Genomic DNA, 144,179 nt, shown 5'->3' on the forward strand with positions numbered 1-144,179 from the left:
GCTAGTTTTGATAGATGTGGGGATTGAGTTCCCCCTCGCTTGCTGATGTAAAACATAGCTATAGTGTTGTCCGTTTGGATTAACACTGATTGCCCTGATAGATGCTTCTGAATTGCTTTTAAGGCTAGGAACACCACTCTCAATTCTAGTACGTTAATGTGTTGCACTGCTTCCTTCTCCTTCCAAATTCCTCTGAATTTGAGTGAATTCATGTGAGCTCCTCAGCCCATATGTGAGGCATCTGTTTTTTTTTTTTTAAGGAGTTGGTTGATTACATTTTATTCCTTCTGTTATATTTGCGGTTTCTATTCTGCGTGATAACCACTAGATCTTCCCGACTCCCTGTTGCTGAGACCAGTGTGCTTGCAGCCATTCATGTAGCGGTGTCATGTGTAGTCTTGCATATGGTATTATTGGGATGAATGCCATCTTTCCCAGAAGTTTCCCCACTGTCTTCATTGTCAGAGATTGCCCCTGCAGATCTTGTTGAGTCTCCACTATCAATGATAGTGTTCTCTTCTCATTGGGAAACACTCTTCCCTGTACGGAGTTTATTCTTACTCCAAGAACAACTTTTCTTGTTCTTTATGTGGGGTTGATTTTCCTATGTTTATTGTGATTCCCAAGATAAATAGTCTCTATTTCCTGTCGAATGTGGTCTTTGCCTATTTCGTCAGAGTCTGCTCTCACTAATCATTCGTCCAAGTATGAGTACACATGTATATCCTTTTTTCTTAGGTGGGCTGCTGCCAGACACTTTCCGAAGACTCTTGGTGCAGATTTCATTCCGAATGCCAGTACTGAAAACTGGTAGTGAGTTGTTTACCACAAAGCATAGAAATCTTTTTGTGGCAAACATTCATGAGAATGTGGAAGCAAGTGTCTTTTAAGTCTATAGCTGCCATGAAATCTCCATCCTGGTGTGGAATGACCGCCTGTAGAGTTGTCTTATTGAATTTCTGCATCTTTACGAACCTGTTTAAAAATCTCAAGTCTAATATTGGACAAAGTGATCCGTACACTTTATGGGGATAAGGAAATATGTTGAGTAGTTTCCCTTGTTGAGCTCCCAATCCTGGGACTTTCTCTATTGTATTCTTTTCCAATAATTCTTCTACTTCTTTGAGGAGTCAATGTTATCTTTCAGGTGTGCAGCTTTCTCCTTGGAACTCCCCTTCCCCCACCCACCTTGGTGGTGTTTTTATTACCTCTATGCAATATCCAAATTTGATTAAGTTTAGGATCCATTTGTCTGACGTTACATCCATCCAATCCTTAAGAAAATGTTTTAATCTGCCTTCTTCTGGTGTTGTTAGTAGGTAAAAAGGCTGCTACTTGCCTCTGTTTGGTGTTATATGTTCAAGGCTTTACGGATGTGGCTAGTCACTTGTGGGAGAGGTTTGTTCCTCACCGGTGGGGCCGACCCCTTCCTCTGCCTCTTCCTCGAAAGGTTATCTGCCCTGTTGCTGGGACTGCTACCCTTGTTGGGAACTCAGAATCTGAGTGTTTCCCTGGAAACCTAAGTGTGCGCTGCCTGTCTGATAACTCCCTCTTCCAACAGGTCTGCTTAGAGGTGCTGATCCCCTGCGTATACTCACCTCTGTATTTCAAGACACCTATTGATTTGCCAGTCTTGTTGTTTAATTGGTTCAGCTTGTCGGCTACAGAGCTGACAAAAAGTTGTTCCCCGTTCAAAGGACAATTGAGGACGCTGCCCTGGACATATGGCTTGAAGCCTGAAATTTGTAGCCACGAGTGTCTTCTGAGGGTTATCCCCATCATTAGCTGGCGACTGGCTGTGTCAGCTGCACCCAAAGCTGATTTCTGGCATGCATTTGCAATGTTCTTACAACATTCCAAAAAGTGTGTTGCTTTTTTTCTTAAATTGTTTTGCGAGGTGTTTTTATAAGCTCTCTAATTTCATCCCAATGTTGATGTGCATGACGGTTAAATAGTGTATTTGAGTTGACAATCCGCCACTGGCTGGCAAAACTACGTTCCATATTTCTCTCCACTAGTTCCAACTTTTTGCTTTCCTTCTCTGGTGGTGGGACCACTGTTGTAGGTACGTTAGCTAGCTTCCTCGTCGTCGAGACAATGATTGAGTCTGCTGGTACTGAGCCCTTAATGTAAGGTGAATCTTTTGTGAACTTTTTTAACTTCTTCTCAGCCCTAGGGCTTACTACCCTGCAAGAGGATGGCTTCTGGAAGGCTTCCCTTTCTGGATCCAAAACACCAGGCAGCATTGGTAAGAATTGGTTTCTTGCTTGTGTTGGGATTAGTGCTATCGCTGATGGAACAAGAATGTGGGCTTTCTTCCTCACGTTGTACCCTGAACCTAGCCGCAGCCTGTTTGATGACGGTGAAGGCCTCAAGGGAATATGCATCTACCCCTTCTTCTGGGGAGTCGGCTTCTAGCTCCTGCCACTGATATTCCACTTTCGAGCCGTGAAAGCTTTCCATGATCTAATCCCTTTCGTCGTCGTAGAAGTGTTCTTCCACCTCAGCTTGGCGGTCTGGAGTTAGGAGAGGGTCAAAATCCTCAACCTCTCGTCGCTCAAAGTCCTCATGCTTTGGGGTCTTCGATGGAATTCTGTAGCCCCTGAGGCTGTCGTCTAACTCCTCTTTTTTCTGTAAGAGTGCGGACATTTGGACTTCCAACATTTTCCGCTTCTTCTCTATTTCGACAACCCGTTCATCAGGGTCGAGAGGGAGTATTCCTTTTTATCTGAGGGAGCTTCTTTCGATGATGTAGCGGATGTAAAGTTTAGTTAATCCAGTCTCTAACCACTTCTTTTCAACGCCACTGTGTCTTTATCCTGTCTGTCCTTCCACGATCTAGCGTTTTCTGGAGTCTTCTCTCCACTTGATGTCCCCTTGTGGGATTTGTGCGACTCATCTCGGGGACGCTTGCCGGCGGCGCGTTTCGATGCAACTGCTCCCTTTGATGTTTGAGGGTCAGTTTTTCAACTCCTCTGATTTTTAAGGTTCGAGGTTCCTCTTTCTTTTGTGGCTGTGTCCCCTCCATGAATTTCACCTCCGCGTCCGACGTCTCTCCCCCAGCTCCTCGGCGACAATATTCTTCTTCTTGCTTGAGGCACCTAGATCTTTCAAAGATGGCGTCGTTCTGCAAATTATAGTGATCTTTCCTGTGTCTCTCCCTTGCACAATGTCTTAGGTGCGAAAGCCGAGCAACTATTGCAGTCTTCGCTTCAATGGTTCAATGGAAGGCAGAGGGTACAGACTGGGCGAGTATCCTTCTGCGCAAACCTTTGATGGCAGTTCTTAAAGATCTCAAATGGTGTCTTCTCCATCTAGCCCCTTCAGGGAGCCCTCATACTGGGTATTCGCTAACGTTTCCCTGTTATTCTTTGAAAAACTTTCTTCCTGTGGTTGTGTGAGTGGTGTAGATGAATACGGAGTCTTACTCAGATGTTTTCTGAACTTCTTTGGTTGTTTTATTAACTTGTTTGACGCAAACGTCTTCCCTTAGTTGGAGTTCCTTCAGCAGGCATCCATAATCAACGGTGTGAAAAAATAATCTTAAGATGGTGAACAAAGGTGGGAGCTTCCCAAGGAAGCACAACAATGTCACAGGGGACACCAAATGGTTGAGGTGGCGTCGACGCCCACCAACAAAAAACAAGAAAGAAGAAGGACTTTGTAAACAAAACAAAAAACAAGGAACGGACTAGAAAATACTGGAGAATTCCAGCCCCAACCACTAGATAGAGGAATAATGCAGAGTATGTGAATCCAGAAAAGATTCACACTGCAAAACAGTTTTTTCTCGGGAGACACTAATAGATGTTCTATTAATAAATATGTGTTAAGTGTGAAAGAGTGGATGTGGGGCTTTCAATTTTAAATGAGTATATATATATATATATATATATATATATATATATATATATATATATATAATGTCACTTACCCAGTGTACATCTGTTCGTGGCATGAGACGCTGCAGATTCACATGCTGTGCATTATCCTGCCATCTAGTGTTGGGCTCAGAGTGTTACAAGTTGTTTTTCTTCGAAGAAGTCTTTTCGAGTCAAGAGACCGAAGGACTCTTCCCTTTCGGCTACATTGCGACTCCATCTTAGATTGTTCTCCCCGCAGAGGGTGAGGTAGGAGTTGTGAGTATACTAGATGTGCCCATGCAATGGAGTAGGTATGTATGTACATAGTGTGTATCAAAAGAATATTTATTTACAAATGTACAATTTTCATTTAACTAATAACGGCTACAGGCTCCCGTGGAGGTGGGAGGGCGCATGTGAATCTGCAGCGTCTCAGGCCACGAACAGATGTACACTGGGTAAGTGACATTTTCCGTTCGATGGCATGTGTAGCTGCAGATACACATGCTGTGCATAGACTTATAAGCAGTAATCTCCCCCCAAAAAGCGGTGGTTTAGCCTGTAGGAGTTGAAGTTGTTTGAAATAATGTTCTTAACACAGCCTGTCCTACTGTGGTTTGTTGTATTGCCAACACATCTACACAGTAATGCTTAGTGAATGTATGAGGCGTAGATCAGGTGGCAGCCTTACAAATTTCTTTCATAGGTATATTCCCAAGAAAAGCCATTGTGGTGCCTTTCTTCCTAGTGGAGTGTGCTCTTGGTGCAATAGGTAAATCTCTTTTTGCTTTAATATAGCAAGTTTGAATACATTTAACTATCCATCTGGCAATGCCTTGTTTGGATATAGGATTACCTGCATGAGGTTTTTGAAAGGCTACAAAAAATTGTTTTGTTTTACGAAAATGTTTTGTTCTGTCAATGTAATACAGTAGTGCTCTTTTTATGTCTAATGTAAGCAAGGCTCTTTCGGCTACTGAGTCTGGTTGTGGAAAGAAGACTGGGAGTTCCACCGTTTGGTTTAGGTGGAATGGTGATATGACTTTTGGTAAGAAATTGGGATTTGTACGGAGAACCACTTTAGGTTTATGTATTTGTATAAAGGGTTCTTGAATAGTAAATGCTTGTATCTCACTTACTATTCTAAGTGATGTGATAGCTAGTAGAAAGGCTTCTTTCCAAGATAAGTATTGTATTTCACAAGAGTGCATGGGTTTGAATGGTGGTCCCATGAATTGTGTTAATACAATGTTAAGGTTCCACGAAGGTACTGGTGGTGTCCTTGGGGGTAGGATTCTTTTTAGTCCCTCCATAAAAGCTTTAATGACTGGGATTTTAAAAAGCGATGTTGTATGTGTAATCTGCAGATAGGCAGATATTGCAGTGAGATGTATTTTAATGGAAGAGAATGCTAGATTAGACTTTTGTAAGTGTAATAAGTAGCTTACAAGGAATGGTTTCTTACCTGTAACTCCAGTTCTCTCGTAGGGGTATTTCCATGATAGTCATAAGCACTGAATAGTTCCGCGCGCCTGCGGGGTCCCCGGAGCACTGATGTGAAGAATATTCTTAACTGCAAATAGCAGCCCTTTGAAAAAAGGTCTGTCAAAAAACACTTAAGAATAACACTGTGCAGCCTATGCGAACAGCTACACAGGCCAAATTGTTGAAAAGAAAAGAGTTGTAGTGTAAATTCACGTTCAAACACCTATTTATTCTAGAAATGTAATAACAAATACATTCTCATACTTTATTTACACCTCTCATGAGAATAAACAATGCAGGGCAGTGTAGCCCATAGGCTGCCATTATACAGAATGTAAATATAGAGCTGTACCTTTAAGAAAGTAAAGTCTTCCTGTATCCCATCATGCACAGCAAAAGGCAGTTGCCTCAGTTCTTTTTGAAGGCTTGTAACCTGACATGAAGGAACAAAACCAATCGTTGGAGTACCAACATCGATAATATTTTATGGCAACCTTTTCTATGTCAACTCCACCGGGGAGGAGGGAGGGTTGCTTATGACTATCATGGAAATACCCCTATGAGAGAACTGGAGTTACAGGTAAGAAACCATTCCTTCTCTCGTAGGGGATTTCCATGTATAGTCATAAGCACTGAATAGACTAGCAAGCCCATCCCCATAACCGTGGTGGAGTAGACAGAAGAATACTGACAAAAAACATGAGTCATGCAAATAAATTCTTAAGCAAGGCCTGTCCAACCTGCGCATCTGCCCTAGCGTCTGTATCAAGGCAGTAATGCTGAGTAAAGGTATGGACCGACTTCCAAGTGGCAGCCTTGCATATTTCTGCCAAAGGGATATTTCTCATCAAGGCTGCAGTAGCTGCCTTCCCTCTAGTAGAGTGGGCTTTTGGCCTACCACCAAGGGATTTGTTCGCTAACTGATAACATAACATTATACATGAAACAATCCACCTGGATAAGGATTGCTTAGACGTGCCCAACCCTGTTCTAACTGGGCCATAGTTAACAAAGAGCTGTTGTGATTTACGTAAGCATTTTGTCCTGTCCAAGTAAAATTTCAAAACCCTCTTTACATCCAGAGAGTGCAGAGTTCTCTCAGCAGGAGTAGTTGGATTTTGAAAGAAAGTTGGCAATGAAATGGTTTGGTTCACATGAAAGTCCGAGACAACTTTTGGTAAAAATTTTGGATGAGTCCTCATTACCACTTTCGCAGAATGAAAAACCGTGAAGGGCTCTTGAGCGCAAAGGGCCTGGATTTCGCTGACCCTACGCGCTGAAGTGGTTGCCACCAGAAAAGCAGTTTTCCATGTGAGATGTTGAAGTGATGCCTTATGTATTGGCTTGAATGGAGGTAGCATCAGACGCGATAGGACAACATTCAGTTCCCATGGAGGAGATGGCCTCCTAATGGGAGGAAAGACCTTTTTTTTAACCTTCCAGGAAGTCCTTAATAATTGGAATCCGAAAAAAGGAAGTTTGTGAGGGGCTCTTTCTGTATGCCGTTATAGCCGCCAAGTGTACCTTTATTGATGACAATTGTAAGCCCGATTTTGCCAAACTTAGCAAGTATGGCAGGATAGATTCCTCTCCACAGGATACCGGGTCAATGTTGTTGCCCAAACACCACACACAGAATCTTTTCCACTTGCTTGCATAAGCCGATCGTGTGGAAGGACGCTTTGCTTCTTTCAGGATTTCCATACAGTCCTGAGGTAGGTTCAAGTGTCCATATTGCACTAACTCAGGAGCCATGCTGCCAAACTCAACGATGAGAGGTTGGGATGAGATATCTGCCCTCTGAACTTCGTGAGCAGGTCCGGACGATGAGGCAGCCTGATGTGTGGTTTGAGTGACCGGTGAAGAAGGTCTGGAAACCACCATTGGCGTGGCCATTCCGGAGCAATTAGGATCATTTTGGACTGAGCATTGGATAACTTCTGGAGGACCGCCGGAATCAGGGGAAGTGGTGGAAAGGCGTAAAGAAATGCTCCTGACCAGCTTATCCACAGGGCATTCCCCAGTGTCCCTGGATGGTAATATCTGGAGGCGAAGTTTTGGCATTTTTTGTTTTCTGGGGTTGCGAATAGGTCTATAGAGGGGGTACCCCATAGTGCGAAAATGGAACGAACGACGTCGTCGTGTAACACCCATTCGTGGTTCTCGTCCATTACGCGGCTGAGAGCATCCGCTTGAACATTCTGGTTGCCAGGCAGGTGAGTTGCCACTAGCGACCGGTTCCTGGCTAGAAGCCAATGCCAGATTGTCTGAGCCTCTCTGGATAAAATCCTGGACCTGGTGCCTCCTTGTTTGTTTACGTAATACATAGTGGCCACGTTGTCCGTCTGGAGAAGGAGAGTTTCCGCTTTCAGAGAGGGAAGGAAGGCTTTGAGCGCAAGGTGGACTGCGCGAAGCTCCAGCAGGTTGATATGATAGAGACTCTCTCTCTGTGACCACTTGCCCTGGACTCGAAGATGATCCCTGTGAGCTCCCCATCCGAGCAGTGACGCGTCTGTTACAATGGTCTGAGCTGGAGGCTGTTGTTGGAAAGGAATCCCCACCAAGAGATTGTTGGGTGAACACCACCACTTGAGGGACTGTAGGGTGTGGGGAGAAAGGAGGACTTTGCTCTCCCAATCGTCCATCAGTTGACACCATTGATCCTCCAGGTCTTCTTGTAAGGGTCTCATATGGAGGCGAGCATTGGGAACGAGATGGATACAAGACGCCATCGAGCCCAGTAGAGAGGCTATTACTCTTGCAGTGGTCTGTGGAGTTCTCTGTAGTTGTTTGCACTTTTGGAGAATCGATAATCGTCGTTCCTCCGAAGGAAACACCTTTCCTAGATTGGTATCTATAATAGCCCCTAAGTAATGCAACCTCTGAACAGGTGTTGCTGTGGACTTCAGGAGATTGACTTGAAGACCGAGATTCTGTAACAGCTGTAGAGCCCATTTGAAATGTTGTTGCGCCTCTATATAACTGGAGGCCTTTATGAGCCAATCGTCTAGATAGGGGTAGACAAATATTCGATGTTTCCTCAAGTGGGCGGCTACCACCGCCATGCATTTGGAAAAAGTTCTCGGCGCTGATTTGAGGCCGAAGGGTAGAACCGCAAATTGGTAATGACGTTTTCCGACGGTGAACCTTAGGAATTTTCGATGTTTCTTGGTCACCGGAATATGAAAGTAAGCGTTGCAAAGGTCTATCGAACAGAGCCAGTCGCCCTGACGAAGATGTGGGTAAACTTGGTGCAAAGATAGCATCCTGAATTTCTCTTTGCGAATCCACTTGTTTGCTGTCCTAAGATCTAGAATGGGACGAAACTCTTGCTTGTCCTTTTTTGGCACAAGAAAATACCTCAAATAAATCCCTTTCCCTTGCTGGCTGATCGGGACGGGTTCTATAGCTCTTTTTTGTAATAGAATAGTGACTTCTAACTGAAGAGCTTCGAGGTGGTGGCTGGCTGGTTTGGGTGGAACAGATGGTGGAGGACTGGTGAATCTGAGAGCGTAACCATGTCGCACAATATTCAATACCCAGGCGTCTGATGTGATGTGTAGCCACTCGTCCAGATGATTTGAGATACTTCCCCCTACCGGAGTGGATAACGGAGGAGGGGGAAGCGAAGATTCAGGGCTTAGACGCGGGAGCCTGTTGAGTTGCCTGAGTTTGTGGTGTTGAACGACCCCTTGTCGACCTTCGTTGTGTGGAGAAGGCCCTTTGATGCTGCTGGGGGCGTGAAGACATCCAGTGTGGTATCTGATACCTGTGGGTGAAAAGTCTTCGCTGATATGGACGGAATACTTTTCGTTGTTCTTTCGGGTGTTCCATGCCTACCGCTTTTAGAGTGTCTAGCTCAGACTTCATCCTGGCCATCTCGTCATCGGCATGAGAGCCGAACAAAGTGGAGCCTGAGAAAGGTAAATTCTGTATTCCCTGCTGTGCTTCTGGTTTGAGAGATGTTAATCGCAACCATGCATGTCTTCTTAGCGCTATTCCGTGAGCGTAGTTATGTGCAGACAGCACCGAAGAATCAGCAGCAGCGCTTATTACCTGGTTAGAAACCATGGCTCCCTCACCCACGACCTCCAGGAAATCTTCCCTTTTGTCCTTAGAAAGATGCTCCGCAAACTGCAGTATAGAGTCCCAGAGGGCCCGATCGTATCTCCCTAATAAAGCAGTGGCGCTGGCTGCTTTCATTGTGATGGCTGCAGTGGAGCATACTTTTCGGCCTGCAGCATCGATCTTTCTGCTCTCTTTATCCGGAGGTGAGGAGGAAGACTGTGATGTAGAGTGCAACTTCTTTGCCGCTACTATAACCACTGAGTCCGGTACTGGGTCCGACCTCAAGAATAGAGGATCTTGTTCTGGTGGACGATACTGCTTAATAAGTCTGGAAGGAGCAGATTTCGTTGTGGCCGGTGTAAGAAAAATATCCATTGCCGGTTCAATAAGACCCGGAACCAGTGGAAGCAAAGGTCTTGAAGATGTCCTCTGGTACAAGGTCTCGAAGATTACTGATGTCGATGGGACAGGTACCGCCAGCGGGATATTCAGTTTGGTCGCCCCTCGCACTAAGACCTCCTGGAATGTATTCACTTCATCTATGGGGGACACTCTCGGGGACGGTGAGTCCGATAGGGTTGGAGAGTAGTCCCGTGTAGACGAAGAAGAATGTCTATGATGTGAATGCGGAGATCTCTGCCGTGACTCATGGCGATGGTGCCGAGAGGAAGACGAACGTCTAGAGGAATGTATAGAATGCCTTATGGATCGCGTTGGAGTCCTCAGAACAGACTCTGAAAGAGGAGCCGGAAGAGGAGCCGTAGGTGTTACTGGTGTCTGCGGCAACGGCGACTGTTGAGGAGAGAGCTGTGGAGACGCTGGAAGCAGGATGAGTGAGGCCGAGGATTCTGAAGTGGTATAAACCCTTCTAGGTCTCTTTGATTGTCGCCTCGATGTCGACACACTCCTCGACGTCGAAGTGCGGTGACGGCGAGTGCCTCTTGACGTCGATTCCTCTCGCCGTTGATGTGGTGACGGCGAACGTCTCCGACGGCGAGCACTCTCCCTCGACGCCGATCGCCCTGTCGACGGCGAACCGGACTCAGATCTCCTCGACGTGGAACGTCCTCGCCGTGTTGACAGCGACCCAGATCCTCTCGACGGCGAACAATGCTTCTTCCTCACCAGTGAACCAGTCCTCGACGGCGAGCATGTTGGCGCCGTTCACGGTCTCGACGTCGACGCCCTCGACGTCGTCGGAGACCTGTGCCGTTTTTGAGCAGGTCTGGTAGGAGTTGCAGAGGAAACAGGGTGAGCCCTGGTAGAAGACTGACCTTCTCCTCGCTCTGTGGTAGAATGACCACTTTTCCTCCTGTCCTCTCTTGCCTGAAGTCGGATTTTCTCCCTATCACGAAGAGTTCTTCTGGAGAAAGTTTTACAGATGTCACACGATTCAGGTTTGTGGCTGGATGGAAGGCAAATTATACAGACTCGATGTGGATCTGTTTTAGCCTTTTTTCTGCCACAAGAACGGCATTTATCAAAAAGTGAAGGCATTTCTAAACTAGAAAAACCTCAAATTTCTGTCAGAATTTAACAGAAAAGAGTAGGAAATGATCACTCAATATTAAAAACGTCGAGTGAAATTGAAATTCAAAAGATTTTGAATGAATTTCTGTCAAAAAAAGGCTTTGTGAGGTAGAGCTCAATGCTTCAGGGTCCTGTCAGGAAGGAGCCGGAAAAAAGAACTGAGGCAACTGCCTTTTGCTGTGCATGATGGGATACAGGAAGACTTTACTTTCTTAAAGGCACAGCTCTATATTTACATTCTGTATAATGGCAGCCTATGGGATACACTGCCCTGCATTGTTTATTCTCATGAGAGGTGTAAATAAAGTAGGAGAATGTATTTGTTATTACATTTCTAGAATAAATAGGTGTTTGAACGTGAATTTACACTACAACTGTTTTCTTTTCAACAATTTGGCCTGTGTAGCTGTTCGCATAGGCTGCACAGTGTTATTCTTAAGTGTTTTTTGACAGACCTTTTTTCAAAGGGCTAGTATTTGCACTTAAGAATATTCTTCACATCAGTGCTCCGGGGTCCCCGCAGGCGCGCGGAACTATTCAGTGCTTATGACTATACATGGAAATCCCCTACGAGAGAATGTCCTTTGTGGAGGCATGTAGTGGTTGAATGTGATTAGTGTGGCAGTAGCAAACAAATCTTTTCCATTTGTTTGCGTAACAATGTCTTGTTGTAGGTTTTCTAGCTTGTTTAATGACCTCCATACATTCCTGTGTAAGGTTTAAATGTCCGAATTCTAAGACTTCAGGAGCCAGATTGCTAGATTGAGCGATGCTGGATTGGGGTGTCTGATCTGTTGTTTGTGTTGTGTTAACAGATCTGGTATGTTTCGTAATTTGATGTGAGGTACTACTGATAAGTCCAACAGTATTGTGTACCACGGTTGGCGAGCCCAGGTTGGTGCTATGAGTATTAGTTTGAGTTTGTTTTGACTTAGTTTGTTGTCCAGATAAGGAATGAGTGGGAGAGGGGGAAAAAGCGTAAGCAAATATCCCTGACCAACTGATCCATAGTGCATTGCCCTTGGATTGAGGGTGTGGGTACCTGGACGCGAAGTTTTGGCATTTTGCGTTTTTTGTTGTGAATAGGTCTATGTTTGGTGTTCCCCAGCGGAGGAAGTGAGCCTGTAGGATCTGGGGATGAATTTCCCATTCGTGAGTTTGCTGGTGACCTCGACTGAGATTGTCGGCTAACTGGTTCTGAATGCCTGGTATGTATTGTGCTATCAGGCGAATGTGATTGTGAATTGCCCAATGCCAAATCTTTTGTGCTAAGAGACACAGTTGTGACGAGTGTCCCCCCCCCCCCTTGTTTGTTGAGATAATACATTGTTGTCATGTTGTCTGTTTTGACAAGAATGTGTTTGCGGGGTATCAGTGGTTGAAATGCCTTTAGTGCTAGAAACACTGCTAGCAGTTCCAAATGATTTATGTGAAGTTGTTGATTGTCCCATTGACCCTGTATGCTGTGCTTGTTGAGGTGCGCTCCCCACCCTATCATGGAAGCATCTGTTGTGATAGCTTGAGGCACTGGGTCTTGGAATGGCCGCCCTTTGTTTAACTTTTTAGGGTTCCACCATTGAAGCGAGAAGTGTGTTTGGCGGTCTATCAACACTAGATCTGGAAGTTGACCCTGTGCTTGTGTCCATTGTTTTGCTAGGCACTGTTGTAAGGGCCGCATGTGTAATCTTGCATTTGGGACAATGGCTATGAATGAAGACATCCTGCCTAGAAGTTTCATTACAAACCTTACTGGGTAGTGTTGGTTTGACTGTATGCTTGATGTTAGATTTTGGAACGCTTGGACCCTTTGGGGGCTTGGAGTGGCAATTGCCCTTTGTGTGTTGAGTGTTGCTCCCAAGTATTGTTGTATTTGGGATGGTTGCAGATGTGATTTCTGGTAATTTATAGAGAACCCTAGTTTGTGTAGAGTTTCTATGACATATTGCGTGTGAAGAAGACACTGTTGTTGAGTGTTGGTTTTTATTAGCCAGTCGTCTAAATATGGGAATATGTGCTTGTGCTGTCTCCTTATGTGAGCAGCTACTACTGCTAGGCATTTTGTGAATACCCTTGGGGCTGTTGTTATCCCGAACGGTAACACTTTGAATTGATAGTGTACGCCGTGTATTAGAAACCTTAAGTATTTTCTGTGAGAAGGATGGATGGGTATGTGAAAGTACGCATCCTTGAGATCCAATGTTGACATGTACTCTCCTTTTTTAGTAAGGGAACCACGTCTTGAAGTGTTACCATGTGGAAGTGGTCTGATTTGATGAAGAGATTCAGTGTTCTGAGATCTAAGATAGGTCTTAACGTTTTGTCCTTTTTTGGAATTAGGAAATATAAAGAGTAGACGCCTGTTCCTTTCTGATGGTTGGGTACTAGCTCTATTGCTTGTTTTTGTAATAGTGCTTGTACTTCTATTTGTAATAGGTCTAAGTGTTGTTTGGACAGATTGTGTGCTCTTGGTGGCACATCTGGCGGGAAATTTGTGAATTCTATGCAATAACCATGTTGGATAATGGCTAGGACCCATGCGTCTGTGGTAATGTGTGTCCAGTTTTGATAGTATGCGGTCAGTCTCCCCCCCACTGGTGATGAGTGCTGGGGTTTTGTGACATTGAAGTCACTGTTTGGTTTGGCTTGGCTTGTTTTGGGTGTCTGGAACTTTCCCCTTCCTCCTGGGAATTGTCCTCCTCTATAGGAGCCACAAAACCCTCCCCTTTGGTATTGTGCCTGATAGGTGGGTCTGGTTTGAGAGGTAGAAGGCTCTGGTGTTTGCATTCGAAAACCTCCTCTGAATTGTGGCTTCCTAAATGCGCCTCTGACTTGTGGGGAGTAGAGCGCGCCCATGGCTTTGGCCGTGTCCTTATCTTTTTTCAACTTTTCGATTGCTGTGTCCACTTCCGGCCCAAACAATTGTTCTTGGTTAAATGGCATGTTCAACACCGCTTGTTGGATTTCTGGCTTGAATCCAGAGTTTCTTAACCATGCATGCCTGCGAATGGTTACTGCAGTGTTGACCGTTCGTGCTGCCGTGTCTGCCGAGTCTAGTGCGGACCTTATTTGGTTGTTGGATATTGCCTGTCCTTCTTCCACAACCTGCTGGGCGAATTTTTGGTGTTCTTTGGGCAAGTGTTGTATAATGTGTTGCATCTCGTCCCAGTGTGCCCTGTCGTAGCGAGCAAGTAGGGCTTGCGAATTAGCGATCCGCCATTGATTGGCTGCCTGTGCTGCCACTCGTTTACCCGCTGCGTCAAACTTTCTACTCTCTTTGTCAGGCGGTGGTGCGTCTCCTGACGACTGAGAGTTTGCTCTCTTTCTTGGTGCTCCTACAACCACCGAGTCTGGTGTAAGTTTTTGTGTTATGAACACAGGATCCGTTGGGGGAGGCTTGTACTTCTTCTCCACCCTAGGCGTGATAGCCCTTCCTTTAACTGGCTCCTGGAATACTTGTTTTGCGTGTTTGAGCATACCCGGGAGCATTGGCAGACTCTGGTAGGAAGCGTGGGTGGATGCCAAGGTGTTGAACAGGAAATCATCCTCTATTGGCTCAGAATGCATTGCTACGTTGTGGGACGTAGCTGCCCTGGATAGTACCTGTGTAGATGCAGTACTATCCTCTGGAGGTGACGGTTTTGTTGGGTAACAATCCGGACTGTTATCTGATACTGGTGTGTCATATAAGTCCCATGCATCAGCATCATCTTGAGTCATCCCTGTATGTGTGGGTGACTGCATTGGAGGTGTTCCCACTGGAGACAGTTGTGGTGAGTGTGGTGGTGAAGGATGTGGTGAAAACCTTGGTGGTGGGGATTTTTCCCTAGCCACCTTCGTCTTCGGCTGCATTTCTGTCTCCTGAAATGCCAGTTTTCTTTTGGTCTTAATTGGAGGGAGAGTTAGTATTTTTCCTGTCTCTTTCTGGATATGCAACCTCCTCTGTGTATGGTCCGGTTCGTCCATACTTATGTCCTGCTCAAACCTATGTTTTTCTTTCATTTGGCTGGAAAGTCCTTGCTCTTCTGTGTAAGAGCTTCTTTTCGGCTCCGAAGCCGCTTTTTTCAGTACCGATGTTTCCGAAAATGTATTTTTCGGTTCTGATGCTGCTTTTCTCACTTTGGGTGAGTCGAACTCTGTGTCGAGATCGTTCGGTGCCGGAATCTCGACCGGAGTCGGAAGTCTTCGGCAAATTGGCCTTTTTCGGTGCTGATGTTTGGTCACCTTCTTTTCGATGGGTTAAGCCATGGCCTTCTGGCGGTGGCGTCCCCTTGGCCTTGAAAACCTTTGTGTGAGTTTTGGACGGGGCAGGTTTACTCACTGTTCGCTGCACCGTCGAGGTTCGGCCACTTTCGGATTCGTCCGAGTCCGATCCCTGGTTGGAAATTCTTTCCTCCTCTCCGATGTCGAGTTGCTCTCTCGGTGTCGACGCCATTTGTAGTCTTCTCGCTCGATCACGTAGGGTCTTTTTAGATTGAAACGCTCGACAAGCCTCGCAAGTATCCTCTCTGTGTCCTGGTGATAAACACAGATTACAGACCAGGTGCTGGTCTGTATAGGGATACTTGGAATGGCACTTCGGACAGAAGCAGAAGGGGGTCCGGTCCATTAGTCTTTGACGATGGATGTGGTCGGGCCGACCAGGCCCCGCTGAAGAACGGAGGCCCCGAAGGGCCGCCGGAGCGATCCTGCTGTCAGTGCCGATAGAATAACACTAACCTGGTACCGAACGAGAACAATACCGTCGAATTTTCGATATTTAGCTAACTTTCCCGATTTGAAATACGGAGCGAAGAAGAACACGTCTGAACTCGATGGCGGAAAGAAAACAATCTAAGATGGAGTCGACACCCATGCGCAATGGAGCCGAAAGGGAGGAGTCCCTCGGTCTCGTGACTCGAAAAGACTTCTTCGAAGAAATACAACTTTTAACACTCCGAGCCCAACACTATATGGCAGGATAATGCACAGCATGTGTATCTGCAGCTACACATGCCATCGAACATATAGATATATATATATATATCTCAACACACACACACACACACACACACACACTCACTGATGTTTAATGATGCATTGGAGAGAATGATGGGTTTGTGATGTAATTTGGAAATTATTGTTGCATTATGATAAAATAAAGTACGAGAAATGAAAAAAATAAACCAATTAATGGGGTCAGTTTGAAATTTGTGATTGTATTTAAGGAATACAAGTGGACAGGAATACCTTTATTTTAGTCAGTTTACTTCGCCCCATATGAAGCTTTCGGAGGTGCCCTTCTGTTTCTGTCTGAAATTGTGTGTGCTTGGACGGATGACAATCATTCCAAGTCTGTTGCCCACCTCCTGCTGAAACCTATTGAGGATAGGTATTCCTCGATGTTGAGTGCAGCAGGCTTCGGCACAGAAGATTGCTTTGGTGGCTTGGTCTACTTAAAATAGAAGCCAGTTGAGGATCCTGGGCTTTGGCTGAGTCTCGCCTTGGGTCTGAGGCCTTGGCTCTGTGTCGATGAGTACTTGAAAGGAAGTGGCACACCTGAAGGTGGCAGCATTTTAGGCACCAGACTCAATTCCCCTCCACGATGGGAGGTGCATGTCTATGACGTGCAGCAGCTTATGAGAGATGGCAGGGGCATCAACAGTACTCATGCTTGGCATGGTCTTCAAGCATTGACCAGAGCCAAAGTGGGTCCATCAGAGGCAATGTATTAGGGACCGCACTGGTATGCCAAAAGCTCTGGCAGGTAGCCCAATGCTGCCTCTACTTCTTTGGCACCCAATGGATCAGCCTGACTTAAAATGTCAGGTATCTCTGAAGACGACTGGGCTATCCTGCTGTGTGCTTTTTGTTGGGCTCGGCATAAGGTCATTATGCTGTGAAAAGCAGAGCAATTGTTGCAGCAGCATTTGGCATGCTCCTGCGAGAGATACAAGTTACAGACAAGGTGGAAGTCGGCCCAGGGATATTTAGGGTGGCACTTATGGCATCTCTTACAGGGTGTTCGTTCCATTACCTCGCAGCGTCGCAATTCTCTGAAGAGTGTCCAGAGCAGGTTGTAGCCTGGTCGCTCGTCGCAGATGGGATCAAAGAATGGAACAGGTGCAACAGCTAAGAGTCTTCTTGCTATAGGATGGAAGAGAGTGGACTCAAGGCCGCAGTGGGACCAGACAGACAAACTCGTTGAGACCAGGAGCACACTGGATCACGTTCAAACACAATGGCAGAGAGAAGGATTTTAACAATAGAGTCTATGACCATGTGCATCTTTAACATCTCATGGCTCAAAAGAGTTCTTTGAAGAAAAAATAACCTGCAACATCTGAGCCCAACACTAGATGGCAGAAGTATGCAGAGCTGCACATGCTACGAAATGTATTACCAGACTTTCTCCATCAAAAAGTCAGCAATGACATGAGAGTTCAGTTGTTTAACACAAACACAAATTCAGCCTTGAGCTAAACGGGTTTCTTTATTAAAACCTTAGGTTATCTGTAAAATAAAAAAAAGTTGTACAACAACACAATGTCAATTTGTTAGTAAAAAAAAAAAGCCACTGGCTTTGAAGTGCACAAGCTATTTTCCAGTGGCTTCACTTGAAAAAGGAATGTCCCAATGTGGAGGGAAGTACAGTGTTCATAAAGACGGGCACAGTACAGAGATGAAACAGGCCATCCAATCTTAACAGAAGTTCTGCCATTTCCTACCAGAGAAAAAAATTAAGTTACTATTGGGAGAGCTCAATTTATGTTTGCCTTTAAGCAAACATGGCTGTGCTGCTGAGGATTTCACTGTAAAGAATTAAGTTAACTCTAAGAGTAATGACTTAAACGCAGCAATATCAAATGAGAACAAGATTGCATAATTAGAACCAAATAGGTTCTGACAACGCATTCAAAGCGGAAAATCACAGTATTAAATACAGAGACTAACACGTATCCATCACCGTCCTCTGGAGAGGGGAAGGAAGCACCGTCAGTCAGGACAAAATGTAACTTTTGGAAATTTTAGAAACCAGAATGTGCCGAACACAAAAGACAATAAAATACAGCTTGAACGAAATACAGTTAAGATTCTTTTACTTCTCTTTCTATTCCGAGTTAATAAACCAAACCAAAGACAATATTTAGATTGGTGAGGTATATATTAACATTATCTGTACTAAGATGGCAAAACCTCAACACTTATCTGGTCACAGTCTGCGGATTTCAGTACAGCTACCAAGTTAATGCAAACTGTCACTATACAGACAGGAAATGCAACAACTATTGCTGTACACAAAACAAAGCTACATCCAGGTTTTATTCCTTTTTCTCCTCATCCTCCAGAGCAGGCTCGGTTGGTGTTTCTTCCACTGTCACACTAGTACTCTCTGACCCAGTGTTGCTGTCACTGGTCCCTTCGTCCAAGGTGCTGTCCACTGCTTCCTGCCCACTCTCTTTGTCCTCTGGAATAGAGGCTTCCTCTTCACCATTCTGGTGGCTTTCAACAGATTCTTCTGGGAGGGGAGGAGGTGGTGGAGGGGGAGGTGGTGCTGTTACAGGTGCTTGGTCTAGAAAAAGCAAACATTAAATGTAAGACTGGATAAGTAGGTCACTGCTCCCCCAGAGTTTGGTACACACCCACCTAGTAATGGCGAGGACGTGGTCAGTCCCAACCTTAACCACTTCCTGTGGTCATAATGCACTACTGTAATGAGCGCTGCTCAACCACTGGGAATCAAAAGAGTAGCTCCACCAGCTGCCAATTTTGGAGGTATCTGAAGAGGTAGCAGCACCAGAATGAATGCCTTTTCTACATGATACCAGTTATGGAGTCTATGATGGCTTGCTTCTGTAAAAGTCTATCTCGCATTACACATTTAGAAATTGCTTGATACATATTGCATGCACTTCTCCGTTGTATTTTATTAAGTCCTATAAATGAATCCTCTCCTGAAAGGGTTTTAAGATATTTGAATTAACCGTACTATCATAATGGGATTTTATGCTACAAACCAGTGCATCTGTACTAGTGAGATAAAGGGAGAAATATAAATGTTCAGAGTTATGCAAATCTGAAGTTAGTGGTAATTAACCAGCAAAATTGTATTCAGTTTAATAGATCTTGAAAGGATGACAGGCTGAGTCACTTTACATGGGTTTGACACCTGCAGCAAGTCCCAACCCTATTACAGATCAGATGTTTAATCCATTCTTTGCAAAGGTCTGTGTGTTTACTTTTTTATATAAGGTTATCATTATTATGTGGACCTAACCCCAGGCAAGTAAGGAGAGCAGTAGTAGGGCACATGACAAAGAAGTGAGGGATTACGTTTCGCAGTTGTTTACAACCTCACTATTATGGGGAGTGACGTAATTTTGTCATTTATCGATTTTGCAAAAAGGATGCTGCACATATACAAATGTTACACAAATTGCACCAATATACAAAGCTTTATATAAGGAGCGAGTTGGCAGGGCACGCTTCTGAGTGAGAGCTAGAGGTTTTTTCCCCCCCAATAGAAGAGGGAATGTTCAGACATAAAGCAATGTCAACAAAGTGCAGTATGATACAAGCTAATGTAGTGAAGTGGCATTAACTATTGAATACAGCAAGTAATAGACAATAGTTGTACTGACTTGCAGTTTCTTTTTAAGTGCTTCTGAAGCATTTGAGCTGGATAAAGACCACACCAAAGGATATATCCAGCAGTCAAATGAAAATTACTCTTGAGGAGCAAGAAGGTAAACCAAGCTTGTCAACAGATATAAATTAGTGGATATGAGTGTTAGAAAGCACAGTCAAAATGATGAACCAAACATTGTTCTCTTTCTCTCTTAGTATTGTTTACTACTTGGAAAAACACCACATCTAATCGTTGTCTTTGAAGGGATGATAAATTAGATGATTCTTCTTAGAAGACACGGATGGTTCCTTATCTACAGAATAACATACCAATCATTAAATTGGTGAAGATGGGAGCTGGTTAAAATGAGGCACAGTGCTGCAGCGCATGCACCAACTTTTACAAACCCCTAGTGTGTTAAGATTATTATTTTTTTAAAGGAAAAAAAACTAATAAAAACTAAAATTGACACTACACAGACTTTAGTGTCCCCTACGATCAAGTTAGTCACCATCAAACAACCATTTAATCATATGAAACATGTTAAGAACTTTGTTGGAATCTTGTCCAGTTAAAAAAAAAAAAAAAAAATTCACAAAAGCCTTTTGTTGCTTCAGACAAAGAGTTTCCCCATTTCATACTGGAAGTGATAAACGATTAGCTGAACCTTTTTAAACAAGTACCTTATACAGATGTACCTTACATTTGAATGCCACACTGGAAGTTAAAAGCAGAACACATTCATGAATTACCTAATGGCAGAAAGGCTCACTGGGACTAGCTAGCTATGGAGTGCAAATTAAAACATGGTTGGTTCATTCAGTCATACAGCAGAGTCAATCACATTGCTGGATTATGTGATTTAAATTAATTGTAAAAACAACAAGGTGATGGACAATGCCTGAAATAATCTCAGCCGCTGGCAATCGCACGGACAGCATCCCAATCCATTGTGTTTTTTGCCCACCACGCCACCTCAGATTGGATCCAGCTATATGCAAATCAGCCTTGACCCTACTCCTCATGGGAACAAGCCAGGCCAGGTCCTTTCTGAACTGGAACACAAGCAACTTAGGCCTGGTTTTCCCCCTAGTTCAGGCTCTTCAACCAGGTATAGCTCGGTTCCATTCCAGAGACTTATTTGGCATATATGAATTCTAGTTTATGGTTGCTTACCAGTCTCCATGGGCAAGTTCTCCTCAGCCTCCTCTGTCTTTTCCTCGGCTTTGGCAGCTGAGGCAGCTGCTGCTGCTGCTGCTGCTGCCGCCTCTTCTTCAGCAGCAGTAGCTGCTGCTGCTGCTGCTGCTGCAGCAGCAGCAGCCGCTGCAGCAGCAATCTTGTTACGCTCTGCTTGCTCTGCTGCTTCCTTCTCTTTTTCTTCCTGACGTTTTCGGGCCTGCTCTTCAGCTTGAGCAATCTCTGCTGCAATTTTCTCCATGTCCACTTCAACCTTCAAAGCACACAACTAGAAATAAAGATAGGCTGGTCAGGATTAAATCAAATGGTAACATGTTAACAGCTGGCTGAAAGCACCAACATTATGCAAAATGGACTGTATCACTATAGTATGTAAAATACGGACATAATGGTTGAGGCCGATTTCACTAGATGGCAATGCTCCAGTCGACAATCTGTATTCTTCAGACACTCTATACATTAGGCTAGTCGTATTTTTTCAATTTTGTGATCCTATACAGTTAGGTAAACCCAACGTGTAAGGAAATGCCTCCTTGGCATGGTTACCCCCTGACATTTTGCCTTTGCTGATGCTATGTTTTGAATTGAAAGTGTGCTGAGGCCTGCTAACCAGGCCCCAGCACCAGTGTTCTTTCCCTAACCTGTACTTTTGATTCCACAATTGGCACACCCTGGCATCCAGATAAGTCCCTTGTAAGTGGTACCCCTGGTACCAAGGGCCCTGATGCCAAGGAAGGTCTCTAAGGGCTGCAGCATGTCTTATGCCACCCTGGAGACCCCTCCCTCAGCACAGACACACTGCTTGCCAGCTTGTGTGTGCTGGTGAGAACAAAACGAGTAAGTCGACATGGCACTCCCCTCAGGGTGCCATGCCAGCCTCTCACTGCCTATGCAGGTATAGATAAGTCACCCCTCTAGTAGGCCTTACAGCCCTAAGGCAGGGTGCACTATACCATAGGTGAGGGCACCAGTGCATGAGCACTGTGCCCCTACAGTGTCTAAGCAATACCTTAGACATTGTAAGTGCAGGGTAGCCATAAGAGTATATGGTCTGGGAGTCTGTTTTACACGAACTCCACAACACCATAATGGCTACACTGAAAACTGGGAAGTTTGGTATCAAACTTCTCAGCACAATAAATGCACACTGATGCCAGTGTACATTTTATTGTAAACTACACCCCAGAGGGCACCTTAGAGGTGCCCCCTGAAACCTTAACCGACTATCTGTGTAGGCTGACTGGTTCCAGCAGCCTGCCACACTAGAGACATGTTGCTGGCCCCATGGGGAGAGTGCCTTTGTCACTCTGAGGCCAGTAACAAAGCCTGCACTGGGTGGAGATGCTAACACCTCCCCCAGGCAGGAGCTGTAACACCTGGCGGTGAGCCTCAAAGGCTCACCCCTTTGTCACAGCACCGCAGGACACTCCAGCTTAGTGGAGTTGCCCGCCCCCTCCGGCCACGGCCCCCACTTTTGGCGGCAAGGCTGGAGGAAACAAAGAAAACAACAAGGAGGAGTCACTGGCCAGTCAGGACAGCCCCTAAGGTGTCCTGAGCTGAGGTAACTCTAACTTTTAGAAATCCTCCATCTTGCAGATGGAGGATTCCCCCAATAGGATTAGGGATGTGACCCCCTCCCCTTGGGAGGAGGCACAAAGAGGGTGTACCCACCCTCGGGGCTAGTAGCCATTGGCTACTAACCCCCCAGACCTAAACACGCCCTTAAATTTAGTATTTAAGGGCTCCCCTGAACCTAAAACTTTAGATTCCTGAAACTACAAGAAGAAGAGGACTGCTGAGCTGAAAAACCCCTGCAGAGGAAGAACAGAAGACACCAACTGCTTTGGCTCCAGACTTACCGGCCTGTCTCCTGCCTTCCAAAGAAACCTGCTGCAGCGACGCTTTCCAAGGGACCAGCGACCTCTGAATCCTCTGAGGACTGCCCTGCTTCGAGAAAGACAAGAAACTCCCGAGGACAGCGGCCCTGCTCCAAAAGAACTGCAACTTTGTTTCAAGTAGCAGATTTAAAGACCCCTGCAACTCCCCGCAAGAAGCGGGAGACTTGCAACACTGCACCCGGCGACCCCGACTCGACTGGTGGAGAAACAACGCTTCAGGGAGGACCCTCCGGCGACTCTACGACTGTGAGTAACCAAAGTTGTCCCCCCTGAGCCCCCACAGCGACGCCTGCAGAGGGAATCCCGAGGCTCCCCCTGACCGCGACTGCCTGAACTCCATTTCCCGACGGCTGGAAAGGACTCTGCACCCGCAGCCCCCAGCCCCTAAAGAAACGGAACTCCTGTGCAGGAGTGACCCCCAGGAGGCCCTCTCCCTTGCCCAGGTGGTGGCTACCCCGAGGAGCCCCCCCCCCCTTGCCTGCCTGCAACGCTGAAGAGATCCCTTGATCTCTCATAGGAAACCATTGAAAACCCGACGCGTGTTTGCACACTGCACCCGGCCGCCCCCGCGCTGCTGAGGGTGTACCTTTTGTGCTGACTTGTGTCCCCCCCGGTGCCCTACAAAACCTCCCTGGTCTGCCCTCCGAAGACGCGGATACTTACCTGCTGGCAGACTGGAACCGGGGCACCCCCTTCTCTCCATTGAAGCCTATGTGTTTTGGGCACCTCTTTGACCTTTGCACCTGACCGGCCCTGAGCTGCTGGTGTGATAACTTTGGGGTTGCTCTGAACCCCCAACGGTGGGCTACCTTGGACCAAAAACAAACCTGTAAGTGACTTACTTACCTGTTAAAACTAACATTACTTTACCTCCCCCAGGAACTGTGAAAATTGCACTAAGTGTCCACTTTTAAAACAGCTTATTGTGTTTTATGTAAAAAGTATACATGCTAATGAAATGATTCAAAGTTCCTAAAGTACTTACCTGCAATACCTTTCAAATGAGATATTACATGTAAAATTTGAACCTGTGGTTCTTAAAATAAACTAGGAAAAGATATTTTTCTATAACAAAACCTATTGGCTGGATTTGTCTCTGAGTGTGTGTTCCTCATTTATTGCCTGTGTGTATGTACAACAAATGCTTAACACTACTCCTTTGATAAGCCTACTGCTCGACCACACTACCACAAAATAGAGCATTAGTATTCTCTCTTTTTGCCACTATCTTACCTCTAAGGGGAACCCTTGGACTCTGTGCATACTATTCCTTACTTTGAAATAGTGCATACAGAGCCAACTTCCTACACAAGGTACTAGTTTTCTAAATGAGTAGTTGGTAGACTAGTTTTCAAAAACTCAACTTTGCTAGAAGTTTAAGAATACTTTTAGTGAAAACCGTAAGAAACACAACATACCCGAAACTTGAGTTCTGGTTTTAAACCCAAAATTTCTACAAAGGTCTGAAAGCAATCCTTTACTCCTTTTTGACCCGTAAAAAGGGCATAAGGATTGCTTGCTGTTTCCATGGCAGCGTGGACAGTGATTTTTTTTTTATTTTTTTAAACAAACTATCTTCCTGGAAAGTGCGAAAATCATTTAAGATAATTTTATAACAGGCTAAAGATCTTTAACATAGGCTTAGTCAAGACAAATAAGTGTAGGCACCCCCCCCCCCCCCCCACCAAGAAGTTTGCATTTCCAAAAATAAAAACGGCTGTGATGTTCATGTTCCCACATTTCAGGGTCATGCATTTACTGGATATTCAAGCTCTGGAGACTTCGTGACGAGGGCTACTGGAATTATGCAATTCTCCGGTCGCACTTTCAATATAATTGTGGATTTAAGGCTTTTGCCACATAATCCATCATCTGCTGCAGAATTTGCTGATTTTACTCAAAGAAAAAAATGGTTTGTACTCAAATGGATAAAAACTTACTACAAATCCTGCAATACGAGCTGCTGTGCAGTGAAAGCCCCTTCGCAAATGTTGAATGGTCACCTTTTAATTGCTTAGAGCTGTATTTGAGTGTTTAACTATATGGTCCTCCACTGCCGCATTATTTCAGCGGTTCTGTTCATAACTACCAAGTCATGCATAGTTACTTAACTGACTAATAAAAAAACTGAAGAACTGCAGTTTCAAACAAAAGAACAATGATCTAAATGTATCGGTAAGTAGTTTCTCACGGGTAACAGCCATACATTTTACAATTGTGGACTGTACAAAATGTAAAGATTTAAACAAAACAAGGCAGATTTTGTAATGCCACAAATGCAGTATTTCAGAAATAATGATCACAACTGCTATTACCACTTGTAAACACTTGTATGTGATTCTAATGGAAAACTGATTTAAGGAAACCTATACTGGGGAACCTTTCTCCATAAATCTGTTTCCGGAAATATTTTTCCCCAATGAATAGCATTTCCATGATGTTTTATTCAACCACAAACTCCATTCAAGTTTTATTCCCATGATAAACTGGAGCAAACTCCCCTACCCCATCCCCTTCACTCTTCATCCCTTATCTTCCTCATTTATGTATTATTCTTCATCTTAGTTCCTGATCCATGTATTTCCCCAGCTCGATTCCTGCCCATGTCCACCTGTATGTCTTTCAATAACCTAGGCCCTCTACCTACCTCTAACCCTGGAACTACTCTAGTACCCACTGCCTATACCCAATACTCACATCTATACACTGAAATGTCCATCTCTGCTTAAAGTTAGGCCCTAAACCATAGTTCTACAACTCCTATCTGAGCACACTCTAGTCACTCGATTCTGCCATATAACTTTGTATAGTATCCCTACCTAAACCCAATCTTTGATCCTACACCTACCTATCCTGTACTACATCTACCACAACCTATTTCATGCTGTACTTATTTTAATACCCCATTACCTCTGCTCTCCATCTGTACTCCTACTTAATTGTAATTGTAATCGTATTTATATAGCGCTTACTACCCCTGACGAGGCGTCAAAGCGCTTTTCGATGAGTAGCACGCTACTCCGGTACCCAACAAGAATTAGTGATGGATTAGTATAATTTAATAAGGAGTACAGTTTTAGTATTATTATGAGTTAATTTGAGTTGCAGATATGAGAGTTTGTTAGTTAGATTGACTGGAGTAATGGAGGGGTGGAGGAGGCAAGAAATCCAGAAGTGTTAATTGGGAGTTTATCCTTCATTTACTCAATCCAAAGGCTTGAGATGAATAATAGGGGAGCGGAGGGGAAAGAGGATGTGGATGGGTTAGGGAGAGCATAGAAGTAGGGTGAGACGAATGCAGGAGAATTTAGTAGGGTTGTGTGGGAGGTCAGAGGTAGAGTGAGGTTTGGTGAGTTAGATGTGGAGGTGGAGGGGAAGAGCTTAGGCAGAGATATTTAGGAGATGAAAGTGGTCGAAGGGATTTGGGATGAGTCCGAGTGAGAATGGAGGATAGTTTGATAGAGACATGACATAAGAGTGATGGGTAGATAAGTGTGATAAAAAGAGAGCAGAAATTCATAGATATCAGGAGCCATGCAATGATCCACAAACATGCCAGGCACAGAAACAACATATACACATGCATACACATATATATATATATTTATACACACACACACATGAATAAAACACACATATGCACATACAATACATAAATAGAATCATGGGTAAAAAATACTTAGTCAGACAGGTTTAAAAGAGTGTGTGTGTGTGTATTTTATTGTTATTGGTTTAGTTTCTGTAAAATGAGCATCGTGGCCTACCCAACCGGAGTATTTTCTACGAGTATGTCAGTAAGCGTTACCTAGCATGTTTTATACGCCCCGTTTATATTGTACAGTAAGAGTACGTGATGGGCCACGGGGTAAAAAACGTCTCCAGCAAACCTTGTGTGCCATTGGCAATGTGATTGTTACTAGTGCGTCTTTGTGGATATGTCCTCGTGCTTCTGAGCATCAACAACGCACCACCGGAATCAGCGGTAAACGCAGTGGGGTCGTTTGAAAAGCTGTCCATCATCGTGGTAAAAGGCGGGGAATTCCTTTACCTACTTCGAGGGTGGGCGGGGCGTGGCTCAGCGGGCGGAGCTTACAGGTGCTTTATAAAGGGAGAAACCTTCTACTCTGTGTCTCCAGCAGAGGAAGATAGAACCTGCGCGTCACAGTCAGATACAGATTACGCTCTAGTACATCATCAGTTCACCTCCAGGATGGATTCTAGATCTTTTCCTGCTATGGGATCTCTGAGCGCACAGCCTTGCTTTATCTTTGCCAAGCCCAAGAGTTAGGGTGGCTTGTCCTTTCCAGAAGCTGAGCTTCAACTGCGGCACCTGCTACGATTATATTTGTAAGTGCTTCTTTTGAGGTTTAGTTTCTGTAAAATTGAGCATCGTGGCCTACCCAACCGGAGTATTTTCTACGAGTATGTCAGTAAGCGTAACCTAGCATGTTTTATGCGCCCCGTTTATATTGTACACTAAGGGTACGTGATGGGCCACGGGGTAAAACGTCTCCAGCAACCTTGTGTTCCTTTGGCAATATGATTGTTACTAGTGCGTCTTTGTGGAGATGTCCTCGTGCTTCTGAGCATCAACAATGCACCACCGGAATCGGCGGTAAACGCATTGGGGTCATTTTGGAAAGCTGTCCATCATCCTGGTAAAAAGGCGGGAGTTCCTTTACCTACTTCGAGGGTGGACGGGGCGTGGCTCAGCGGGCGGAGCTTACAGGTGCTTTATAAAGGGAGAACCTACTACAAAAACGATTTTGTGTTTATATTGTACACTAGGGGTACATGATGGCCCACGGGGTAAACGTCTCCAGCAACCTTGTGTGCCTTTGGGAATGTTATTGTTACTAGTGCGTCTTTGTGGAGATGTCCTCGTGCTTCTGCGCATCAACAACGCACCACTTGAATTGGCGGTAAAACGCAGTGGGGTCATTTTGGAAAGCTGTCCATCATCCTGGTAAAAAGGTAAAAGGCGGGAATTCCTTTACCTACTTCAAGGGTGGACGGGGCGTGGCTCAGCGGGCGGAGCTTACAGGTGCTTTATAAAGGGAGAACCTTCAACTCTGTTTCTCCAGGAGAGGAAGATAGAAACCGCGCGTCACAGTCAGATACAGATTACGCTCCAGTACATCATCAGTTCACCTCCAGGAAGGATTCTAGATTGTTTTCTGCTTTGGAATCTCTGAGCGCACAGCCTTGCTTTATCTTTGCCAAGCCCAGGAGTTAGGGTGGCTTGTCCTTTCCAGAAGCTGAGCTTCAACTGGGGCACCTGCTACGTTTATATTTGTAAGTGCTTCCTGTTGAGGTTTAGTGTCTGTAAAATGAGCATCGTGGCCTACCCAACAGGATTATTTTCTACGAGTAATTCAGTAAGCGTTACCTAGCATGTTTTATATGCCCCGTTTATGTTGTACACGGAGGCTACGTGATGGACCAAGGGAGAAAGTCTCTAGCAACCTTGTGTGCCTTTGGCAATGTGATTGTTACTAGTGCGTCTTTGTGGAGATGTCCTCGTGCTTCTGAGCATCAACAACACACCACCGGAATCGGCGGTAAACGCACTGGGGTCGTTTTGGAAAGCTGTCCATCATCCTGGTACTTACATATTGGAAATTCTACACAACTATATCCTATCGCCTCATCCTATAATCACTTGTACCCCTACTCAGAACATAGTACACCTTTGGCCTTAATAATACCATATTAGCATTATCCTAGTGCCTCTACCCCAGTATACAAACTAGATCTTCTACTACTATGCATACCCAAAAACCTATAGATTGGCCTATACCACTGCACCTCTACTCCCATCCATACTGAGTCTACATCCCTAACTATATCCAGGTACCACTGCATCTTCATTTTCCACCTACTCACTTCCCTTTTTCTTATTTCCCCTTTTCTCCTTACCAGTTATCTTGTCTCATTTGTTTGTGTTAAGATTTGTGGAGTACACTTACATTTTCAAGAAATTGATTTTCTTAGTTATTTGTTTTCCGTTCCATTTTTCAAAGTTACACTACAGATCAATGATCATTTCTCCTATCTAACCAGGTTGCATGGAGGTACGAAAAAGTAAAACATTTTCCAAGTAACCCATACTCTTAAGTGCCCAATGCACCCATGAGTTTACTAACCACAGCTCTCTCCCAAATAATCCTTACCACTAATAACAGTGCTCGAAAAATCTACTCGATCACTTGCATTGGTGAGTTTTATTTTATGAGGTCGAGCTATTTTTAGATTCCACTCAACCCTTCTGGCGAGTGGACAAAGAACAGGTGTTCTGTTCAGTCAAAAACTGAATTAGCAAATAAGATGCCTTTAAATCTTATTTTTGTCACATTTGCTCTGTGTTCAGAGACAGAGGCCAAAAGTCACTTTGTCTTCTTGTAATGCAAGTACTTCTCCTTGTGACTGTAGAATTCCAGGATTTTGTAAGATGAACAATCAGACCTATGTGAAATGAAAGGCTTTTGGTATCAGGTTTTTCCTAACACACAACATTTATATAACTAACTCAACTTTACAAACATTTCAAAATATATTTCAGTAACTGTGAAAGGCCATTTCTGTGTGATGAAAAAAATATTTTAATGGAATGGAAAAAAAAGTCAGAACACTTTACTTGGGGATGTGCAAGTGATAAACGTTTTCTGAAACCCAATTTTCACAGAGTATTGTTAATACACTATATAGTTTTATCAGTAAAGCTGCAAGTTAGTGGGACGTTTTTGGGACATTTCTTGGAAATTTACTGTTAGTAAATGACAGTGCGCTACCACATCATATGCTTCATAAATATATTTATTGAAAGTGAGTGTTTAAACAAACTGAGAAACACTCCTGCCCGGACGGTAAAGCTATTAGTAAAGGAAGAGGCAAAGTCATGCATGGATCATGTGCACCCTATATGTGGGCTAGATTTATTATACATGGAGCAAATGTTTGGTGTATTTAATCAAACAAAAGTTTTTTTTTTTTTTTTTTCATAGCAGAAATGATGAACTCACATATTTGAAGGTGCACTTATGAGAATGAAGAAAAAGGAGACTGTAAAATACAATATTAGCCTGGGATCATACAATTTAACATTTCAGTCCGGTCGAGTAGATTATTCAAGCTACTCTACCTGCAGGTCTAGTAATATATTTATGATTTTTCGAGGCCTGACTAAGATGAAACAAAAAATAGGATACGATATCTGACAAACACCTACCCGCTTCAGCTCATTGTTGAAGGAGTCTGTGCTTTCTAAGAACTTCCTTTTCTTCTCCTGGTGGCGTTCTTCTATCTGCAGCAACTCAGCTTCCAGCTTTCTCTTTTAACAGACATGGTAAAATTATTAGCAAGCTCTATGTACACCTAACAACTTTGGCCATTTAAGATCGCAGCTCATCAAGTACTACAAATAAAGCTATACTAAACAGAAATGATAACTCTTTTAGTTTGGGACATATCCTGCCAAACACATTTATGGATTACCATCTGGTTACTATTAAAGCAGCAATTTACCATTTATTCAGAGAAACATTGGACAATAATTACAATATTTGTCCACTCCACAATCACTGAGTTAAAAAACTAACACCAAACTTCACGTACAATTTGAAGGAAGATCCTTATTAATACTGCATGCTACAGCTCAACTATTGGTGCAGAATGTTTCCTGTGTATTTAGTGTACACAGTAGTGATTCTTAAGCTAGGTACGAGACCTGAAGCTGTGCAATTGCTACCTCATGTATAAGGTCCGGTTGGACACACAGTCTTGGCACATCGTTTGTTGAATAATTTGTGAGCAAAACCCAAAACTGGGTACTGCTTGTCCATGTGGGCAAAATTAGTAAACTTCTCTTAAACAATAATGTACATTTTAACTTCTACAACTGTATTCAAATTGGTTGGGTGTTCAAATGTTGCAGCAAACCGCTTCAGAAATTATACAGGTCATCTAAGTAAATGTGTGTTAATTAGAAGATAAACAGTAAGTTACGCAATAGGAAACTAGTTACTAACCTGTAACAATAGTTTTGCAGCTTAAGGCTCTTCTAGATTCATATGCTGTGTATTAAACCACCATCTAGTGGTTGGTTTCTGAATTGCAGGTAAGCTTTTAAAGTTTTCTTTTCGGTGTTGAAAGGAGGCAGTCATGACCAATCATTATGCAGTTGAGTGTAAACCCCAAAAACTCCCAATGTGGCCACCATTGTAGGTGTTTTGCACAGTTCCTTCTTTTATATAGCATTAATTCCCTGCCTTCAGCAGGGAGTCGTGGATCACATGATTCTAAAAAAACTTCAAGCTACAAAACTATTGTTCAAGGTAAGTCAATATTATTATTATTTCAGTGTCAATCTTTCCTAGATAAAGATGCAGTGTATACAATATGTGCCATTGTCGTACTACTGTAGATGAGGGATTGAGGAGTCACTAGTGCTGAACAAATAATTAATTTCACTTGATCAATTTGAGCCCACTGCTTTGTGAAGGTGTATTTTGAAGACTTCCAAGATGCTGTACAAATAGTGTTTTGGGGTTTAAAGTTAAATAGTCGTGTAGTTTGTTATTTAACAGTTTGCTGGCTAAAAAGTAGCACAACTGAATAGTCTGTTCAATCCAACGCAATATGGCACCCTTATGGTTACGGAGGAGCATGCAGCAAAAAGCAGCACTTTCACTCTTACAAGCAACTGCTCTTTATATATATAAAAGTTTGCAGAGTTGTTTTTGCAGACCTGGAAAGATTTTTGAAGAAGACTTTAAAGAAAGTTGATAAGTGGATTATATGACTAATGCGAGAAGATAAATCCATCTCTAAAAAGTGGATTGTTTTGTATTGCCACCCATCTTTTTATATAATCAAGTGCGAAAATAATTAGAGCTTGTAACCCGCAAGCTCTTCCGAATGATGACATTGCAAATTATGAAAGCATTTTTTAAAGTTAGTTTGATTTAGGAGAAAGGCTCCTTTCTGTGTGGCCAGCGATAACATTCACCCAAAAAATGTCTATGTGCTCTGATCCCTAATACGTGTAGAAACTGGTAAATCCCAGACAGGCTTATTTACCTTTCTGATACGGCCATAGTATACGGTGTAGCAAATACACCTATGCATAGAAATTTAAAGCGTCACCTGTAGACTACCACACTTATTGTGCCATCCACTAGTTAGGCAAGGAAAACATAGCTTCAAGCATACCCTGTGTAGCATGACAGCAGCAGCTTGAACCCTGCTGTCCTGAACTTTCAAAAATCACCCTTTTGACAAGCAGAAAAATAGGATTTTAAATACTAAATAGGTCAGCCCTAAGCACACCTTGCTGCCCACAAGGTAGAGTGCATAGTATTTAAGAGTGGGACATTTGTGACATTAAATAAAGAAACACAATCCCCTCCCCACCACAATGACTATGCCCAAAATGACACTGTCACTCATCAAGCTCTAGCTGACACACAGGTAAAGCCAAAGCGCTGACACACAGGTAAAGCCAAAGCACAAATGATACACTTTATTCTGTAACGCGACATTTCAAAGACTTATTTAAATATTTAATAAAAATCCCCTCTAATGGTGATGTCAGATTTTTATTAACATTTTGGGAAATGTAACTTTAAAAAAATTACCTTTATGTTGCCTGAAGCTACTGGAGGCTAATGTGCTGGCCCTGAAAGGTGCACAGAAAATTCTACCAAGGCAGGGATAATGGCCTGGATGTGGGAACGACAACAGGAAGACCAGATGAAGTGGCACCAGGAACCTACATTGATTTAAAGGATCATGTTCCATCACAATCAAATGTTAGGTCTCATCTGGAAAGGCCAGCACCAACCCCAGTGGGAGACATAACCCCAGAACCAGTTTTGAGTGACCACAGAGGATGGGACTGCTCATTACCCTAGCAACACCTGTGGGTGGACATGCGCAAGCAGAAAAGGGTTTCCCCATCTTGGATTTCGATAATGAGAGGGACTGTTTACAGTAGGGCAAACAGGAACTGCTTAAAAGGTGGGCAGAGTTGCCTCCAGAACCTTATCACAATGGCTATGGAGTACTCAGAAGTCACCCAAACCCACCATAAAATGTGGCACCCTAAGATACCACCTCAGAACTTTCCCTGGACATATAGAAGAAGGACTGCACCTGCTCCCCCTTGAACCCAGGGCAAAGAAGTGGACCCGAAGGGTTAGTTAACTGACTTCCTGTGTGGCTACAGGGACACAACAAGCTGCAAGAGAACTGTTCTCTCAGATGCCCAAATGACCAATATCACCCAGACCTGACTAGATTTTGCTAAGGGGCTATGCCTGACATTCTGCGAGTCTCCAAGGACCTTCCCGAAGGTCCAGGGGACCTTACAAGTGTACTCCTGTGGTTGTATGGGCACTAGAGAAAAGCTCTGAAAACACTGAAACAACTACAAGGTCCCATTCTGTGTTTGTAATTTTCCAGTGAGAATCTCCAAAACTTCAGAGGGACCAAACCGCTTCTGGAATCCTGCCTTCCGTTCCCAGCCACAATATCAGTGGCGGACCACCCATGTAGGATTGTTCTTCTCAAAAAGTGACAAATCCCCTTCTATATTGGGATTTCAACATTTTTTTCTAACTTTTTGACTACCAGACTTTCACAGGAGTAGGAAAGTCACTCTTTTTGGCATGGTTACCTCCACTTTTCTCCTCTTTGTCAGTGTGTTTAGACGGTTTTTACTGGGATCCTGCTAACTAGGTCCCCAGTGATTGTGCTCTCTCCTCCAAATCTGGTTGCTTTGGTACCCTTTACACCCCATAATTGGCATACTGGTGTACACCTGTAAATCCCTAGTATATGGTAGTTAGGTACCAAGGGTATTGGTGCACCAGTGGTCCCCATGGGCTGCGCTGTGTTGTGCCACCCATGGGATCCCATGCAAACTGTGTCTGCAGGCCTGTCATTCCAGCCTGGGTGAAAAGGTGCATGCACCCTTTCACTGCTGGTCACTTCACCAGGTCACTGTAAGTCCCTTATGTTAAGCCCTCCAAGCCCAGAGGGCAGGGTGCAGGTCCCTGTGTGTGAGGGCACCCCTGCATGAGCAGAGGTGTCCCTACAAAGTCCAGTTCACTGCAGTGGACTTTGTAAGTGTGGGGAAGCCATTTTACCCATGTACTGGCCACAGGTCACTTACCTGTGGTCTAGCTACATAATGGCAACTCCGAACCAAGGCATGTTTGGAATCAGAATCACACCCCAATACTAAAGTCAGTATTGGTGGCATGATTCCATGCACTGTGGAAGCGCCTTAGAGGACCCCTAGTATTGCCCCTACCAGTCTGCCACGGTTTGCGGGAAACCCTCGCTGCTGCAGCCACTCAGAAAGGTTTCTGCCTTCCTGCTGGTTGACTAGCTCAAGCAGGGGGAAGGCAGAACAAAGGAGTTCTTGTGGGAGAGGGGATGCAAGACCCTCTCCCTTGGAAATAGATATTACAAGGCTGGGGAGGGATAGCTTCCCCACGCCACCGGCTTGCTTTGAAGGGCACATTTAGTGCTCTTTTTGCATAATCTGGCTTGCATCAGTCCAGGGACCTCCAGTCCCTGCTCTGGTGCAAAACTACACAAAGGAAAGGGGAGTGACCACTCTCCTGTCCATCACCAACCCAGGGCTAGTGCCCAGAGCTCCTCTAGGTGTCCACTTGATTCTGCCATCTTGTGCACAGTCCCCTGGGAGCATGTAGTTGGTCAGGACAGGTGACTTGACATCAGTGACCCCCTCTGATAGGTGGCCACCCTGCAGAGTGACCAAGCCCCCTGATAGGGCTGTTTAAGGACTCCCTTGCAAATGGGTCCCTAGATTCGGCATGCAAGACTCCACTAGGACTCCTCTGCATCAACAGCTTCTGCTCCTGGCCACAAGAACCGCTGCTGGACTTCATAGAAACCAAACAAGCCTGCAACTCCAGAGACGACCTCGCTTTGTAACATTGTTTCTCCGGGTCCTTCCAGCAATTGCAACATTTTCATGGCTGTGCATCCTCTGGGGTCGGCAAGACTTCAACTGCACCAAAGAAGCAAGGAATTTCCCTTGGACTGAATGAGTCCGGCTCCATGAAGAATCTGCAGCACAGGTGGTGGTGTGGAGGACTCCTCTAGGTCCTACCTACTGTCCAACTTGAGAGACGGTGAGCCCTTGCCTCTTCCTCCGGGACAGTGCCCCTGTACACCATGACTCTTGCAGCAGCCAAGGCTTGTTGACCCCTGTTCCGAGGGATCTTCAGGCTCCAAGTAGCCCAGGCCTCCAGTACTTTATCCTGGTCTCTGCTCTGCTGCTCCAGGGACGTGGGACTCCCCTCTGGGTGTGCTGAATAAGGCCTCACTGCAATTTACTATGCCTACTGCTAGTGGGTGCCTGTGGGGGGCTGTAACTGCTTCTGCTGGCTCTCCCAACTATTGAGGGTCAGCTCGGACTCCCCTCCAAGGGTAGAGTCCCCTGGACCTTGCTGGTCCTCTTCTTTTGTGCAAATCCTCTTCTGGTGAGATTTGCGTTTGCCAAGGCTAGTTGGTGGGCCTTCTGACCGCTGACCATCTGCGACCCAGCGACCGGAGTGGGACATCTTCACAACTCCAAGGAGCTTCTGGGCTCCACAGCTGATCATCTTCCATCGTTGACTCTGCTCTTCATCCACAGAAGGGTGGGTAGTGGTACCTGCCTCACCGTGACACTCCTATGTGGACTAGACTTTGCCCCCTTCTTTTGCAGGTCCTCTGGGTTCAGTTGAGTTCCTGGACTGGTCTTGGTCTTGCAATCTTACTTTCCCAAGTCCCCTTGTTAGTCTTTGGGAAGACCGGGTAACTTACCTTTGCTCTCCTGGTCGCTGGGGGTCATCTAGGTACTCACCTCTTGCGGTCTAGAGTTCTACCAGCTCCTTTCTAACTATTCCACATCCTTGGGTGGGGGACCTAACTTCGCATTCCACTATTTTAGTATATGGTATGACCTCCTACAGGGCCCTAGTTATTTTCTGCTATTTCTTGCCAATGCTTGCTATTTTCCAATGATAATTCCTAATACATATTGCGTATATAGATTGTGTACTCACCTACAGTTGGGGGACTGCCCAGAAGTGCTCTAGTTTAGTGCTACTATTATAAAGTAAGTTTATTTTTCTAACACTGTGTGGTTCCTTACATGTGAGATAAGTTGCTGTGTGACTGCTGTGATACTGCAAGTACTTTACACTCCTACTAGATAAGTCTTGGCTGCTCACCACAGCTACCACTAGAGAGCCCTGGCTTCCTAAACACTATCTCACTAATAGGGGTTGCCTCGACCTGGTATAAGGTGCAAACACTATAGGTGTCCGCCACACACCAGGCCAGCTCCCTAAAATAGGGATCAATCCACTTGTTCTATCTGATGTGAGCTCAATCGCAGTTGGCTTCAAATCGTGCTTAGGTACTGGTGTCCGCTTCCATAGACTATCACTGACGCTTTATGTCACTATATGTTAAAAATTAATATCTCTGATTCCCATTTTTGGAGTTTTTAAGCTTTGTCATTTTGTTTTTCTGAATTTTTTCTCTCTTGTTATAAACTGAAGTGAGATATTTACTGTGTTGTATCTATAGCCAACTATTTTGGTACTTTTAAATGCTTTACACAATTAATGTAAGCCTGTCTGGTATATGCCTTAGCTACCATGGGTTAAGCTCACGTTTGAATTACTGGAATTGACAGGACTAAGGGCCAGATATATCAAAGGGTTTTACCCATTCTGTGTCAATGGGAAAATGCTTTGATACATATGTCCCTAAATAATTTCAAAGCGGAGTGGGTCCCAACTCAACCTAATTCATTAATATGCATATGGCAGGTCGTAAATTGCAACCCAACACAATTGGCTAGAGTCATAAGCATGGTGGCCTGCTGGGGTAAGCAGGTCACCCGGTCTATGATTTCTTTAAAATAAAGCTGTAGAAAAATGGGTTCTGCCCATTTAATTCGACTGGATTTTTCGCTTTTAGACCAACTGGTTTTGGACTTTTTACTGTGGGAGACCCTCACAACTGGTGCCCCACCCACGTTAATCACATAGTAGACAAACTGAACGTGTTTACCACCAGTGCCCACCTTTTAAGATAAGGCCACTGCGATGCAGCTAGGGTAAGGGAAACTTGGCTGGTTACACGTGAACGTGAACACGTGCACACTTGCAAGAGCTGCACGTGTAAGACTGTTGTTGTCTGAAGCCCGGTAAATGTGCACAGACAGCCTGGCGCAGAGGAGATTCTGCAGAGTTATTGACATGGGGTAGGCCTTGTAATAATAGTGGGCACACATAGGTAAAGTAAAAATGGTTTACTGTTTTGTCTGCTATGCCAATATTATACATATAGGGAGAAATCTGCCTTAGAGTGCAGTTTTGCTTATCTTTGGCCTACACAGTCCAGTAAGGTATCTAACTGGGGTGAAAAGTGTACGGCCAGTTCAAATATGCAAGTCTCAAGCAGGTAGATGTACACCTTTTGGGTCGAATTTTCATATTTGTCTAGCTCAGCTGAAGATCAGTCCCTAGGCCTTTTGTCACCCTGTTGGGCCATGTTAACTACCCTGCTCCCCAGCAGAACAAAGACCTCCCCACATGAAGGAAGCAACTGATAGTGCTTCACTCAGCTCCTGAGGAGGAAGGGGTGGGAGAAAATAACCTGCACCCATTAATTAGCTGTCACACTGTATCATGGTCGGGACAGCCCAGTTCCACTGAGCAAAGAAGGAAGCCCCGACCTCTGGAGTCAACACAGGAGGGTGTACCTCTTTTGAAGTTTTGGTAGGAAAGGCCCTGGCAGTGATGTCAGAGAGGGACAGACCGGAGGCTGCCAGAGACCAGTGACTTCTAAATGGCACCATCTTGAATTGTCCCAGCATTCTGTACAGGAGGGTTGAAACAGGGATGTAGGGGTGTTGTGGCACCCTAGAATTGGCCCAGGGAACCTGGCTTCTAGAACCTTCCACCCCCATTAAAAAAAAACTTGTGCACTAGGGAGAGAGAGCGTTTTTGTTGCCATTGGAAATGGATGGCAGCAGGACCAAGGACAGCCACCCCCTCCCCCACCCCCACCAATGCCCTCAGACTAAGGACCGTGCCTACGGTTGAACACAGGGCCACTGGGTCTCTCCAGGACCAGGGAAGTTGGTCCCCCTTAGACTCCCTAAAGACTAGTTGGTGGTAAGAAATGGACTGCGCCCAGACAGGGTGAAAGAAGCACCAGAGGAAAAGAAAAAAATAGAAAGGCTGGCGCAACAACCCCCTCCCCCACCCCTTTCTGCCTAATATTTAAGCACTCCTGAGAGTGAAACTTTTGTTTTGCAGACTGGGAGTGCAGCAACATCTATTGGTTAATTCTACGGTCATATGGTTGTGGCCTAAGTTGAATAAAGAAAATCACAGACATGTGTTATGGTTTTACAAGATTTGATTCAAAAGTGTTATTAATGCTGGCCGTAATGATTTTCCATGAAAGGCTGCAATGCTTTATTAATTATAATGAGTGAAAATGGTTGCAATGCTTTATTATATTGACTGCAGATGAAATATGGTTACTGAAGTCAGTGATGCAATCTAATATGATATTCTGGTTTTCATGTGTGGTAACAGTGATAAATCCAACAGGCCTAGTTGATTTAAAGTGGCACTCTTCTATATGGTTATGTGCTAAAGAAAAAACACAAAATGGACAATTCTTTATTGAGTGCTATTACTGTGTTTCAGTGAATGGTGATTACTAACCCAAACCACCTCCGACGCCTTGGACTGCTTTGCTTAGTTACCCTGAGAGAGTCTAGCACTATGATGGGGTATCTGTTTCCCTGTGAGCGGGTATTGGTGGACCTATAACGTGTGCAGGTCTGTACAACTAGCCCGTGTTGAATCCAAACTATTTTCTTATAAAAGTATTTTAGTGGCAGAAGCACAGTACAAAGCAACTGCAAACAGCAAGTCCACAGAATATTGTCTTTCCCGAGGATTCTAGAACATTACTCTAGCAACAGTAGAATCAATACAATATTGAAAGTAAGCACGTCAAAAAAACAATGCATAGCAACATATTTCCATCCTTAATAACATTACTAAGACTAAATGAACAACATCTTAATCATTATACTTTGCTGGCAGGCGTCTGATCCGGTCACTCTTCTTTACTCTTGACGCCGCGCATTCCAGTCCACGAGAACGATCCATTCCAGTGGAATCCGATGACAACTCACAATCTAACTCGTCCTGAACACTTCCAGACCTGCACTTGACGACCATCTTTCTCACATTCCACACCCTGCCATCCTGAGTGACCACACTATTGTTTTTCACTCTAACCACCTTGAAGGCATATCAAACTTTGAAGCATGGTTTGCAGAGCCTCACCAAATCACCTACCACAAAATCAAGTACTCTCATTTTGCACTTGCTGTCATAACTTGCTTTCATTTTCTCTTGCTTTGCCTTCACTCGGTCAGCCTCTTCATCGAGATGCATACTGTTTGCTCTGGTAAATTTCTTTTTAATCCACCATAGGAACAACTTAGAAACGTGATCACCAGTACCGTTTAGACAGAGAGCACTTGCACTTTAGCACTGCTCAGCACAGCGTCCTAAAGCCAGCAAAAACGAAATTCAGCACTGGACCAACCAAACAGGAGGTCAGAAGCCAAAAGACAGGGAAGCCATGCCAAGAGCTGACAGGTCTAACACTTTCCGTAGTGCTAGCTGTTTTGTTAATTTTTTTCATTCTCAAAGTTTCAAAGTCAGATCCAAATAAATGCTTGTCAGAGGCTTGTCAATTACAGGTTATTGTACTTTAAGTGCCAATATGCACACAGCAGTGTTTATGCAATACTGGAATCTGTTCGAATAAGTGATATATGGACATGAAAAGAAATAATGCATGTAAAGGCAGTCCAGGTAGGTAAAAGGTAGAGTGTGGTTTCTCGATCTTCAACTTCTGTAGATCTTGACAAATCGTGAAAGCAAACTCACTCAATATTTTAAAATGTAAGATGTTCCACATTACTGCACATTTGTATGAATCTGGTTATTGTAGTTGGCTAGCTTATAGTGTCCACAAATCATATTTGGTAAAATAGTAAACAAACAATACAGAAAAAAACAGGTTAACATTGTCTCTTTAGAAGTTGTAGGTGGATACTACTGAATCTTATGGGGCGTTTGTGCTCAATTCCCTGCAGAATAGATGGCTGACCACCAAACAGTGGTGCTACATTGGACCCAGTGACAAAGCAGTGTAAAGCAGCAAACCTCTAGATCTGTATTATACTACACTGTTTCTGTAATATACAAATAAGGAAAAGGTCTCTTCTTGATTAACTGGCATTTGACATTGGAAAAAAGAATGATCAAACATTCAAACTATGATATGCCATACAGTTTGAAGTCACCGTGGCCACTACAACACAAATATAGAACAAATTAACAGAACTATGTGCATACCTCAAACATACCTTACAAAGAACAAATAGTAGAATATCAATGAGCTCTCAAAAGCACTGAATTCTACACAAACCCATACACAGCACTAAAACACAAGGGCTATCAGAGGTAAGTCCTGGTGGACTTGATTTTGACAGATTTTTGAGATTCCAACTGTTATATGAGCTCCAATTAAAGCCACTGTATGAAACTTCATATGGTATGAATCCAACATTCCTGAAAATACGCTGGGTGTCCCTGCACCAAACCCTTATTTGCAACCACAAGAACATCATACTTTCAACTACTGCACGCATCTCCTATTAACAATGTAACAGGTAATGCACATAGATGAGAGACAGCCAAGTTGGTAAACATCTGTGGCCACATGCACATTGTAGAAAGTGGAAATTAACTACTGACACTACTGATGCACCAGGTTAAAACAGGCAGAAATCTGACTCATCTGTAAAGGATTCATTGAAACCTACAAAAACACAAGACCATATTCATGGCAGAATGTGGTATAAAAAAATAAAAAAATCCTTCTTACAATGCAACAACTAAGCAACCAACTGCCCCTAATTAGCCATTAGTGATTTTGTGATTAATCTATGGTGTTTTACAAGGAAAGGACTTGAGAATAACAGTGTAAGCATTCATGGATAAGTATGTCCGCGCTGGATAGACTTTTCACAAAAGTATAAAAGAACGTAATCAAAGACCATATGTTTCTAAAAAGGTTCATCGCCTTCTGCTGCTCTCAAGTGTGAGAGTGCTATTTTATGTTATGATAGCACAGTAAGCTCACATGTTTAGTCATGCCCAAGCACTACACCTCACAGCTACAAATCCAAAAATTCTATACCGAAAGGCAAACCATATTTACCTGGTGAACCATGAGGGACTGAACCTGGCGTTTGAGAACTTGCATTCTAGCAGTGGTGACGACAGAACGGACATCAGGCACAACACTTTCACTCAGGATCTCGCTGATAAGACGGTGATTCCGTTGAAAACGTGCAGTCGCAGCATGCTTCATAGAAAACCCATCATCAAAATCTGAAATAAGAATGAAAGGTATTAAAGGAGTTACTTTTTTAAATGGCCTTTGGAAAAACACTGAATGTATCCAACATCAGAATAAGACGCTCACAGATTTGGGATTTAACAGCCCCCCATTGCCCCCCCACACACAGACATCCTTTAAAAACACCACAATTAAAGAAGGTAACCATAGCGAATGGTTAGCCAAACACTTAATTCTGCAAAAACTGCATCATCTAATACATGCCTTCAATCTTGATACATACAAGTACTTCCAGAGACTCGACCCTTCCCTAAAAATATCACTGTGGAAAGTCTTCGTCAGTATTACTTACTCCCATCACATCTATCTAGAGCCCTTAGTGAAAGTTTTTTTTCCACTGAACATTTAAATGATAAAGGACCCTCATTCCCCTCCCCACTTTGCTCTTTCTTCGCTGCCACATTTTCTGCAGGGATTTAATTATGTTTATGTTTGGTTTTGCATAGCACAGACATGTTGTTACAGTGGTAAAGCATTTGATACAGTTTAAGAGAAAAAATGAAACAGTTACTGCAAACATGGGCCCAAAGTAACCATCCTCAAAGCACTGGAGGAACTAGATAAAGACTCCCACAGAGATACCAAGTTGTCTCACAGATTTAACAACGCATTATATTACCGCTTCCTGATGCACTGCATTTTTAACTGAGTTCGCAGGCAGATAGCCTTGCTGCTTTAAATAAGGGGTGCCAAAAGTATGTCCAGCATGGCCATCTCCTTACCAAATTTACGTAAAATACAAGGACTATGGAAGTTGGAACCATTTAGAAAGCTTATAGATAAACAAGACAGGTTACGTTATGTTATTTTAGGTCTATTAGTAAGGCACAACTTAACAACCGTGAGGGTATTCAGGCGCTGGAGCAGGAATGTAGGCTGGACGGAGCTAATAGCTAAACAGAAAGGTCTTCAGTTCCTTTCGGAAGTTAAGTAACGAACAAGCTGTCCTGATGTGTTGAGGAACTTTATTCCGGGTCCTGGCAGCAATGGAGGAGAACCCTCCTCACTAGCTTCTGCAGATGCAGGGGACCCATGACAGGGTGAGAGGTTGACCATAGGTGCCTGAATGGATGGTAGGTTTGAGGTCAGTCACTGAGGTATGGTGGTCTGGTATTTTGGAGGGCTTTGTAGGCGTGGACAAATAGTTTGAAATTACATTTCTAGAGGAGTAGCCACAGTAGCTCAGTGAGGTAGAAGAGATGTGAGCGTGCCTGGGGACGTCTAGCATGAGTCCGGCGGCTGTGTTTTGGATAGCCTGGTGTCTTTGTGTGAGCTGGCTGGAGACGACAAAGTAAAGCGCAATGCTGTAGTCAAGTCTTCTGGTTATGAAGGCCTGACTGACCGTGCGTCTCATGTGTGTGGGGAGCCATTTAAAGATCTTGAGAAGCATTCTTAGAATGAGGCAGCAGGATGCGGTCACAGCGTGAACTTGGTTATTCATCATGAGTTTGTTTCCTAGGATGATGCCAAGGTTTTTGGCGAGGTCGGTGAGTATGGGTGTGAGTCCTAGTTTGGATGGCCACCAGGAGGCGTCCCATGGTGAGCTCCTGTTTCACAAGAGCAGGTTCTCTGTTTTGCCTGTGTTGAGTTTTAGGCAGTTCGTCCTCGTCCAGTTGGTCATGAAGGAGGTGTAGACAGTCCTTGTGGTAGTGTTCCCGTTGGTGAGTGAAAGGATTAGCTGTGACTCATCAGCACAGGAGACAATGTTGATGCCGTTGGGTCTTATGATGTAGGCAAGGGGTGTCATGTAGACGTTGAAGAGGGTTAGGCTGAGGGAAGACAAGCTTCTTGGGTTCAGTGTATGGGAGGGGGGGACAGGGTGGGGGTGGTAGCCTGTCTCGCTGAGCTCTGTTGGAGAGGAAGGAGGAAATCTATTTTAGGTGGCCCTTCAATTCCCCAAGTCCCAGAGTCTAGCAATGCGCATGGCCATGGGATATAATATCGAAGAGGATGAGAGCGGTGGTTTCACCGCTGTCCATGATGGACCAGATGTCATCTGCTACTGCTAGCGGGAGGTTTCTGTGCTGTGGTTGCTGCGGAACCATGACTGGGTGAAGTCCAGGAGGTGATACTCTTATAAATGGGAGGAGAGTGGCCTCTTGATTTCTTTCTCCAAGACCTTGGACAAGAATGGAAGGAGTGAGATGGATCTGTAGTTGCCGAGTTCTTTCAGGTCTGTGAGGGTTTCTTCAGGAGAGCTGTAATTTCTGCATGTTTATAGCTTTCTGGGAAGGTTCTGCTAAGGATGCAGACGTTGATGGTGGAGACGATGGCGCTGATGTGGGTTCTTCCCAGGTTGTAAATAAATGTGGTGCAGGAAGGGGTCTGGGTGGACCATGAATCAATGGTCTTCATAATTCTGGTGCTGTCTTCAGAGGTGAGGTGGCTTCAATTTGTTAGGTGATGGGTGTTCTTGGAGATGGTGGGTGGTTGTGTGATGATATCTTCTGTGGTGAGTTTGGGTGCGAAGTTAGTGTAGATCTTGAGTATTTTGTTGTGGAAAAAGTTGGAGGGGTTCATCGCAGAGGTCTGGTAAGAGGGCAATAGTGTTGGAGGCTGTCACTGGATTGGTGAAATCTTGGACGATGTTAAAACAGCTTTTTGCCAGAGTTGAAGCAGGAATCTAGACTCCGTAAGAGAGCTGCTTTCCTGGCTTCTTTGATCTGTGCATGATTTCATCCGAGTGCAGATTTGTAGGCTTCATAGAGGTGTTATCTCCAGTGGTTGAGCATAGGCTATTTGCCTAATTTTCTTTAAGGGAGCCAGCCAATGTGGTGGCGGAGTCTGAGATCCAGTTGTTGAATGTGGTTAGGTCGTTCTGGATCTACATCCTCCTGTATCTACACTGAACACACTAGAATCGACAGGACTAGAAGTGCTTGGAAACGTCTTGTGTCCACTAAATATCAAGTCATTGAGTTCACATTTTATTCATGTATTCAATCTTACTCAGTGCTTCCAATATTTGGAATGTGTGTTAACTCAGGAGCAGAAGTAGTAATTTGTTTAGGATGACTTATAGTAGTGAAGTGCAGAAGCAGTCATTGGAACCAAAGGCTCCTAGATCCAAAGTTAGCAACCTGGCTTCTTTCTGGTCAGGAATAAAGTTAGAAACTAGGCTTTCACAATCTTTAATAAGAAGAGAAATTTAAGAACCTTAGTGTGAAAAAAAAAGTAGTTTCACCCCCATATACAGTGCATTTGCTGCGATATACATCAACTGATTCCTGCATACGTCTAGTGGACCAACATGTTATTCCTTTTGCAGGAGTGCCAATCAAGCATATGCAAGCTGCATATTTTCACCAGGGAGCATATTCAGTGTCCTTTAGTCCGCACATTAACTCCCTGAAGTCTACTCGCATACTGTCATGTTCATAACTAATAGGGTGTTATTATGTTAGGCAGAATGTACTGTTGCTTTTTAGCTAGGTGTAGGCTAAATAAGTCCAAATGTGCACATATATGCAGACAAAAAAAACTGGACATCTGCTTCTCTGAGAGGCAGGCTTGTATTGGCCTTGGCTTTTGGCTTACTTCACCCGCAAGTATCAACTCTGGAGCAAGCAACTGGGCTTTTTCTCAGTTGATGGTAGAACAAAATTCTCAGACTAGCACCAGGGGATGCTACGAGTAGCGGGAGAATACCAAAATTCACTCACAGCATGAGGCTAACAGATCTTCACAATACTTGTAGAGAAGTCCGTTTTTCAACCAAATAGGTTGCACCATATCAAGTTTTCTATCTAGTAAACGGGTTTAGCAGCTTTGGGTATTTTCTGCAATGTAAATCACACAAAGAGTTGCAGTAAGTCACGTGTAACTGAGAAAGGCGACTCCTCTCCTGGACGAATAGAGAGGACAGCGGACGCATACAGCCCTGTTCATGTTAATCAACATAGGCACAAGTTGAAACCTAGTACCTGACTAAAGGTTGATGGCAACAGTAAACCTATGAGCTTAATTTTTTTATATAACCTCATTATAGTGAGGTTGGGCAGAAACAGGTCGATGTGGATATTTAGTTGAAGGTTTCAATGCCATCTGAGTTTTAACATGCCTATTGGGGACATTCAATACAATTATTGGTCCACCATAAGGAAGTTTTATTTCACAAGCACTTTGCACTCTGCACATATACCCAAGCCACACCTAGCTCTCAAAGGAACAACACTTGAGCCATCAAAAGACTCGAAAGAGCCCCTTCCGTTGCTTTCACTTTTAAATCTAGGCAAGGAAGTTCTATCCTACATCACAGAATTTGATTTCATAGTTTAAGGAGGAGGCTGATGATTACGCATGCCACCTCAGCGTTGGTGAGGACTTTCATCCTAAAAAAGAAAAGTTTCCTAAGATACATGTTATAGATTTTTTTTTCTGAGTTACACATGACCTTCTGCATCTCTGCGGTTTATTCTGTTATGGGGAACTGAAGCTTGTTGAGGTCTATACTCTTCCGCAGACCCTCTTGTGGTTGTAGTTATTTTAAGTTCAGTGATGATCAGTGCAGATCTTGGCTTATCTAGACCATCCGTGCACTCTCTGAAACATAACATTTGCTGTTCATCAAAAGTTATGCCTGCACAAAAACGACGCATATCTCTCAGTTTTTCACCTGGTGCACTCCCTTGTATCTATCCCTCTGTTTGCTTTAAAATGGCAGACTTTTATAAAGTCATTTGCTGATTCTTCCTACTGATGACCTACCACCATCAACCTGGTCTTCAAGGTGGATATGGGATTTAGTGGCTAAGCTGCTATCACTTGAGTTTCCATTCCAGATGCACAAAAATGAAAATAGTGGGATTTCTGCCGAGTCACTTAATATCGCAGTCTAAAATGTAAATATGTGAATGGAATTGTAACTATGCAATTCAAAGAATGCCAATCCCAACCCTGATTACATACGACATCCAGTTCCTCCACAACAAGGTTTACACACACACACATATAAGGAAAATGTCACTTACCCAGTGTACATCTGTTCGTGGCATTAGTCGCTGCAGATTCACATGCTGTGCACATCCCGCCATCTGGTGTTGGGCTCGGGAGTGTTACAAGTTGTTTTTCTTCGAAGAAGTCTTTTCGAGTCACGAGCCTGAGGGACTTCTCCCATTTCGACTCCATTGCGCATGGGCGTCGACTCCATCTTAGATTGTTTTCCCCGCAGAGGGTGAGGTAGGAGTTGTGTATGCTAGTAATAGTGCCCATGCAATGGAGTGAATGCGTATGTACATAATAAAGTTTCAAGTAATCTATTTACAAATGTACAAATGTTTAAGATCTACTTCTAAACGGCTACAGGCTCCCGGGGAGGAGGGTGGGCGCATGTGAATCTGCAGCGACTAATGCCACGAACAGATGTACACTGGGTAAGTGACATTTTCCGTTCGATGGCATGTGTAGCTGCAGATACACATGCTGTGCATAGACTAGTAAGCAGTTATCTCCCCAAAAGCGGTGGTTCAGCCTGTAGGAGTTGAAGTAGTTTGGAATAATGTTCTTAGTACAGCTTGACCTACTGTTGCTTGTTGTGCAGTTAGCACATCTACACAGTAGTGCTTGGTAAATGTATGAGGCGTAGACCATGTCGCTGCCTTACATATTTCGTTCATTGGAATATTTCCTAGAAAGGCCATGGTAGCACCTTTCTTTCTGGTTGAGTGTGCCTTTGGTGTAATAGGCAGTTCTCTTTTAGCTTTAAGATAGCAGGTTTGAATGCACCTAACTATCCATCTAGCAATGCCTTGTTTTGAAATTGGATTTCCTGTATGAGGTTTTTGAAAGGCAATAAATAGTTGTTTTGTCTTTCGGATTAGTTTTGTTCTGTCAATGTAGTACATTAGTGCTCTCTTGATGTCTAATGTATGTAGTGCTCTTTCAGCTACAGAATCTGGCTGTGGGAAGAACACTGGTAATTCTACCGTTTGATTCAAGTGGAACGGTGAGATTACTTTTGGTAAAAATGTGGGATTTGTTCGTAGAACAACTTTATTTTTGTGTATTTGAATAAATGGTTCTTGAATGGTAAACGCTTGAATTTCACTCACTCTTCTTAGAGATGTGATGGCAATTAAAAATGCAACTTTCCACGTTAAGTATTGCATTTCACAAGAGTGCATGGGCTCAAAAGGTGGGCCCATGAGTCGTGTTAAGACAATGTTGAGGTTCCATGAAGGAACTGGTGGCCTTCTTGGTGGTATAATTCTCTTTAGGCCTTCCATAAACGCTTTTATGACTGGTATCCTAAATAATGAAGTTGAGTGCGTAATTTGCAGGTAAGCTGAAATTGCAGCAAGATGTATTTTTATGGAAGAGAAAGCTAGTTTTGCTTTTTGCAGATGTAGTAAGTATCCTACTATATCTTTTGTAGATGCGTGTAAGGGTTGAATTTGATTATTATGGCAGTAATAGACAAATCTTTTCCATTTATTTGCATAGCAGTGTCTAGTGGTAGGCTTTCTAGCCTGTTTTAGGACCTCCATACATTCTTGTGTGAGGTGTAAGTGTCCGAATTCTAGGATTTCAGGAGCCAAATTGCTAGATTCAGCGATGCTGGATTTGGATGCCTGATCTGTTGTTTGTGTTGTGTTAACAGATATGGACTGTTTGGTAGTTTGACATGAGGTACTACTGACAGATCTAGTAGTGTGGTGTACCAAGGTTGCCTTGCCCATGTTGGTGCTATTATTATGAGTTTGAGTTTGTTTTGACTCAACTTGTTTACTAGATATGGAAGGAGCGGGAGAGGGGGAAAAGCGTAAGCAAATATCCCTGACCAGTTCATCCATAGCGCATTGCCCTGAGACTGATGTTGTGGGTACCTGGATGCGAAGTTTTGGCATTTTGAGTTTTCCTTTGTTGCAAATAGATCTATTTGTGGTGTTCCCCAAATTTGGAAGTAAGTGTTCAGTATTTGGGGGTGAATCTCCCATTTGTGGATCTGTTGGTGATCCCGTGAGAGATTGTCTGCTAACTGATTCTGAATTCCTGGAATAAATTGTGCTATTAGGCGAATGTGGTTGTGAATCGCCCAATGCCATATTTTCTGTGTTAGGAGACACAACTGTGTTGAGTGTGTCCCTCCTTGTTTGTTTAGGTAGTACATTGTTGTCATGTTGTCTGTTTTGACAAGAATGTATTTGTGGGTTATCATGGGTTGAAATGCTTTCAGCGCTAGAAATACCGCTAACAGTTCTAGGTGATTTATGTGTAACTGTTTTTGCTGTATGTTCCATTGTCCTTGGATGCTGTGATGATTGAGGTGTGCTCCCCACCCTGTCATGGAAGCATCTGTTGTTATCACGTATTGTGGCACTGGGTCTTGGAAAGGCCGCCCTTGGTTTAAATTTATACTGTTCCACCATTGAAGCGAGATGTATGTTTGGCGGTCTATCAACACCAGATCTAAAAGCTGACCCTGTGCTTGTGACCATTGTGATGCTAGGCACTGTTGTAAGGGCCGCATGTGTAACCTTGCATTTGGGACAATGGCTATGCATGAGGACATCATGCCTAGTAGTTTCAGTATTATTTTGACTTGTACTTTTTGTTTTGGATACAAGGCTTGTATTACATTGTGAAATGTTTGTACTCTTTGTGGACTTGGAGTAGCAATCCCTTTTGCTGTGTTGATTGTTGCTCCCAAGTATTGCTGTGTTTGGCACGGCTGCAGGTGTGACTTTGCGTAGTTGATTGAGAAACCTAGTTTGTGTAGGGTTTCTATGACATATTTTGTGTGTTGTGAACACCGTTTTAGCGTATTGGTTTTGATTAACCAATCGTCTAGGTATGGGAACACATGTATTTGCTGCCTTCTGATATGTGCAGATACTACTGCCAGGCATTTTGTAAAAACCCTTGGCGCAGTTGTTATTCCGAATGGCAACACTTTGAATTGGTAATGTATCCCTTGGAATACAAACCTTAGGTACTTTCTGTGTGAAGGATGTATTGGTATATGGAAATATGCATCCTTTAGGTCTAGTGTTGTCATGTAGTCTTGTTGTTTGAGCAGTGGGATTACGTCTTGTAGAGTAACCATATGAAAATGGTCTGATTTGATGTAGGTATTTAATGTTCTGAGATCTAGTATCGGTCTCAGGCTCTTGTCCTTTTTGGGTATCAGGAAGTACAGTGAGTAAACTCCTGTGTTTAATTGATCTTTTGGTACTAATTCTATTGCTTCTTTCTGTAGCAATGCCTGAACTTCTAGTCCTAGAAAATCTACATGTTGTTTTGACATATTGTGTGTTTTCGGTGGGACGTTTGGAGGGAATTTGAGAAATTCTATGCAATAACCATGCTGGATAATTGCTAAGACCCAAGTGTCTGTTGTTATTTCCTCCCAATGTGTGTAAAACTTGTTTATTCTCCCCCCCACAGGTGTTATGTGTTGGGGATTTGTGACCTTGAAGTCACTGTTTGTTTTGAGGAGTTTTGGGACTTTGGAACTTTCCTCTGTTTCTTTGAAACTGTCCTCCTCTATATTGTCCCCGAAAACCTCCCCGCTGATACTGGCTTTGGTAAGTGGGCTTTGTTTGTGAGGTTGTGGATTCTGTGGTTTGCCCTCGAAACCCCCCTCGAAATTGTGTTTTCCGAAATGTGCCTCTGCTCTGCGGGGAGTAGAGGGCGCCCATGGCTTTGGCTGTGTCAGGGTCTTTAAGTTTTTCAATTGCAGTGTCCACTTCCGGCCCAAACAACTGCTGTCCGTTGAATGGCATATTCAGCACAGCTTGCTGTATCTCTGGTTTAAATCCTGATGTACGCAGCCATGCCTGCCTCCTTATCGTTACTGCTGTGTTGACAGTTCTAGCAGCTGTGTCTGCAGCATCCATTGCGGATCGAATTTGGTTATTGGAGATATTTTGTCCCTCTTCGACCACTTGCTGCGCTCTTTTTTGAAACTCCTTTGGCAAGTGTTCAATAAGGTGTTGCATCTCGTCCCAATGGGCCCTATCATATCTGGCTAGCAAAGCTTGCGAATTTGCAATACGCCACTGGTTTGCTGCCTGTGCCGCCACCCTTTTGCCTGCCGCGTCAAATTTTCTACTCTCTATCTGGAGGTGGCGCGTCTCCGGAGGTATGAGAGTTGGCTCTTTTGCGCGCTGCTCCAACTACAACAGAGTCTAGTGATAGCTGTTGTGTGATGTACACTGGGTCTGTTGGTGGCGGTTTATATTTTTTTATCTACTCTTGGAGTAATGGCTCTCCCTTTGACAGGCTCTTCAAACACCTGTTTGGAGTGTTTTAGCATTCCGGGGAACATTGGCAGACTTTGATATTGACTGTGCGTAGACGACAGTGTATTAAAAAGGAAGTCATCTTCAATGGGTTCTGAGTGAAGGCTGACATTGTGAAATGCTGCTGCCCTTGATACCACTTGAATGTAGCCTGTACTATCCTCAGGTGGCGAGGGTCTTGCTGGATAGCACTGAGGACTATTGTCTGACACTGGTGCGTCGTAAAGGTCCCATGCGTCAGGGTCATCTTGACTCATCCCCGTATGTGTTGGGGATTGCATCATTGGTGGAGTGGCTACCGGTGATAGTTGTGGAGAGTGATGTGGGGATGGTGGTGGTGTTATTTGTTTAGCCACTTTTGCTTGTGGCTGTTTGTCCTTGTCCTTGTTTTGGAAGGCAAGTTTTCGTTTCATTCTGATTGGGGGAAGAGTGCTGATCTTCCCTGTATCTTTTTGAATAAAGAGCCGCCTGTGCGTGTGATCTGGCTCTATTGTTTGCAATTCCTCTTCAAATCTGTGTGTCATTTGAGAGGACAGTCCTTGTTCCTCTGAATAGGAACTAATTTTCGGTTCGGATGCCGGATGTTTCGGCACCGAAACCTTTTCTGCTGCTTTCTTCGGCTCCGACAAAATCTTTTTTCTTTTCGGCGTCGTGCCCTCTCGGTGCCGAATCTTTTCGGAGCCACTCTCTCGGGCCCGAGATTGCTGCGTGCCTGTATCTCGACCGGAGTCGGATGACTTAGACACCAGCTCGCCCTTTTTCGGTGCCGATGGACGGTCCCCTACTTTTCGGGTTAAGCCATGGCCTGTTGGCGGTGGCGTCCCCTGGGCTTTGGCAGTCTTTTCGTGAGTTTTTTGTTTCGACGTCTTACTCACGGTTTTCGGCGTTTCTTCGGGATCGCCTCCTCCGAGTCAGATTCCTGGATGGAGAATGTTTCTTCCTCCACCCTTGTCCTGTCGGCGCTGACGCCATTGGCAGTCTTCTTGCTCTTCTGTCCCTGAGTGTCTTCCTCGACCGAAACGCTCGACAGGCCTCACAAGTATCCTCCCTGTGTTCCGGTGACAAACACAAGTTACAGACCAGGTGTTGATCTGTATATGGATACTTGCTATGGCATTTTGGACAGAAGCGGAATGGGGTCCGTTCCATCAGCCTTGTAGAGACACGTGGCCGGGCCGACCAGGCCCCGACGGGAATCGAAAAACCCCGAAGGGCCACCGGAGCACTTCTCAATTCGGTGTCGATCTGTTGTAACTAACCCGATACCGAACGCAAACAATACCGACGATTTTTCCGAGATTCTAACTAACTTTCCGACCCGAAACACAGAGCGAAAAGGAACACGTCCGAACCCGATGGCGGAAAAAAAACAATCTAAGATGGAGTCAACGCCTATGCGCAATGGAGTCGAAATGGGAGGAGTCTCTCGGTCTCGTGACTCGAAAAGACTTCTTCGAAGAAAAACAACTTGTAACACTCCGAGCCCAACACCAGATGGCGGGATGTGCACAGCATGTGTATCTGCAGCTACACATGCCATCGAACATACTATTACAATACAATATATATGTATTATTTTTTTTCACTTAAAAAAAGGCAAAGGTTACAGTACAAAACCAGAAATTCAAATGTTATAGTTTGAGTTACCGTAAGTAACTATGAATCATGCCTTAAGGTATAACTCGCACCCTAAAAATTTTACTGCAAATATTATATTGATAGTATCAATGATGATATCAAAGATGTCATGAGTGCCATAATTGGTGGGGTAATCAGCAGTGCATGGAAGGGGCGCGAGTTACAGTTACTTGAGAACTAACTATAACAGCTGAATCTCTATGGTTTTGTATGTTTAGCATATGAGCCTAACTGTAATGACCCGGTAACCTTTCTTTTTTTTAAGTGAATTTCTATGTTTTTAAAAATATTCTATTTCCTAACTATAACATCCCTGTAACCTTTGTTTTTTTTTGTGGTGAATTTCTAAGTTTTTTTTTTTTTTTTAACAAAGTAATTTTCATTAGTATATGTTAATCCAACCACCCTCGGGCCATGCCATCTGGATGACCCCCCCAGTTGGGTTGGGCTGTATGAAACTTTCTCTCTCCCCCCCACCAAAAAAGTGCGGGAGATCACAGTTTCTAAAAAATAATTTTTACCGCAATTTCCCCACGATGTTGCAAATTCGCAGTAAAAACATTTTTTTTTTTTTAAGTGCTTTTTTCCCCTGGTGCGGTCCCTCTGGGACCCCAAAACCAAAGCTAAGGGGTCAAGGTGCCCCTACCATGACCCCTTTTCCTTACGTTTTGTTTTCAGGGACTGAGCTGAAGCAGAGTCCCAAGATGGCTGTCAACACTTTTCTGGCTGGAATGTTGACAGCCAATCAATGCTCTGCATTTATGATTTGCTAAGTCTTCACAACCTCAGATATTCAAATTTAGATTTTCTTTCATTGCTCCTGCACTACTGAACGGCTAGCACAATCCACGTACCGAAAGCTATCTTTCTGTCAAATTTGGTGTAATTCAGTACAGTAGTTCGGGCTCTAATCGTGTTCAAAGTTCAGATGGGAATTAACATGGGAAACAACTTTTGTGTCCCCCACCCCCTCCCTTTTCTCAGCCCCTGCTTGACGGATCACCCCCAAACTTTTGGTGCATAACAAGAATCTCTGGTACACTTTTTTGGGGTGACGGGGGAAATTTCATGAAGATTCATCAAAGGGTGCCAAAAATATAGTCAAGTCAAAAAACTTTTTCTTTTTTTTTCTTTTTGTAAATGGAAACATGGTCTTAACTATAACTACCTACTGGCGATCTGATGGCTCCTGGTGCAAAGTTATTTCAATTTACTTTCATATCGCTGATAGGAAGCACAGACCATTATTGTCAGTTTACTGGAGTAAGGACCAATTCTAAAATTACTGTTCACAAGGGTGATAGGCTGCCCAAATTGCCGTCTGGTTCGTTGCATCAATGGATTTTAAGAAGTAACACGTTATTTCTTTGTAAACTTCTGGTTCTTGTCATAATCCAAAAGGGATTTTATTTGTAGTTGACGGCAGCCAAGCATATAGGTGCCTAATATTTGAACAAACTGTTTTAAATGTTAAGATCTGGGTAATAAATGCATGCCACACGAACCGGAATCGAAAAGTGGAGATTAATTTCATGACGCTGGTCACATGCACTGAAAATACGCCAAGTGTTTAAATACGTTTATAGCTGCATGCGGTGAGGAACTGATATATGTCTAACTTGTGAACTTTCAAATGGGATGAAGTAAACGTATTTCCGTTCGCAGCAGCACAGATATAGGGCATGAATTTTAGGCATGTTGAAATGCGACCTTGCAAGTAGCAGTGCAGTGCGTGTGGCATGCGGCTTATCACATTTGTAATCATTCTGTGTGCAAACATTTTATATCTTTAGGAACTGCAACATTCATTTATTAACGTGCAAACCAAGTTTTAGTGTTTTTTTTTTTTTTGTTTGTTTACCAGCTGTATTTAATTACTGATAAAATGGCGCTATGCAATTTGATAAAGGCTGTTTGCAGCTGAAAACGCTTCATGCTCAGAGTCTGACGTTTTTGGCACTCTCCCACCCACCCACCACTGGCAAAGTAACTTGTTTTACCAATTCCATTTGGCAACTTTTTAACCAATCAAGACTGGTCTCAGTTTAAACAATACTGACAGGTTTCAGGGTAGTCAGTGAGAACAGCTAAAGCAACCTACACCTTTGTGAAATGACCATGCCCTGTATGGTACACTCAATATCCCTGGTAGTGTGTGTGAGGCAGATGGACATCAGAGTTTCCCAGCAGCTCGCGGATCACAGAACTCAAACAAGCATGTGCAATGCAATAGGTCTTGCATTTGCTTGAGTTAGAGCTTTTGGCGTTGTGAATTCCTATCTGGACTTTTCTTGCCACAAACTGGTCAACCCTGCCTCCTAATTTTGTCTTTTCCTGCCACATAATTCCAGTGGCCCTGTATATAACGAAAGCACTTGCATTTACCTTCCTCCTCTATCTGGAGCAAAATAATGAAAATGTTGCCTTTAGCGTCCTAATTTAAATCTGCCATGCTTATTCCAATAGAACACCACTGTCACCATCCCACCATCAGAGTTTCTGGCTGGCTAGCTAACGCAACCCCCCCTCCCCCCCCCCCCCCCACCCAAAGACACAAATTGCCACGTGGGAGTAACAAGACAAACTAGAAGGGTCACCCAAACATATCAAGAGTGTTCAGTCATAGTGTAATAAGAATGTTAAGTTGGCCTAGGGAAAAAGATGTGAAGTTTACATAGACAATAGTTGCTGTATCTAACAAGCAAAGCATGTTTTTTGCTAAATGTCTTAGCTACAAAAAGTTAAAACAAAACACATCAACGCAGCACAGAATGAAAAGTTTCACAATGTGCTCTCTATTTCATCTGGTGTTTGAAGAACAAAGACAGACTGCATCTGGTCCTTTAAATGAAGCTTTCTGTGTTGTCTGTGACTGTAGGAAAGTACCTTCTTTTTGCCAGCCATTCGTGTGCTTAGACTGTTTTCACTGAGATCCTGCTAACCAGGACCCCAGTGATTCTGCCTCTCCCTCCAAATGTGGTTACCTAGGACCTTTGTGCACTCCACAATTGGCATACTGGTGTCCCCTTATTAGCCCCTAGTATATGGTACTTAAGTACCCAGGGCATTGGAACACCAGGGGTCCCCCATGGGCTGCAACATGTATTTTGTCACCCATGGGATCCCATGCAAACTGTGTCTGCAGAACTGCCTTTGCATCCTACGTGAAAAGTGCATGCACCCTTTCACCACAGGTCCTGCACTACACTAGGTCACTGTAAGTCACCCCTATGGTAAGCACTCCTAGCCCACAGGGCAAGGTGCAGGTTCCTGTGAGGGCACCCCTGCATGAGTAGAGGTGCCCCTACCAACTCCAGTTCCATTGCACTGGACTTCATAAATGTGGTATCAAACATGTCAGAATGATACCCCAATATTGTTGCCAGTACCGGTTGTACGATTCTATGCACTCTGGGGGGCTCCTTAGAGGACCCCAAGTATTGCTCCTACCAGTCTTCTGGGAGCTCCTTAGAGGATGAGCAGTTGCTGCCTGGATGGAAGCCAGCTGCCTCAAACTCAACTTGGACAAAACAGAGATCCTCGTAATCAGCTTCACCCCCTTCCACCTGAAACAACTCCCGGTGGCCTCCCACACTGGGAAAGGCCGCACCCACAATCTAGGCATCATCCTGGACTCCTCACTATCCATGACCGGCCAAGTCAACACAGTCTCTTCGTCATGCTTCCACACCCTCCGAATCCTTAGAAAGATCTTCAAAACTGGACTACAGCAAAGTACTCTATGCCGGCATTACAGGGATGTGGAATTCCTATCGCCCGATGGGACATCTTGTTTGGGGTCAAGGGCAACAAGTTTTTATGTTTACTTTGTCCTTGGGACAAGTAGGCCCAACCCTCTGCAGCACAAACCATTTGGCGGCCTGTTTACAGAGAGTGGAACTCTCTGCAGTTGAGGTAATGTGTTTCCAAAAGATAATGCTGTTCGGACTTGTATTTATGGTGAATTATTTGAAAGCCTTCATTATTAGGGTGAGTGCTGTAAATAAATGTATTAAGGTCACACTTCACTACTGACGTTGGTTCCAGTACAAAAAAAGAAAAACGTGTATACACATGTTTGAAAAGTTTAGGCTATGAGGCTAAGTATAATGCTCCCAGAATGCTCTCTGATTAGATGCAAATGAAGTGTCATTTAGTAAAATGTGTTGATGCATGCTAGTATTTCTCAAAAATATTTTCAAAAATCAGTGTAACCATTTTCAACACAAATATGGGAAGCATGAAAATAAACAAACACTGACAAAGCCAACTGATCTGACATATTTTTATAAGTCTTTTAGTTTCATCAATGCGTGTCTTGTTTTGACATGGCTTTTGTAACACTTTATTGTTGTGGGAGCTACCAGGCCCTCAACATTGTAACAAACACTGGCAAAAAAAAAAAAAAAAGTTTTTGAACTCTAAAAGCACACGTTGCCACCAGTGGCATAACAAAGGCCCCGCAGCCGCAGGGGGCCCCTTCAGCGCAGCACCTGCCCTGAGTGAGTCTGGAGAGGGGGCTCCTCCATGTTCTTTGCAAAGGGGCACCCTCCAGTTTCGTTACGTCACTGATTGCCACTGTAGTTCCTGACACTGAACAAAACTACTTTGTGTGCCAATATGTTCCCTGTGGAAGAGCAGAATGCGATCACTCACAGTAAAGCCAGCCGAAAGAGAGAGAAATCGAAGTTTAATAAAAACAAAAAGTCTTTGTTAACACCAGACCTAATTAGGGACCAAGACCCACATGTAGGTAGCTTTTTGCATGTCGCAAACAGCAACTTTCGCTGTATGCGACGTGCACAAAGCACATTGCGATGCACAAACCCAGTTTTGCGATTCAGTAACCTGGTTACCGAATCGCAAAACGGGTTTGCGACTCGCAATTAGGAAGGGGTGTCCCCTTCCTAATTGCGACTCGCAGTGCAATGTAGGATTGTTTTGTGACCGCGAATGCGGGCGCAAACCAATCGCAGTTTGCACCCATTTCAAATGGGTGCTAACACTTTCGCAAAAGGGAAGGGGTCCCCATGGGACCCCTTCCCCATTGTGAATGTCACTGTAAACATTTTTTCAGAGCAGGCTCTGAAAAAATGAAGTGAAAACGTTTCATTTTTCGTTTTTGTAATGCATCTCGTTTTCCTTTAAGGAAAACGGGCTGCATTACAAAAAAAAAAAAAAAAAAAAAAAAAAAAAAGAACTGCTTTATTGAAAAGCAGTCATAGACATGGTGGTCTGCTGTCTCCAGCAGGCCACCATCCCTGTGAGGGCCACTATTCGCAAGGGGGCCGCAAATTGCGACCCACCTCGTGATTATTCATTAGGTGGGCATTTGCGAAGCCCTTGCGAATCACAGATGGTGTCAGGGACACCATTGTACATTCGGATTTGCGACTCGCAAATTGCGAGTCGCTCCGACTCGCAATTTGCGGGTCGCAAATCTGAACCTACCTACATGTGGCTCCAAATTCTTAAAGAAAGTCACAAAAGTGCACCCATGGTATATGTCGTACCCCTATAAAATATTTGTGAACTGTATTTTAGCATGGGTAAATACGCATGTGTAGATTTGCTCATGTGAAAATCTATTGAGCATTTGCAAGTTCATTTTCCCTCCGGACACTTTCTTCCCAACCCTGGAAAAAGTTCTAATTCTGCCATTGTCAGGAGTAAATGTCCAACCTTTCTTATTATGGGAAAATATTAGAGAGAAGCTGGTGAAAATCTTTAAAACATGCAGGTTAGTAGGTTTCCAGACTCAAAGGCATTCCAGCCCTGGAACTATTGCTTACTGCTTCCTCCAGCCCCAGTATGCAGATCTGCAGAAAGGTGGCAAAATAAGGAACTTGCTACAGTAGGGATTGAAACGGCAAGTATTCAAGCCCTACTATGGGCTATTATCAGAGCTCTTACATAATTTGTCGCCACACTACATGACACCAAAGGGACAAGTAGATCTTTTTACAGGACAAGTAGATTTGAGAAGCAACCTGTCCCCTGGACAAGTAGATATTTTAATAAATTTCACACCCCTGCATTACCAAGAAACTGTAATCAAAGCTACAAAGAATTCAGAATGCAGCAGCCAGACTTAGCCTGGACATCCCCCGAAATAGCCACATCTCCTCCCACCATAGAGACCTACACTGGCTTTCAGTCACCAAACGTATTCCATACAAATTCTCGATTCACACCTTCAAGGCACTACACAACATAGGACTGGCATACCTCAACCACAGCCTCGCCTCCTACATACCTAACGTACCCAAAGACTCAGTTCGTCTGAGCTCGCCCTCAAACCGTTCCCAAGATCTAGAAAAACACAGCAGGAGAAAGATCTTTCTCCTACCTCACAGCCCGGATATGGAACACACTACCTCTCAAACTCAGGCAGACAGGTTCACTGAAGCAGTTCAGGAAGGACCTCAAGACCTGGCTCTTCGATTGAGCAGCACGCCCACAAACAGCACCTTGAGACTCTACAGGTGATTAGCCGCGCTTTAAAAATTATTGATTGCTCCTACCAGCCTTCCAGGATCTTCCAGGCAGCCCGCGCTGCTGCAGCCCTTCAGACAGGTTTCTGCCCTTCTGCTGCTTGACCAGCCCAGGCAGGGAAAGGCAGAACAAAGTATTTCCTGTGGGAGAGGTGAAGCAACACCCTGCTCCTTGGAAATAGGTGTTACAAGGCTTGGGAAGGGTAGCCTCCTCAAGCCACCGGTTTGCTTTGAGAGGCATATTTGGTACCCTCCTTGCATAAACTAGTTTGCACCAGCTCAGGGGCACCCAGCCCCTGCTCTGACATGAAATTGGACAATGGAAAGGGGAGTGTCCACTCCCCTATCCATCACCACCCCAGTGGTGGTGCTCAGTGCTCCCCCAGGTGGCCACTCGATTCTGCCATCTTGAAACCAAGAAGTGCAGAGGCCCCTGGGAGCATCTGAGTGGTCAGGTCTGGCAGGTATAAAATGGCGTCCCCGCACTCACAAAGTTCTTGAAAATGGAACTGGGGTATGTGGGGGCACCTCTGCTAGTGCAGGAGTGCCCTCACACACAGGTACTTGCACCCTCCCCTTTGGGCTAATAGGGCCTGCCATAGGGGTGACTTACAGTGACCTGGTGCAGTGACCTGTAGTGAAAAAGGGTGCATGCACCTTTTCCTGCAGGGTGGAATGGCAGGCCTGCAGTTACACTTTGGATGGGCTCCCCATAGGTGGCATAATACATGCTGCAGCCCATGGGGATCCCACTGGTACCCCAAAGCCCTAGATACCTGGGTACCATATACTAGGGACTTACATGGGGGCCCCAGTATGCGAAATGTGGGGTAAAAAATGGAACAAGTAACCAACTTAGAAGGGAGACAGCATAATCACTCCGGTCCTGGTTAGCAGTCTCCCAGTGAACACAGTCAAACACACTGACAAACAGGCGAAAAGTGGGAGTAACCATGCTAAAAAAGAGGCTACATTCCTACATCTATTAATATAGAAAAACAGGGCCGGTACAAATACATTTCCTCTTTACCAATTTGTAACAAAAAACATGTATTTTCAAACAGATGTCTGGTTAGCCAGCGTCACAAAAAAAAACATCCAAAACAAATGTAACGGCATTGTCGAGACGAATTATTAATTGTGTTTTAATATCAGGTCAATCTGGAAGCTCACTGAAATACACCCCAGTGTGGAGATTTTATTCAAATATACACAGATGTGAGATTCTGGTCCTTAAAAGTAGCAGTTTATTAAATCTGAATAATACTACTAATCAGAATACAATCAGAATCATCGAGTGCATAATGGCTAGATTGCAATATTTACAAGCATTGCGACCAATTAAATATTAGGCTTAAGTAACTGTGAGATGTACGTATGTATTACTCAGGCATGTGTTCCTGGAATCAGAGAGATGCTCTTACTACATAGGCCTTAATTACAAATTAAGCGGAATAGATTTGGGATATTTACAACACAGTAAATGTTATTATACCGGGTTGGGGTATTCCCTGGGTGTGGTAAACACCAATTCAGCTGTCAATATGAAAATGAGAGATAACATGTATCAACTGTTTTTAACAGTACATTTCACAGGATTCGCCCGGTTTCTGGATTTCCCATTGCTCCTAGACATATTTCAGGACATGTGATCTGCCAAAAGCTATCAGAGTAAACGTGAGAGGGCAAGATAATAATTACATAAATCATAATTCTGATGCATGCACAAACCCCTGTTTGCACAGGGATCAGCATTTGGTTGTGAACTTGTACTACTGGTTCTACCGGAGAAAGTGTCACTTTGGTAAAGTTCAAATCAGTCATGAAGGAAGATTATTTAAGTGCATTAAACGGAGTTAAAAATGTGTCTGTAATATTGTACCATCACGCATTTGGAATAAACATTTTAATTTTAAAATTGCATTATTGTCTAGAATATTTACCATGTCTTTAGTCTTGGTTGAAGTTAACAAGGAACACTTCAGCCTTTACACCAAAACACTTCCTTCCAGAATTGTAGTTGCTACAACCTCAGAGGGTCCCAAGGCTTTGATGCTGTGACACTGGTACCACTTAGCTAGTGCCACGAGAAAGACTTTTCCAAGGGTACTATGCTCAATAGTACCACTGAAAACCTGGATTAGAGAGAAACTTCCTTTAACCAAACAAACGCCTTGCCCACACAAAAGGTCTTTGGAATCGGAGGAGCATTTGAAAAGTAGTGGTCAAACATACTTTGAGTCATGTCCACAAACAAACAATTAACTAGCTGGAACCTTTTGCTGTACCAGTTTCTCTTCGGTTCCGACACAATGCCTCTAGGGATTCGCTCTACAAACACTGCAACAGGGATCGACTTTTGAATATGTAAACATTGTGACAACTTCAGGTCTCAAAGGGCTCTAATCGAGCTTTAGTCACTAGAAGCCATCTCTTTCTGGCTAGTGCATTTACCTGCCAATAAATGTGGCCATGGCACCAATGTAACCACATCTGAACTCAAAGCATGTTAACAATGCCTCATAGTTTGACCTGCTTGGACTGACTACACTTGAAATATCTTCCAAATTTAAGGGAAAATACTCCGTGACATTCAACCCCATCTCATCATCCAACCAAATCAAAGGACTTCACAAGACGGCTTCTCAAGACTGCCATATAGGACCCTGTAATTTTTTGCCACAAACTATCTCACTGATGAATACTACAATTTTAGTCCTTTACTTAAGATTTTCATCCTTCTATCCATTTAGCCCAGCTTTTATTTAAACTTGCTGTGAACATTTTTAAGTTCTTTATTTCTTGAACTGTACTGTTTTAATACTGGCCTAACTTCAATGTTCTACATTTGTTAATTAAATTGAAGAGATGTGTGATCTAAGACAATTAATTATTCTGCACTCTGGATTAATAAAATCTTAAACAGAAGTGCAACTAACTACGAGTGTAGCTGATCAACAAGCACTCAGTAATTTAACCAGAGTCTTGCCAGGAAAGCAAGATGTGAAAAGGAAAAGGGACATGGAAATATGATAAAAAAAGGGGAGGAGATGTTTTGCAGTTTTCACTGTCCATTACAGTCTAACACTATAAAATGATATTGCATGACAAACATGGCTTTCGTGAAAAATATTTTAAGCTGATTCAGCTACTGCCACATAGAACATGTGTCTACTGTTCCAATAAAGTGAAAAATGGGTGTTGCATAAAACGACAAGAGCATGCCACCCTGAAATTGATGTGCACTAAAACACAGTATTGTAAACATACGTTTCTGTACCATGGTAGTAATAAACTTGGTTCCAGTTCTGCTCATTTGCCAAAGCTCTAAATGTGGGTTAGTTTAGAACAATTCACATTATTTATATGTGAAATACAAGTCTTACTGACCATCAGGGTCTTCTGCTGGTTGAATGCTCATGTACGGCTCCCCTTTTTCCATGCGGGACTGTCTCTGTCTGCTTTCTTCCTCCAGTGCAGCCTCAGCTCTGCTTTTTGCATTGATATAGGCAAGATAAGCAGGAGAGTTATGGTAGGTCTTCATAGATTCATTGTACTCAATCTGAAATTTAAACAAGAGAAAACACAGTTAAATCCATGCTATCAAGGCAGTACATGTCGCAGCCAAAAAGACTGACTGGAACAGTCCCCGATTTTCTGCAATAAAAACACCAATGATTTTTTTCCACCACTTCATCTCAGCACGGAACAATATCTCCACTATAAAACCAGAGACATAAAATGTACATTACAATCAAACATTTAAAATCATAGGTATGAAGCCTTATACATCTTACAGAAGTGCAAACATTTAGGGGCATTTGGATTATGGATGCCCCAAATCTCAACACTAGGATGAGAAATCACTGTTTTCACCTAGGTTGTATCAGAGTAATTGGTCAGAAGGAGGCTTAAGATGTCAGACTAACAGAACATATTGGACTGAGGACCTCGGCGAATATCAAGACTTTACTTTTCAGGACTGGCTGTGAAACCTCGTGGGGTCAAAAAAAAAAAAAAGTTGAGAGCATATCACTCAATTATAAATAACAACCAATTTGCAATACTTTAAGGGGCACGGAGAAGTACATGTCACTGTTAAACCATACCTATTTAATGTAAAATGTGATCATATCAAACAATGAAAAGTTTGAGACACCCGGTTTCCATTATGCAACCATCAGGACAACCTTATGATGAATAATCTTATATTATATATATATATATATATATATATATATATATATATATATATATATATATATAACACCTTACAATAAGAGTGTTTTAGAATAGTCCTGACTGTCTATATTTGCTAGCTGGTAGCTCACAGAAGCCCACTCAAGTTTGATATCACTTCTTTTTCAGATACATATCAGTTTCTCAGTAAGACTGATTCATTTAGGGCCTGCATACAGAACCACCTAAAGATACTTAGATGCTGGAGCACCAAATACATAGCGATTTGGAAATTAAGGAGGGTATTGTTGCTGTGTGATTAAACTATTATCACACCTTTCTGCTGAGGAACACAAAGCACTAGCTTCAAGCAGAGTTCAGTGGAATTCCAGATCCTCTGACAGTCGACTTTGAGCCGGTTCAGATAACCTCAGCTTGAAAAAAACAAAATGACCTGGCAGTGACTCAAACTCACTAGTTCTAAAGCTCAAGGTTGAACCATGCTTTTTAAGTGGTAAAATAAGATTCCCTTACAGTTAGGGGTGCTTAATGATGCTGATAACGGTATATCTAACCCCACTCCCTGCGGGTGTTATTTTATTATTATATGGACATAGTCGCTTGATCTCAGAGGCTGCCTTGCGGAAATGGACAAATAGGACCCGATTTTATTTTTAGGTGATAAGACCTGCTACGATAATATTCTCGTCTAATCTAGATCTGTAGGGGAGAGGTTCGCACTACATAAAAAGGTAAAAAATTAAAAGGGCTATGCCGAATAAAAGTCGGCATTAGGCTATGATTAGGAGATGGCAGATTATTTTTGTAACTAGTGAAAGGTCTCTCCGTACCTTTTCAGCTTCATATTCATTCAAGTACTCTTGCTTTTCCTCATCGGTAAGGTCTCGCCACATCCCGCCAATGATCTTTCCAATCTCCCACAGCTTCAGGTCAGGGTTGGATGCCTTCACCTGGTCCCAGACCTGGACAGAGACAGAAGGAGCTTTACCATCATCTTAAAATGCACTTGTCTAAAGCATGCTCCTGTTGGGTCTGTCAGAAAATACCGCACACAAACTGGTAGGTACAAGGCGGCACGTAGAGCTGCATTACTTTTAGGAGCAGTCAGGGGAGCTGTGCTCTGTCCTCTCTCTGTACGGGACTGGTCAAGGGGAGGGAGCCGAAAGGCTAATGGGCCCCGATTGTACAGAGGATCCTTGTCCTCTGCATGATTAGTGTGTGGGTTACGGTTTCTAGCAGTGCCTAGAAGCTGTTTAGTCAGTGTTTGGCAGCAAACAAACTCTTACCCGGGCAACATCGATTAGTTTGGAAAATTGGTCCATCATTTAACACCTACCTTTCTGCTGTACCTCATGTAGGGCATCAACGGCTTATCTGGTGGCTTAGGTGGTTTGGGGATGGTTATACCAGAGGATGCCTGAAAGAGACCAGTCAGACATATCATCAACAAAGGCCTTTGAACCTGAAAGTCATCCTACAGCTAAAGAGCCAAGCTGTATTCCCAGACATGTGCAACTTTCGGTTGACAGAAACTTGATGCACTTTCAGGTTGCTTGGATGCAGCTCCACTATAGTACAATACTAGAATGCAATATCGCTTGATGTATGGAATTTTAATGTATTTTGAAGCAAGGGCGGTGACTAAGCACAAGCATTTTCAGTACACTTACAAAATACAGATGGGAAGACGCTGGAAACTATATGAAATGAATGGACACCAAAAAAACAAGACTGGTGGTACAGGCATAGAGTTTATTTTCACCTATGCAAAAAGCTTAAGAGTTATTTTAGCAGCATGCATGCAGCAGTTTTTAAATAGTTACTGAAATCCAAGGGCAAGAATTTGAAAGCCCAGTAAACGGCCACAGACTTCATCGGTCAACCATACCGACGGATCCACAAAATTGTTCAGATATAAAAATCAAATGGGTCTATATTTAAAGCTACACATATATAGTGGGCTTCTAGTGTTTTACTTTAATTTTTATTGAGACATTCTAGAAATACCCAATTCAACTGTACTCATTTTACCCCCCTCCGAGGGGATTAAAGTGGACAAGAAATCCTCTTTGTCTCCCTTGGAGAAGTCAGTTGCTGAGTTGGCCCTCTGGGGATTCAAACCTGGGAGCTACAACTGGTGCATACAAAATTAGCTCTTGCTGCCCAAGAGCACAAGCTTGAAAACACAACGAATGTGTCTGATGTGGTTAAATAAGCAGCAATTTTTCTAACAAAGAGCCTACACGTTATGCGGCTTCAGAGACGAAGGAACAGTAACACAACAAATGAAGTTTCCACAAAAAGAACCTACCAATGACAGTGGCTTCGTTTCTGTCCTATTCTCTACCAAGTTCCAGTTAGTACTGTCTTTAGACTAGAAAAAAAGAAAGGGTTTTGCTTGGCCACATCAAGCGATCTAGAAAACTCTCCCACCCCTCTCCCCACGGGAATAATTCATTAAGACATACTACTTGCAAACCACTTGATGAATTGTTTAACTGGTAGGTCAACAGGAATTCCATAAACAGCTGCTTAATAGAACTATTACAAGATCTTTAGACGCCTACTTTCAAACTGTGGTGTCTTCTAAAGCACGCATGAGCATTCCATAGCTAGACTGGGCAAAAACGGCATACTTACATTGACCCAAGACCCCATTTAAATAGGAAATAGGTATCTAAACTGATGGTACACAGTTTTTGCCTAGGGAGCTCTTTTACACAATTAAATATTATCCTTTGGATGGACACATATTCAAAGTGAGTGAAGTTCCAACTATCCGCCTACACAATGATGTTACATCTCCAACATACACTCTATACACACTTACGACACAGGGTATTTCAGAGGACACCTTTGACGCGATGGTAGTGTAGACAAGTCTTCAACTCCAAGACATCTGTTGTCAACCTCAGGACTGAGATCACCCAAATGGAAAGATATAGAACTGTAGGTGACAGACTGAAAAGCATACCAACCAAATGGTGTATTTTCCTCTTTTTCCTTACCTGCCATCCAGGCTACGACAAATGAAAACTATTAAACCAGCTGCTTTTATTGATTGCTTATTATATTCTTTTCGATAGATTAGTAGAATTGTATTAATTATCTTCAAAGTGGCCAATAACAAAATAATGGGAAGGGCAAAGGAAAGCATTAGGACTTGCATGTGACTTGAACTGTAGTTCCCTACATAGGGTTTCATCCAGGGTGATAGGTTCAAAGCTGGCTCAAATACGAAAAACATTTCAATGTCTAATGCTACAAACTTTTAAATGCCACAATGCCTAGTCATTAGGGAGAAACATTTTTTTTTTTGCTTCTTCCACTAGGAAGAATCACTCCTAATCTAGTCATTGTTGCTTCTGGGATGCCAAAGTTAGGAACTGCAATCTCTATATTCTCTGTTCCTGAATGTACAGATAAACTACAAAAGCCTTTTACTGACTCCGGAACACCTTAAAAGACACTGAATCTAGCAGTAGTCTTTTTCACTGCACCTGTATCCCCTAAATCTTGCTAATATGCCTCCTAGAAATACTGATGACACGGCCAATTTACTCATAAACAAGATTGGTTTCTATGATGTTGAAAAACAGCCTAAAATAATATTTCCTCAAGACTATTTTAAGGCCTCATCTGCAGACTGCTTTAGCTGTCCGGTTCCCTGAGACCTCTTCTACAATACTATGGGCCCAGTGCCTATCGTTGATTGGTTTTCATAACAATCTCATCTGCTTGATTCTTTTGAGATGGCTTACCTTTCTCTTGCATTTCTCTCTCCCCAGGAGTGTAGTTTCTTCACCATCCTTTTGATTGGATTAATGGTAGACCTCCACCGCTTACATTCAGGGAATATTTTTTCTTTTAGCACTTCATGGAAGTGCATGCATTTTCTTGCTCCACCCAATGTGCTACTTCCCTCCTCACACCCCTGCTCCTCCAGCATCTCCCAATATGCATGCATGGTGACATGTACATATATGTCATCATGCTGTGGTCAGAAATTTTCGAGGGGGGCATTACAGATGCTGTTCAGCGCCAACAACCATTTAAAAAAACAAAACATTTTTTTGCCTTTTTGCTGATGCTAAATGGCAAAAGCAACTACCACTGACAAAGCCAAATAGTCAGCCAATGGCTTTTATAGGCATGACCAACTAGTTTGCTAATGCTTTAGTGTGATCAGGCGTCATGGATTTGCGACAATAGTGTTTTTTTTCACAATCTGCCCTAGCAAAATGCAGTAAATTTAGCATATGTTCCAGTCTTCAGAGAAGGTCGACAGAACATATTGGGAGACGAATTTTCATGTGTTCTGTGCCAGAGTAGCAGCCTTCACCAGAAAGCAATTTAATTAACACAAAATATACGGAGCGTAAAATCAGCATTTAAATAGCCGACAAATAAGGAATTTTATGTTCTTACGCCAATCAAAATTTGATAAACTGTAGGCCTATTTCTATTGTCAGAGAAGGTTATGGTTTTTGGATTTTAAAGTCTGCTCAATTTACAATGCTTGTTTTAATTTCTCAATCAAGTTTCACAATGAGATAACGGTTTGCTGTGTAGGCTGAATGCATAATACTTATCTATTTAAACAGCTAGCTGAAAGACTTGGTCGGGCGTCTACCGTCCACTGAACAACTAGCTATGCAAGCATATTTCAAAGCTAGACATGTATGTAGAGCTAAGAAACCCATGCTAAATTATTACTGATTTCCAAATCCCCATTTCTCTCTTCTGCACATGAAAGCGGTTTAATTCTTTGACTTAACATTTCTTAAACAACGTATTCATCCGCTTCCATGCCTTTTCACCGTCATGCGTTTCCCCCCAGAGAACTCAATATCGACATGCCATAATAAGACTGTTGTGCTCATTGACCTTTTCTTTTAAACAGCAATTAGCTTGTGAAATCACAATCTGTAAGCAGCCATATTTATGGACAGCCTAAGCCGAGCTCAAGCCAGGCCGGATTCCAGGCTAGGCCTTGTAATGTAGTAGTTTTGAGTGTCCTACCGTAGCCCGGCTGTTGCTGCCTGCGTTCCCGCCCAGCCTGTAGTTGTTGTAGGCCAGATGGCTGTATGGATTGTATCCCACAAACCCTGGTGTGCTTGGAACTTGCTGATGGAAACAAATGAGACAAAAACACGGATGAGAAATGAGTTTAAAAACAAGAAACCAATGAAAATGGGTCTGCAGAAAGCATGTAAAGGCAACTCAAAATTTAGACAAGCAGTGATATGCTGCGCATACTTTTCGTAAATGTGTGAAATGTCCCTTTAAAATCCTTTTTGAGCAAAAAAGGTTTTTAACAGGCAGGAAAAATGGCAACATGTCCAAAGTAATACAAAGTTGGAAAAATTGGGTAATTTAAAGCAGCAGCACCACCAAAACCTGAACTGCACCTGCAAGAAGTTAGCACAAAATAGTAGCATGCACCTAGTGTTACCTGAATAGTAGAGCAATCCTCAGACGAGAAAAATATGCATTTGAAGTTTTTAAAATCCTTCTCCAACTCAATCCCTGGCACGAGTAAAATTACATATAATATCCTAGCGCATAAACACTATGTAAAATAGCTCATATCTCTTCACAACACCAAGACCACATCAAACATGTTTTCTTGTCACAAAACCATAAATGATATTCCTAAGTGCATGAAAAACGGTATGACATAAGAGGGGAGCGGCAACAAGGATCAACGCAGAAGGAAAAATGTACCAGGAACATTCAACTTAACCTGCAGTTTTGGTAAGACTGCTGCTTTATTGAAAAACAAAAATTGAAGCAGCAACGAAGGGTACAGAAGCAAATACCTAAAAAAAAACGTTCCCCACAGAAAAAAAAATGGATGGTCTTTACAGAGAGCACAATTACAGGCTGGTCGGTGGTATTGCTCTTTTGGAGAATTCCTTCAAGTATGTACTTCTGTCTACTGATGTTTTAGAAGCAAACAATCAGCAATTCTGCACACCAAATATATATATATATATATATATATATATATATCCTAAAACCACAGCAGCAAAAATGGAATGAGAAGCAGGTCTAAATGCCATTTGTGATAGACCCCAATAGTGTGTAACTGTTCCCTAACACCACCACGGAGGAATGATTGCTTTGGGAGCAGGAAGAGTGAGCACAGAGATGGTGGTGAGCCAGCTGCAACCAGACTTTTTCCTGAACATAATTTTACAATAAAAATGTTGCTTTCTTGTTCACCCCACAAAAATAGATAACATTTTCAAAAGGTCAACAAGAGAAAAAAATACTGTAATGTAAGAAATATACCTATATTAATCTAAACCGATTTAAAACAACTCCTTCAAACTCTACTGGTTAATAGTAACTAGGGGCAATGCTGTACAATGTGACCGAGACATGTCAGGATACATTTGATCATGTTTAACTAGTCACTGGGAAACTGCCTCGGATGTAGCAGGCCCTTGGACTCTATGTTAGTTATCATATTCTACATAGATGTGCATTTTCGGAATAAAAGTGCACAGGTTAATGTTTAAGAAATGGAAGTAAATGAGACAAACTAAAGCCAAACAGGATTGGTTGGCCACAGTTTTTGTCCATAAACGTCCTTGACAGACGATTCACTATGAAATCCAGATACAAAAAGAAAACTAGTCACAAGTATTATCGACTGACACATAAGAATGCACCAACGCCCCCATCTAAAATATAGCAACATGTGCGCTTCTCACTTTCATAGTATACAAGTCTTCTTTCAAATAACCAAATAACGGAAGCTATAATTTGCAATGGGATTGGGTAATAACTGCTCACGCAAACAAAATAAATAAAAAACAGGCAAAAAACAAAGGATTATGTTGTAGACAAGTGTAACGAGAGCTTCACTTAGTTGATACAGCAGCAACTAGCCTGACTGCACGCAGAACAAATATTGGCAACAACCTATAGGCTTGTAGATACACGTTACATAGAAAATGACATTGGGAGCCATCTTGCTTTAGAATTAGTGTAGGTCCTAACATGCACTTAAAAATACATTTTACAAAAATAGTTGTATAAGAAGCAGAGCAAAAGCAGGGGATTCTCCAGGTGTTAAATTAGGTATTTCAAGATCTGGTTTTACTATCAAAACTAGCATCTGCAAAAGAAGCAGCAATTTTGAACAAAGAACCCCATGCTTTAAGCTCGAAGTGCATTCACTCCACACCCACATTCTTCCAAATACCTACTTTACCTAGCACATGAAGTTCACATCAGTTTTTCTACAAAAGACCTGAATGACGTGAATAGATCGGACTGACTGAAAGAATGACAGTACTGCAAAGGCAAAGAAGTATTTTCAAATCTAAAGCATGCATTTTTTGCAAAACTATGTAGTGACTGGTCCTAAAACCCTTATCTTCCGGGGCCACAGACAAACACAAACAAATAGAACTTTCACTGAACACCTCTAATCACTAGAAAATAATCTCCCCAATTTTAAACTAGTAACATCTTACTATCAAAAGACAGAATTCCCAATTTAAGTAAACGAGTGCAGAACCATTCCAATAATCACACAAAAACATCCACAAGGTCAACAGGTTGCTTCCCTAGAGTACTAAACATAATAAAAGTTTTAGCAAACGTCCACATTCTACCAAAATGCTGTAAAGCAGTAATTGCCAGCTACACCAGTGGAATCCATATACATATATGAACTGGAATTTCATATCATATGACGTTCCGCTCACAGGGAACGCCCTCGCCTTCCGGTAGAATGTAAGCCTTTGTTTCCGGAATTTCCATTGAATTTAGAGTCGAAATAGAATAAAGATACTTGCGGGCAAAATGCATTTGAGCAATAAATCTTTATATACCAAAAGATAACATGGCCTTAAAATACAATGTTTATATGCTAGATATATGAACCTGCCAACTGAAAAGCAAACATGTGAAAAGGTAAGTGCGCTTTAAAACTTTTTTTTTTCCCCAAACCCCTTTTAAGCAGAATAAATATTTTTGTCTTTTCAATCTAAGGTAAATACAGTACATATTCCTATACACTCGGTATGCAACACATTAGACGAGTTAAGGAAATACGATTTATCTTAACATTTCTACTGATGTCAACATTTTCAGTAAAATGTTTAAATAGTGTCACTTACTGCTGCAGGAGCCGGAACCGGCGCCGGGGCATATGAGAGTCTCTCTGATTAAAAAAAAAAAAAAAAAAAAAAAAAATACATAAATTTAAAGTAAAATAATTTGTATTCAAGCAATATGAACATTTCAACACTATGCTTATCCCGCCCAGAGTCAGATTCAGATAGTTCAAAGAGCACCAAAGAAAAAAGTAGCTTTACGCCTTCCATACAATAAGCATGAAACCTTCATTTCAAATAGTTTAGCAGCATAAAACCCTGTGTAACATTTGTTTAATATATTAACCCCATCCCATCATCCGCCCACACCAAGTACCACAGTGACATGGTATGTGGATTTGTAGAGCGCAGCTAATCACTCGTGAGGGGATCTGGGCATTCTTTTAAGATTAAGCGATTATAAACACACTGCAAAGAGAAGATTTGTACTGTCAATACCTCTATAATACATAAAACGCACTTACTGAGGTTAGGGAAGCTGTCGAAACATGTTTTAACACATACAGCCAAGACAAGAGGATTTAGTTTTGGTATAAACCAGCACTGTTAAAGCCAATAGGTCTGGCTTAGGTTGACTGCTTTTTGGCTTGTTTTGCATGTTTTTTGTGAAACCTTTATTGCTGTGCGAGCTGTTGGGCCCACGCTAGCAAAAACTAGTTGAAAGCAAAAATACAGGGGGCAACCATGCCAAGGAGGCATTTCCTTACACAACCCCCCCCCAAACGAAAGAGGATGAGACTAACCTTTCCCAAGAGAGTCTTCATTTTCTAAGTGGAAGAACCTGGAAAGGCCATCTGCATTGGCATGGGCAGTCCCAGGTCTGTGTTCCACTATAAAGTCCATTCCCTGTAGGGAGATGGACCACCTCAACAGTTTAGGATTTTCACCTTTCATTTGCATCAGCCATTTGAGAGGTCTGTGGTCAGTTTGAACTAGGAAGTGAGTCCCAAAGAGGTATGGTCTCAGCTTCTTCAGGGACCAAACCACAGCAAAGGCCTCCCTCTCAATGGCACTCCAACGCTGCTCCCTGGGGAGTAACCTCCTGCTAATGAAAGCAACAGGCTGGTCAAGGCCATCATCATTTGTTTGGGACAAAACTGCCCCTATCCCATGTTCAGAGGCATCTGTCTGCACAATGAACTGCTTAGAATATTCTGGAGCTTTTAGAACTGGTGCTGAGCACATTGCTTGTTTCAGGGTGTCAAAGGCCTGTTGGCATTCCACAGTCCAGTTCACTTTCTTGGGCATTTTCTTGGAGGTGAGTTCAGTGAGGGCTGTCACAATGGATCCATATCCCTTCACAAACCTCCTGTAATACCCAGTCAAGCCAAGGAATGCCCTGACTTGAGTCTGGGTTTTTGGAGCTACCCAGTCCAGAATAGTCTGGATCTTGGGTTGGAGTGGCTGAACTTGGCCTCCACCTACAAGGTGGCCCAAGTAAACCACAGTTCCCTGCTCTATCTGGCATTTGGATGCCTTGATAGAGAGGCCTGCAGATTGCAGAGCCTTCAAAACCTTCTTCAGGTGGACCAGGTGATCCTGCCAGGTGGAGCTAAAGACAGCAATATCATCAAGATAAGCTGTGCTAAAGGACTCCAAGCCAGCAAGGACTTGATTCACCAACCTTTGGAAGGTGGCAGGGGCATTCTTTAAACCAAAGGGCATAACAGTAAACTGATAATGCCCATCAGGTGTGGAGAATGCTGTTTTCTCTTTTGCTCCAGGTGCCATTTTTATTTGCCAGTACCCTGCTGTCAAGTCAAAGGTACTTAAGAATTTGGCAGCACCTAATTTATCTATGAGCTCATCAGCTCTAGGACTTGGATGAGCATCTGTCTTGGTGACAGAATAGAGCCCTCTGTAGTCCACACAAAACCTCATCTCTTTCTTTCCATCTTTGGTGTGAGGTTTGGGGACTAAGACCACTGGGCTAGCCCAGGGGCTGTCAGAGCGCTCAATTACTCCCAATTCCAGCATCTTGTGGACTTCCACCTTGATGCTTTCCTTAACATGGTCAGACTGTCTAAAGATTTTGTTCTTGACAGGCATGCTGTCTCCTGTGTCCACATCATGGGTACACAGGTGTGTCTGACCAGGGGTTAAGGAGAAGAGTTCAGGAAACTGTTGTAGGACTCTCCTACAATCAGCTTGCTGTTGGCCAGAGAGGTTGTCTGAGTAGATCACTCCATCTACTGAGCCATCTTTTGGGTCTGATGACAGAAGATCAGGGAGAGGTTCACTCTCTGCCTCCTGATCCTCATCTGTTACCATCAACAGATTTACATCAGCCCTGTCATGGAAGAGCTTAAGGCGGTTCACATGGATCACCCTCTTGGGGCTCCTGCTTGTGCCCAGGTCCACCAGGTAGGTGACCTGACTCTTCCTTTCTAGCACTGGGTAAGGGCCACTCCATTTGTCCTGGAGTGCCCTGGGAGCCACAGGCTCCAGAACCCAGACTTTCTGCCCCGGTTGGAACTCAACCAGTGCAGCCTTTTGGTCATACCAAAACTTCTGGAGCTGTTGGCTGGCCTCAAGGTTTTTGGTTGCCTTTTCCATGTACTCTGCCATTCTAGAGCGAAGGTCAAGTACATAGTCCACTATATCTTGTTTAGGCTCATGAAGAGGTCTCTCCCAGCCCTCTTTAACAAGAGCAAGTGGTCCCCTTACAGGGTGGCCAAACAGAAGTTCAAAGGGTGAGAATCCTACTCCCTTCTGTGGCACCTCTCTGTAAGCAAAAAGCAGACATGGCAAGAGGACATCCCATCTCCTTTTGAGTTTTTCTGGGAGCCCCATGATCATGCCTTTTAATGTCTTGTTGAATCTCTCAACTAAGCCATTAGTTTGTGGATGGTATGGTGTAGTGAATTTGTAAGTCACTCCACACTCATTCCACATGTGTTTTAGGTATGCTGACATGAAGTTGGTACCTCTGTCAGACACCACCTCCTTAGGGAAACCCACTCTGGTAAAGATACCAATGAGGGCCTTGGCTACTGCAGGGGCAGTAGTCGACCTAAGGGGAATAGCTTCAGGATACCTAGTAGCATGATCCACTACTACTAGGATGTACATATTTCCTGAGGCTGTGGGAGGTTCCAGTGGACCAACTATGTCCACACCCACTCTTTCAAAGGGGACCCCCACCACTGGAAGTGGAATGAGGGGGGCCTTTGGGTGCCCACCTGTCTTACCAGTGGATTGACAGGTGGGGCAGGAGAGGCAAAACTCCTTAACCTTCTGGGACATATTGGGCCAGTAGAAGTGGTTGACTAACCTCTCCCACGTCTTGGTTTGTCCCAAATGCCCAGCAAGGGGAATATCATGGGCTAAGGTCAGAATAAACTCTCTGAACGACTGAGGCACTACCACTCTCCTAGTGGCACCAGGTTTGGGGTCTCTGGCCTCAGTGTACAGGAGTCCATCTTCCCAGTAGACCCTAAGTGTTCCATTTTTCTTGCCCTTGGACTCTTCAGCAGCTTGCTGCCTAAGGCCTTCAAGAGAGGGACAGGTTTCTTGTCCCTTACACAGCTCCTCCCTTGAGGGTCCCCCTGGGCCTAAGAGCTCAACCTGATAAGGTTCAAGTTCCAAAGGCTCAGTTCCCTCAGAGGGCAGAACTTCTTCCTGAGAAGAGAGGTTCCCTTTTTCTGACTGTGTTGCAGTTGGTTTCCCAACTGACTTTCCTTTTCTCTTAGTAGGCTGGGCCATTTTTCCAGACTCCAGCTCTACTTTTTCACCCTGTGCCTTGCATTGTGCTCTTGTTTTTACACACACCAGTTCAGGGATACCCAGCATGGCTGCATGGGTTTTTAGTTCTACCTCAGCCCATGCTGAGGACTCCAGGTCATTTCCAAGCAGACAGTCTACTGGGATGTTTGAGGAGACCACCACCTGTTTCAGGCCATTGACCCCTCCCCATTCTAAAGTTACCATTGCCATGGGATGTGCTTTAGTTTGATTGTCAGCATTGGTGACTGTATAAGTTTTTCCAGTCAGGTATTGGCCAGGTGAAACCAGTTTTTCTGTCACCATGGTGACACTGGCACCTGTATCCCTCAGGCCCTCTACACTTGTCCCATTAATAAAGAGCTGCTGCCTGTATTTTTGCATGTTAGGAGGCCAGGCAGCTAGTGTGGCTAAATCCACCCCACCCTCAGAGACTAGAGTAGCTTCAGTGTGGACCCTGATTTGCTCTGGGCACACTGTTGATCCCACTTGGAGACTAGCCATTCCAGTGTTACCTGGATTGGAGTTTGGAGTGGGACTTTTCTTGGGACAGGCCTTGTCTCCAGTTTGGTGTCCAGACTGACTACAGTTTCGACACCAGGCCTTTTTGGGATCAAAGTTTTTACCCTTGTACCCAGGATTGTTTTGTGAAGAGGCTCTGGGCCCACCCTCCTGTGCAGGTTTTTGGGGGCCTGTAGAAGACTCTTTACTATTTTTATTTTTGGCTGTCTCACCACCTTTCCCCTGGGGAGGTTTTGTGACCCCTTTCTTTTGGTCACCCCCTGTGGAAGTTTTGGACACCCTTGTCTTGACCCAATGGTCCGCCTTCTTTCCCAATTCTTGGGGAGAAATTGGGCCTAGGTCTACCAGATGCTGATGCAGTTTATCATTGAAACAATTACTTAACAGGTGTTCTTTCACAAATAAATTGTACAGCCCATCATAATTACTTACACCACTGCCTTGAATCCAACCATCTAGTGTTTTTACTGAGTAGTCTACAAAGTCAACCCAGGTCTGGCTCGAGGATTTTTGAGCCCCCCTGAATCTAATCCTATACTCCTCAGTGGAGAATCCAAAGCCCTCAATCAGGGTACCCTTCATGAGGTCATAAGATTCTGCATCTTGTCCAGAGAGTGTGAGGAGTCTATCCCTACACTTTCCTGTGAACATTTCCCAAAGGAGAGCACCCCAGTGAGATCTGTTCACTTTTCTGGTTACACAAGCCCTCTCAAAAGCTGTGAACCATTTGGTGATGTCATCACCATCTTCATATTTAGTTACAATCCCTTTGGGGATTTTCAACATGTCAGGAGAATCTCTGACCCTATTTATGTTGCTGCCACCATTGATGGGTCCTAGGCCCATCTCTTGTCTTTCCCTCTCTATGGCTAGGATCTGTCTTTCCAAAGCCAATCTTTTGGCCATCCTGGCTAACTGGATGTCCTCTTCACTGGGGTTATCCTCAGTGATTTCAGAGGTGTTGGTCTCTCCTGTGAGGGAACCAGCATCTCTGACTATTATTTTTGGAGTCAGGGTTTGAGGGACCCTGTTCTCCCTAGATAGGACTGGTAGGGGGGAATTTTCCTCCAAGTCACTATCCTCTTCCTCTGAGTTGCCACCCTCAGAGGGGTTGGCCTTTTCAAACTCTGCCAAAAGCTCCTGGAGCTGTATTTTGGTAGGTTTGGGGCCCATTGTTATTTTCTTTATTTTACAGAGTGACCTTAGCTCCCTCATCTTAAGATGGAGGTAAGGTGTGGTGTCGAGTTCCACCACAGTCACATCTGTGCTAGACATTTTGCTTCTAAAAGTTGGAATACTTTTTAAGAATCTACAACTGGTTCTAGAATCTAATTCAAACTTTTACAAACTTTTAAACTCTAAAAGAAATGCTAAACAGGATCTAACACAAGGCCCTAGCAGGTCTTTTAAGAATTTAGAAAACTTTTCAAATTGCAAAAATCAATTTCTAATGACAATTTTGGAATTTGTCGTGTGATCAGGTATTGGCTGAGTAGTCCAGCAAATGCAAAGTCTTGTATCCCACCGCTGCCACCAATGTAGGAAGTTGGCTCTGTATGTGCTATTTCAAAGTAAGGAATAGCATGCACAGAGTCCAAGGGTTCCCCTTAGAGGTAAAATAGTGGTAAAAAGAGATAATACTAATGCTCTATTTTGTGGTAGTGTGGTCGAGCAGTAGGCTTATCCAAGGAGTAGTGTTAAGCATTTGTTGGACATACACATAGACAATAAATGAGGTACACACACTCAGAGACAAATCCAGCTAATAGGTTTTTATATAGAAAAATATCTTTTCTTAGTTTATTTTAAGAACCACAGGTTCAAATTCTACATGTAATATCTCATTCGAAAGGTATTGCAGGTAAGTACTTTAGGAACTTTAAATCATAAAAATTGCATGTATACTTTTCAAGTTATTGACAAATAGCTGTTTTAAAAGTGGACACTTAGTGCAATTTTCACAGTTCCTAGGGGAGGTAAGTTTTTGTTAGTTTTACCAGGTAAGTAAGACACTTACAGGGTTCAGTTCTTGGTCCAAGGTAGCCCACCGTTGGGGGTTCAGAGCAACCCCAAAGTCACCACACCAGCAGCTCAGGGCCGGTCAGGTGCAGAGTTCAAAGTGGTGCCCAAAACACATAGGCTAGAATGGAGAGAAGGGGGTGCCCCGGTTCCGGTCTGCTTGCAGGTAAGTACCCGCGTCTTCGGAGGGCAGACCAGGGGGGTTTTGTAGGGCACCGGGGGGGACACAAGCCCACACAGAAATTTCACCCTCAGCAGCGCGGGGGCGGCCGGGTGCAGTGTAGGAACAGGCGTCGGGTTCGCAATGTTAGTCTATGAGAGATCTCGGGATCTCTTCAGCGCTGCAGGCAGGCAAGGGGGGGGTTCCTCAGGGAAACCTCCACTTGGGCAAGGGAGAGGGATTCCTGGGGTCACTTCTCCAGTGAAAGTCCGGTCCTTCAGGTCCTGGGGGCTGCGGGTGCAGGGTCTCTCCCAGGCGTCGGGACTTTGGAGTCAAAGAGTCGCGGTCAGGGGAAGCCTCGGGATTCCCTCTGCAGGCGGCGCTGTGGGGGTTCAGGGGGGACAGGTTTTGGTACTCACAGTATCAGAGTAGTCCTGGGGTCCCTCCTGAGGTGTTGGATCTCCACCAGCCGAGTCGGGGTCGCCGGGTGCAGTGTTGCAAGTCTCACGCTTCTTGCGGGGAGCTTGCAGGGTTCTTTCAAGGCTGCTGGAAACAAAGTTGCAGCCTTTCTTGGAGCAGGTCCGCTGTCCTCGGGAGTTTCTTGTCTTTTCGAAGCAGGGGCAGTCCTCAGAGGATGTCGAGGTCGCTGGTCCCTTTGGAAGGCGTCGCTGGAGCAGGATCTTTGGAAGGCAGGAGACAGGCCGGTGAGTTTCTGGAGCCAAGGCAGTTGTCGTCTTCTGGTCTTCCTCTGCAGGGGTTTTCAGCTAGGCAGTCCTTCTTCTTGTAGTTGCAGGAATCTAATTTTCTAGGGTTCAGGGTAGCCCTTAAATACTAAATTTAAGGGCGTGTTTAGGTCTGGGGGGTTAGTAGCCAATGGCTACTAGCCCTGAGGGTGGGTACACCCTCTTTGTGCCTCCTCCCAAGGGGAGGGGATCACAATCCTAACCCTATTGGGGGAATCCTCCATCTGCAAGATGGAGGATTTCTAAAAGTTAGAGTCACTTCAGCTCAGGACACCTTAGGGGCTGTCCTGACTGGCCAGTGACTCCTCCTTGTTGCTTTCTTTGTTCCCTCCAGCCTTGCCGCCAAAAGTGGGGGCCGTGGCCGGAGGGGGCGGGCAACTCCACTAAGCTGGAGTGCCCTGCTGGGCTGTGACAAAGGGGTGAGCCTTTGAGGCTCACCGCCAGGTGTCACAGCTCCTGCCTGGGGGAGGTGTTAGCATCTCCACCCAGTGCAGGCTTTGTTACTGGCCTCAGAGTGACAAAGGCACTCTCCCCATGGGGCCAGCAACATGTCTCTAGTGTGGCAGGCTGCTGGAACTAGTCAGCCTACACAGACAGTCGGTTAAGTTTCAGGGGGCACCTCTAAGGTGCCCTCTGGGGTGTATTTTGCAATAAAATGTACACTGGCATCAGTGTGCATTTATTGTGCTGAGAAGTTTGATACCAAACTTCCCAGTTTTCAGTGTAGCCATTATGGTGCTGTGGAGTTCGTGTTTGACAGACTCCCAGACCATATACTCTTATGGCTACCCTGCACTTACAATGTCTAAGGTTTTGTTTAGACACTGTAGGGGTACCATGCTCATGCACTGGTACCCTCACCTATGGTATAGTGCACCCTGCCTTAGGGCTGTAAGGCCTGCTAGAGGGGTGTCTTACCTATACTGCATAGGCAGTGAGAGGCTGGCATGGCACCCTGAGGGGAGTGCCATGTCGACTTACTCGTTTTGTTCTCACTAGCACACACAAGCTGGCAAGCAGTGTGTCTGTGCTGAGTGAGAGGTCTCCAGGGTGGCATAAGACATGCTGCAGCCCTTAGAGATCTTCCTTGGCATCAGGGCCCTTGGTACCAGAAGTACCAGTTACAAGGGACTTATCTGGATGCCAGGGTCTGCCAATTGTGGATACAAAAGTACAGGTTAGGGAAAGAACACTGGTGCTGGGGCCTGGTTAGCAGGCCTCAGCACACTTTCAATTGTAAACATAGCATCAGCAAAGGCAAAAAGTCAGGGGGCAACCATGCCAAGGAGGCATTTCCTTACACACTGCCCCTGCAGTCCAGGGCCCTTGTTTGGATAAATAAATAAATACTGCTAAAATCAAAAATATATTAACAAAAGCTCCACAAACTGCCACTGTAGTCCCTAACAGTGAGGGGTACTACTTTGTGGTTGGATGTGCTACTTGTGAGAGAGAAGAATGCTGTAACTCAGGTAAGCCAATGGCTTGAGTGGGCAGACCATGCTGTGTGCTGCATTAGTAGGAATTAAAATGTGAACGAAACAACTGACCAATGGGTAAAAATGGCAGTCTGAATGCTCCTGTGGGCAGTTAAATTATAGATAAATTTCAGTAAAAACAAAGGGTCTTGGCTAAAAGCAGACCTAACAAGCAGTGGCAAAGTCAATAGGTTTCACCTTTGTTTTTTCTTTTCATCTAACTGGATACTAAAATATCAGAAAATTATAATGTTTATTTTAAATTTAATAAACCGTTAATAGTTGTTTATTAAATCGTCGTTATCACTACATAAAACAACTAATAATGGTTTATCAAATTTAAAACGTTATAACATTTTTCTAATATTTGTAATCAAGTCAGATAGAAAGAAGAAAAAGGGGAAATCTACTGGCATGGCGCATGCGACGAAGATGAAAGAAGACGGCAGTGAAGACAAAAGACATGACACCATGCTTTAAAGAATGAAGAACAAAGTGAAAAAAAGAATACATTACTGCTGCCTTTACACTTAACTCCCATCATTTCTTTTTACGATTACAATTTATATTTTGTTTATTATCACTTTTATTAATGGTATCGTGCGCTGCAGATGCTAGCGCGCTCTTTGTTGTAGTTCAGCACTCTAAGAGGTTGTGTCAGGCTTTAATGTATACTCTTTCATCCGTAATGGTCTCCATCTGCTAAATGGATACCTGGACGGCAGTATATCAATAGCCAAACTTTGCTTGTAAGAAGCACACATTGTCTACAGTGCCACAAACCCACAAAACGGTGACGTTAAGCGATATAAAAAATTTAAAAAAACGCAATATTTACTGCCAAAAAACCCAAGCAGTGATGTCACAGTGTTATTAGCAAAGTGTGCAAGGAATCAATGAGTTATTTGAAGAGGATTGGGTGGCGACTGTACCTTTGCACCTCACTTGTAGGCCTCCGGCTCCCTACTACAGAATCCGTATCCTAAAGATGGACCGACTCGTTCAAGCACAAATTAAAACAATCAAGTGCTAAAAGAGATTATTTCTGAACCTGGTTCACTGGTATCGTTTAATGTGTAACTCAAGACACACAAGCAGAGTACAACTATGACACAGGGTTCCCACAGCAAGAGCATGAAGGGTGTTTTAAGAAACGGCATAATCTCCACAAATACCAAAACAATTACAAATCCTCATTGTTGCCACATGATGTTTACAGAGCCGTGCTTGGGTTTAAGAGAATCGATCTCAATCTCTCTCTCCGTCTCTCGCCCTCAGACCCCACCCTCTCCCTCCTCATCCTCCTCCTCCCTTCCAGGTTTTTAGCTCAGTGGGTTGAACGTCCTGTGCAAACATGGACATGTGACAGGTTCTATATGTGCAGGCAGGAATGATGCAGCATTTTATTGTTTCTAGGGCGATTCAAAATGAGTAATGTTGCCAGTAGGCTGTCCAGTTAGTGATATGTCCTGTATTAATGGTTACGGTCAGTTATCAGCAAGGCCACTGGAATTATGTGGCAAGAAAAGCCATATTATGTGGCACAATGCAGCACATTTTGTTATTGTACAATTGCTTCTTCCTGGCAGAATGTCCTCAGTCCAGAAGGATTCTAACTATGTAGGGTCAAAGATCCAATACTTATACTCATTTCTTCCTTTGAGATAGGCAAACTTCAAAGAGAAGTCTCTGTAGTGCACAAGACCCGTCCTTCCCCTGCCCTGGCCCCAGACACACTCCAGGAGGTTGGAGACCGCTTTTTGTGAGGACAGACACAGCCCTATACAAAGGCAAGTATCAGTTCCTCCCACCACTCAAGCTCAGGAAGAGCCATCAGGATATACAGGGCACACCTCAGCTCCCTTTGTGTGAATTTCTAGAGTGAATGCACAAACAAGATATCATCCTGACCAGACGTGTATACCCGAGACAGGTAAAGGCATAGAACTGTTAAGCAAAAAACACGCCCACTTTCTCAAAGTGGCATCTGCCCCATACAATTCAAAAAAACAACTTCACCAAAAGATATATTTTTAAATTGTGAGTTCAGAGACCCGAAATGCCATATCTCCATCTGCTCCCAATATGAAATTACACTCAAGATATTTCAAGGCAATCCCCAGGATACCTTATGGGAGAGATAGGTCTTGTAATAGTGGAAACCAAATTTAGCATTATTTGGCTATCATGACATGTAAAACACACCAGTACATGTCCTACCTTTTAAGTACACTGCACTCTGTCCATGAGGCTGCCTTAGGACTACTTTAGGGGTAACTTACATGCAATAAAAAGGGACGGTTTGGGCCTGGCAAGTGGGTGCACTTGCCAGTTCCAGATGGCAGTTTAAAACTGCACACAGACACTACAATGGCAGGCCTAAGACATGTTTGCAGGGCTACTAATATGTGTGGCACTATCAGTGAGGCAGGCCCACTAGTAGCATTTGGTTTATAGGCACTGGGGACACCTGGTGCACTGTTCTATGGACTTATTAGTAAATCAAATGACTATTATGGATAAACCAATCACTAATATGATTTATATGGGGGAGCACTTGCACTTTAGCACTGGGCAGCAGTGGTAAAGTGCCTTGAGTCCTAAAGCCAGCAAAAACGAAATTCAGCACAATGTCAAAACCAAGAGGTCAGAAGCAAAAAGACAGGGAAAACCACGCGAAGAGCTGACAGTTCGAACACATGCTCTGTGGCATCTGTCTGCATCACAAATTCCTTGGAAAAAAGTCAGGAGCCTTGAGCACGGGTGCGTTGCACATGGCCTTCTTCGGGGTGTCAAACGCAGTCTGGCACCCCCTGTACAGATCAACTGATGTGGTTGCTTTCTGGAACTCAGCTCTGTCAAGGGGGCAACAATGGTCCAATACTCCTTGACGAATCTCCTGTAGTATCCGGTGAGGCCTAAAGAGGCCTTCATCTCTGTCTGGATCTCAGGGGGTGCCCAAGACAGAATGGTCTCAACCTTGGCTTATAGAGGTGCCACTTGGCCGCTTCCTACCTGGTGTCCCAAATACACCACAGAGCCCCGCCCTATATGGCACTTAATAATCTTGATAGCGAGGCCTGCACTCGGCGGAGCCCTCAACACCTCTTGGAGATGGTGCAAGTGGTCCTCTCAGCTAGAGATGAAGACAGCAATGTCAACTAGGTAGGCGGCACTGAAGTTCTACAACTCAGCAGGGACCTGGTTGACCAGCCTCTGGAATGTGCCAGGGACATTCTTCAACCCAAAATGCATAACATGGAAATGATAATGCCCCTCTGGCGTTGAGAACAGACCTCTCCTTGGCCAAGGCAATCTGCCAGTACCCAGACGTTAGATCAAATGGGCAGAGGAACTTGGCAGCTCCCAACTGGTCAATGAGCTCATCATCACAGGGGATGGAAAGAACGTCAATCTTAGCGATGGCATCGAGCCCACAGTAATCAACACAGAACATCAGTTCCAGGGTGAGACCAGGAGGAGCAGCCTTGGGGAACAGATCCACTGGGCCGTACAAAGGACTGTTGGAATGCCCACTCACCCCTAGCTCTAGCATCTTAGAGACTTCCTGTCTGGTGCTGATCCTCACTCTATCAGTCAACCTGTAAGACTTGTGCTAAACAGGTAGACTATCCTCAGGGTCAAGCTGGTGGGTACACTACTAGGTGACTCCAGGGATGAGTGAGAACATGGAGGTGAACTGTCCCAGTAACTAGTGAGTCATTGTGCTGTGTTAGGGTCAGAGTAGAGAAGTTCACACCTTCTACTGGCCCATCCTACTCTTTGGAAGACAGGAGGTCGGGGTGAGCTTCACTCTCCTCTTCCACCTCATCATCCGTGACCAAGAGCATGGCCAACTCAGAGCTCTCAAAGTGCGGCTTAATGAAATTCATGTGCAGGACCCTCAAAGGATTCCTCTGGGACTGACTGTCCACCTGATCAGTGTCTTACTCGTGCGCTTTCGCTGCAAATGGCCCTAACCAATAGTCTTAGAGCACACAGGACTCTACCGGGGACATCACCCACACTTTCTGGTCAGGCTGAAAGTCAATCTGAGTGGTATTCTGGTCACACCAGCATTTCATGTCCTTCTGGCTAGCTTCCAGATTATCCTGTATGAGCTTCCGGAAGCTGTCCGGTTACTGAAGGCCAGCATGTAACTGAATACATCCTGAGGGGGCTTTTGCTCCCAGCTCTCCTTCACCAAATTGAGAAGCACGTCAAGTCAATTTTATTGTATGATTATTTAAAACCTTTACAAACAAAGCAATTGAGAGTTTTCAGCTTGCAAAGTTAAAAACACCATATTATAAAAAACAAACACCACAAAACTCAGACCAGAAAGATTCCACTGAGCCAGTATTTAAAAGATAAAACAAGAAAAAATAAATGCAAAGTGCAAAATAGCTCTACCTTTATTCTTGCTCTTCTTTTCGATCAATCGAAAACATAAAACAGGACAGACATTTGACTCAATTGAAAAAACAATGTGCAAAGCACGCAAGGTCGGGTCCCATTGTAGGGCAAACAAAACTACAATCAGCACACAAAAGAGACATGTTACAGGATTATCTTGATCCCAGACTACCCCAATGCAGGAGCAAGCAATGCTATTTAAAGGGTACCGGTGCAAAGAGAGGTTTTGAACAATGTCGTATTGTAAAAACACTAAACAGCAACTGGTACCAAAAAGAGAACAGCCGATTTGGTCATTGCAATATGCAATTACAGCAATGGGGGAGGGGACCAGTCAGTAAACAGCATGTATAGTCACTAAAGTGTAATGTGCAAATTGTGCTGGAAGCATGATGAGCCACAGCCTGTTCGCAGACAGTGATGAAATTAATATTAGGACCGCGCGTATAAGTAGTAGCATTTTTAAACGGGCTAAGACTGGCCCGAAATTGAACAAGCAATGTTAAAGAGCACAGATGTTAGAAGATGAAGGGTGCACAGTACAAAACAAGTAAATAGTAAAAGTAGACTAGAGCCTTTACCAGCATGTTACCACAGCACTGGTAGAATTGACTTTGTCCAGTTTGGTAACAACGATCTGGAGAAACTTGACAGTTGTGACACTTAATAAATTGTTAGTAGGATTTAGGCTAGCAATTACTGCCTGCTGGCAGGAGCGAACTTCAAAACAAATTAAGTCAGGACAGAGAAGGATTCTCCTTTAATGCAGCACTAAAGGGTGGTACATAATATGTGGATTTGTTTCTTTTTCTTGGCCACAAAGATGGCATCTTGTGTCTTGGGATTCTGAACAACGCCATGCCAGAAGGTGAGCACACAGGTTCTGCTCGGCAAGTCTTAATGCCACAAGCCTAGTCTTAATCCACAAAGGGTAAGTACTGGTGCTACAGTTCTGCTGTGCGCTGGAGGAAAAGGAGTTAGTAACGGACCATGCATGAGAGCTAAATCCTCCAGTCTTTACAGTTTTTTTGCTATGGTTGTTAGTTTTTGAGAATCTGATGAGAAAGATGTTTACTCCAAGCCTCAGTCAGTGAGAATTCAGACAGTTTATCATCCAGATGATGCCTCTATGACGATGTTAGACCAGCACCCTCTAATTCACATCAGATTAGACTTTGCATGGAATCTTAGGGTGCAGATCTGAACCTGTGGCAGAAGTTAAGGAAACAGCTGCCTCTAGCCCAGTGCTGTTTTATAATGCTGTACCCAAGTCTCACTTGCGCTGGTGATAAGAGCAGCTTTGTAAATTCTAGTAATCAGTTTGTCTGGTGTCCTAACACTTCTGCCCAAGGTAATTTCACTCCCGTAAATTAATGCGGGGATAACCTTTGCTTTCATCACCTGGAGAGGGAGGTCAAGGCTTGGTCCTTGTAGTTTCAGGGTGACAGTTGAAAGAACAAACATTAAGCTAGAGCCTTTGAGTTTCAAAGAGCGCAAGTGAGATGTGAATGATCCTTTACTGTCTAGGAGAATGCCTATTACATGATATTTGTAATCATTACTGTGGCGGAGCCATACGCCATTAAGCTGCCACCTGCAATGACGGGTTGATTTTGGTCTGAATGTAACTGTAATGGTTTTTGTGTGATGGATTTCCAGCCCATTCCTAATAGCGTAGGCATGTAAGGTGGAGAATTGCCCCTGAAGACCGATCTTTGTCTGGCTGAGGAGCACGAGGTCATCAGCATATAGCAAGTGAGACATTCATTGACCTCCCAATTTAGGCAGGTGGCAATTTACTTTGTCAAGTAGCTTCGACATGTCTGCTATATATAAATTTAAAAGCTGGGAACAAGCATGCAGCCTTGCTTCAGTCCAGATTTTGGAGGAATCTTTCCTGAGATACAAGAGCCATCTCCTAGTTTGACCCACACCCCTGTATTAATATATAGCTATTCAATTGCTCTCAAAAGACACCTGGCAGACCCTAGTCCCGCAGTTTGCGAAATAGGGGGCATCTTGGTATACTGTCAAAAGTGGTTCTAAAACCCACAAAGCAAGAGTAAAGTGCGTGTTTATTCCTGATTGCTTTGTCGCACAGGAGGGCCAGTGCCATCAGATTTGAGGTGGTACTGCATTTATCTCTAAGGATGCATTGATTCAGGGGTGTGGAATTTAATAAAATATCTACTTGTCTTTTGGACAGGTTGCTTCTTAAATCCACTTGTCCCTTTCGTGTCATGTAGTGCGGTGAAAAATTATGGCAGCAATCTCATTATGTAAGAGCTCTGAAAATACCCTCTCTGATTATGTCTGGGCCACTACTATAGTAGGGCTTGAATACTTACAATTTTAATCCCTACGATTGCAATTTCCTTATTTTGCCATCATTCTGCAGATCTACATACTTGGGCTGGAGGAAGCAGTAAGCAATAGTTCCAGCCATGAAATGCCTTCGAGTCTGCAAACCTACTAACTAGCATGTTTCAAGGATTTTCACCAGCTCTTCTCTAATCTTTTCCCATAATGAGAAAGGTTGGAAATATACTCCTGACAATAGGCAGAAGTAAACGTTTTTCCAGGGTTGGGAAAAAAGTGGTTGGAGGAAAAGTGAATTTACAAACGCTCAACAGATTTTCACACGAGCAAATCTACACATGCAAATTTGCTCGTGTCAAAATACAGTTCACAAATATTTTCTGGGAGTACTATTTCCAGGTCTACTTCTGTGAGTTCTTGTGAATTTGTGAAAGCCACTATACCACGTATAGGCGTATACGATGGGTGCTCTTTTGTGACTTTCTTTAAGAATTGAGTCCCTAATTAGGTCTGACGTTACCTAAGACATTTTGTTTTTACTAAACTATCTCGCTCTATTGGCTGGCTTTACTGTGAGTGATCACATACTTCTCTTTCACAAGGAGCATATTGACACACAAAATAGTTTTGTTCAGTGCCAGTAACTACTGTGGCAATCAGTGGCATAAGAAAACTGGAGCCCCCTGCGCAAAAAAGCACATTGAGGGCCTCCCCTCCAGAATCACTCAGGGCAGGTGCTGTGCTGAGGGGGTGGGGGGGCGAGAGGGTTGCGGGCCTTTGTTACGCCACTGGTCGCAATGTGTGAATTTTTAGACCAAAAACGTTTTTTTCTTTTTGCTACTGTTTGTTACAATGGTGAGGGCCTGGCAGCTCCCACAACAATAAAGTGTTACAAAAGCCATGTGAAAACAAGACACGCATTGATGAAACCAACAGACTCACAAAAAGTGTTGGATTCGTTGGCTTTGCCAATCATTCTTTTCATGCTTCTCATAATCTTGTTGAAAATGGTCACACTGTTTTTGCATTGGGAATATTTTTGGGAAATACTAGCATGTGTCAACACATTTTACTAAATGCTGCTTCAAAGAAATAGCACCTAAAATTTCATAGTAGCGAAAAGTTTTTTTCCCTACTTGCATTTTTTTTTTAAAGCAAAGAATGGTCACTCTTGCTTACAAGCTTCTGCAAACATTTGCATCTCACAAGAGAGCATTCTGGGAGCATTACACTTAGCCTTATATTGTTAAACTTTTCAAACGAGTACACTTTTTTTTTTTTAACTGGAACCACTGTCAGTAGTGCAGCATGACCTTAAAACGCGTATTTACAGCGCTCACCCTTTTAATGAAGGCCTTTTATTATTGAACCATAAATACAAGTTCGAAAAGCATTAACATATGGACATACACATTACCTCAACTGTAGACAGTTCCCTTATTTGTAAGCTGGCAGCCACAGGGTTTGTTGGGCCTACTTGTCCCAAAGACAAAGTGAACATGAAAACGTGTTGCCCTTGACCCCGAACAATGTCCCAGGGAATTCCACACACCTGCGATTTCTTGAAATGAGCTGGCATTCCTCTGCCCAGGATCTAAGATCATTGCACAGAGCTTATCATCATTGTTGATTAAGGCAATGAGTTTGTAGTGGCAGGGGTCGGATTTTGCCCCCTTTATAAATTGGCTGGATAATGGACACTCCCCAGGAATCTGGGCTGCTGCTGGTTGCCAGGCAGTGTTTAAACAGGGGAGTTAAGACCTTGGCCCAAAATGAAGGGCCAGATGTAAAAGCACCGTAGGGAGCCCCATTTTTCTAAACCCTTGCCAGCGTGGACGCACTGTGTTCCTCTATTTGACTAGATGTTTAAAGGACAGTTGGAGAGCTGGCTTTGGGCGAGTACATTAGGGTGTTTTTGTAGTCTCCAGACTAACAGGAAAATCACTCTATGAACTATAAGAGGGTTCGATGGGCAGATATTCCGCATGTGATGAAAAATGAGCGGTCAGAAATGAGACAGGCAGGTTCTGTGATGTTCACATTAGTGCCCCTCTTCCTTCCAATTGTAACTAGAATGATCAACAACCAGAATGTGTGTGTTTTTTTCCTCACTTGCGAACAGCAACTGGGTCCAAAAGTTCTAATTTCTTTCCTTTTTAGCGTACCAAATTGCTCTCCTACAGAGACCTTGATTTGCTTAGATTGAATTTTGAAATTAGTGAGGAAGGCTGCTTGACAAAGATTTGCATGTTGCGATTAACTTCACTTATTAAGGGCCTTCAGAGATTTCATCATTTTAGTTTGGAAGCAGGTGCGTGGCTGAAAATTAACTTGAAGTTTCTGACGAATTAGACCAGTAAACACCACTGTCTGATAGGGGAGTTACTTTGAGCTATGGATACACTAAATTTAGCTCTTATTCATGGTAGAGCTTTCCCAGCTAATTTCATTGTCCAATTTTAGCCGTTTTAGGTTTTCAGTCCACACCCCTAGTACTGGTGGAAGAAGCAGCTTCCAATTTTGATGGAGGAATGGAGAGACTGATGTGCTGCTGTCTGATCACCATCAAAACAAGACCCTAAGGAAAATTAGTCAATGTATTTGAAAAGTCCAACTGTACAGAGTAGAGTCAAAATAAGTGCTGGACTTTCACCGCTGCCCTTGTCCAGCCAGTAGGTATATCACCACTAAGGTGCCCGTTAAGGAGCCCAAGGCCTAGAGGATCACAATCTGTTAGGAAGAACTCTGCTAATTTACTCAGATGATTTACCACTAGTAAATTTTGAACTGGGAGGTCATACTCCGAGTCCAGATTATTAGCCTTGTGACCGGTTGACCCCTTAAACAGATTGGCATTGAAATCACCAGAGAACAGAATGTTTACTAACTGCAATTTTAGCTTGAGTTCAGTTAGGATTGATACTAAGTTCCTGAGTTTCTCTGTCTTCCTAGACTTGGTGGGGTTGGTAGAGACATTGATAATCAAAAGAGAATACTTTTTGTCGGTGTGAAATATGCTAAGGTGGATTGCTTGGGTACAGGGTACTTTCAGGGTAATCTCTTCTGCAAAGTAGTGCAGGGATGTCAAAATATAGACTGTTAGGCCACCCACTGGGCGACCATGCCTGTTGATTTTAATGTATGGTTTCTGGAATCTGACGTAGCCAGTTAAAAGGATAGTTGTTTGTGCCCAAGTTTCTTCTAGCATAATGGAGATCAAAGTCCCTCCAAAGTGTTGTAACTTTGCTGTCTTCCAATTATTACAAGAGACCATGTATGTTCCATCAGCAATGGCCGAGTCTGGTGCCATCTGAAAGCTATCTAGTGTAGCTTAGATTACATTGTCACAGAGAATTCCTTGACAACCAGTTCCAATCAGATTGGCCAATCTCTGCCTTCCTAAAGCTGTGTGCTCCATATGTTATTTTTTTTTTTTGCAGCTCGGTGCCTGGTCTGGGTAATCATGCGGGTTAGCAGGACAGGGATTTTAGAGCCTTGAGTTCCTTGCTAAAACAGAATAAATTAAAGGATTATGCTGGTGCAACAGCACAGTTAAATATATCCTTTAACTCTTACTCTCTCAATTTTATGGTCTCAGACATCCGGCGTTGGAGGGGGACAGTGGTGGGATGGATTGTCAATCTACATTCACCCTTCAAGTGCTCTGATGGACGAATTAGAACAGGGACCCTGGTAGGTGTCTAATTTGCTTGCATGCTGCTCAAATTATTTGTGCAAACTGTGTGCGTTGATACTCTTAGGGGGGCCTGAGGTAGCCCTTCTTGATTGTTTAGGGGAACTTGTCCCTATACCGGACTGTTATCAAGTACTGGGAGCCATGTAGTGTTGGAACTTGCTGCTGCTCCAGGAAGAGCCTGGGGAATTAGTTGCTCCGGCAGGGCAGCTTCTGGCGCTAAGGTATTTAAGGGCGACACGGGGATCAAAGCTGTAGAATACTGGAAAGACGGATGAGGGGGGGAGAAGGGGCAATGTCATTTTGTTATATTTGTACTTGTTGAAGATGGGATATAACAACTCATGCTTTGCTGTAGTAGATGTTCTGTGAATCTTGTTCTGTTGTTTCCTTAGCTGTTTGCAAGATAGTTTACTTAATCCTACTGGGAGTGTGTTGCTGGACAGGAGAAGAGAAATTGTAGTCTGTGGAAGAGATTGTAATTTTGTCACCGATCCAAAGGAAGATACTTCATTCCCAGGCAGTAGAGTGATGGTTATTCCTTCAGCCGTAGCTGAAATTACCGGAGGGCATTTTTGTGCGACTTGCCGGTGCCCCAGATGGAGTGCTGCGAGGCACACTTCCTTGCTGGAAAGTTGGACAGAGGAAGCTGTGACTTAAAAGTCCTGCAACAGAGTTTCCATAGCTGGCAGCAAAGTGGACAACAATGTTCCCTCTAATTTTTTTCCACTGTGTGCGGCAGTGTGCGGTCTCTGTGCGCTGCAGCCAAGGATACGTGCGCCAAGAAACTGACCATTCACGCGCGCGCAGCGCATAACTAGCCAAGATCTTTGGCATTAGCCTCTCCATACCACTAAAGCAAAAAAAGGGATATCATTGCTCCATGCAATAGGGCATCAAGGCAGTTTTGTGATCTGGTTGCAAACCCCAAGGACATGACCTGTTAGGGGAGCACGTATATTGCTCTAAAAGGCTTGTTTAGGCTTAGAAAGTGATAACGCATATAAACTACCACAAAGTATAGGAATGGTGGAACATTTGATAACAGCAAACGTGCACGCTTGCCAAAGGGGCCTGCGCGATGGGGGAAGGAAAGGTGCGCGCGCGCCTTACAGGGAACATTGGTGGACAATGTGTTTAAAATCAGAGAATATGGGCAAACGCCCGGTGGCTTTATAGGGGCATCAGCCAGTTCAGCCGCTGACTTACTGCGCTTAATCAGACTGTTCAAGGTGTCCAGCTTCCTATCAATATCCATGATGAAGGTCACAAGAGAATCAAAGCTGTCCACTTGTGCGTCTAATCTGTCGCAGTGGTAGGACGAAGCAGCAGCCATGGACTGAATAGTGCTGAGCAAGACCACAGAACCATCATTTGTGATGTTAGGATGGAAGAGTTACTATTTAGCGGCTGGTGGTCTTGAATTATGGGACCTGAGTGGACGAAGGAGACCCTGGCACTCTAGGTACCCTGGGCAGGTGCTTTGTGCATTGTTTCTCCAAGGAAACGGTAGAAGGGGGAGCCCCCAAATAAAGATGGTGAGTTAGTAATAATGACAGAGGTTAAGACAGGGGCCCTCCTATGTTCCTTGCATGATCTTTCCGGATTGGACCTAAGCAAGCATGGCATCCTGACAGCTGCCAGCCATTCGCTTGACTGGGGAGGGGGCCTGCTTTATCATGAGGCTGAACTGAATTTGAACAAAACCCAGACTCTAGGTCTCTTATATCAGTGTCAGGATCAAACAGATCTGAAAACTCTAAGTGAGTCACAGTCCAGAGTAAACAGATGTCAGAAATTACCACTACTAAAAGGAGAAATGGACGGCTGATGGCCAATTCTGAGAATTCAGAGGGGGATAGCTGTCACTGGATTAGCTTTCAAGAGCAGGACCAATTCGGGTAACTAAACCCTGATTCATTAACTCCAGGCCCCCTAAAAACTGTTAGGGAATAGTACTACTTTGCAAGTGCAGGTGTAGGGGAAAGTAGAAAAAAGTGCAGGGTTACTGGTTGCTGTGCCTCGAAGCCCAGCCTGGATAGCAATCCAGTTGGCTCCTGGACCCGCCATTTCCCGCTATTTACTTACTATTTCCTTGCTTACTGGGTGGCACAGCAGTTATCCCGGTCTGACAGCGAGATTACTGAGAGGATGCGAGTGGGGCACGCCAGGCTACCCTCAAATCGCACCCAGGTCTAACTGGGGCGCTTCCGCAGGTTCCTGGGATACACACTTCATGGCATCCGACTATGGCCGCCGCATTGGTTCATAGCTGAAAGGAGAGAGACTCCACATCGTCGAGCGTTAGCCTGATGGAGCTCTGTGCTTCTTCAGATAAGCCTAAGTAAAATGGAAAAAGTCAACCCCAGAGGCACTTTAAAGGTCACACAAGGTCTCACAGACTCCCACGGGCCGGGCTGCGCAGCAGTCGCAGCCTCCTTGCGGCCTTACTCGTTGCTACTACAGAGATGTGCTGGCAGACAGGCAAACGGGGCAAAAAAGCCCAGCACGGCTCTCGCCCCCTGCGCCGGGCCCACCTGATGCCCAACCAGCTCTGCAACTCAGCTCCGCACACAGATTCCTACAGGAGCCCTCCTGTGGAGCCCTGCTGTCAGCTGCCGGAAGCTGTATCAAGTGCTGACGCAGCTCCAGACAACAACAACTAGTCAAGTGCTCCAATGCAATCAAGTTGTACAGCAGGGATGTGGAATTCCTATGCCCGACGCCCGGGATATCTTGTTTGGGGTCAAGGGCAACAAGTTTTTATGTTTACTTTGTCCTTGGGACAAGTAGGCCCAACCCCCTGCAGCACAAACCCTTTGGCTGCCTGTTTACAGAGAGTTGAACTCTCTGCAGTTGAGGTAATGTGTTTCCAAAGGATAATGCTGTTCGAACTTGTATTTATGGTTCATTATTTGAAAGCCTTCATTATTAGGGTGCGTGCTGTAAATAAATGTTTTAAGGTCACACTTCACTACTGACTTTGGTTCCAGTACAAAAAAAAAAAAACGTGTACACACATGTTTGAAAAGTTTAGGCTAAGAGGCTAAGTATAATGCTCCCAGAATGCTCTCTGATTATATGCAAATGAAGTGTCATTTAGTAAAATGTGTTGATGCATGCTAGTATTTCCCAAAAATATTTCTAATGGAAAATCAGTGTAACCATTTTCAACACGATTATGGGAAGCATGAAAATAAACAAACACTGACAAAGCCAACTGATCTGACATATTTTTATAAGTCTTTTAGTTCCATCAATGCGTGTCTTGTTTTGACATGGCTTTTGTAACACTTTATTGTTGTGGGAGTTACCAGGCCCTCAACATTGTAACAAACATTGGCAAAACCCCCCCAAAAAGTTTTTGAACTCTTAAAGCACACGTTGCCACCAGCGGCATAACAAAGGCCCTGCAGCCGCCCTCCAGGGGGCCCCGTCAGCACAGCACCTGCCCTGAGTGAGTCTGGAGAGGGGGCTCCTCCATGTTCTTTGCAAAGGGGCACCCTCCAGTTTCGTTACGTCACTGATTGCCACAGTAGTTCCTGACACTGAACAAAACTACTTTGTGTGGCAATACGCTCCTTGTGGAAGAGCAGAATGCGATCACTCACAGTAAAGCCAGCCGAAAGAGAGAGAAATAGAAGTTTAATAAAAAACAAAATGTCTTTGTTAACACCAGACCTAATTAGGGACCAAGACCCACATGTAGGTAGCTTTTTGCATGTCGCAAACAGCGACTTTCGCTGTTTGCGACGTGCAAAAAGCACATTGCGATGCACAAACCCAGTTTTGCGATTCAGTAACCTGGTTACCGAATCACAAAACGGGTTTGCGACTCGCAATTAGTAAGGGGTGTTCCCTTCCTAATTGCAACTCGCAGTGCAATGTAGGATTGTTTTGTGACCGCGAACGCGGGCGCAAACCAATCGCAGTTTGCACCCATTTCAAATGGGTGCTAACACTTTCGCAAAAGGGAAGGGATCCCCTTGGGACCCCTTTCCCATTGTGAATGTCACTGTAAACATTTTTTCAGAGCAAGCAGTGGTCCTATGGACCACTGCCTGCTCTGAAAAAATGAAACGAAAACGTTTCATTTTTCGTTTTTGTTATGCATCTCGTTTTCCTTTAAGGAAAACGGGCTGCATTACAAAAAAAAACTGCTTTATTGAAAAGCAGTCACAGACATGGTGGTCTGCTGTCTCCAGCAGGCCACCATTCGTGAGGGGGTCGCAAATTGCGACCCACATCATGATTATTCATGATGTGGGCATTTGCCAAGCCCTTGCGAATCACAGATGGTGTCGAGGACACCATCCTACATTCGGATTTGCGACTCGCAATTTGCAGGTCACAAATCTGAACCTACCTACTTGTGGCCCCAAATTCTTAAAGAAAGTCACAAAAGTGCACCCATGGTATATGTCGTACCCCTATAAAATATTCGTGAACTGTATTTTAGCGTGGGTAAATACGATGTGTAGATTTGCTCATGTGAAAATCTATTGAGCATTTGCAAGTTCATTTTCCCTCCAGCCACTTTCTTCCCAACCCTGGAAGAAGTTCTAATTCTGCCATTGTCAGGAGTAAATGTCCAACCTTTCCTTTTATGGGAAAATATTAGGGAGAAGCTGGTAAAAATCTTTAAAACATGCAGGTTAGTAGGTTTGCAGACTCAAAGGCATTCCAGCCCTGGAACTATTGCTTACTGCTTCCTCCAGCCCCAGTATGCAGATCTGCAGAAAGGTGGCAAAATAAGGAAATTGCTACAGTAGGGATTGAAACTCCAAGTATTCAAGCCCTACTATGGTAGTAGCCCTGGCATAATCAGAGAGGCTATTAATTGCTGCCATAATTTGTCGCCACACTACATGTCACCAAAGGGACAAGTAGATCTTTTTACAGGACAAGTAGATTTGAGAAGCAACCTGTCCCCTGGACAAGTAGATATTTTAATAAATTCCACACCCCTGTACAGCCCCTGATATTCTGTTACCTTGCTGCCCTTCACCCATCATCCAGTGCTTTGCAAAAGGAATCAACATACTCCACCAAAGTTTGAGAACCAAGTTTAGTACTTCACCCAGTAACTTTCTGGGGTGAGAGCATACCTCGTGGTTAGGGCTTCTTTTATAGTGGGATACCTTACCTGATCTTTTAGCTCTAATGCCAAAAAGGTGTCCCTACCCTTCATTAAGAAATACTTGCACAGGCCTCCAATATTTCTCAGGGACTCTATTAATTCTCAATGCTACCTCATAACCCCTGAACTACTGCTCTATGTCACCCTCCCACACTAAAGTGCTTCACCACATTCTTGGGCATATGCACCTTTTCCTCAGACCGCACTGTAAAACTTCTAAACCAAAAAAAGAGAGACAACAGACAAGTTAGTCAACACACAACCTTCACCCAAAATAGGACTAGTAGATCATTTTCATGTATTTTTATCTTTTATTCAAATTCTTCATCCAAAAGCACAAGCGCAGCCAACGCGTTTCACCTTAACAAAGGCTTTCCAAGGCAGGCTAAGTTCTCAACTAGTATCAGTCAAACCTGACAAACAGGGTCACTACATATATTCAGATGTTCTGGGTATACTTGTAACACACACTTTTGTATATGTAATCAATCTGTGCATCCAGCCACAAAGTTGCAACTGTTTAGAAATCAGACGTCCAAGCTTCAAAGTCATTCATCCAAGCTCTGTTTGGCATAAAGGAAAACCACAAGTCCCTCTCACACCAATTCAGTGTTAAAAATAAAAAATAAAAAAAGTCCAGTCCTTTCACTCTCAAGACAGACGCAGCAAGCAGCAGGCCAGCACAACAAAGCAACAGGCTGAGAGGCAGTCCCTCCTACAGCATCCAGCTCTTCTTTCTGGCAGAATGTCCTCAGTCCAGAAGAATTCTAAATTTGTGGTGGTAGAGGTCCAGTACTTATACCCATTTGTTTTTGGGGTAGTCAAACTTCAAAGACAAAAAAGAAGTGTCTGTAGTGCACAAGACCCTTCCTTGGCCTCAGACACACTCCAGGAGGAAGGAGACTGCTTTGTATGAAGACAGGCACATCGCTATTCAGGTGCAGGTGTCAGCTAGTCCTACCACTCGAGCTCAGGAAGACTCATCAGCCTGGTGATGGGCCATCAGGATTTGCATGGCACACCTCAGCTCTCTTTGTGTGACTGTCTAGAGTGAATGCACAAACAGCTCAACTGTCATCCTGATCCAGACATGTATTCCACATACAGGAGGAGGCACAGAATGGTTAAGCAAGAAAATGCCCACATTCTAAAAGTGGCATTTTCAAAACTACAATTCAAAAACCAACTTAACCAAAAGATGCATTTTTAAATCGTGGGAGCAGAGACCCCCAAACTCCAGTTCCCAATTGAAAATTACACTTAAAGGCAATCCCCATGTTGCCTTATGGGAGAGGCAGGTCTTGTAATACTGAAAATCGGAATTAGCAGTATTTCACTATCAGGACATGTAAAGCACACCAGAACATGTCATATCTTTTAAATACACTGCACCCTGCCCATGGGGATGCCTTTTGCCTACTTTAGGGGTGATTTACATGTAGTAAAAGGGAATGTTTGTGCCTGGCAAGTGGGTGCACTTGCAAGGTCAAAATGGCAGTTTAAAACTGCACACGGACACTGAAATGGCAGGCCTGAGACATGTTTGCAAGACTACTCATGCCGGTGCCACAATCAGTGCTGCGGGCACACTAGTAGCATTTGGGTTACAGGCCCTGGGCACACCTGGTGCACTGTACTAGGGTCTCACTAGTAAATCAGATATACCAATCAAGGAGAAAGCAATCACCAATACAATTTACACTGAAGCACATTCACTTTAGCACTGGTCGGCAGTGGTAAAGTGCCCAGAGTCCTAAAGCCAGAAAAAACTATTCAGCACAGGATCAAAACCAGGAGGTCAGAAGGAAAAAGACAGGTGAAACCATGCCAAAAGCTGACAGGTCTAACATCCACAAAATTCAACCTGTAAGCATTATACTAATAAAAAATTCCCAAAGCCACAACTTTATATACAAAGAGTAGCAACAAGACCCTACCAAAATTTCAAAACTGTCCAAGCATGCACCTACTGTCAATACTTCACTGAGGTGACTATACTGTGTAATTATTATACGGAATAAACTTGATACAATTTAACTCCGTATTGTTGAACTTGACTTCGTTCGATGGATTGGGATTCAACCGAGGGAGTGGTGCAGCTGTCAGATGGTTACGGTTCCATCTGTTGAGGAGTTTATATATATATATATATATATATATATATATATATATATATAAAAAATTAAAATAAAAAAAAAACACCCAAGACTTTTGCAGATCGAGTCTGGATTCTTTTACAAATCTCTATCCCCCTTTTTGAACTGAGAAAGAGGCTTTTACATCCCAACATGCTAGCATAATAGTACATTTTTTATTATGCGCAAGAGGAACCGACCTCAATGAGATTCAGACAGACAAACGGGGCAACAAAGTAACAAAAAGCCTCTGTGCTGAAGCAGTGCATCTGGATATCAGTTTTCTGAGAAACACAGAGGCCCTCATTAAAAATAGGCCATAAACTGTGATGGGTCGGCTAATTGAACTTTGTTTTTCACACCAAGATAGAGTCTGCAAAAAAGCAGTCAAAATCTACTCATGAAAAACATGCACGAGTCAGCATGGAAACACCAATTTCCCACTTAAGCCCCAAAATCTTGTAATGTCTATTATTTCACTGTCCTGAATTTTCCAGGAAGCTTGAAGTGGGGGTAATTTTGAAGCAGTCATAACCAAGGCCACAATGTCCTCTGCTAAGCACTTTCATCCACGGCATTATGTACTAGTTGGCGCAGAGAAAGACGCTGCACTGTTATTCTCCCTACCGCGAGAATGTGGGCATGGAAGCTTTCCTGAAACTAACTAGCGTCTAACATACAAGGATAAGGCTAGAAATAAATACAACCCGTAGCAGACTCCTGCAAGTCACTCCCTCCATAGCGGTTGGCTAGCAACTAAACAGGCAATGTGTATTATGAAGCTGTTCAATTAAGTTCCAGCAAGCTTTCAATTGTGCCCTTTAACCAATGAACCCAAGCATCTCCAAGATAGGGGGCTTCAGCCATTTTAGGGGAAAGTCAGAAATGCAATCCAAACCTTTCTGGCAACTTCTTACATGGCAAGTAGCGGCTTTTCCGTGTAGCTCATAGTATATGTGTTAAAAAAAAAATTACACACACACTTCCCTTCTGAGCCAAATATTTTCTGTGAGGTATGGGACTATAAAAACGTCAGGTGATAGTGGTGCTATTGTGCCTGGCTAAAAGAAATGCTCACTACATTCTCTACACTTACTTGACATGTTGACAGCTTTCTTCTTAAACGTTGGTTCTGAAAGACAAAATAAAGAAGATTTTTAAAATGGACACAAGCATTAGATATGTATATGCAAATTAATAATGGTCCTTGTGTCGATGGATGACCCCGAAAGTACAGAGGGCTATGTACATTTAAACATATGTTGCACCAAGCTAGATTCCTTTGTTATAATATTTAAGTTAATCCTAACAAATGAATTGCAGCTTAAATTACAGAGAAGCATACAAACACAGGTGAGGTTAGGATCTTATACGGACCGCATTACTGTATGCACAGAGCTTGAAAACTTCACTTGACCACTCACTATGGCGAGTCCTATTTGATCATGTCGAGCTATTTTGAGGACTTACCCGCCCCCTCTGGCAAGTTGACAAAGAATAGTTGATCTGTTCAGTCAGAAAGTGGAGGAGCAATAAAAGACAACTTTAAATTGTGTTCTTGTATGATACATTTGCTCTGTGTTCACAGACAGGGGTCAAAAGTCAGTTTGCCTTATAATTAATTTTTCTTCTGACAGCAGAGTTCCAGGAATTTGTAAGGTGAACTGTCTGACCTGCTGTTTAGAGTGTGAAATAAAAGGATATAGGGTGTCAATTTAAATGTTGTTAGAAAAAACCTAAGTCAACTGTACAAACATTTCAAAATATATTTCAGTAGTTGTGAAAAACATTTTTTTGTGTGATAAAAAAATGTTTTGATAGGATGAAAAATCAAAATACTTTATGTTTTGATATGCGAAGGATGAGTTTTCTGAAACAATGTTCAAAGATTGTTAATACACTATATAGTTTATCAGTAAAGCTCAAAGTTAGTGGAAAGGTTTTTGGATATTTCTTGGAACTTTACTGTGTGTAGATGACAATATGCTGCCACATCATGGTTTAGTAATATATTTATTAAAAGAGAAGGTTAAAAAAAACTGAGAAACTCTCCTGCCCTGATGGCAATGCTATTGGTAAACTAACAGCAAGTCATTGTTCATGTCCCCCTATATGTGGGCTAGATTCTGGTGATACAAGCAGCAAACTTGAGTGTACTTAATCACACAAGAGGTTTTTTTATACTACAGAAATGCTGACTTCTCATATTGGAAAGTGCAATCATATGTGAGAATGAAGAAAAAGGTGACTCTAAACTATTTGTCTAGGAACACACAATTTGAGACCCGTTTACAGGTCAAGTACATTACAGTTAGGTCGAGTAGATTATTCAAATTACTCGACGTGCAGATCTAGTAACATTCTTATAATTTTTCAAGACGGGGGATTTCTGTACAATTTCAGTGATGAAAACAGCTATAAGTACATTGAATATAAAAATATTGTGAGATACTTTCACATTCAGCAGCATTTGCCAATTCCTTAGACTCCCTGCCATTTTGCAGTAGGTAATCTGCAAGGTTTGTGTCCAGATCGCTGGGGGCCTCCTTTGCGGAAGAGTGAAGAAGGGTCTGGTCACTCCTTCCGCCCCTTACAATTCATCCAGTGGTGGTTTTACTGAGTACCAGTGCAGGGACAAGGATTGGTGTGCAAAAAAAAAAAAAAAAACACCTTCCCTCACGACATCTCCCCAATCCATCAGCTTCACGAAAACACCAAATGGTTCATTTGTCTATCCAACAGTCAGATTTCCAATGTATTAAAAGACCACACGATTCACATCAAAATGACTTAGGCATTTGAAACAGTGTATCCTACATGGTAAATGATGCGCTGTCACATACATCCCAAAGGCTGGAGCCATCATGTACCCTTCACTACTCCCTCGACCACTCCGAAGGCAAGGCGAAAAATCTTGAATCAGTACAAATACAGCCTCACCCCAGGTTTGAATTGTTTCTGTAGTAGAACTCCCTGGCGTCGACACTGCTACACCAGTAAGCTTACCTAGATTGCCTCACAGTTCAATACTACTTTTCCTAAATGTCCCTCATGTGTCTCACTATAATCATTCTTTGGACCAGTTCCCATCTCATCAGAATACCTCCCATGAAGGAGCTTGACCCATAATTTACACCAATCCTTAGGTCCACTACTGCTCTTTGAGGCACTTTCTTCTTTCTCTGTATTCCCCCCTGCTAACTCTCACTGCCTCCCCAGTATTTCTCCATTGGGCCCCAATTGCCTCGTTTAGACTTAGTTTCAATTGAGGGGGAATTACATTAACCATTTTGGTAGTGGGACCAGAATTCCAGGTTTCGTGATAAACCCACTAACACCCACCACACCCCTTGTGTACATTTTACCAGATACAATGTGCTATTTACTGTGGGAAAATATACAAGGTGTGGGGAGGCACAACATGCAGGGTGTGTGCATTAAACAAGTTCCACACACGTTAAGCCTCATTTCGGAGCAAAAAACATCAAGGTGACCTCAGACACATACATTTTGCTGGACAAGGAGTTTGTTCTGTTCAGGTGCTTTTCAGGTGGACACAGAGGACAGACACCACCTTCCGAACCAGGAATAAATGTAATTTACATTTTGACTGCTGCTATGTATTTATCGGCTGCCTTGTTACATTTTAAGTTGATGTGTGTTATGAATAACATGTTTATGTTATATAGTTATGTATGACAAAATGATTAGCAAAAACTGTAACAATGCTTTACAGGAGCGCATACACTGCTGTAGTATGTACACATTGGAGTCTTTCTAGGTATTATTGCTTGCACTGCATACAGTAGATCAATGGAAGTATTATCAAATGGTAACAGAGCAATGGAAGTATTATCAAATGGCAACATGGGGGATGTGCTTCATTGTCACAGTTATTTCCGGTCGCCGGTAAAGGGGTCTCTCAAACATTTTGCGCTGAAGTGTATTTGCGACATCTTCAAAGCGCCACTTTCCTTTAGAGCGCTATTTGTGAACATTTTTTTGCGCAGGTTTATATCAACAGGTTGAATGCTGTTGAGAATACTTACCCGCTATGTTCCTCAAAATCCGGCATGACATTAAATTACTATTTATTTCCTTTATTTTGAATGTACCTCTGCTTATATGCCTCTATAAACTACTCAAGTATGTCGGTCTTCAAGGTTTTTTTAAATCATTTGCCTCTCACACGGCCCCTCTAATGATCACACCTAAGTCACTAATGTAACATAGAGAAACTATGGCATGGAATTGTTTCTTTTAGCATGCAACACTAACCCCAATAACCAAGGGGCTGACCACTAACTTTGGGCACCGAAGTAGAATGCTAATCACTCTAAAGCGCTTCAATTCCTCATCGGGGTAGTAAGCGCTATATAAATGCAATTTTAATTTAACATCCCTAACGTCAGGTACTGGTACATGTGCCCCACCCCTCTAGGAGGCACTGACTTTTTCCACCGCTGGCTCTCTTTATTGACATCTCTCTTCTTGTGACAATTATCGACTTCTCTGTATTTCTGCCTGTGGTGATCATCGTATACCCAGAACGCTAGACCGGGTTGCTTAATGGGCTAAAGCGTCCAGCGCTAAGATCGGGGATAGCAAGTTTAACTCCTGGCAGGTATGCTCAACCATCAATAGTTCTGAGGGTGATAAAGTAAGTTAACACTATAGGTATGTTTTCTTTATCAAGTTTCGTCCCGGTGCGAGAAAGCGCTTAACAAAATACACCTGTTAAATTTCATGGGCGAGTACTGTCCACTATCCACACAAACGTCCTCTATGTGGACCGCACTATGTTCCCTGAATACCTGAGATCTCCCCGTGCCCTCAACATCTCGCCACATTCCCAGCATCACTACTGGAGGTCGCCCCAGCTTCCATGATATAACCAATTAAGTCCAGCCCGACCGTGGTCACGGCGAGGTCTGCAGTGGCAAGTCTGTGTGCCGCTTACTTTTCGTGCACATTCCCTGTGGTATCTTCACCAGGGGCCCCTCTCTGCCTTCCCCCCACCTTACCTCAATTATCGTGCCCCAGGACGTTCATCACATCCTCCCCTTCCTACGCAGCGGCCTTCCTTCTCGTTTCACCCCTTTGTTCCTCTCCGGTTCCGCCGCCTCTGCGCTTTCGTTTTCTAACATTCGTCACGTCTTACCTACCTCACTCGGTTAAAAGTCAAGATCACAAAAAAAGTCCGTATGCACGCACTGTCCTTCCCGCTGCCCCTCTTTCTTTGAGCCCAAAAGTATCCATCGTCTGCGAAAACAATCAGTGACGAATCTGTGTAAAAGTTACAAACAGGGCAGCCATGATGGATACAGAAGGCACTCTACCCAGAGTCCAACTAACCGTTCGCATGATGGAAGAGAAAACTAAAGCGTAAAATCGAAAAATTAAGGCGCCATCTTTAAACGATAAGTCTGTAATGGAAAGAAGTGAAGACCAACGCGTTGTGGGCGAATCAAGCAAATCGCCGAGGACAGATGACAAAGGAAAATTACAGTACTTTTTCTTTAATAATTTATATTTTAGAATTATACTTTGTAAGAAAAGCAGATGTCACTATTTTAAAGTAGACATTTGCGGTCTTATGAATGTATATATTGTTTTTGCTTGGAGTCTTTGAATATATATTTCTATATATGGGTATGGATTTTAAATGACCTTTTTCTTTTGATTAACGTTTCGCAGCAACAACGTCTCGTAAATAGGCGGATCGTATTATTATGATTATCGTTAGTCCTCTTTCTTCAGATCTGCAAAAGAGACTCGCGCTTCCCCTTCTGCAAACTTGCAGTTATACTTATTTTCAAACTCTCCATCGTTTGATTAGCGTGGAGGCGACCGGGGGCTTTGTTAAGAATAGCTTTTCTCTACAGCTGCACATTACTCATTAGACTGTATCATACTATGATGTTTTGTCATGGCTATTTTTACAATTTTGAATTCTTGGCATTTTATTTCGCTGTTTGGAATGCTGCTGATCATTCCCTGCATGAATGCCAGTCTGTGAGCTGTCGAAGCGGAGTCTGTTGTTCAGCCCTTATGGACCTATTGGTATCTACCATTAAAGTAGCTGCTTTTGTTTGCAATCTAAGAGGAATTGAAGCTGAGTTTCCACATCATACACTAGTCATTGTGCTGTTTTAATACATCGATCATTGTCAAGTAGGGCCACACCCCAATAGTGAAGCATAAGTAGTTTATTTTCGCAGTAAAATGGGTGCCTACAACAACAGCTGCCACCTAAAGAGATGTCCAACGGAAACTAGCTAAGGACAGTTGAGTGGAACAGACTGAGGATCAGCATGTAGTGTATGCCAAGGACATACACAATACCAGAGTGTTAGGCGAAATACTTTTTATTTTGATTCTCTGCGCTCGCTTCCCCGATCCAAAGACCCCGCCTAATCTCCCCGCTCGACCTTTTAAACATATTAACGTCATCCGTGGGCCGGTCCCACTGGTGAGTCTGCTGCAGGGGTCTAACCCCTTTCCCCCTGATGGCGTGGTGGGTGATGGTGTCGCTCGCTACTGATGACACTACATCCCTCCCCCTTTTTAAAGGAGACAATCAAAGATTTATGCAAAAGTTAACTAAACATAACCTGTAACAGAATTAATTTTTGCAGGGTAGATGGCATAGTTCATGGCACTACAAAGCCAGTATAACGCCTTGAGGGGTCAGGATTTAACCTCAGATGATAATGTGCAGACCTGGCTTGCCCAGACGAATCACCAGCAGCCTGTTCTCAACAGGGTCATGGGCAACCGATATGCTGGGTGTCAACCCGTCTAGTGTGGCTGATGGTCCTGCCGGATTAGGGGTTGCCGGATCATAGCCCTGGCAGTGACGTTGCTCCCAGCGGGATTTACTGCAAGGGATTCGCCCTGGAGGTCGTCACTAGGTAGCAACTCGTTGGGCTCATCTGCTGAAACACCGGGTGGTAGTCTTTTGAACAGTGATACGTTCCTCGTGACGATCTCGCCGTTCCTCTCTGCTGTCACCATGGTACCTTTCACCCTGGTGACTGTCCATGGGTCCTTTTCGAAGGGCAATCTGAACTTGCCCCCTGGGTGGTGGTCCTTCACAAGCACGAGGTCGCCTCACTCGATGCCCCTCTGTTTAGCTCTTCGGTTCTTGGAGGCATATCCATTGTTTCGAGCTCAGTGGGATTTCGAGATATTCACTGGATGGGTTTGCGCAGCCCACGTGGGATGATGGAGTATCGAGTCGGTTACTGCTCACCCGAAACACAGTTGGCTTGTGGCAACACCTGTCGTGGCATGGGGAGTGACCCGATACTCTAGCAGGAAGTTGTAGATGGCTCGTTCCACATTGTGGTCTTCTGCCATTGCTATACGGAGCGTCTTGGATATTGTTTTGATGAAATGCTCCACTTCCCCTTTAGCTTGGGGCCACCGGGGTGTCACTTGCAGATGCTTGACGTTCTGGGTCTGAAGGAATTTGTCCCATTCCTGCCTGTGGAATGGGGGTTCGTTGTTCGTGCGAATTTCACCGAACAGGCCATGGGTGGCCATCATTTTCTCCACTTTCGGTATTACCTCGGCCGCTGCAGTCGTCTTGACGAACTCCACCACTGGGTAGCATGAGTAGTTGTCCACGATGACCAGTATGTATGTTCCATCTGGAATGCTCTCAAAGTCGGCGCTGGCACGCTGCCACGGAGCTGTGGGACCATTCTCCGCCATGACTGGGGCTTGGGAATTGGCCTGACCACTTGCTTGGCGGATTGTGCAACTCCTCACAGTCTCCTCCACCTGCCGGTCAAGGCCCGGGAACCACACCTTGCTCCGGAGTCTGCTTTTGGATTTTATAATACCTTGGTGGGTTCCGTGGGCAAGCGCCACAGCTCAAGACCTCAGATTTGCAGGAAGGACCAGCCTAGGGCCTTTTTTTAGGAGGCAGCCATCTCCACTCATGGAGAGCTTTTGGCAGGTATGGTGCAGGGCCAAAAGCGTGGGTCTGGCTTCAGGGGTGCGGGAACTCGCCGGGTGCTGCAGTGGCCGCCAGTCATCAGACGGGAGGGCTTCAACTGCTAGCTCTAGACAGTCGTCTAAGGGCGTTGATTCTATCACTTCCGTGAGGGGTATGGGAAGGGATCTGGCTCGTTCTATAATAAGCTGGACATAATCTTCGGTGTCTCTGGCTTCTTGGGCCTCTTGTGGTGTGACTGGGCGTGCATGCCTGGATAAGAAGTCTGCAGGGTTCCTCGCTCCTGGTTGGTACTCAACAGTGAAGTCGAACTATTGCAGTTGGAGGATCCACTTTTCTATCCTCGGAGTGGCTTTGAGGGCTATCCCCCGAAACAATGGGAGCAATGGCTTGTGGTCAGTCAGCACAGTGAAGGGCTTTCCATATAGATATAGGTGGAGGTGTCTGCAGCCCCAGTGTATCGCTATTGCTTCCCTTTCTATCTGCGAGGACTGCTGTTCGGTTGGTGTTAAAGTCCTGCTGGCATAGGCCACGGGTGACCACTCGTAATTGTCCTGTTTCTGAGTGAGAACCGCGCCAAGACCGATGGGGCTGGCATCAACAACCACCTGTGACTCGTTGCGGATCAAAGAATACCAGGGTTGAGTTGGCTGAGAGGGCTTGTTTGGTGTTGCAAAATGATTGTTCTTGGTCTTCCTCCCACAGCCACGGACTGTTGGCTTTGGTCAGTTGTCGCAGCGGGCCTGTTAGATCCGATAGATTTTTTTATGAACCTCCCGCAGAAATTACCATGCCTAGAAAGCTTTGCACTCCTGACACGGAAGTTAGGGCTGGGGCTTCTTGGATGTCTCTCACCTTGGCGGGGTTAGGTCCAACCCTGGACTTCTGTATACAAAGAAGCTGATGTCCTTCCTTAAGAATTCGCACTTGTCTCTGTGGAGTGTCAGCCTGCAGGCTCTCAGCTTTTTGAAAACCATCCGCAGGCGGGCAAGGTGTTCTTGTAAGGTGGGGGCGTGCACCAGGATGAAAGGACCTCTGTGCACTTCAAAGACCCTTCTTTGAGCTCACCCCCACTTCAGAGGCATGGCTGGGTATAAGTACTGGACCTCTGATCCTATCAACTCAGTACACACCTGGACCTGTGAAAAACTCTGCCAGGAGGAAGGACTGCTGTGCTGCTTAAAGGACTGTGTTGTAATATTGTTGTATGAATGACATAAACATATGTAATATAGTATGTTGTCCTAATTATACATCACCACTGTTATTATTCTCCTAACCCAATTACCCATTATTATTTCCTTATATTTCTATTGTGTTATCCTTATTGGTTAAATGGTGCACTCCTTTTCTCTCCTTTGGAATGTTGGCTAATGGTATGACCAGGAGTGCACCTTAGAATGTTGATGAAGAGAGTAGACAGTTGGATTGAAGCTGTGAGCTGTGGAGGTGTTATGCAAGGAGTCTACTAATAAACAGACTGTTAACTCAGCCGGTCTCTACTCATTTCGAGTTACAACAGCGGAACTTTTGGCGACGAGGATGGGATACTGCGCAGGGGCGGTGAAGATACTTGCCCCTGATTTATTCAGCACCACAGTGGATGTATCTGCTGCCCGTATCTAACCAAGAAGGTATAGTCAAATTGCGCCTGTGTGTCGTAAGCAGGCAGAGTAGCAACAGAGGACGTTTGCTTATCTTATACTGACATTCTCAGCGCTGAGGGCTGTCTGGCACTTCAGCACGTCATCAAGGAGGGTGCTGTGTGAAGAGTATAGGGCTAGATCGCGTATGTGGTTTAGTCAAATCATCGCAGCTTGACCGTTTCATCCTGGCGGCGCGCCAATCAGGTGAAGCGCTGATGAGAACTTTTACTAATTTACAAGTACAGCGAGCGAAGAATAAATATAAGAAGCACTGATGTGTAAAGCGCTGAAGGCAATTCTTGAAATGAGAGTCCTATAGCAAATTGGTTTGCGCTGGCCGTGTATGAACAACATGGCCTGATTTAATTGACTCAGCGCGGCGGGTTGGTATCTCCGTGTTGCGCTAATGTGGAGAGCTCCAGCACGGCGTTAACGGGGGAAGCGCTCAAGGAAATTTTCTTCTAGTGTCCTTGCCTACGGAACCACGGGCGAGGTATGCGCAGTTCACATTGAATCTATCGTTTGGAGCTTACCTATAAAGTGCTGAGGACCCATTGGCATGGGGAAGCAGTGGAGCTCATCGTGTGGACATGGACTGGTGGAAGAGATTGAATTCTCGTTGCTCGAGCAAGCGCAGGCAGCGGACGGACACGCTTCAAAATAAAAGCCATTACTTGAGTTGAGACTGTTTCAAATAAGTGCAACCTTATTGTGTACATATTGTTATAGGTTTGTGCTTATACTATAATTAGTAATAGTTAGAATGTGTAGTGCATATTTTTAATTCTAGCTGTAATGTATCGCATGAAATTGAATTATTAATGTAAAGGCTGCACGTCATAGTGCAACAGTTTTCCAAGAGTGTATGTTTTGAAGGGGTCGGGAAAGAGGCAGAACTCACACATACAAACATATTTTAGCAACTTAATTACCTAATCCACTATAAAATAAGTGAGAACGTAATGGCTGCGGCGGGAATGTCCCAACCTCCCCCGTTCTTAAACGAAATAGGTGAACCGTTGTTACCTTGGAAGGAGTGGTCTAAATTGTTTGAATCTTAATTAATTGCTATTGGAGGAGAAAAATTCACAGCATTAAGGAAACAACATATACTACTACATAACCTAGTAATACAGGGAAGAAAAGTGTATGAGAGTCTGACAGTTAATGAAGAGGAAGGAGAGGATGAGGGAGATAATTTAGATGTTTTTCAACAATCGCTTTACAGGTTGGAGAGTCATTTTGGTCATAAAGTTAATATTGTCTTAGAACGACATAGATTTTTCAGTAGAGTACAGGCCAAGGATGAAAAGGTAGCCACCTACATAGCTTCCTTGCGTGGGCTTGCCCAAACATGTGCATTTGTGGATTTAGAAGACTCATTGATCCGTGATCAGCTAGTTAGGTGTACAAATAGCCCAAGGGTGCAGGAGAAGCTCCTTACTCACAACCCGACTCTTAAAGAAGCTGTGGACATGGCAAGGAGTATCGAGCATACAGTAGAATGTATGAGAGAGATTAAAAACACACCTGAGGTTGATGGTGTGAAAGAGATAAAAGGTTGTAATGCACAGGGCGAAGGGGTGGATAATAAGGAAGAAGAGTCAATAGTGTTAGCCACCATGGTAAGGAGAAATCTTAATGAGGACACAACAAAAGGAAGATGTTTCAGATGCGGGAACCCCAAACATCTAGCCAATAGTCCCTTGTGTCCGGCGTGTGGTTGCATGTGTAGGAAGTGTGGTGCAAAAGGGCACTATGCGCGGGTATGCAGAAATGATAAGAATACCAAGAAGAAGGTAAATAGGGTGGAAGAAATCACTGATTCAGGTACTAAGTTTATTTTGCAAGTTAAGGACAATCATGGGACGGAACCCCTCAGTAACACTTATCCTTTGTGCGACATCAAACTTGACGACACTGAGGTGAAGGTCTACGCCGATTCTTGCTCACCTTATACATTTTTGAATTACCAAACCTTTGTTGACAAGTTGCAAACGCGTGGTTACAAATTGTACCCAGCCAACATTAAACCGGGAGGGTACAACAACGATCCTATACCTCTTAAGGGAATGCTAAAACTGGATATTACATTCAAGGGTAGACACACTAAAGGAATGGTGTACATTACTGAGAAGGGATCCAACTTACTGGGATGGAGGCACCAGAGGGAGCTTGGAATCAAACTGGATCCCAATAGCAAGGAACAAGTGTTATTAGTGGATTTGCAGAAATATTGTGAAAGTGTTTGTGAGGAATGTCCAGGATTGTTTGAAGATAGATTAGGGCTGTTGAAAAGTTTCCAACACAAAATCAAACTTAAGGAGGGAGCTACACCAGTGGTACATAAAGTTAGAACTGTACCATATCTAATGAGGGAACCTCTGAAGGAAGAGTTGGACAAATTGGTCAAATTGGGAGTCATAGAACCGATTGAAAGTTCCTTATGGTTACCACCTATAGTGGTCACCAAGAAACCCAATGGTAGGGGCATTCGTCTGTGTGTGGACTTGAGGGACTTGAATGCTAATATATGGGTAGACAGGTTCCCCTTACCCAATATAAACGAAATGATGAGTGTGTTGGGGTCCGCTAAATATTTTAGTGTAATCGACCTATCTTCCGCATACCACCAGGTGGAGTTGCACCCTACATCACGCTCGCTCACGTCCTTTATCACTCCATTTGGGGCATTTAGATATCGCAGAATGCCATTCGGCTTTGCATCCGCTGCTGCGGTATTTCAAAGAATCATGCAGAAAGTTTTGCAGGGAATCAAGCAAGTTATGTGTTTCCAGGATGACATACTAGTCTATGGAAGTACGGAAGGCGAGCATAATTCTATCTTAAGAGAGGTGTTCCAAGCCTTAGATGATGCTGGCATGACCATCGGGAAAGAAAAGTGTCAACTGGGTGTTGAATCAGTGGAATACCTAGGACACAAAATAAGTAAGGATGGTGTAGAACCCAAGTGTGATCTGGTAGCGGCTGTGAAGGAAGCTCCAGCTCCTACCAATAAAGATGAATTGAGATCGTTTTTGGGTTTAGCTGAGTTTATGTCAAAGTTTGTTCATAACTTTGCTGCAGTCACCGCTCCCATGAGAGCATTATTGAAGAAAGACGTACCTTTCGAGTGGAGTGAAGAGTGTCAAATTGCATTTGAAGAAGTCAAAGAAGCCATTGTCCATTGCCCCACATTGGGAAATTTTGACACCACCAGGAAAACTTGGCTCACTAAAGATGCGAGTGGAAAAGGGTTAGGTGCCACTTTGTCTCAGTGGTAAATGGGCAGGAGAGAATTGTGGCGTTTGCATCCAAGTCATTAAAGGAGGCAGAACTAAATTATTCCACGATAGAGAGGGAGGCTTTAGCCTGTTTTTGGGCCATCAATCATTTCAAATTCTTCCTGTGGGGATTGCCGTTCGTGGTTAGAACGGACCACAAACCCCTCATTTCCTTATTTACTGTTAAGGGGAAAGACCAAGCTACCCCTCGTATTGCGAAATGGATCATGGGGTTGGAAGGCTTTAATTTCGACATGCAATATGTTCCAGGCAAAAGAAATATAGTAGCTGACTGTCTCTCAAGACTACCCAGAAAGGGAGGGAAGGGAGAAACTAATGAGATCCTTGATCCGGTGCTCCATATAGAACTGTCAGGTATTACTAAAGAAGAATGGGTCACAGCTACAACATTAGATCGGACTATGCAAGCTTTGAAATATAAGATTTTGAATGGGTGGCCTGATAGATGTCAACAGTTCGAAGAAGACTTAAGGGGGTATTGGGAGGTACGTTCTGAACTTCATTTTACAGAGGAACTATTAATGAGAGGTGAGAGAATAGTTCCCCCTAAGGCACTCTGGGAAAAATTAAAAGGGTTAGCACACGAGGGACATCTAGGGAGAACTTTGACTAAAAACAGACTACGAGCCTCCTACTGGTTTCCCACCATGGATAGATTAGTAGAGGATGCCGTGCGCAATTGTGCCCATTGTGCATTAAGTGACAAAACTAAAAGTATGCACAAGTCCCCTTTGTCCCAAGTTGAGGTCCCCACCAAACCATGGGACAAGCTAGGGTTGGACATCTTAGGACCTCTTACTTGCCCAGGATCGAGAGCCAGGTTCAAAATAGTTTTACTTGATTATCACACACACTGGGTGATGACAAAGGCCGTACATAATGTAACTACACCTGATGTAATAGAATTCCTTAAAGAAGCCTTTACCAGAGAAGGGATTCCAAACTCTATTGTGACAGACAATGGGGTACAGTTCACTTCAAGCGCCATGGTGGAGTTCTTGAGAATTAGTGGGATCAGACATTTCCGGACAGCATTATACAACCCAAGGGCAAATGGTCTTGTAGAGAGGGTTAACAGGATGGTCAAAGAGTGTTTGCAGTTAGCTAGCGTATCTTGAGAATCAGGAGAAAGTGCAATTGAGAGTATGTTATGGTCATACCACACCACACCCAACTTGGTCACAGGAGTATCTCCCTTCGTATCCCGCAAAGGTAGGCAACCAGGAACCAAGTTAAACCCGAATTGGTTGAGAGGTGGGGAGCCTGTTAAAGTTCATCGTGAAGAAGTAATGACAAGACTATGGAAGAATCAGAGGAAGTATCAGGATTGGTATAATAACAAATTTGGTACTAAAAGTAAGCAAGGGATGGTGGGACAATGGGTCAGAGTAAAACTTCCGGGATCTACTCGGAAGGAAGGAAGCCGGTTCTCCAAACCTTTAAGAATTACTGAAGTGCATAAGAATGTAGTAACTTTGGAAGATGGGCGTGTATGGAGTATGGACCGCATATCTGCCATCCAGGACGACCCAAGGAGGTCAGGAGAATGGTCTTGAGCGGAGCAACAATGATCCTAAAAGGAAGCAAGTTCATTGTCCCAGGAGGAAGACTTTTCTGATATAAAAAAAAATATATATATTCTACCTTAACAAGTGAGGTCGTCATATTCTTTTATCCCTTATACATTGGTGGGGAAAGGGAAGTGTTGTAATATTGTTGTATGAATGACATAAACATATGTAATATAGTATGTTGTCCTAATTATACATCACCACTGTTATTATTCTCCTAACCCAATTACCCCATTATTATTTCCTTATATTTCTATTGTGTTATCCTTATTGGTTAAATGGTGCACTCCCTTTCTCTCCTTTGGAATGTTGGCTATGGTATGACCGGGAGTGCACCTTAGAATGTTGATGAAGAGAGTAGACAGTTGGATTGAAGCTGTGAGCTGTGGAGGTGTTATGCAAGGAGTCTACTAATAAACAGACTGTTAACTCAGCCGGTCTCTACTCATTTCGAGTTACAATAGCGGACCACTCTGGACTGCTGCTCTGGAAGAACTGCTTTTCTGCTGTGCTGCCCTTCTGCCCTCTGCCCTCCTGAGGAAGGACTGCACATATCTCACTTGAACCCAGAGTGACTCCGAGGGCATGTTGGATTGCCCTCTGTTCTAAGTCTTAGGGACATCAAAGACTTCTCATCATCCTGCATCAGCACCTGGACTTTGTTTGCTGCAGGACTTGCCCTGCCAAGTGGTGCCAATCCATTCCTGTGTCCTTGGAAGTGGGTAAAAAGTGCTGCAACTGTCAGAACCTGTGCATCTATGACATTGCACAGGTCGGAACTAGTGTGGAGTTTTTTTGTGGTGTTGTTACTGTGGGAGCTTAGGTGTGACTTGATAGGCCCTAATGGGCCATCTCGACTGGATGGGAGGAGCTGGACACACAGCCTCAGACTTACACTTGAATAGGCTGTGCCCTGTCCCCACACAAAGGGCTGCATCCCCCCTGCAGTGAGCCTGGAGCCACGGCAGGAAGGGAGGACCTCTATGCACTTCAGAGACTTCTTTAAAGTCTCCCCCAATTCAAAGACTCCACTGGACCTCAGACTCTACCACTCCAGTGCACTTCTGGACCTGTGGAAACCCTACCAGGAAGAAGGACTGCTGTGCTGCTACAAAGACTGTCACTCTGTTGGAATTCTGTCCTTCTTGCCTGCATGAGGTGAACTAGACCTACAACTCTCCAACCTAGAACCCAGAGTGACTCCAAGGGCCAGCTGACTGGTCTCCTGATCTGAAGTCTTAGGGACATAAAAGACATTCAATAAACCCAACATTGCACATGGGCTCTGCAAGCTGTGAGCCTGACCTGCCAAGTGGTAACACTCCAGTTCTGGGCCTTTGGAAGCAGATCATCAGGCACTGCTCCAGAAAAACCACTGCATCTCTGCCGTTGCGTTAGCAGAACTGGCACATATCTGCCCTTCCGTTGATAAAACTGGTGCATCGCATTCGGAACCAGCACTGCGGTGTTTCCCTCGGCGCAAGATCCCTACATCTCCGTCAATGACAGCCTCAACAACGACAACAAACTCTGCATTGCAGCCACTGGGCTCATCAGAATCAGCACATCGCTTCAATGTCAACGCAGTCAGCACCCGCACCTGAACTCCATCACATCTCGGCTCCGACACATCGCCACCGCTGCATGAGGAACTGTGGTGCATCTTAACTGTGTGAGAAAAATCAACGTATCTCCTCCACTGCGTGGTTCGGTACCAGTACAACTAGGGTGTACGGTACTTTCATTCAGCAAGCCCAGCTGGATCCCTGTAGCCGACCCGCATGTACACTGTCATTCCACATTGAAGATCAGTCTGAGTAAATTCTCCCTAATTGGCCCTTTTTGATTTTTTTCTAAATTTATCCTCTCTCTACCTGGCTTTTGTGTCTGTGACCTCACCTACAAAGATGGAGTTTGAGCTGGCCAATCTGGAGAGCTGCACCATGGCCCATCTCAAGGAGTTTTGTCAGGCCAGAGGCCTGCCAGCTAGGAGGAGCACTAAAAAGGCTGCACTCCAAAAGACCTTGAGGGTGTGGGCAGATGATGATGATGAGGAATTGGAAATTGAGGAAGGATCAGAGCAAGATCCCCAGGAGGGTCGTGGACTGCAACTAGGTGAAGGGAAGGGTAATTTTCTCCCAGGAGTGGAGACCAGCTCACATACAGGGAGCAATGTGTCTTTGTTGGAGGTGGCATGTTCTGGTTAGCTGGGGCAAGGCCCTTTGCCAGGCAGAACCTGCCACTCCCGTCAGGGGTGGGTGATTATACTTGCTGTATAACCTGCACTCACTCTTGGGTAGCTTAGCACAGAGTAGTATGTATTATCACAAATGCAATATGCAAAGCAATGGCACTGCACTTCCCCACCACAACAATGCTGAGCGGCACAAATGAGACTTCACACACTGTGTAGGTATATAGAAATTGCTTTTAACACATACTTTGCCAACATAGCATGAGTATCATGCAAACTTGAGCATAAATCACTTTTAGTAATAGAATTCACAATATTAGGCCTAACTGTGTGTAACGCCAACAACAGTATATACAAGTGAGAAAACTATACTTACCCTCCCCGCATCCTCATGCGGTGCCACACGTGTCAGCACAAGACCCACCCTAGAGTTTACCAGCTTCAATGTTACACATAAATTCAGGGTGCACACTGGTTCCCAACATTAGCAGCAATAAGTACATTTAAGGTTTTGAACACTTTCACATAGCACTACAGCCTAGGTCTCACTATTAAATTGTAATGCCAACCTCAGGAATTCACTGGCAGACTGATTTTATTGATTACCTTTACTGAGAAACCATTTAATCTAAACTGTTAAATGGAACTTTTCAGAATGAATGGGATTTAACTTTTCGTTGAAATCAATTCATAGAATGTCTTTTTGGTCGAAATGGAGTTTTGAATGCTTATTTTTTTTAAGTGTGAATGCAATGGTTACAAGACTTACTTTCAGAAACAGTTTTGTCTGAGATATTTGTTACAGTGCTTTGCTTCAGGAGGCAATATTTCATATTTATAACTTTTACGTTGTCAAACAATTACTATGGATGCTCTTAATTTGCTGACCAATCACCACCTATAAACACCATCCATTGCTGACCCCTCACAACCCCCAAAACACCATCAATCCTGACCCCTAAAATCCCTCACTACATTTAAGCTACACTCCTCCCTGAAGCCTAAAAGCTCTTTCTATGCCAAAATCCCATCTCTGAAACAGAATATTACTCACTACCCCTAAATGCACCCATTGCTAAACTCTAAAACCCCGTTTTCACACCTAAACCCCACCCATCCCATATGGGTAAAACACCTCAGCACACCCACACTCCACACTCCACCGATCCCTGAACCCTACAAAACCCTCCTGTCCTTAAACACCAGACATACATGACTTATAAGAACTCCTCCTCACCCTAGACTACTTATCCCTGAACTCTAAAAATCCCTTTCTGCATCTAAATTCCACCTAACCCAGAATCCCTCACCACCCTAAACTGCAACCCATCCTGAACCCCAAAGACTCCTCACCACCACAACCACTACTCATACTTGAACCTTAAAAACCCTCACAAGCCCTAACCTTCCCCCATCCATGAACCCGAAAACCCCATAACACCCATGCACTCCACCCATCCCGGAAACCTAAAAACAACTCCTGCACTAAATACCACTCAACCATGAACCCTAAAAGCCCCTCATCATCCCTACATTCCACCCATCTCTGAACCCTAAAAACCCTTTATATGCCTGAACCCCAAGTATTCCTGTCCCCTTAAATCCCCTCATCACCCTAAGCATTACCTATCGCAGAACCCAAAAACCTCATAGTAGTCTTAAACTCCCCCCAAGTTGAATGTAATTTTAGATTGTTCCTAAAAAATATCTTTCCTTTAAAATGTTTTCTTTAATTGTTGATTTTTTTTTTTGTATTTCCTTAAACTTGTCTTTCTTTAAAATAGGTTTTCCATGATTTGGTTTCCTTCTAAATGGTTTCTCAGTTTTAGTTTTCCATTAATTCACACACATCCGACCAACAACACTATGGTGCTACCCTCGCATTCGCCTGTGCTCACGCCCACACAACCACTCTGTGGGTATTAGTCAGCTCGTGCATGCACACTCTCATATGCACTCGCTCCAGGCACCCTAAGGTGGTGTCTTGATATCTGGCCACTGGATGCCACTGTGTCGGAAGGCACCCTAAGTCCCAAACCATCCTTCACCCACCAACCAGCTTCAGCTTTTCCGTCACACCATGCATCAAAAATTGAGTAAACCTTTCCCTGGATATTAGGTCGCTCACAGGCAAAGTCACACTTCACAGGAACCCTGAGGCAAAGTGGGGGGAGGAAAGACAACAGCCGATCTGACAACAATTAGCAAGGACGTTTGGGCTCCCAGTAGGAGGCTCACTTAGAGATCTGCAACACATAGGAGGAGGGTCCTGTGGAGACCCGTTAGCCAACGCGGCTTCCAGCCAGACAATCCAATGTTACCAAATAGTTACCAATTTCAGCACATCCAAAACCCAGGTGCTCCGTTGGGTGTGTTGAATTGAGTCGCTGTAGGAAAATGGCACTTCTTGCAACTATCCCCCACTTTTTGCCTGATATTGATGCTGACTTGACTGAGAGTGTGCTGGGATCCTGCTAACCAGGCCCCAGCACCAGTGTTCTTTCCCTAAAAATGTACCATTGTTCCCACAATTGGCATACCTCTCGCACACAGATAAGTCCCTTGTAAAAGGTACCAGTGGTACCAAGGGCCCTGTGACCACCGAGGGTCCCTAAGGGCTGCAGCATGTGTTGTGCCACCATAAGGGACCATTGCAGATTGTATGTGTTGGTGGGGAGAAAAAGGCAAAGTTGACATGGCATCCCCCTCAGGGTGTAATGCCCACAAAATACTGCCTGTGGCGTAGGTAAGTCACCCCTCTAGCAGTCCTTACAGCCCTAAAGCATGGTGCACTATTCCACAGGTGAGGGCATAGCTGCATGAGCAATATGCCCCTACACTGTATAAGTCTATTCTTAGACATTGTAAGTGCAGTGTGGAAATATTACGTATATGGTCTGGGAGTTTGTCTAAACGAACACACCAGTTTCATAATGGCTGCACTTAATACTTGGTAGTTTGATATCATACCTCTCAGCACAATAAACCCCCATTGATGCCAGTGTGGTATTTATTAAGGAACTGCAAAGAGAAGGCATCTTAGAGAGGCCCCCTGTATTTTCCACAATCCTCTAGTGTAGGACTGACTGTTCTGTGCCAGCATGCCATTAGTAGACTAGTTTCTGATCCCATGGAGTTAGGGCCTTTGGGCCCTCTGAGGCCAGAAACAAAGCCGCCTGCTCTGGGTGGAGGTTCTTCACACCTCCCCCCTTCAGGAACTGTAACACCTGGCAGTGAGCTTCAAAGGCTCAGGCCTCGTGTTACAGTGTCCCACGGCACTCCAGCTAGTGGAGATGCCTGACCCCGCGCAAGCCCCCACTTTAGGCGGCTAGTTCATTGGGGAACTTAAGCAAAACAAGGAACAGTGACCACTTGACTGGGACCTCTCCTAAGGTGTCCACAGCTGAAACGACCCTCTCCCTAAATCTTGTATTTAAGGGCTTCCCTGAACCCAACTCCCCAGATTCCTGATGACCTCACAAGAAGAAGAAGGACTGCTTAGCTGAAACCTCAGCAGAGAAGGAAAGATGACAACAACTGACTTGGCCCCAGCCCTACTGGCCTGTCTCCTGCTTTAAAGAACCTGCAGAAGAAAGGCAATGCATCCTGCAGGTCCAGCGACCTCTGAAAAACCTCCAGAGGACTGCCTGCATCACAGAGGATTAAGAACCCCAGTGGACAGCGGCCCTGTCCAAAGAAGAAAAGAAGAAGAAACCTCTTCTAAAGGACTCCTACCTCACTCCAGAAGCGTGAGTATTGACCACTCTGCACCCGACGCCCACTGCCTGTGTCCAGGTGGTCCACCCAGCCAGAGAGGGTCCCCAGGCAATTCTGAGTAAGTGCTCACCCTGGGTTGACCCGCCTGCCCCTACACGACGACGCCTGCAAAGGGAATCCTGAGGACCCCCCTGACTGCGAAAGCTCCGGACAAAGATATCCGATGCCAAAGGACCCAATGCACCTGCAGCCCCCAGGCCTTGGAGAAACCTACACCCAGTGCAGCAACGATCAACAGGCGGCCCTCTTCCCTGTCTGACTGATGGTGTGCCCGAGACACCCTCCTGGACCTCACCTGCAGCCTTTGAGTGAACCCCGGAGTCCCCTCATAGACCAGAATTAGAAGCACAATATACTATTTGCACCCTGCACCCTGCTGCCCCTGTGCAGCTGAGGGTGTGTGTTTGGTGCCTACTTGTGGCCCCTCCAGTGCTCTTCCAAACCCCCCTGGACTGCCCTCCGAGCCATAGGTATTTACCTACTGGTAGTCTGAATTCCGAGTACCCCATGTCTCCATAGGAGCCCTCTTTAAAATAGCTCAACTTTGACCTCTACACCCGACTGGCTCCTGTGTTGCTGGTGGTGGTTGTTTGGGGTTAACTGAACCCCCCACAGTGGACTACCTATACCCCGGAGACCTGAACTGTAAGTCGTGTACTTACCTCTAAAACTGTGCTTTATTTTCTCCCCCAGGAACAATTCAGAAAATGCACTGTGTCCACTTTTAAAATAGAAATTCTGTGTTTTCTTAAAAACTGTTTACTTGACTAAAGTGAAACAAGGTTACATTGATGTCTATGTTAAGTACTTACCTGCAACAGTATCTACTTCTGAACTGAATCTTGTGGTTCTAGAAATAAAGTAACGAAAATATATTTTTCTATATAAAATCCTATTGGTCTGGAGTTAAGTCATTGAGTGTGTGCTTCTTCTATTGCCTGTGTGTGTACAACAAATGCTTAACGCTATCCTCTGATAAGCCTAACTGCTCGACCACACTACCACAAAATAGAGCATTAGTATTATTTACTTTAGCCTCTGTTAAGCCTCTGGGGAACCCCTGGACTCTGTGCACACTATGGCTCTCATTATAACCCTAGCGGTTGGTGTTAAAGTGGCAGTAATACCGCCAACAGGCCGGCGATAATTATGACCATGGCGGCAATATCTCCGATATACAGCCAATGTACCACACTGACCGCCAGGGTGGAAACAGCAGCCACCATGGCGGTAGCCACCTACAGCCAGGCGGAAGTCAATGTTCCTCCCGCCATATTATGACCCTGCAAACCGCCACCTTTTCTGGGGTGGTACCAACAACAGCAAAAGCCTGGCGGAAACAGACCTCAGAAGGGAAAGGACTCACCATTGGAGACACAGGGAACAACCACGCCGCCATGGAGCTCGAGCTGCATGTCTTCCCCATGATTTTCTACCACAAACACCAACGCCGGCGAAGACAACGGCGGTGAGTACAGCCGCCTAGCACACCCTTGAGGGAGGGAGGAAAACGACAGTGACACACACGCACCACACCCCCCTAACACCATACACACAATCAGCTGCATTACTAAAACATATTTACCCCGTACCTCAGATGAGTAATGCAAGGTCAAAAAGATTTTGGAAAAGTGAATGTAAAGAGAGCAACACATCAAGATAAATAAGTGAGGCAAGATAATAGATATATACATATGTACACAAAAAAGGACACAGCCCAGTCCAGAATGTACGTAGTCCACATGGACACAGGCCAAAGTCCAAGGCCACACATGGTACCTGCATCAACACGGGGAGAACACTGCAGGGGCATCATTTTGGAAATAGTCAGGCACCTCAGGGGGACGGGGATGAAGGGGCACCTCACCCGGCAGATGCAACAAGACCACTGGTTCTGGAGGGGGCAACAAGCCCTGTGCTTGGTCCTGGGGAGTGCAAGGCCACAGTCTCTCAAGTGGGTGACTTGCCCACTTGCTCTGAAGGGGGCAACATGCCCTGTGCTCGGTCCTGTGAAGTGCAAGGCCACAGTCTCTCAAGTGGGTGACTTGCCCACTTGCTCTGGAGGGGGCAAAATGCCCTGTGCTTGGTCCTGGGGGGTGCAAGGCCACAGTCTCTCAAGTGGGTGAATACCCCACTGGTTCTGGAGGGGGCATTGTGCCCTGTGCTCTTGATCCTGGGAAGTCTGGGTTAGGTGGGTGTCTTACCCACTGGTACTGAAGGGGGCAACGTGCCCTGTGCTCTTGATCCTGGGGAGTCCGGGTTAGGTGGGTGTCTTAACCACTAGTTCCGGAGGGGGCATCGTGCCCTGTGCGCTTGATCCTGGGGAGTCCGGGTTAGTTGGGTGTCTTACCCACTGGTTCTGGAGGGGGCATCGTGCCCAGTGCTCTTGATCCTGGGGAGTCCCGGTTAGGTGGGTGTCTTACCCCCTGGTTCTGGAAGGGGCATCGTGCCCTGTGCTCTTAATCCTGGGAGTCTGGGTTAGGTAGGTGTCTTACCCACTGGTTCTGGAGGGGGCATCGTGCCCAGTGCTCTTGATCCTGAGGAGTACAAGGTCTCTGTCTCTCAGGTGGGTGTCATACCCACTGGCTTTGCAGGGGGCAGGCCGCACAGCAGCCCATGGAGGTAGGATTACATACCATCCACCGGCGGTAACGGCTGCTCAGGGGTGGTGGTGCTGCTGCTGGTGAGAGGAGGCTCCTGCCCATCCCCTGCAACCTCGGATGGCTGCTCACTGGAGGTGGTGGTGCTGCTGCTGGTGGGGGGAGGCTCCTGCCCATCCCCTGGAACCTCGGACGGCTGCACAACTGTGGTTGGTGGTGGGGGCTCCGTCACAGTTTCTGCCCCAGGCCCCTTGCTCTTCCTGCCTGCTGGTGCTGGCTCCTTGCTCTTCCTGCCTCCTGGTGCTGACTCCTTGCTCTTCCTGGCAGCCGGGGCAGGCTCCTTTCCCTTCTTTACAGCAGCTTGGGCTGGTTCCTTTCCTTTCTTGGCAGCAACTGGGGCAGGCTCCTTTCGTTTCTTGGCAGCAGCTGGAGCAGGCTCCTTTGTCTTCCTGGCAGCAGCTGGGGCAGGCTCCTTTGTCTTCCTGGCAGCAGGTGACGCAGGCTCCTCGCTCTTTCAAGCAGCTGGGGCAGGCTCCTTTCCCATGAGGCTGCCTGGTGCAGGCTCCTTCACCCTCAGGACATGTGCCTTGGATCCTTTTCCACTACGAGTGGGTGTGGTGACGACTGAGCCCGTGGACTGGGTGGCTGAGGTGCTTGGCTGGGTTCTTCCCACCCTGGCTAGACGTGTGGATGTGGGGAGAGGGGGGAGGGGTAGGGAAGAGGTCAGTGGTGGATAGGAACAGTTTTTGAGGGACACTGCGGTGGGAAGAGGGAGAAGGAATGGGAGTGGCGGAAGAGGGTGTGGTTGTCGGAGGTGTCTGCTGATTTTGGATGCAGGTGCATTGGCTGGATGCTGTTGTGAGATGGATGGCTGTTGGGTGTCTGAGTGCTTGCATTTGTGTACCTTAGGAGGGGGGGCAGACACAGTGGGAGAGGACACAGGGACTTGTGCATGGCTGTTGTGGAGGTGTCTGCCACTGAGGTGTGTGTTCTGCTTGGTGTGGTGGTGATGCTGGTAGTAGATGATGATGTAGTACATGCAGGTGTGAGTGTAGACGGAACTGGGAGGGAGGTGGAGGAGGGGGGGAGACGGAGGAGGGGGAGACAGTGGAAATAGTGGATGTTGGTATGTCTGCATCTGTATGGTGTTTGTGTGAGTGCCTGTGGGATGAAGTGTGGTGCTTGTGTTTGCCTGTACCACTCTTGTGTGTTGTCTTTAGTGCATGCTTGTCTGCCTGTGAGCTTGGAATAGGTTGGGGTTGAGGAGAATGGGATTGGGAAGAGGAAGTTGGAGGGTGGAAACAGGGACAATGGCTGCCATCATAGAGGAGGCCAGAGCCTGGATCAATCTCTGTTGGGCCGCCAAGCCAGTGTGAATGCCCTCCAGGAATGCATTAGTCTGTTGCATCTAGGCTGCCAACCCCTGGATGGCATTCACAATGGTTGACTGCCCTACAGAGCTGGATCTCAGGAGGTCAATAGCCTCCTCACTCAGGGCAGCTGGGCTCACTGGGGCAGGGCCTGAGGTGCCTGGGGCGAAGGAGATGCCTACCCTTATGAGTGAGCGGGCACGGGCAACTCAGTGAGGGGCTGCTGGGAGGGCAGTGCTGGTACGGGGGTGGCAGCTGTACCTGTAGCTAGGGTGGTCACAGGGGTGTCCGCCACCACCAGGGAGCTTCCATTGGAGGAGGTATCTGTGTCTGAACTGTCCCCTCCAGTGTCCGCCGTGGTGCTCCCCTTGCCCTCCGTCCCACTGGTGCCCTCAGCGTCAGTGGACTCTGGTTCCTGGGTCCTGTGGGATGCAGCTCCCTCCATCACTAGTGCCACTGCTCCTCTGCCAGTTGATGCTAATGCACATAAGGACAGGGTGACAAAACAATAAGCGGGGGGAAGAGACAAGGGATGCACTTGGTCAATGGCTGCGCCAACACCACCGTTGGCGTACACAGCACCCTCACACACAGGGAACGGGCCTGCGCACTATGCATTGCTCTACCAGTGATATTGCTAGCCACCAAGGAATGGGGAGAGGCACACACCAGCAAATGCAGCACACCTAGACCCACGCAGCCCTGACCAGTAGTGGATGCCTAAGAGCTAGGTAGAAGGATTATCCCTTCAGAACCCTAGCCACCAGGGAACCTACACTGCAATGCCACATCCCCCACCCGAGTACCACCCTACCATGCATAAGTTATAATGATGGGCACTGTACTCACCCCTTTGTGGCTGCTGTGATGCCCTCAAGCACCCATCCAGCTCAGGGTAGGCCACCGCCAGTATGCGGGCTATCAGGGGGGGTCAGGGTTCGACGGGCACCCTTCCTCATTGGGAGGCCAACCCCAGCTGGGCCTCCGCGGTCTTCCGTGTCCAGCGTCTCAGGTCCCCCCACCATTTGTGACAGTGGGTGCTCTGCCTGCCACAGACCCCCCGGGTCCACACGTCCTTGGCGATGGCACGCCATATAACCTTCTTTTGATGGGCGCTGACCTGCAGAGGAAATACACACAGGAAAATAGTATTAGTCAAACAGTCCTGCCTGTTACACTTATGGCCCACCATACCCCTTCACATCACCATTTACACACACATGGTCCAGCACACAACAAATACGCTGCCCAGGGGACATCTACCCACCCCCCTTACACGAGGCCTTCACACACAACTCCATGCATTCATGCCACATGCATCGTGCCCACAGTGTACTCACCTGTTAGTCTGGAGGCCCATACAGCAGTCCATACTGGGGTAGGACCCCATCCACCAGTCTCGCAACTCCTCAGAAATGAAGGCTGGTGCCCTTTTCCTGGTCACACAGGCCATGGTAGGTTCCAGACACAGGTCACAGCAGCACATGCAGTGTAGGTCCTCTCCTGTTGAAGATCAGGTAGCATGTGAGGGATGAGATAGAAAATGGCAGTCACGTCCGCGGTGGTGCATACCGTCACTGCCGTCGTAGACCACCATTGGCCACTGTAAGCCATAGGGCCCAATGTTATTGAATGAGGAGTTGCACAGCGGTTTTCGACCGCCTCCTGCAACGGCGCACAACGTCAGCAGAATTACCTCACTTCAACCTGTCCCTCCACACAGTACAGGCGGACACCATTTCAAGGAGAGGGGGATGGCAGGCCCTGGACATTTGCTGCATCACTGGTGAAATTTGAACATACTAGACAATTCACACTTACCCATTACAAGTTCACAGCATGCAAAGTTCTGTTGTAGCCCCAGTATTCAGTTTGTGACCGGCTCCTCACTCTTTTGTCCCATATATTGCTACTGCTGCAGATGAATAGGAGATGGAGACATACCCCCGTGTACAGACCCCAGGTGGACTTGGCAACAATGGAGGACAGGCACATCATCCTCACCTATAGACTTGACAGGGCCACAATCACAGAGCTCTGTGCCCAATTGGAGCCTGACCTGATATCTGCTATCCGTCACCCCACTGGGATCCCCCCTCTTGTGCAAGTTCTATCAGTGCTCCACTTCCTGGCAACTGGTTCTTTCCAAGTGACAGTGGGCTTGGCAGCAGCAATGTCACAGCCAGTGTTCTCAAATGTGCTGACCAGGGTGTTGTCTGCCTTGATTAAACACATGTGCAGCTACATTGTATTTCCCCAGGTTGAAGATTTGGCCACAGTGAAGGCCGAGTTCTATGCAATGGTACATATACCCAACATAATTGGGGCGATTGATGGAACACATATTGCATTTGTTCCCCCGTCAAAATGAACAGGTGTTAAGAAATCGAAATAGTTTCCTCTCTGTGAATGTACAGATGGTGTGCTTGGCAGACTAGTACATCTCCCACGTCAATGCTAAGTATCCAGGATCGGTGCATGATGCCTTTGCCATGAGGAATAACAGCATCCCAAATGTGATGGCCCAACTACAGAGGCACAGGGTGTGGCTAATAGGTGAGCCCTGGTTCCCACCCAGTATATGTTGGTGTATGGGTATAGTGTGTACCATATGGGATAGTTTGTGGCAAAATGTTGTCCCTCAATATTGCAGGTGACTCTGGTTACCTCAACCTATCATGGCTGCTGACCCCTGTGATGAATGCCAGGACAAGGACAGGAGAACGTTGTAATGAGGACCATGGGTGAACCAGAAGGATAATTTAAAGGACCTTTGGCCTCCTGAAGGCCAGGTTCAGGTGCCTCCATCTAACCGGTGGATCCCTTTGCTACTCACCCACGAAGGTCTGCTAGGTAATAGTGGCATACTGCATGTTGCACAACCTTGCCCTCAGACACCATGTACCTTTTCTGCAGGAAGAAGAGGCTGGAGCCCATTTGGCAGCAGTCGACCCTGTGGACAGTGAGGATGAGGAGGCAGAGGATGAGGGTGAGGACAACAGAACATCAGTCATCAGACAATACTTCCAATCACACACAGGTAAGACAGTGTTACTTCACATTTCAATGAAAGGTTTTGGAATTTCTGTGGCACTGGCATGCTGTTATTTCCCACTTCTATACCCACTTACTGTACCCTTTGGCAATTCATTTTACAGATGAGGTTGACCTCTCACATGCTCCTGGTGTGATCACTGCAGCCAGCTACAGGTCATTAATCTATACTAATTTTCAGTACAGATGAATTGCAATGTTTGTACCTGTTTCAATGAATCCATAATTGAAAATATGACGTACTCCAGACTTCTTTTTTTCCCAAGGGTATTTATTGAAGGGCTAAAATATAGAGGGGAAAGTTCAATGGGATGGGGGTGATGATGGAGGAAAGTCCAGGGAATTGTTCCAGTCTGTTTGTAGCACAGGTGAATTGTCCATGGGGATATAGGAAGGGGAGCAATGGTAGTTCAAGGTGGACAAGGTGACTGAGTGGGACACAAGGGTGACAATCAGGAGAGTCTCAGTTCCTGGCGGGAGTCTTGGCATGTGGCTCTGGCTTCTGTCTGGATCGCTGGGGAACGTTTGCGGGCGGTTCACCTTCTGCAGGGGGCGGGGTGCTGGTGGCCTGTTGGTCCTGTGGCAGGGCCTCCTGGCCACTAGCGGCAATGGAGGTGGAAGACTGTTCAGATATCTGGCTAGTAGCAGGGACCTGCTGTTGTGAGACTACCTCCCTCATAATATTGCCCATGTCTGCCAGCACCCCTGCTATGGAGACCAGGGTGTTGTTAATGGCCTGCAAGCCCTCCCTGATCCCCTGGTACTGTCCCTCCTGCAGCCACCTGTTCTCCTGCACATTGTCCAGGATCTGGCCCATCGTGTCCTGGGAATGTTGATATGCTCCCAGGAGCTCTGCAAGTGCCTCCTGGAGAGTCGGTTCCCTAGGCCTGTCCTCCCCCCGACGCACAGCAGTCCCCCCAGTTTCCCTGTTGTCCTGTGCCTCTGTCCCCTGAACCCTGTTCCCACTGCCACTGACCCCAGGTCCCTGATTGTCTTGGGGGCGAGGTGTGCCCTGGGGTCCCTGTAGAGGTGGACACACTGCTGATTAAAGTGTCCTAGGGACAGAGGTATGGGTATGCTGGGTGGGTGCTGTGGTGGTGTTTCCTGCACAGGGAGAGGATTCCTCTTCCTCAAAGGGGAAATCTTCTGGAGAGGGAGGGATAGTGGGCAAGGATTTTACCCTTTCTACCCCTAGCTTTTGGGAGCACTTGGTCCATTGTTCCAGGATCCAAACTTCCCTGTCCTCTTTTCTTCTGGGCCTGAGCCCTTCTGAGAGCAAAGATATGCCCTGGAATGCCCAGCATTGCTGCATGAGCCTCCAACTCCACTTCAGCCCAAGCTGATGTCTCCAAATCATTGCCTAGTAAGCAGTCTACAGGTAAATCAGTGTCTACCACAACTTTCTTTGGACCAGTAACCCCCTCCCCCCCAGTTGAGATTCACAACAGCCATGGGGTGGCTAAGAGTGTTGTTACGAGCATCAATCACTTGGTACTGCTGACCAAGTAGGTGTTGATCAGTGTGAACCAGTTTCTCAATCACCATAGTGACACTGGCTCCTGTATCCCTGTAGGCCTCAACTTCAACACCATTTATTAGGGGAAGTTGCTTGTACTTACCCATATTAAGGGGACAAGCAACCAAGGTGGCAAAGTCAATACCACCATCAGCGACTAAAACAGACTCTGGTCTCCCTAACAAGACCAACCCCAATTACACTACCAATGGTAAGCTCAGCTACACCCTTTGATTGGCTATTTGTAGTAGACTTCCCACCACCACTGCTATTACTTAGGAGCACTAGAAGAGGCAGTTGGGGTTGTGGTAGTGGGAGCCCTTGGTGTTTTTCTTTGGGCAGGTGGAATCACTTGCCCAATGGCCTTTACTTTTACAAAAATAACACCATGGCTTCTTTTGATTGTTAGAAGAGGATTTGGACCCACCTTCCCCAGAGGATTTTTGTGGGCCTGTGAAGACTCAGAATGCTTTTTATCTTTGTCCCCACCCTTGTCAGAAGACTTACCATCCTTCTTCTTGCCATCCTTGTCCCCACCAGTATGAACTTTTCTGTTCACTCTTGTTCTGACCCATTTGTCTGCCTTCTTTCCCAATTCTTGGGGAGAGGTCAGATCTGAGTCTACCAAGTACTGATGTAACAAATCAGACACACAATTATTCAAGATATGCTCTCTCAGGATAAGATTATATAGGCTTTCATAGTCAGTCGCCTTACTGCCATGTAACCATCCCTCCAAGGCCTTCACTGAACAGTCTACAAAGTCTGTCCAGTCTTGAGAGGACTCTTTTCTTGTATCTCTGAACTTTATCCTGTATTGTTCAGTGGTTAAGCCAAATCCATCTAAGAGTGCATCCTTCAAAACTTTGTAGTTATTGGCATCACTTTCTCTGTCAGTAAGGAGCCTATCCCTACCCTTTCCAGTACATGATAACTGCAGGATAACAGCCCGCTGCCTTTGAGGGACCAACTGTACCATACAGGCCCTCTCAAGTGCAGCAAACCACTTGTTGATGTCATCCCCCTCCTTTTAAGGGGGGACAATCTTGTGCAGGTTCCTAGAATCTTGTTCTCTTACAGGATTACTATCAAGAACACTGCTGCCACCATGGGGAACAAACCCCAGCTTCCGTCTTTCCCTCTTTACATCTAGAGACTCCCTGTCTAAGGCCAACTGCTGCTGTCTCAGCTTCAATATGGCCTCTTCCAACCTCAGCTTTCTGAGTTCCCTGTCTAGGGTGTTATCCTCAGGGTGGGAGGCTTGGGAATTCTGAGACGCAGAGGTAATGTGGGAATTGGCAGAAGTGGACCTGTCTCTAACTGGCTGGACTCTAGTTACCTGGCCTTTTGGAGTGAAAGGTGCCCTACCGATGTGTGACCACCTCCCACTACCAGCTTCACTAGACGGCCTGTTAGCTGACAAGTTTTTGCATGAACCCTCCCCAGAGTCCTCAGGCCCCTCCCCGATTCTTGCTGGGTACCCTCCTCCTCTATCTCCTGATCCTGGGATGGGCCAGACTGGTTCTAGTCACCTTCTAGGAGAAGGCTATTGAGAAGATATTTAGTAGGGTTCTTACCAATGTTTAAACCTCTTTCTATGCAGAGACCCCTCAAACTTTTAAAGTTTAAACTATCATAGGTTGCCTGGACAACTGTGGGAGTGAGCTCTACTGCAGACATAGTTGTAAGAAAGAGTTTAAGATAGAGAAAAAAAAGTTTTTAGAAACTTTTAAACTTTTCAAAACTTTTGAAAACTTTGTAGAAACTTTTAGAAAGTTTTTAGAAAGAGAGTTAAACTGTTTAGGTTAACTGTGTATATTTTTAGGTATTTGGAATATGTTTTTCTTATGAAAAGCACCAATGACAAAGTGGTAAAGCAGTCACAAGTTCTTGTCCCACCGCTGCACCACCAATGTAGGAGGCTGGCCTGGCTTATAGTGGGTGCCTGATGGTACTTACACCTTGTGGCAGGTCCAGTTATCCCTTATTAGTAGATTAGTAGTGTTCTAGCAGCTTAGGCTGATAGCGGTAGCTATAGCAGAGCAGCTTAGGCTGAACTAGGAGACATGCAAAGCTCCTACTATACCACTTATATAATATAGCACTATATCATAAGAATCACAATACTCAGAGTTGCTAAAAATAAAGGTACTTTATTTTAGTGACAATGTCCCAGAAATATCTCAGAGGATATAGTCACTTAGGAGGTAAGCAAAATACACAAAATATACACACAAACCAAAATCAGGTAAGAAAACAGTTAGAAAAGTAGTGCAAACACTTTAGAATACAATAGGATGCAATAGGCCTAGGGGCAACACAAACCATATACTAAGAAAGTGGAATGCGAACCACTTAGGGACCCCTGGCCTAGTGTGTAGAGGGTCGCTGGGAGTGTAGGAAAACACTAAAGGTGTCCAAGATAACCCACCCCAGGACCCTGAAAAGTAGGAGTAGAGTGACCCTACTTCCCCAGAAACACACTAAAGTTGTGATAGGAGGTTCTGCAAAGACCACAACAGACTGCAAAGCACTGAAGACGGATTCCTGGACCTGAGGACCTGTAAAGGAAGGGGACCAAATCCAAGAGTCATGAAAGTGTCCAGGGGGGGCAGGAGCCCACTAAACCCCAGATGAAGGTACAAAATGGCTGCCTCCGGGTGGAAGAAGCTGAAGATTCTGAAACAACGGAAGGTGCCAGGAACTTCTCCTTTGCACAGAAGATGTCCCACGGAGTGCTGGAGGATGCAGTGTCGTTTCTTTGGAGAAAGACTGCATAAAGCCTTGCTAGCTGCAAAGGTTGCAGCTGAAGAAAATGGGTGTTGCCCGGGCCCAGGAAGGACCAGGAGGTCGCCACATGGAAGAGGAGACAGAGGGGGCCCTCAGCAAAACAGAGAGCCCATGCAGAAGCAGGCAGCACCTGCAGAAGCACTTGAACACAGGTTCAAGAAAATTGAGAAAGGCGGTCATCTTAACACTACAAAGGAGGGTCCCACGATGCCGGTGGTCAACTCAGCGAGTTGAGCAATGTAGGACTGAGTGCTGGGGACCTGGGCTATGCTGCACACGAAGAATTCCTTACAAAAGTGCACATAAGCCCTAGCAGCTGCAGTTCACGCAGTACACAGGATTACTGTCTGGCGAGGGAAGGCAAGGACTTACCTCCTCCAAATCTGGACAGATGAACCACTGGACTGTCGGGGTCACTTGGATCCAGCACCTGTGTTCCAGGGACCACGCTTGTCACGATGAGCGGGGACCCAGAGGACTGGTGAAGCTGAAGTTTGGTGCCTGCGTTAGCAGGGGGAAGATTCTGTCGACCCACGGGAGATTTCTTCCTGGCTTCCAGTGCAGGGTGAAGGCAGGCTACCCCCAGAGCATGCACCACCAGGAAACAGTTGAGAAAGCCGCCAGGATTAGGCACTACAATGTCGCTGGTAGTCTTCTTGCTACTTTGTTGCAGTTTTGCAGGAGTCCTGGAGCAGTCAGCGGTCGTTCCTTGGCAGAAGTCAAAGAGAGAGATGCAGAGGAACTCTGGTGAGCTCTTGCAAATTGTTATCTGAGGAAAAGCCCACAGAGAGACCCTAAATAGTCCTCAGAGGAGGATTGGCCACCTAGAGAGGTAAGCACCTATCAGGAGGGGTCTCTGACGTCACCTGCTGGCACTGGCCACTCAGAGGCCTCCATTGTGTCCTCACATCTCTGGATTCAAGATGGCAGAGGTCTGGGACACACTGGAGGAGCTCTGGGCACCACCCCTGGGGTGGTGATGGACAGGGGAGTGGTCACTCCCCTTTCCTTTGTCCAGTTTTGCACCGTTGCAGGGGCTGGGGGTTCCCTGAACTGGTGTAGACTAGTTTATGCAAGGAGGGCACCATCTGTGCCCTTTAAAGCATTTCCAGAGTCCCGGAGAGGCTACTCCTCTGAGGTCCTTAACACCTATTTCCAAAGGGAGAGGGTGTAACACCCTCTCTCAGAGGAAATCCTTTGTTCTGCCTTCCTGGGAATGGGATGCCCAGACCCCAGGAGGGCAGAAGCCTGTCTGTGGGTTGGCAGCAGCGGTACCTCAGAGAGCTGGATTGGCAGTACCCGGGGTCCATGCTGGAGCCCCGGGGATACATGGGTTTGCCCCCCCCATTCCAGATTTGGCATGGGGGGACAATTCCATGATCTTAGACATGTTACATGGCCATATTCGGAGTTACCATTGTGAAGCTACATATAGGTATTGACCTATATGTAGTGCACGCGTGTAATGGTGTCCCTGCACTCACAAAGTCCGGGGAAATTGCCCTGAACTATGTGGGGGCACCTTGGCTAGTGCCAGGGTGCCCTCACACTTAGTAACTTTGCACCTAACCGTCACCAAGTGAGGGTTAGACATATAGGTGACTTATAGGTTACTTAAGTGCAGGGTAAAATGGCTGTGAAATAACTTGGATGTTATTTCACTCAGGCTGCAGTGGCAGTCCTATGTAAGAATTGTCTGAGCTCCCTATGGGTGGCAAAATAAATGCTGCAGCCCATAGGGATCTCCTGGAACCCCAATACCCTGAGTACCTAGGTACCATATACTAGGGAATTATAAAGGTGTTCCAGTGTGCCAATTAGAATTGGTGAAAGTGGTCACTAGCCTATAGTGACAATTTTAAAGTCAGAGAGAGCATAAGCACTCAGGTTCTGATTAGCAGAGCCTCAGTGACACAGTTAGTCACTACACAGGGACACACATTCAGGCAAAAGACTATGAGCACTGGGGTCCTGGCTAGCAGGATCCCAGTGAGACAGGCAAAAACAAACTGACATACAAGTAAAAATGGGGGTAACATGCCAGGCAAGATGGTACTTTCCTACAGGGAGGCTCTGTGGTGGTGTGTGACTGGGCCTGAGTAACCGACTGTCCAGAGGTCCCTGGTGGGTCAGGTTGGTTATACAGATCCTGAAGACCAGAGTTGCTGTCATCACTGTGGGCCTCTTCTGTTGGGGGACTGGATATTGCTGCCACCTCCTCTCTGCTGACATTGGCTGGGGTACATGGGGGATGTAAATGCTGTGTTATTGTTTTTGTGTATTACATATTGTGCATCCGTGGCTTGCCCTCTTTGGCTGTATTTGCCCTGGCAGCTTTAACTTGTTTAAGTTGGTATATGGTGGGATGGCTGATTCTCTGTAGTGTGCATGCTTTTGTGATAGGTGTCCATGCAGGGCTGTGAGTGGTGTCTATGCATTGGTATGGCATGCAGGGCTTGGCATTGGGATGAGTGAGATGTGATGGTGGGGTGTGTGGGAAGTGGTGGAGTGATGGGAGTGAGGGTGAGGGTATGTGATGGCATGCAGGTAGGGGGGTAGTAGTAGTAGTAGAGAGTTGACTTACTAGAGTCCAGTCCTCCTCCTACTCCGGCTAGGCCCTCAAGATGGATGATTTGCAAGACTTGCTCCTCCCATGCTGTTAGTTGTGGGGGAGGAGGTGGGGGTCCACCGCCAGTCCTCTGTACAGCGAGCTGGTGTCTTGCTGCAGTGGAACGTACCTTACCCCGTAGGTCGTTCCACCTCTTCCTGATGTCACCCCTAGTACGTGGGTGCTGTTCCACGGCATTGACCCTGTCCACGATTCTCCGCCATAGCTCCATCTTCCTAGCTACGATATCTGCTGCACCTGTGCTCCAAATAGCTGTGGCTCTACCCTGATGATTTCCTCCACCATGACCCTTCGCTCCTCCTCTGTGAATCATGAGTGTCTATGTGGTGCCATGGGTGTTGTGTGTAGGTGAGGGTGTGTAGGGTGATGTGTTGGGGTGTGTGATGTGGGGTGCATGGGTGGTGTATATGTGTAAGTAGTATGTGGCTCTGGTTTTGTCTGTGGACTTCGTGTCTGTCTCGTGCCAATGGTTTGTAGTCATAAAGGTTTGTGAGTAATGTGGGTTTGTGTTTTATAGTGGTGTGGGTGTGTGGTATTTAAATTGCTTTAGATGCACATTTATAGCAAGATAGTTTTTCTGCGTAATTCCCAACTTCTTTTTTTTTTCAGAGATCATCCCCACAGTTTCGACATCTGATAAAACATATACAGATTCACTTTGATTTACAGCTTGAAATCAAAGAATGTTCTATTAATTTAGCAATATCCACTTTTTCCAACACAGTAGGATCTCTGCAACTCAAGAGATGTTTATGATTTTTATCCCCCAAAAACAACTGTAGATAAATTGGTCTCTTATATAGATGTCTAAAGTAGATCTAAAATTGCACGTCGAGGCTAACAACCTCAGAGCCTAAACAAACTCTTTGACACTTTAATCTGCTGCTTGTTTCCTCTTAAATAAGTTAAATCTTTCTAATGAGGCACTCAGCTCGTCTGAAAACTTTCTGGTAGGTCTTGCCACTGCTTGTCTACTAGTCCCAACACCCAAACTGATCAGGAGGATCACCCAATTCAGGAAGATTGTCAAAATGTTTTGCCCTTCCTGACCCAAATGACTGAACAGCAAAACCATTTTCCTGACTGGATCAAATTGTGTAGCATCTACAGCTCCTATGTAGTTTTCAAAGCAACGTAACAAACAATTCCACTTCATGGGAGGCTGGCTTACCCGGTTGTTGTAGAAAAGGTGGAATTTGTATCAATTACTGACTAGAAGTCATAAAGAATAAGAAAATACCTTAACAAATATAGAAACAGCAGTAGCTTTCTTGATGCAGTGCAACATTTAAAACAAAGAAAGGGTTGTAAAAGCACACAAACAAGATGGTTAGATAATACTAACTGAATTAGTACCTTCTACAGAGGTAAGGAAGGACCAAACTAATGCAAATTAATTACTCCACAAGGTGTGTCTGTCACTGACAGTGCAGGCAAAACTCCAAAGAATGAAGGTTCAAAACGGCTGCTACGTTGCTCACGCTGAAGTTTTTTTTTAGGCAGTGGTGCATACTCAAAATAACCCCAATACAAAATGGCCAACAGATCCTACATGATGTGTCAGTAGCACAGAATCACAGAGCATGTGATGTCATCAGGTGCATCAGCCAATCCAGTGTAGTTGTACAGGGCCCTTGCCCATGTCAGGCAGAGCAGCTGATCTCATGCTACATGCACAGCATTAGTGCTAGGCAGCACCACACGCTGTATGATCAGAGTGTCTCTCAAACCTCCCAAAATGTACCTATAAAGGTGATGATATCTTCAGCTCAGCAGTCGGCAACAACATCGAGAGTAGAGACATCAATATAAAAAATGGCAGTTGGCAATACAAAGCTAAAGCCAGCAACAAGGCGGGACGACCAGCAGGCTTGTAGAAAGAGAAAAAGATGAGGCAGTGGTGGAATCCCACAAAGACTTGCTTGTCATCAAATGTCAAGAAGGGCCACACACCGGAATAGTGAAGCATAAGTGGTTTATTCTCGCAGTAAAATGGGAACCCACAACAACAGCTGCTGCCTCAAGTGATGTCCAATGGGTACTTCCTAAGGATAGCTGACTGGAACATACTGAGGAGCAACAGTCCAGAACAAGGAAACAAATAAAAGAATAAGAAAGTAAGTAAGCATTTAAAAGTGAAGCATTCAACATACAGTCAAGCATTAACAAATAGCATTAATAAAACATAAAAAAATAATTAGCATATGAATACACAGTACATCAACCACACATGTTTAAAAAATGGTATACTGATAATGTTGATTACCAGTGTGTTTTTGCAGGCAGTGGTGCTTACTCAAAGTAACCATAATCTAAAATTGCAGACAAATCCTACATTATGTGCCAGTAGCACAGAGTCACGGAGCATGTGATGTCATCATCTGATTCATCATGGTTGTGCAGGGCACTTGATCCTATCAGGCAGAGCAGCTGATCTTGCGCTACATGCACAGTCCACAACAACAGCTGCTGCCTCAAGTGATGTTCAATGGAATCTGTCTAGGGACAGTTGAGTGGAACATACTGAGGAGCAACATCTCAGAGCATGGAACCAAGTGAAAGAATAACAAGGTAAGTAAACATGTGAAAGTGAAACATTGAACATACAGTGAAGCATAAACAAATAACACTAATAAAGCATCAATAAAGAATTGATATATATAGTACATCAACCATGTACTGTTAAATAGTATACTGGTAATGTAGGTATTAAGATTATGGTTGATTCTGGTTCGCTTATTAAAATACTGTCAGATGTTTCTTTTTTGGACTAACTGAAAGAAAATCCTTTGAAGATAATTTAACCCATGAACATTTTGGGGAATTCAGAATCTTGATGCTGGGTTACTTTCAAGACACTATGAAATTCACAGGGTCTTCTATTCTCAACAAGATATATGTGGCTGAAAAAGGGAGAACGATTGTAGGTTGGAAAGACCTGGATAGGTTGGGGGGGTATTGAAACCAGTTTCCAATGACCCTATGATGTTAAATGAAACTTTAAAATGAGTTTACGACTCTGAGTTCTCTCTTGTCTGAAGTTGAGACTGATGTTAAAAAATGCTAATGAGGAACATAAAGAAGTGTTTGCATCTAAAACAAGATTTGTGAAAGGGTTTGAACACAAAATGAAACTAAACAAAGGTGTACATGTGATTCATAAGGTGCAACCTGTGCCTTTGAATGCCAGGGATGTCAGGGATACATAAAAAAAAAAACACGTGTATGATCTTTCTGATGAGGTCATTTTTTAACCAATTGACAGTCAGAATGTAGTCATTATCCGTAAATAGTCTGGTGAGATAAGGCTGTATGCCAGTTTGTGCTCAATTAACACACAAATTATTGATGTTGATTGCCACACTGTCACCAAGTTCCATGAATTTCTGGCTGCAGTGGGTGGTGCTTGATACTTTTCCTTAATAGGCCTGAGGTCGTCCTCCTGTCAGGTTACTTTATCAAAGGAATCTTGTGACCTTACTATATTAGTTTCCCTATATGGTCCATATTAGGACAGCCTTTGGGCTGGCCTCGGCAGCCAGTGTCTTCCAAAAACATATGGACATATTCTTCAGGGAGATGCCAGCCTTCCGAGATGACATTGTGGTTTATGCTGCAGATATTTAAGGACATAATGCATTGTAGTATAGAGTGTTGTATATTCTAGAGAGCTAACTCATTACAGTGAGCCAGTGAGAGGTGCAAGTTTAAAAAAAAAAAAAGAGGTCAACGATTTATTGAATTCTATGAGGATATTATCTAAGCCAACTGACAAAGATGCGTTACGGTTCTTTTACGGGATAGGTGAATATTACAGAAGATTTGTGCAAGGGAAAGTGTTAAAGAAAGAAACTTTCTTGGGCAACAAGAACATGACACATCATTGAGACTATTAAAAGCATGATTGTGAATGTACATTCTTTTAAACCGTTCATGACTGATGGAAGATGTACAGTAACAATGCTTGCAAGTACAATAGGATTAGGGACTGCACTTGGTAAAAATGATCTTATTTTCTTGAACCCTTCGAGTCTGAATTTCACTAAAGTGCCAGTAAGAGAAAAGAGCTAGCATGCGTATGGGTGGTTGAGAGACTAAAAGCATTTTGGTGGGACAAGTGTTTTGATATCGTCACAGATCACACACTTTGGGTGGAAGAGATTCAAGTAGAGCCCCACCTAGTCGGGTTAGACTAGTTTCTAGATTACAGGAGTTTAATTTTCAGATTAAAATATCCCAGGTAGTGATAATTTGTGGACAAATTGGCCAGCGCGCCCCTAGAAGATGAAATGGATGGTTGTATAATGGATGAAAACAAGTTTGTTGTGGCACTATTGGATGAAATGAAGAGTTGTGTAGGATAAGTGACTAAAGTAGAGTGTCTAGATACTTGTATCCATGGTGAACAGTTGGTTCCTGTTAAAAAAACAATTTGTGGTTGGTTTGCTTGCTTTTAAGAATATTGATTATGACATCAAAGGTTTTGCATAGGTTTCAGCTGAGTTGTCTATTGAAAGTGAAATGTTAATACAGAATGGGTTGTTTGTTCTGCTGAGAGCTCAGAGCGAGGAACTTATTACGATTGCCCATTGAGGTCATGCAGGGGCTGCAGCTACTATGAAATGAATCCGAAAACAGTATTGGTAACTGTCACAAGATAACAGCATGAATGAGAAGGATAATAAGTGTAAGGAATGTTTGCTTTCAGACAAACATTAGCTGGTCAGTAAAAAAAACAAGGGCCCTCATTACAACCCTGACGGTCGGGGATAAAGCAGCGGTAATACAGCCAAGAGGCCGGCGGTAAGAAATATGAAATTATGACCACAGCGGAAACGGCTCAGACAGGCACCCACTTTAACACACCGACCGCCAGGGCGAAATCAACAGGCACCACGGCGATAACCGCCAACAACCAGGCGGAAGACAAAGTACCGCCCACAGTAATATGACCCACCTATCCCCCACCTTTTCTGGGTTGGTACCAACGACATCAAAAGCCTGGTGGAAACACTGCACAGAAGGGAAACGACTCACCTCTGGACACTCAATGAAGAACCATGCCGCCATGAGCCCGAGTTGCATGTCTGCCCCATGCTCTTCTACCTTCTACTCCACTATGAACACCAACACTGGCGAAGACGACCATGATGAGTACTGCCGCCTAGCACACAGGGGAGGGGGGCAGGAAAAAGAGAGTGACACACACACGCAACACCCCCAACTCCAACACCACACACACAACTAGATGCAATAACATTACATATTCCCCCTGTACCCCTGAGGAATAATGCAAGGACATCCAAAATAGAGTATTAAGAGTGTAATAAGATAAATATATTAGTAATACGGGCATCAAAATCAAAAAGTATATATATATTTAAAATGTAAGGGACACTGCCCAGTCCTCAATGTCCGTGGGCCACAGGGTCACATCACAAAGTCCAAGGCCCAACCTCACTCCTGCAACAACACGGAGAGAACAATGCAGGGGCATCGGGTCGAAAATAGACAGGCACCTAAGGGGGACGAGGAAAGGGGGGGCACCTCAGCTGGAAGATGGTACAACGCCACTGGTCCTGGAGGGGGCAACATGCCCATCACTCTGTCCCACTGCTTGGTCCTGAGGAGTGCAAGGCCACAGTCTCTCAAGTGGGTGACTTGCCCACATGCTTTTGAGGGGGGCAACATACCCTGTGCTTGGTCCTGGGGAGTGCAAGGCCACAGTCTCTCTAGTGGGTGATTTGCCCACTGCTTGGTCCTGGGGAGTCCAAGGCCACAGTCTCTAGTTCTGGAGGGGACATTGTGCCCAGTTATCTTCATCCTGGGGAGGATGCAGTGAGTGGATGGCTACTTCCACTGGTTCTGGAGGGGGCATTGTGCCCAGTTATCTTCATCCTGGGGAGGATGCAGTGAGTGGATGGCTACTTCCACTGGTTCTGGAGGGGGCATTGTGCCCAGTTATCTTCATCCTGGGGAGGGTGCGGTGAGTGGATGGCTTCTCCACTGGTTCTGGAGGGGGCATTGTGCCCAGTTATCTTCATCCTGGGGAGGATGGGGTGAGTGGATGGCTACTTCCACTGGTTCTGGAGGGGTCACTGTGCCCAGTTAGCCTCCTCTTGGGGAGGATGCAGTGAGTGGGTGGCTTCTTCCACTGATTCTGGGGGGGCATTGTGCCCTGTGATGCAGATCTTGTTGAGTGCAAGGTCACAGTCTCTCACCTGGGTGTCAGACCCACAGGATTTGCAGGGGTCAGGAAGCACAAAAGCCCATGGATGCAGGACTATACACTGTCCGCCAGCGGTGACAGCTGCTCAGTCGTGGAAGTGGTGGGGGGATGCTCCAGCCCTTCCCCTGCAGCCTCGGACGGCTGCCCACTGGGGCTGCTGCTGCTGGCAGTGGGGCTGGTGTTGGTGCTGGCAGTGGTGGGGGCAAGCTCCAGCCCATCCCCTGCAGCCTCGGACGGCTGCCCACTCGGGCTGCTGCTGCTGGCAGTGGTGCTGGCGGTGGTGCTGACAGTGGTGGGGGAGGCTCCAGCCCTTCCCCTGCAGCCTCGGACAGCTGCCCACTTGGGCTGCTGATGCTGGCAGTGGTGCTGGTGGTGGTGCTGGCAGTGGTGGGGGGAAGCTCCATCCCATCCCCTGCAGCCTCGGATGGCTGACCCACCTTGGTTGGTGATGGGGGCTCCGACTGAGTCCCAGCACCAGGCCTCTTGTCCTTTTTGCCTGCTGGTGCAGGCCCCTTGCCCTTCCTACCAGCAGCTTGGGATGGCACCTTGCTCCTCTCGGCAGCAGCTGGGGACTGCTCCTTGCCCTTCCTTTAACCAGCTGGGGGTGCCTCCTTGCCCCTCTTTGCATCAGCTGGGGGTGCCTCCTTGCCCTTCTTTGCATCAGCTGGGTTGCCTCCTTGCCCTTCTTTGCAGCAGCTGGGGGTGCCTCCATGCCCTTCTTTGCAGTAGCTGGGGGTGCCTCCTTGCCCTTCTTTGCAGCAGCTGGGGGTGCCTCCTTGCCCTTCCTTGCAGCACTTGGTGCAGGCACCCTATCAGTGTGGCTGCCTGGTGCCCAGGATCCTCTCCCACCTGGTGCAGCTGTGGACACTGCTATGCCCCTGGACTGGGTGACTGAGGTGCTTGCCTGACCACCCTGGCCGGACGTGAGGGATGGGGTGGGGGAGGGCTAGGGAAGAGGTCAATGTTGGCGAGGAAAAGCTTCTTAGGGACATTTGGGCAGGAAGAGGGAGATGGTCGGGGAGTGGAGGTAGAGGGAGTGGTTGTATGAGGTGTCTGTCTGCTGAGTTTGGGTACAGGTGCATGGGCTGGACGCTGTTGTGAGGTGGATGGCTGTTAGGCATTTGTGTACTTTGGGAGGAGGGGGCACACAGTGGGAGAGGACACAGGGGACGTGTGCATGGATGTGGATGTGGTGACTGCCAGTGAGGGGTGTGTGCATGCAGGTGTGAGTGTAGACGCAACTGGGAGGGAGGTGGACGAGGAGGGGGCCACAGTGGAGGCAGTGGATGTTCGACAACCTCTCCAACCTCGGCCTCAAACAGCTCGTCACAACACCAACCCACTCCGCAGGACACAAACTCAACCCTATTTTCTCTGCTAGCAATCACGTCTCTTTCAGCCACACCACCAAACTCCACTGGACAGACCACCGCTGCATCCACTTCTCCTTCAAAAAACCCACAACACACCACCACCCACAACGGATCCCCTACCGCAGTTGGAACAAGGTCACTGAAGACCAACTTATTGCGACCCTCTCCCAGAACCCACCCATTGACACCACTGACACTGATGCAGCTGCCCCCAACTTTAGGCAATGGGTCAACACCTGTGCCAATACTCTCGCCCCAATCAAGAATCCCTCCAATAGATGCACCGACAGAAAGGCCTTCTGGTTTACAGCTGACCTCCACCAATCTAAGCAAAGCTGCCGAAGACTCAAATGAAAGTGGCACCAAGATCAGACTCTGGACAACCACACAGCCTTCAAAAACGCCATCCGCAGACACCACCAACTCATCTGAGCTGTCAAAAAGAACCGCCTTCAAAGACCGAATCTACAACAACACACGCAGCCACAAGGAGCTTTTCAATGTCTTGAAGGAACTCTCCAACCCCAGCTCCAATGTCAACATCATCCCGCCATCCCAAGACCTCTGTGAATCCCTAGCCTCCTACTTCCACCGCAAGATTGCAGACATACACCACAGCTTCAGCACCCAGACCCCCCCCCCCGGCAACCACCAACACCACAGATTCACCTCTGATCAACCTCCTGCTCTCCTGGACCCCCGTCAACGACAACAACACCATCGAAATCATGAACACCATCCACTCCGGGTCTCCATCTGACCCCTGCCCTCACCACGTCCTCAACAAAGCAAGCTCTGTCATCGCACCCCAACTACGGAAGATCATCAACAGCTCCTTTGAGTCTGACACCTTCCCGGAGAGCTGGAAACACACCGAGATCAACGCCCTCCTCAAAAAACCCAAGGCGGATCCAAAGGAACTCAAGAACTTCTGACCTATCTCCCTGCTCCCCTTCCTGGCAAAAGTCATCAAGAAGGCCGTCAACAAACAACTAACCCGCTTCCCAGAGGAGAACCGCACCCTGGACCCTTCCCAATCTGGATTCTGCAGCAACCACAGCACCAAAACCACCCTCAATGCCGCCATCGACGACACCAGAACTATACTGACCAGTGGCGAAACCGCAGCCCTCATCCTCCTGGACCTCTCGGCCGCATTCAACACTGTCTGTCACCACACCCTACGCCCACGCCTCAGCAATGCTGGAATCCGCGACAGAGCCATGGACTGGGTCATCTCCTTTCTCACCGGCAGAACCCAGAGAGTCCACCTCCCCCAATTCCGCTCGGAGGCCACCGAAATCTTCTGCGGCATACCCCAGGGTTCGTCCCTCAGCCTGACCCTCTTCAACATCTACATGGCCCCACTCTCTAACATCGCCTGATCCCACAACCTCAACATCATCTCATACGCCGATGACACCCAGCTGATCCTCTCCCTCACCAAGGACTCCGCCAAGACCTACCTCCACGAAGGAATGAAGGCCATTGCCGAATGGATGAAGAGCAGCTGCCTCAAACTTAATTCGGACAAGATGGAAGTCCTTATCTTCGGCTCCGGAACCGGAACCGCTCCGACTCCCACCGACCACGCACGCAACCTAGGATTCATCTTGGACCCCTCACTATCTATGACCCAGCAAGTCAACGCCATCTCCTCCTCCTGCTTCAACACCCTCCGCATGCTCCGAAAGATCTACAAATGGATACTTACCAAAACCAGAATAACGGTCACCCAAGCCCTCGTAAGCAGCAAACTGGACTACGGCAATGCCCTCTATGCAGGAACCATGTCCAAACTCCAGAAGAGGCTACCACACATCCAGAACGCCTCCACATACCTCATCCTGGACATCCCCTGCCACTGCTACATCACAGACCACCGAAAAGACCTGCACTGGCTCCCAGTCAACAAGAGAATCACCTTCAAACTCCTCACCCATGCTCACAAAGCACTGCACAACACCGGACCAGAATACCTCAACAAACGTCTCTCCTTCTACACCCCGACCCAGCATCTCCGCTCCACTGACCTCGCCCTCGCAACCGTCCCCCGCGTCCACAGAACTACAACTGGCGGTAGATAATTTTCACATCTCACTGCCAAAACGTGGAAGACTCTTCCCACCCACCTGCGCCAGACCAAAGACCTCCTTACCTTCAGGAAACTTCTCAAGTCCTGGCTGTTCGAGCAGTAGCAGCACCTCCCTCCCCTCCTTCTCCCCACCTTGAGACCCTCACGGTGAGTAGTGTGCTTTACAAATCACCTGATTGATTGATTTATTGATTGGTATGTATGCATCTGGATGGTGTGTGTGTGATTAACTGTGGGATGAAGTGTAGTGCTTGTGTTTGCCATGTCCACTCTTGTGTGTTGTCCTGGGCGCATGCTCGCCTGACTGAGTGCTTGGGATAGGTTGAGGTTGAGGAGAATGGGAATGGGTAGAAGAAGTTGGAGGGGGGAGGCTAGAAATAAGGACAATGGCTGCCATCAGGGAGGAGGCCAGAGCCTGGATTGATCCCTGTTGGGCTGCCATGCTAGTGTGAATGCCCTCCAGGAATGCATTTTCCCTGTTGCAATTGGGCTGCCAGCAACTGGATGGCATTCACAATGGTTGACTGCCCAACAGAGATGGATCGCAGGAGGTCAATAGCCTCCTCACTCAGGGCAGCAGGGCTAACTGGGACAGGGCCTGAGGTGCCTGGGGCGAAGGAGATGCCCACCCTCCTGGGTGAGCGGGCATGGGAAACACGCCGAGGGGCTGCTGGAAGGGCGGTGCTTGTACGAGGGTGGAGGCTGTACCTGTAGCTGGGGTGGGCACAGAGGTGCCAGCCACCACCAGGGAGCTTCCATCAGAGGAAGAATCTGTGTCAGTACTGTCCCCTCCTGTCGTGGTGCTCCCCTCACCCTCCGTCCCACTGGTGCCCTCACCATCGGTGGATTCTGCCTCCTGGGCCCTGTGGGATGCAGCTCCCTCCATCGCCGGTGCCTCAGCTCCTCCGCCAGATGATGCTAATGCACATAAGGACAGGGTGACAAAACAAAAAGGGGGGGGCGAGACAAAGGATGCACTCTGTCAATGGGGCAAACAACACCAACGTTGGCGTGCGTGACGCACACACACACAGGGAACAGTCCTACGCACTATGCAATGCACTACCAGTCACAATGCTAGTCTCCAGCCCAGGGAATAGGGACACCTAACACCACTTGCAGCATACCTGAGACCCACAGACCCCTGCCCAGTAGTGGATGCCTACTAGCTTGGTTGGAGGTATTTTACATCAGAACCCTGCCTAACATGGGACCTACGATGCAATGTCAGGCCTGGCCTAGGGGCACCCACAGGCGCACATCCCCCACCTGGTTACCACCCCACCATGCGCAAGTTGTATATTGAGGGACTGTACTCACCCCCTTGTGGCTGCTGTGATGCCCCCAAGGCCCATCCAACTCCGGATAGGCCACCGCCAGTATGCGGGCATCAGTGGGGTAAGGGTTTATCGGGCACCCCTTCCTCGTTGGTAGGCCATCTTCAGCTGGGCCTCTGCCATCTTCCATGCCCAACGTCAGTGGATGCTCCGCCTGCCGTAGACCCCCAGGGTCCGCACGTCCTTGACGATGGCACGCCATATACCCTTTTTCTGATGGGTGCTGATCTGCAGGGAAATGGACACAGGGAAAGATATTAGTCTGACCATCCTGCCTGTTACACTCATGGCCACCATGCCCCTTCCCATCCCCATTAGCACACACATGGCCCACCATACATGCAGCACACTGCCCAGGGCCCATCCACCAACTCCCCCATTTGAGGCCCTCACACACAGCAGTCCATGCATTGACACCCCATGCATCATGCTCACGGTGTACTCACCGGTCTCTCCAACTCCGCCGAGGTGAAGGCAGGGGCCCTTTCCCCAGTGACATGAGCCATTGTCAGTTCCAGACTCAGGTCACAGCAGCTCTTGCAGTGTAGGTCCTCTCTTGTTGAAGGACAGGTAGCAAATGAGTGAACAGCTAGAAAATGGCGGTGCCGTCCGCGGAGGTGCATACCGTCACTGCCAGCATACATCACCATTGGCCACTGTAACCCATAGGGCCTAATGTTAACCTATGAGGAGTTGCACAGTGGTTTTCGACCGCCTCCCGCAACAGCGCACAACGTTAGCGAAATTACCTCATTTCCACCTGCCCCTCCAAACAGGACAGACGGATGCCATTTCGGGGAGGGTAGGGGCAGGCAATGGCTCCTAACTGTGTCACGGTACACATATGCACCACTTGGACCTCTCCAAAAAATACTATTACAATCATGACATGCATTGAAGCGTAGTGGTTGGAAATAAGAGATACTAACCAGCTCCTCACCATTTTGCCCCATATATTGCAACCGTTGCGGATGAATAGGAGATGGAGACATACCCCTGTGCATAGACCCCTGGTGGACATGGCAACAAGGAGGACAGGCACATTATCCTCGCCTATAGACTGGACAGGGCCACAATCACAGAGCTGTGTGCCCAATTGGAGCCTGACCTGATATCTGCTATGCGTCACCCCACTGGGATCCCCCCTATTGTGCAAGTGCTATCAGTGCTCCATTTCCTGGCAACTGGCTCCTTCCAAGTGACAGTGGGCTTGGCAGCAGAAATGTCTCAACCAATGTTCTCAATAGTACCGACCAGAGTGTTGTCTGCCCTGATTAAACACATGCGCAGATACATCGTTTTCCCCCAGGTAGAGGATTTGGCCACAGTGAAAGCTGACTTCCATGCAATGGGACATATCCCCAACATTATTGGGGCAATTGATGGTACACATATTGCATTTGTACCCTCCCCCCCAGAGAAATGAACAGGTGTTCAGAAATCGAAAGAGCTTTCACTCCATGAATGTGCA

The 144,179-nt window shown here is 45.2% G+C and overlaps 1 protein-coding gene across 5 annotated transcripts; it reads right to left on the bottom strand.

Annotated features, from left to right (window-relative positions):
• Nucleotides 1-17,396: 17,396 nt before the first annotated feature.
• SMARCE1 (SWI/SNF related BAF chromatin remodeling complex subunit E1) lies at nt 17,397-102,591 on the bottom strand. 5 transcript variants are annotated; one of them, XM_069237604.1, is made up of 12 exons: nt 102,425-102,591; nt 98,356-98,391; nt 70,914-70,957; nt 67,798-67,902; nt 65,087-65,149; nt 64,112-64,192; nt 63,606-63,737; nt 61,966-62,137; nt 41,001-41,173; nt 29,875-29,976; nt 20,728-21,016; nt 17,397-18,495 (listed from the first exon to the last, which is right to left on the bottom strand). In XM_069237604.1, exons 2-12 carry the CDS (start codon nt 98,360-98,362, stop codon nt 18,245-18,247), a joined length of 1,419 nt encoding a protein of 472 aa, XP_069093705.1. In that variant the 5' UTR covers nt 98,363-98,391; nt 102,425-102,591; the 3' UTR covers nt 17,397-18,244. The 5 variants fall into 5 exon arrangements, with proteins under 5 accessions (XP_069093705.1, XP_069093704.1, XP_069093706.1 ...); XM_069237603.1 differs by lacking the exon at nt 102,425-102,591 and adding an exon at nt 102,284-102,420; XM_069237605.1 differs by lacking the exons at nt 65,087-65,149; nt 102,425-102,591 and adding an exon at nt 102,284-102,420.
• Nucleotides 102,592-144,179: the final 41,588 nt, after the last annotated feature.

The sequence above is a fragment of the Pleurodeles waltl genome, chromosome 6, assembly GCF_031143425.1.
Source record: "Pleurodeles waltl isolate 20211129_DDA chromosome 6, aPleWal1.hap1.20221129, whole genome shotgun sequence".
Lineage (NCBI taxonomy): Eukaryota > Metazoa > Chordata > Amphibia > Caudata > Salamandridae > Pleurodeles > Pleurodeles waltl.

Coding starts and splice junctions, on each gene's coding strand:
- SMARCE1 (XM_069237604.1), bottom strand. Junction 63,738..64,111: donor ACATGAGGTACAGCAGAAAG/GTAGGTGTTAAA, acceptor GTCTCTGTCCAG/GTCTGGGACCAGGTGAAGGC. Junction 29,977..41,000: donor AGTCCCTCATGGTTCACCAG/GTAAATATGGTT, acceptor GTCTGTTAAAAG/AGAAAGCTGGAAGCTGAGTT.